The following is a 102,653-nucleotide window of genomic DNA, read 5'->3' as shown; positions in this document are numbered from 1 at the left end:
ATGACTTTTATAAAAATGTGCTATCTGGCACCAAGTAATGAATCCACAAATTATTAACATATTTACAAGTAGGAAGCCAATAAGATCAAATGAAAATATATTTATATATATATATATCTATATATATAATATTTATATAGACAAACAGAGGAGTGGGGATGTACGTTTAAGGAGACCCATCCACTGGGCAGCCAGGGAAGGGAGAGGGAGAGGGAGAGGGAGAGGGAGAGAAAAAGAAAGAGAGAATGAATGAATGAGACCCATCCATCAATCCATTTGTGCACATGCCCACCCTCTTTGATTACACACAAAACTCCCAGCAAGCTGCCACTGCTGCTAGAGAAGGTTAAAAAAAGCTTAACCCTCCCTGGTAAAGATATATATCTTTTTGGATATCTATTATATATATATATATATATATTACATATATGTACACAGCGGGGGGGGGGGGGTGCACATAAGAGAAAAGAGGCGGATGGGTGGGTGGCTACATAGTTCCAGAACCATTCAGCTCGAAGAAGCTGGAAAATTAAGAGTCAGCTCTGAAAGATGAAAGAACCTTGTGGTATTCATTAAAGCATCTGGAACAATTTGCACAGGTTTGGTTGGGGGGAATTATTATTTTTTTTAATATAAAAAAAGAATCTTATCTGTTCTGTCTGACGAGTAACATAAACGAAGTTAGAAACAGGATAAAAGTTCCAGAGATCATCGCGCAGAAAATTTAGGTTTTCCCTTCTTTATAGCCTTTGGGGGGGGGAGGGGGGAACCACTGAGGAACAACCAACACTTCTGGATTTCAAGATGAAGAAGGAAGCAAAAATTCCCACCCACCCCCGCAAATAATTTTTTAAAAAGCATATTTAAGACCTGGGGAGAGGAGAACTCATGCCAAAACTAAAGGGTTTGATGGTTAATTTGTCAACCCACAAAACGAGCTGGAGGAAGCAACTATAGGCAATGAGCAAATAATGGATTTCTATCCGCAGCTTGGAAAAGGCACACTGGGGTATGCAAATAAATAGCAGGGGTTTCATAAGACCAGAAACCATTCCTGCATAAAATATATGGCAAAATCTAATAAATGGAACTCTGCTAAAGGAGGTGAAATGCTGGTGGGAAGCCTACCAAACCCTCATCCCGGGTATTCTCCCTTCCACTGGAGCCAAATGAAAGCTCTAATCCTCTGCTTGTGTATCTCAGTGGTAAAGTGATTCATGCCGAAAAATCCAAAACAAGGAGAGTCACACTCCCCAAACCAGCCAAAACCTCCCTCTGAAATATTTGGGGACTGAGATGATGCAGCGCCTCTAAACACAGCGTTTGTGACTTGACTTCAGCAAAAAAGATTTACACCCAGTAAAAACAGAAGCTTGATTTGTCATGCCAACCTGCTGAAATACAGTCGGCTTTTCCAAAAACCTGCCACCAAACATAATTCAGAGACATTATGTGGTTTCAGCTCCACTCCCCTCCTCCCCAGGAGTGTACTGGCTCAAAGGCACATTTATTTGGAATTAATATCGCAACTGTGAATAGAAGCAAGCTTGCTCTTACCAGAATTTCCAGTTGAAATCAGAATCCGTCAATACACTGAAAAGCATGGCTAGCTAGGATGAAAAAGTTTGGCCTGTAGTTTATTACAGTTAAGAGGTGGCTGCTGTTTTAAACTTGTCAGGGAGACTTGAAAGGATGTAGTTTCTGAACCTTTAAGATGAGATGGATTTTAAGGGGCTGGAGCTGTTGAAACAGCAGCCTGGAGAGTGAGGGCCTTTTAAAAGCTCAAATCCAGCAGGCTGCTTGTTGTTTTGTTTTTTAAAAAATGGAAATGCAGAGAAGATGCATAATGAGACTTCAGTCACATCCTTCTGACTTGACTGGGGCTGGGTGAGAGCGAAGCTTACAAACAGACAAACAACACTGCAGCAACAAATAATTTCCAAAAAGCCAAGAAGATGTAGGGTTGGGGAGAGAGCTATTTCAAAATTTTAAATACCGCAGAGATTCAAGTTGGGAGAGCACACTAAAGACAGGTCAATATTTACGGGGCTTAGACAGGGACTTGAGAGAAGTAGAAGGGAGGGCATAAAAGGGTCCGTTTATTACTGCAGCTGTTTTCACTATTTAATTACCTAAAATACATCTGTCTTCCGTGCAGGTGAAGATGCACCTGAAGATTTTAGTCAGAACGGAAAGAGAGAATGACCGACTGTTGGAGGTGTAGATGGTTGGCTCTGTTTCTCATTGAATATGCCTGAAACAACTTCCTTCCTCCCCACCCACCCCCTCAATTAAATTTGTAAGTAGAAAATGTGTGTAGAGTTTATTTAGAAAGTCAATGGAATTATGGATGTTCAAGACTGAGATCACCTGGGGGTGGGGAGGGAGTTCAAGACAGTGGTTGCTGACGAAATAGGCAGCTACTTGAGATGATTCAGCCCCTTTTCACTTCAAAACAATGGTTGCTAACATAGGGTTTCCACAACTTCCTGTCTCTATAGTAGTGAGAGGAACACTATAGTAGTGAGAGGAAAAAATAATTTAAGCTTCTGACAAGAATTAAACTGTGTAAGATGCGCAACAAAATTATATAATCGAGTTCAGCAAACCTGCTGCAAGTATTCTGCTCCTTGTCCCACAAACAAACAAAACACCCAACTTATATTGGGCAAGTCTTAATGGAGCCTTTTACAGCAGGAGAGGAAGCCATCTGCTATCTCTTTAGATATGGAAGCGTACCTTAAAACTGGCCAGGGCTTTTAGGGGAGGTGCCATGACTGCACCATAGTGGAAAAAAAGAAAAGGAGCAGAAAGCAGTAGCAATTTTAATCCTGCCCCCAAGAGGATACACAAAAGAGGCACAGAGTGAGAAAGGTTTTACTAAATGTAGAGCAAAGTGAGAAAGGTGCCTCTTACTGGAACATAATTAGCCTTCAAAATACTGGAAGAAATGGGGTGGAACTACAGACTACATCAGCCAATGAGGGATCCAAAGTGTGTTTGCTAAACAACAATAATAAAAATGTATGGAGGGGGCTTTTTCACAGGAGATGGGGTGGGTGGAAGGTTCTTAAGCCTTCCCTGCTTCTCTCTACACTCCTGCCTTTCTTTCCACTCTTGGACCCAGAGATGGGGATTGGGGGCAAAACAGCTGGAGGGAAGGATTGCGGGGGAGAAGCAGCAGCAAAACATTAAGCAGGCCCTCCCACTGATGCCTCACCAGCTGAAAATGCCCCCACTTCCAACATTAACTGTATTCAGCAAGGATGGGCTGGCAAACCATGGTTGCTGACATAATATGGAGTTCTTTGGCCCTATGAAACGTCACATTGAGATGGGCACGTCTAAAACTCATCCCAAGCATTTACGGGCTTGTGAGGTCAATAAGAGACATCTCAGAAGGGCTGCATTTTATTCTGTTGGACTAGTTCAACCATTTATCCCACACAATATATGCCAATTGGGTGGAAACTGAGAAGTAAATGGATTCTCTCAATAGCTGTCTTGGGATGGGGAAGATTCGGGACACAGCAGAGGGCAGCAGAAAGAAAAGAGCTACCAGCCTGCATGCTGATCCTCCCTTGAAAGCAAGCGCCTTGCCCCTCTCCACTATTAAAATAGAGATGGAAACGTTTTCAGGTGTCACCTGTGGTTTCCCTAGAGCGTAAAGGGCATTCTGGATGGGGAAAATTGAAAGTAGCCAATTCCTCATAACTCTGGACAGTCCACTGCAGGAAACACATGCTAACCAGGGAGAAGGTATGTTCCCAAGGTATGTTCCCAAACACCTAGCTATTCAAAATCCAAACACTGGGACAAGCAGAATGAAGACAGAACTTTAAAATGAAACAAACAAACAAACCTGCTAAAATATTTCCAAATGCCTACTTTTAAAATCTTTCACTTTCAAAACTGACTCCCATTTAAAAGAAATAAAGAAATACACTCTTTGACCCCCTGCCAGAAAGTTATATGCTCCCCTCCCACCCCAAAAAAATCCAAGAGGTAAAAGGGGGAAAAAAGAAAGAAAACCTACTTGGCATCAAAGGAAAAGGGTGGCACAGGGCAAGCAAGGATAAAAAAACAGGAGAAGGAAATACATTGCAACATTATTTACAGTTTTCGTTTTAGTATGAAGAGGAAAACAAAATAAAATATTTACATACTAATAAACGCATGTGTTTCTACAAGAAACAGCCAATCCATCTGGAATAGATATATACACAACTTTCTTCTCCTAAAGAAAAATTATTAGGGGTGGCTGGGATGTGGGAAAGTCTTAGCTTACGCTGTAAGTCAGCATCAGTTGAAGCCATAACTGTAACAAGGAAAGAAACTCAACTCCCCTTCATTATTACGGCTAGTCCCTCCCCCCCCCCCCGCTTTACTACACATTACAGAATAAAAAAAGAGTCAGAAAAGGGAGATTGCAATATGAATGACACAATCTTAACTGGTTTTCAGGACCTCTATTTTTCTGGCCTCAAGAGCTTGGAAGGAGGAAGAATCAACGGGATAATTCTATGAGGAGATAGACATTGAAGCAGGAAGGTTCAAGTTTTTGCCCATGGTGACAAATCTAGCCAAATGATGCGGCTGGACAATAACATGCTTCCCCCAGTGCATCCTGGCCATTAGCAGAAAGATTTTGGGAGCAACCTTTAACCCCAGAACAAAGTCCCAGGGGCAGGGGTTGTTCCAGGCCTCTCTGTCAAAAAACCAGGAAACCTTCCCCCCCCCCAAACCCTTTGGAAATGTGAGGACAAATGCTCCACAATCTGAAATTTCAAGGGCCTGGGCAGCTCATAGCTCTAGCAGATGTGCCTTCAGGGGCATCAAGCACTGTATTGCCTCAAAAGGTTTCACAGGAGGCACTGATCCCAACCTGCCATTCTCAAAGTCAACGGCTAATCGACAGCTGTGCGCTGAACATGAATAACCTGAAATAGATGATACCTGGAAGGGAAATTCCACCCCACAGCCACCCTGCTGATTTCCTTGACATCATAAGCCGTTCTCTGAGTTTAGCAACAGAGCTGGTGGGTCTTGCAGAATTAACCACACTAATATCCAGGCCGTCTTAAGCTGGAAAGGGAAGGATATTTGACTTCTGTAAAGGGTCAGAATCTACAGGAGTTTTGTTAATTGGTGTTGGAGGTTGGAGCAAAAATGACAGCAACACCTGAAAAGAAACTATCACCAGCCTGGCTGGTGGAAGGAAAAGGAACTTCTTGTTGATTCGAACCTGAGGCGAGGGAAGTGCTTTCTCATTGGCTGGGGACTTCAAAAGGTACATGGATGGGTCTTAAGGCGACTGAGAGTTTTCCCACAACTCTGTGGGGAGAAGAGCTGAGCTACAGGTGAGAGGCGAGATTAGGGCTGGGGAAGCAAAATAAATACGAACGCCAGGGTTATGTCTCAGTTCAGGGTGCCCCGGCAGTTCTCTGTGCCACACAGGCAAGGAATCTTGTTCTCCTCAATCGGGAACTTGTAGTCGTAAGTGATCTCCTCGTTGATGCTGATGGGCTGCTTGGAATAGATGACAATCTTCTTCTGGGATTCTATGGTGATGACTTTGGCATAGCAGTTGGGCTAAGAGAGGGAAAGATGGACAAAAGTGAACGGGACAAGATGTTAATACATCAGCTCTATGCCAATGGCAGCACCACCACCTCACTAGCTCACTATGTTACTCGTTTGGAAGCCAGGAGCACGCCCCCAAACACAAAAAAGGTTCCATTTGTGATTCCCAAGGTGTGTGGAATGCAATAGCAAACCAGAACCACTGCATGTGAAGCTATAGAAGTGCCCGTAACAAGGGTGAACCATGTGAGGCCCAGGAAGCCTCTTCCCCATTCTCTGAACCAGCAGCCTGGGGCTTCTTTCTAGAATTCACAGTTGCTCCCGGTGCCCCAGTCAGGATTTATTGACTTTTCATGGAAGCAGGCACATTACGGGCAGCTTAGTCTACCTCAAAATGAGAATAATGCAGCTAAATTAAACTGGAGGAGTTCTCTGCTCATGTAACTCTGTAAAGTGGTAGGTTCATTAAAAACATTGCATGGATAAATGCATTTAATGAGAACTTCCTTTACAATGTCCGCATAGCTCACCGTGCAGCAGTGGTTGATGAAGCGGGCTAGGTTGCCACATTTGGTTGCGTCGATTATTGTGTCGTGGTCCACACGGAAAAGGTAGCTGCTCCCGATGCCCTCCTGCGCATACCGCTTCTCGCGCATGTCAGCCACCACCTGAGAAGGAGAAGGAGTGAGTCTGGACACTGAAGAGCGGACCATGGAACAAGAAGCAAGGCTGCTCTGTCAATGGAAGGGATGGGATTGCCCATCTAGGACAAGGATGGGGAATCCCTAGCCCTTGGGGTAGATTTGGCCTGTGAGGTTTGATTTTCCCCAAACCATGGCCACCTGCCCTATACCTGATATCACATGTGACAACACCTGATGGGAACTTAAATAACGCAGCTGATCCCTGCAGAAAGGAGAGCTGAAGCGTTGAGGTTCCTAAGCACGCAAGAAGCAGGTGGCTGATGGGCACTGGGGAAATGTTGCACAAGAAACCCTGGCAGGTCTGTCAATCACCTGCCATCATGATAGCAGGTGATGGCCAGGTTGTCCTGCTTGTCAAAATGCCTGTCAAAGTTGGTCATAGAGAGAGATGACCAAGCTTGCCTGCTGGGCCAAAAAGGTTCCCCCACTCTGATCTAGGAGGTGGAATGTGCCAGCATCTGGTGCTGGGTAACAGAAAGAACTGCAGAGTCTTGAGACACCTTAAACTAAGCTTAATAAAAAATGGTGTAATGCACTTTTGAAGGCTAGTGCCCACTTCATCAGGTACATGAGGTGAGCACTTGTCCATAAAAGCTTGTGCCATAATAAAGTTAGTCTTAACGGTGCCATCAAGACTCATTTTTGCTGCAGCCCTCTGAAAACAGTTAAGGAACTTTCCCAGTGCCAAAGTGCAAATTGACAGCTGTTGGTGCAGTGCTTCTCAGAAGCATGGCTATCATTTGGGAAGGAAATTCCTTGGGTGTCGCTGCAAAAAAGGTTGGAACAATCTGAACTGGCACTCAGGAAGCAAACAGGTCCTCCCAAGGCAGTAATGAAAAGGCAGCCCTGCTCTGTGCAGTCTCCAGAGCACCCTCTGGTGTCAATTGGTTGCATATGCATGCATACATTTCATGGCCTCTGATGAGGAAATGCAGTTCAGTAAAGAACCTCACAGAGCCCAAGCTTATTTCTTTTGGTACTTTCCCACCCTACTTCACCATTGCACTAGCCCACTGGTCACAGTCCCCTTCCCACAAGCATTTGTTATTGTTTTTTTAAAAAAACAACAACAACAGATAATACAAGGAAATTCAGGGACAAGAACAGGTTTAGGGAAGGGGTCATCTTTCAAAAACCAAAGTAGTGGTGAAATCCTGGACAAAGCTCTCCTAATGCAACACAATCAGAGGTACAAAAAAACATGTAGAGAGATATCTGCAGCCACCCTGTTAACCATAGCACCACCACCTTTAAATACAGGCCATACAAAGCCAGAATGCTTCTGTGAGGGATGGGAGAGATCCAGCTTTCCGAAACGATTGTTTTAAACACAAGATAAAACAATATGACCAAGCCTGTGGACCAAGGCTGGTGCTCTCATGTTATAAAGACAGACTCGCACAAGACACCAAGGCAGCAGAAACAAGAATTCCTTCCTAGACCTAGTCTCCTCCACTACTGCTCACCTGCCGGATATTTTGACCCACATACTCAATGACCATCTCATCAGCAGCAATTGGCTCCATGGCAAAGAGGCCCCACTCATGAATTCGACTCCGACCAAAGCGTAGCTTCTTCTTGCGGAACTAAAGGGAAGAGGAGGACGGTGAGGAGAGGAATGATGGGTATGGGAGAAGCAACAAGATACTTAAATGCTGTCTGGGACAGATGGAAGCCAAGGGCTAGGCTGAGTGTGCATGTTTGTGCAAAACTCACAGCATACAATCTGGATTTAGTCCTCAGCTTTCTAGAAAAAGGTTGCCTGATGATTTTTGCTCAATGCTACAGCAGATAAGATCTTGTGCCAACCGCATTATCTGGAGTCCCTCAAACAATTAAATGTGAGCTTACAGATACTTTTCAAGCCAAAACAATTGCTTTTGGTGAACCGCAGACAAAATCTTTGTCCAAAAGCTTCTTTGCTTCCTATAGTGCAATGTGCTTTAATGCATCACGGGGATCAAGACTGGCTCTGTGAGGAAAGCCACCCCCTACTGAGAAGCCCTCCATGCCCAATTCTGGGAAGCCTCAGCATCTGAAATGCATGCCAGGCCAAGTCCATTGCCCTCTGCCTTCCAAAGGATATACTAGGATCACCAAGGGCACATCTCCTGCTTGCTCCACTCTTTCAACTTGCTTAACAAGACATATTGGGTACCTTCAGCTGGTTTAGTTTCAGAAGGTCGCTATCCAAGATGGCAGAGGAGCCAATGGCACTGAGCAGGCGCCTTTGCTCAGATCGCCGTTCGGACAGGATGCGGTTGGTACCCTGAAGGAGGAGGGGAGAACTGGTTGAAAATGAATGAAAACAAAATTCTTCCGCTCACAGCGGGAGGGGAACACACCACCATGGATCATTGCAGAGTCACACATATGGAAAGGGACACCCTTTAAAAGCGGTTCACTATCCCAGCTGCAGGGGACACGGGTGGCGCTGTGGGTAAAACCTCAGCGCCTAGGACTTGCCAATCGTCAGGTCGGCGGTTCGAATCCCCACGGCGGGGTGCGCTCCCATTGCTCGGTCCCAGCGCCTGCCAACCTAGCAGTTCGAAAGCACCCCCGGGTGCAAGTAGATAAATAGGGACCGCTTACTAGTGGGAAGGTAAACGGCGTTTCCGTGTGCTGCGCTGGCTCGCCAGATGCAGCTTGTCACACTGGCCACGTGACCCGGAAGAGTCTGCGGACAGCGCTGGCCCCCGGCCTCTTAAGTGAGATGGGCGCACAACCCTAGAGTCGGACACGATTGGCCCATACGGGCAGGGGTACCTTTACCTTTACCTTTATCCCAGCTGCACATTTACCCAGCTTCGGTGAGGGTGGTCAGCATGCTTAGGAAGCAGTAAGAATGGTACTGTAACTTCCCACAACTATCAAACAACTTACTTTCAAAATGAGAAGACTCCCCCACCTTTTTGCATTTTATGTTGTCAGTATTCAAAAGTGCTCACAGGAGCTAGACAGATCAATGGTCTGACTCAATAGAAAGCAGCACCCCGTGTTCTTATACATGCACAAGCACCTCCTTTTGATTCTTAGTCAGCCCCTGCTTCTCCCAATTACTGTGGGACCCTTCAAACTGCACAGGCAACAAATCCCTTCCTTTTCCACCCCCAGTTCTCTCAGACCCAGTGAGAGAAGAGGACTGGCCAGGGGGCGGGGGCCATTAGGCTGACCTGCCTGCAAATTTGGCATGAAGATGAGAGCATCACCCGTGTTATTTACAGGGTATGTGTGTATGCCCTGCAATTCTGCAGAAGTGGGGTGTTTTGTGTCATTTTCTGCTTCCTGAAAATCATTTGATTGTTTTAGGCCAGGGGTAGGCAACCTAAGGTCAGTGGGCCGGATCCGGCCCAATCGCTTTCTAAATCCGGGCACGGACGGTCTGGGAATCAGCGTGTTTTTACATGAGTAGAAGAATGTGTCCTTTTATTTAAAATGCATCTCTGGGTCATTCCCCCCCCCCAAATATAGTCCGGCCCCCCACAAGGTCTGAACGACAGTGGACCGGCACCCTACTGAAAAAGTTTGCTGACCACTGTTTTAGCCCTTACAGCTGCAAATATAAGCTTAAATAACTTGCAGGTAACATGGGTGTCGTTTACAAAGCTGGAGGAGGGATGGTGCTTTGGGGTCTTGTTCCAGATCTTTGCCCAACTCTACAATAAGAAGCATTGCACTAAGGTGGTAGAAATGACTAAATAACTCATTAGGAAGAAGCAGGGGCGGGGATGCTTAACCTGCATAGCACGTACAGATGACAGAATTTGGCTACTCTCACCTCAAGGTGATTAGGGTCACCTTGCTGTAGAGCAGGTGTGGGAAACCTTTGGCTGCCCAGGTGTTGCTGAACTTCAACTCCCATGGGCCTCAGCAAGCATGGCTAATGATGATGGGCGTTGAGGTTCAAGCAACATATGGAGGACCAAAGGCCCCCACAGCTCCAGTAGTGTTTGATTTGTTCTTGATATGGAGTAAGCCCGGTCCCCCCCTTTCAAAAATGTATGTCTGCACACATTCTTCACCCCTGCCCTCATTCAATAACAGCCCTTGCTAGTCACTCTAGGGTCACCCCACAACCGCACAGGGAGCATAAAGAGGGGCCTAACCTGCACATCAGCAGCATCAAGCTGCTGCACGGTGGCCGGGCAGACGTCGAGGTACTTGTCCTTCTCTTTCTTGCTGATATGGTAATAGCCCTCGCTGCGGGCACAGCCTGTCTGGTGCTCCCGCAGGTCGGACGACTTGCGCTTCCGCTTGGGGTTCGCAATGTTTGTGAGTGGAGGCGGGGAGAGTTAAGGAGAAAAAGAAAAGCATGGAGCAAGGAAATGGGACACAGGCCTCGTTCTGCCTCTTGTGTTTGGGCCAAGCAAGCAACTTCCCCTCATCAGAAGCCTTGGTGAAAAGGTTGCCATACATGCATCTCTTCCATTAGCAGAGTTAAACCTCATGCCTCCTGGAAGAAAGGAAGAAATGACGGGGGGGGGGGGCGAGGAAGAGGCATGGAGTTGAATTCAGGAAATTACTGGGTGAGTGTAATGACTTCCATTCATGCAATGGACCTTCCCATCTCTCCCTCTCCATCTGCTCCTGAGGGTGTACGGGAACCCCCCAGAGTATATTTGGGGGATGGAAGGGGAGGAGAGGGAAGGGAAATTCCATTGCACAAGTGGAAATCCTTCCCCTCGCACAATGACTTATTTGGATGCAACCAACTAAAGTTTCCCAATTTCTTATCTTGTTATAACAACAACTGCCCCCAAACCCACAAAAGTAACCATAGTGTAAAACAGACTCTTGTGCCATTCCCTCTTTTGTGGCTTTGCATTTCTAAAGATTACAGGTTTTGCTTTTTAAAAAACCCAAAAAAAACTGAACTTCACTTTCACCTCTCACCTTTCTGAATCTTTACCATGGAACACAATAATGGTGATGATGGCACAACCTGCCAACTATTGCAGAACTGGGAAATGTTCGCAAGACTACTGCTAAATGCTAGGAATTTTAGCAGCCGAAACCTAACCCTGCTGCCCCCAATGCCTCTGCTGGCCTTGTTAAACAAGGGGCACCTGTACTTGGCAGAATACCTATTCGTTTGTACAATGTTAAGTTCAGTAATGGAGACAATGTTTCACGCACACAAGTCAGGCTTTCGTCGTTGCTGGATCTGGATTTTTTTTTTAAAAAACCCAACAATTGCAGAGCTAACAAAGCCTATCAACATGTTATCCTTAATATTTTATGAACTCTTCATATTCTACAAACAAAAACCCAACAGTGACGATGGAAAGCCCCAAGGTATACTCAACACTATAAACTGGTTGAGCAGCCATTTCCTCTTCCCAGGGAATTGCAGCACTATAGGGGAGGGCAGCTACCGATCTTAAAACAGAATTCTCGGTAGCAGCAGGCCTCACCAAACTACAATTCCCAGATATCATTGGAGGAAGCCCTGCTAGTCAAAATGGTATAACCCCAAGATGCATTCACAGCTAAGATACCCGGCCCCCAACCCTCCAGAATCGCCTGCCATTTGCTCCAGGAAGGATATTGGTGTGGTGGACCCAGTGGGTATCGTTCAGCCAGTCCGTGCTGTTGTCCTCGTGCAGCAGGCGCTCGTACGTCAGCCGCAGGTACTTCATGTCCTCCAGGTCTAGCCCTGAGTTCCAGATGTCATACAAGATTGTCATCTGCTCAAACTCACTGCGTGTCTCAAAGGCCAGGGGCAGCGGAGGCGGCTGAGCAGGGGCATGCTTGTGCGAGTGGGAGCGCAGGGAGCGCCTGCGGATCTCCCCTTCGTCGCTGCTGTCAGCACTCTCCTCCTCCTCTTCCTCCTCCTCCTCACTCTCTGAAAGGAACAGGTCCTCAGGCCCAAAGTGCAAGTTTCCCAGGTCCTTGAGGGCCTCTTCCTTGAGCCACTGGGGCTGCTTCTTGGCCTGAGGTGGTGGTGGTTGTTGCTGCTGCTGCTGCTGCTGTGGGACAGCTGCCTTGGGTTTCTCGGCTGGCGGAGGCGGGGGCAGCGAAACCAGGTCACCCACGTCAGGCTCAGCTTTGACCTCGCTGGCATCAGCCACAACCTCCTCAGGCGCTTCCAGGACCTCGCCAATGTGCTCGCTGTACAAATCCACGCGCGGCAGGTCGGCGGCACCAGACAACACAGCCTCGTCGGCTTTGCGGGAGGCAGGTGCTGCGCGGACAGCCATGGCGTAGTTATGCTCCATCAGAATGCTGCTGACTTCTGGGGGCAGTGCGGGGACCAGCGGCACGGCCTTGGGCTCCTCGGCCTCGTCGGAGGTCTCCGTCTCCTCAGAGTCTTCACTGCCTGCACCGGCCTTCTTCAGTGCCACATCTGCCAGCACGGCCAGGTTGGGTTGATTCGCCAGCTCCAGCAGCGAGGAAGCGCCCATCCGCTCGCGCAGGTGCAGCCGGTCCTCTCCAGGGGGCTGGGGCACCCGTGAGAGCTCTGAGCTCCGAGAGCGAGAGCGGCTCCGGGACCGGCCGCCCGGCAGCAGCTCATCCGTCCAACACTTCACCAGGGAAGCGTGGTCAGCCGGCAGGTTGCTGATTGTTCTTTGGTTGGCTTTGAGGGGCTCCCTCTTGCGGCTGGCAGGGGCTGCTGCCTTGGCAGGGGGCGCTACAGGAGGCAGAGGAGAGGCAACTGGAGCTGGGGCTTCCAGGGTTAAGGGCACTTGGGATGGTAACATGGGTTCTACAGGCACTAAGGGGGCCTGTGCTACCTCTGTAGGGACAGGCGGCGGAGGTGGTGGGGGAAGAGGAGGCGGTGGCGGAGGCAAAAGCGTTGAAGGAGCCGGTTCCAGTGGCTTCTCAAGTGCCACCTTGATCTCGTCATCCTCACCAGGAGCTGAGAAGGAGACTGTTTTCCGGCGCTTCTTGGGTGGTGGCAGGAGTGGGATAGGTGATGAAGGTCGCTCTTCCGGCCTGGGTCGCTCTTCTGGCGCCGTCCCAACATCCTTCTCCTCTAGATGCGGGGCCAGGATGCCATCCTTCAGAGGAGCAGGCTTCTCTTCTGCCACATGGCCTGCATGAGGGAGATAAATTGTGCACTGGTGAGTGTGGGGTCACCAATTATTAAGGTGAGAACAAGGAGACTGTGCAGGAAAGAAAGCCAACATGCAAGCAGTGGTATAATTTAAATAGGGTGGAAGCAGTGGGAGAGGTGAATAATGTTGGCAAGAGAGATAGATGCGAGAAAACCAGTGAGTCGATGGAAAACCAAAGAGAAAATTATAGCAGTTGTGTTGTGAGATAAGCAGGAGGTGGACTAGAGTTTTGGTTGAGGAGAGAGAGGAAGGGCCAAATTTCTGTAATATTGTAAAGGGGAAAATGACATTTGGCAATTGATTAAGGAAGACCAAAGGGAAAACCAAGGCTTGCTTCTGATCAACAGAGTGGATTGTGACGTTGTCAATAGATAATGAGAGAATGGATTGGGGAAAATATGAGGTGAGCCAGTCTTTGACATACTGAGCTTGAAACGATAATGAAACATCTAAGCAGACATCTCTCACAGGAGATGCTTGACTGGATGGAGGCAGAAGTTCTGGGGTGGAGAAGTAGAGCTGGGTGGCATCAAGATACAGGAGGAACTGAAAGCCATGGAAGTGGGACAACCCCACGTATATGTGGCTCACCAGCCCTCTGGTAAGATAATGAGTGCAAACATGGCAATCCACATCTTGGCCTCCCAACGCTCTGCAATTTGTCCAGCTGCTCTCAACACTTTCCCCATCTCCCAGGCAGAGCTGGGGAGGACTTAGGGTAGAGCATCTCACCTTGGAGCAGGCCTGCTTCTGTTTTCTTCTTGTCAAGCTCAGCGTCTGTGGTTTGACGCATTCTCTCTTCCAGGTCTCTCAGTGACTCGGTGGGGCAGCTGTCCATGGTAGATTCGTCCATTTCCTCCATGCTCTCAGCTTCCTCCTCATCAGATGAAGAGGAGGACAAGGAAGAGGAAGATGAAGAGCTGCTCTCTGAATCAGAAGTGCTGTCGCTGTCCTCATCGGACTCGTCATAGAGAGAATACTTGGAGGAGCCGTCACTCTCACCTTCATCTGCACAAGGGATAAAAGGGGACAGGTAAGACCAGCAACATGGCTGTGAGCATTTCACACTCCCATGTATAGCACAGGCAGAGAGCAGAGTGTGGTCTTTGTCCAAAGTATAGTTTCTGAAATTATTTCAGCTTCCACTTTTTTAAAACAAACAAACACACAATTTCTAGTCCTCACAGGTGGTCCCATTGAAGTTACTAGATATGAGCAACAGGTCCACTTAGTTCAACAGGTCTACTCTGAGTAGGACTTAGTTTAATATCACCCCATGGCTGCAAAGATACACTTGAAAGCACATGGTCATGGTGGAGCCTACTGAAATGTCAAAGGCTGGAGAGACAGTTGAACATCATTTCTTGCAGAGGGTGGGGTTTTCAATGATCCACAAATTCTTTGCCCCTCCCTATGACTAGCAAAAGCAGAATTATGTAAAACATTTTTTTAAAAAAATTCAATGGTGCAAATAAAAATATGGCCAGATTTGCATATTTTCCACAGGTTGCAACATTTAGCTTTGCATAAGGAGGGATTTAAGTACTGAGTATATAAAAACCCCAGAAGCTCTGCCAAGTGCTGATGACCAGCTGGCTTTTCAGCAGAGAAGTGTCCTGAGTGCTTCAAGAACAGAGTAAAGGGAGATGCCACTTGCATTGATAGGGAAACCACACGCAGAAGGGGTATGATTCATACCAAAAGAAGCACACGGATTAGAAAAGACCCTGCTATCTTTCATCTCCACCTAAGTCAACAGCCTGTTGTTAAGGACAATGTTAGTGATGGCAATTCATCATTTCTGGTAACTGGCAACTGTCAATACCTTCAGATTCCTCCTTCTTCGTGCCGCGCTTCCTAGAACCTTCACCTTCCTCCCTCCGCTCCTCCTCCTCCTCCTCCTCCTGTGAAGACAGCAGCATAAAATGTTTCTCGGGGGCGAAATCCTTTAACAAGCCCATTAGCAGCAGGAAAGGGTACGCATGTAAAAATGTCAGCTCAAACTCCTGAGTCAGAGTGGCTTGAAGAGGGCATGACTTCAAGAAGGAACTCAGGTCTTGGAGAATGACTTGAGGCTACAAGCGCAACTGGAAAGTGATTTCGCTTTCAGGGCTGCCTCGGCTGCTTGAAGAAAAGGGAGCAGAGGTCGAATGGGGAGAAGACGCAGAAGAAAAGGGAGGGCCTGGAAACCCAGCAGCAAATGGCAGTCAAGCGGTCCAACCATGCCAAGGACATAACAGCATAGCTAAGTGAGTAGTAAAATGCTCATCAGGCTCTGTGCTCATTGACAGCCACAGAGGAGAGATGGCACACCGAAGGGCTTTGCAGGGGATGGCCATTCAAGACTGTAGGAAAGGAGGAGTGCAGTCCTGGTCCGGGTCCAACAAGGCACCTGGTCAGGCACAGTGGGGGAAAGGGGAGCTCTAGGATCCAAGCTATTTAAGAATTCTACCGCAAAGACCTATTCAACTGCTTTATGCTGCGTCCTGGCCGATCGCTGGGGGAAACTGAAACTGGCTAGAGGAGCCTTTCTCAATCTTGGCTCCCCAGACATTGCGGGACTACAACTCCCATCATCCCTAGATAGTTGGATCATTGGCCAGGGATGATGGGAGTTGTAGTCCGACAACACCTGGAGACCCACGGGTTGAGAAGGCTGTACCCAGAGGTTTCTCATAGTGGTAGGAACAGCCAAAATGCAAACTGCTTTGAGGTTCCATTTACAATCAAGTGGTGTATAAATTAAACCTAAACAATAAATAAGGGGCGCCTTCTTCTCACCTTCTCAGAGGATGAATCCTCAGATGCTTCCTCTCCCTCGCTATCCAGGCAGAAAAGTTTCCGCCTTTTTCCCGGCCCTTTGATCCGTTCATCATCCCTCTTGGAGCTTTTGGGTACCTGTGAGGAATCCTTATCTGCAAGATGGAACAGGGGAGAGGGAGGGTAAGATTGAGTTAATTTAACGATAGAAAACACTTCCTTAATTATGAAAAGAAAGTTCAACCATCACCCATAACTATCCAGGGCTGAAGGAACTGACCTTCCTCATCCTCTTCAGCAAGAGTAGATGGGTGTGGCTGCTTCACTTCACTGTCCTCCGAGATTTCGGATGGCTCTTTCCTTTTCACCTGGAACAAGAGGATCCCTAAGATGAGAAGGGCTTAGAAAGCCATCACTCAAGCAAGTCACTCAACCAGATTTTGTCTCTTATGACCCCCATCCCACTTATAGCCTCCTGAACAAAACAAGGTTTTCAGATCCTGAAGCTGGATTGCTGCCACAGCCAACCCAAGAGGATCCATGGCCCTCACCTTGAAGGATGGGAGTCCCAGAACTCCTCGAAAGCCAGTCCCAAAGCCAAACCCTTCCAGGCCACCAGTGCCGCCACTCTTGGCCCAGTCAACCAGGGACAGCAGGGCAGGGTCTTTCAGCTTTGTCTTGTCTTTCTCCTCTTCCTTGACTGGCTGTTTGACAGTACTCTGGAAAGGCTGCAGATAATGAGAGCTGGGCATTAGCAGCAGTGATGAGAGGCTGAGGAAGAGGGATCTGGGATGAGGAGTAGGCAGAGCAGCCAACCCTTGGTAAGTCACATGCTCAAAAAGAGCAGAACACAGAGACTTTTGATAAGAATGATTTTTGCAGCATCTGTCAAAGTTGATTAAACAGCACCCTTTCAATCCATGTATGCAGACAGATTCATTTCCTAAATGCAGATATCTCATTAGGTTTATCTGCTCCACATTCCCTGTGTCTCTTCATACCCATTTGTCCTGTTCCTACATCTTCATCCAAATCTCTTTACTAATCCACCCTGCTGCCTTCAACACACTTCATGCCTCTGCTAAGCTTCTACTTGCCCACATGCTATCCTGCAAGCATCGCTGCCGTCCTGAGGTTGCAGAAGCAAGGCTTGGAGTGGCTTTTCAGTGGCAGGTTTGCAGCCCACTTTCTGGGGAACTCTGCACTTTCACTGTATCAGTAAGAATAATAAAACTTAAGCCTTTCATACCACTCGCTGCAAAGCAGGCCCCACAGCTCTCCCAAATCCCCACGACCCCCTCAACACGCTATCCCTAAGAGTTAGGAACCATGTCTCAAACCTACACCCCTTCCAAGACTGGGGGCTCTTGGCAGCCTCCCCCCCCCACACACAATCACCTTGGCCTTCTCCTCCTTGCGCTCCCACCACTTGTCAAAGGTGTTGAAAGCCACGTTCTCCACCATCTTGCGGTTGAGGTCACGCTGCATGATACTCTTCATCTCCTGCATGAGTGTCTCAAGGACGCTGTCCACTACGGAGGCATGGGGGTCCTTGGGAAGAGGTGGGGGTGGAGCCACTTCCTCCTGGTATCCCCATGGGGAGGCCCGGAAATCAAGGAGGCGCTGTGGGGGTGGCAGAGGGGGCTGCTGCTCCGAGGAATGCTGCTGCGGCTGCTGCTGCTCCGAGGCCCCCACTACTGATGGCTGCTGCATGAAGAGCTGGTCTCTCTGGAAGTGGCGGTTTGCCTGCTCCAGCAGGTAGCCGTGGCCGTAGAGGGGGCGGCCGCAGAAAGAAGCTGCCTCCCGGTGGTAGGGGAAAGGGTCCTCAAACTGGCCTTTGCTCTGACGCAGCTGCTGCAGGCGGCTCAGCATCTGCGTCTGCATCTGGAAGGACATGGGCATCCCGCCCCACTGGTTGCCCAGCCGGTTCATCAGCTCCATGGAGTTGACGAAGTCGTAGATGTGGGGGGCACCCCGGCCTCCGCCCACCACCCCCGCGCGCCCTCTGAAGTCCGAGAGGCGGTGAGCATGCCGTGGGCCAACCTGGCCGTAGTTGGAGAGCGAGTGGGTCTTGCCCGCCAGGTGCGGGAGGGAGACAGACATGAGAGGCTGTATAGGGTAGGCGGGGGGCGGCTCTGGTCGGTGGTGGGGGGTAAAGGAGGACACGCCCAGTTGCATGTGGCCCAGGGCTGACGGCATCACAGAAAAATGGGGTTCAGACACCCCTGCCACAGGGGTTGGGGGTTCGACCTCTGCTTCATCCTCAGAGATTTCCATGTCTTCACCTGAAGATTGTTGAGATGCCTTATTTGGGAGGAGAAGGGGAGGGAGGGAGATAGCACAGTGAGCCAATTGTCTGGCTTCTGCAGCATGCACCACTCATTTCCCTGAAAGCAATTGCTGCAAACCACCTCCCAAAACACTATCCCCCATTCCTGCAGGTATGTCTTTTCACCTGTCTAACCCCAACAATATCATTAAATTATTCACACTACATAATAATAGTAATAATCTTGAAACAAATTCAAATTTCATGATGCCGGCAAAGTCAAACATAAAAACCCTAGCCTCAAGTTATCTCTCATTCACCCAATTCATAAGACACTAAAGATACCTAGATAAGTTCCTAGCCCTCGTGACCGTGCATAAGATCTTAGAAAGCTGGATGCAGCATCTGTTAAGAAGGCTGATATTCAGGAGATGAGATGATACCTGCAAGGATTTCTGCAATCAGCACATCCCTACAGTTCATCATCAGTGCCCTGTTAACTGTCCTAACAAACATTTCTAGTGGTTCAAAAGCCAAGATCTGCAAGCACAGCAAACATGACTGCTGAATTTATGTGACACACATCCAAACACGTGGAGTGCCGTGTGGAGTACTGTGTTTGTGTTCAAGGTTCCAGCCTGCCACCTATACCTTCTTTCAGAATGTTCCACTGCATCCCACCCCTCTCAAGTCACTCAATATTCTATGGTCAATGAGCTGGCTCGGTCCTTCACTGAGCTCCAACCCCCCCCCCCCCGCAAAAAAAGTTGCCACATTCAAAATCCTCAGAACTTACTCTATCTTGTCCATTGGCTTTGGGAGATTCTGCTCCTGATCCCATGTCCAGCGCTGGCACCACATCTTCAAAACTGACAGGAAGGGGAGGCGGTGGAGTGCAGGGCCCATGCGGCTCCACTCCTTTGGGCCCTCCCTTCTCCTCGTCTTCCTCTTCCGTGTCCAAATTGAGGAAAGAGAACTTGGACCTTTGCTCCTTGAGCAGCATCTCGATGCGGGAGTCCAGGCTGCTGTGCTGAGTGAAAGGGACGCTCTCGTTGGTAGTTTCAGGCGCAGGGGAGCCAGACCGGGCTGGCGAGGTCTGCACAGCAGGGGAATGGGACCGGTCATCGGCAGCTGCAATGGCTGCTACTGCTGGGCTGGTGTTCTCTTTTGTTTCCTGAGCAAGAAATTCGGTAGGAGGCAAGGAGTTGGCAGCAAAAGTCTCGGCTGTGGGGAGCAGCCGGTAGTCCTGGTCCACGGCAAGGGGTTCCACGGGGAGGGAGAAAGGCTCCGGAGTGGCTGTGTACGGTGGGTAGAGAACGCTGGGTGCTGGAAAGGGCTCTGCACTCTGCTGAGTGAAGTTGTGGCTGTTCTGGAATTGAGCACTATCTGGGGCTGGAGTGGCCACAGACGACGAAGAGGAGGAGGGGGTGGTGACCGTGGGGGTGCTGACGGTGGAGGAAGGAGTCGCCTCATCCCTCTGGGAGCGCTCCCTGTGCCGGGAATGGAAACCAGAGTCCTCTCTTTGGTGGGAGCGATGAGAGGAGGAGGCGGCGGAAGAGGAGGGGGTGGAAGAAGACGGGCGCCCTTCTGAGGTGGATGAGAGGCGTTGGTACCGGCTGCTGCTGCTGATTGTGGCAGCACTGCCACCACCGCCGCCGCTGCCACCGTCAAACTGCTGATTGTAGGGAGGGTAGTGATGGTCATTGCTACGGAAGTGGGAGGAGGAGGAAGAAGAGGACGAGGAGGAGGAGGAAGAGGACGAAGAAGAATAATGCCGACGTGAGTACGAGTCTGGAAAGCTGTTCTCATGTCGGCGAGATTTGTACGATGTTGACTCTGGCTGGTAGCTTGAGTAGCCTGGAGTCCCTTGCCTTGAGGAGGAAAATTAAGAAGAGACAGTACCATGAGTGACCAGTCTTTGTTCTCTCCCACTTAGCCAGCCCTCACAGGCTGGCTCAAGGATGCAATGCCACTGAGATCACTCCCCCAGGGCTTAGGGCAGATATACATATAAATCACCCACCTGCTGGAGTAAGCAGAATCTTGAGAATATGGCGTCCCTCCCCGGGGAGTGTATGGTGTCCCCTGGGACGACTGTGGCGTGTACTGGCCATACGAAGAAGGTGTATCCTGCCTACCACTGGAATAAGGAGTGTCCTGAGAGGAAGGTGTGCCATTGCCAGGCGTTGAAGGCATTGTGTTACTAGCGTACGAGGAGTCTGTTGAGTGGCGCCTTCGGGACTCTGACTGTAAAAGGAAAGGATTGAGAGCAGATTATTCACCATGCAGTCCCACCTAGACTGAAATATGGGGACCAGTCATGTAGCTAATTCCAAGCTGACTTGGATACAGCCCCCTCCGAGGGAAAATACCAATCATTTAGCAAAGAAGCAGGACTTGAGCATTGTTTTCCTATGGGTATTGACAACCAGCAGGTGGCAGAAGCCTTGTGGACAGGCAGTGCAGAGAGGGAAGACAGAGGAGTAGTGGTGGGAGGGGAAGAGAGTCAAAGGATGGCTATTTTTTTTACTAGGAATGAGGATCATATCCTGGACACAGAAGAAAATCCTTCGATGAGGATTCCTGTGAAAAAGTGGCCCTAAACCTGGACAATTCAAATGTGAGATTGTAGCAGACTCACCGAGTCCGCTGGGAACTTCTCATTGAGTGTTTTGCCTCCAGTGGGGACAGTCTGGGGTGTATAGGAGCCATTCACAATCAGTTCATAATACTTCATTCGCTGCTGACCTGTGGAGAGAAAAGCCGTTTATTGGAAAGGGGAACTACTCTGAATCAGAGGTGGCAAAACTGAACCGAGAGTATGGCCGGAGGAGGACAAGCACCTTTGATGTCGAGCTGAGCATGAATGATGTTGCCCATGACCGAAGTGTTGTGCAGGTTCTTGACTGTTTCCTTGGCTCCCCTTGTGCTGGTGAAGAGCACCTTGGCCAGGCCCAGGTGCTTGCGGTTCTTCGGATTGTAGAGGATCTCAATCTCCTCAATGTCTCCATACTTTTTGCACATGTCCGCCAGGAAGGGCTCCTTGATGTTGTCATTGAGCCGGGCAAAGGTCACCTCCTTCAGAGGGATCTGACCCACATAGAACTCATCGAGCTGCAGAAGAAACAAAAGGGGAGATGGGGCGAGGGGGCTAAATCAATTGCCAAAGAGCATACCCCCCACCCCAATAATTAAGAAAAATCATCCAATGCTCTGGATAGTCAGCAAAAGCTTTAAAATGAGCTGCCAATAGAGGTTCAGAGATTGCAGAACTGCTGGGTGGACCCTTCATCAGTGCATTCAAGATTCCTGAACCTCCGATTTTATGCTTGTCAAACTCCACCCAAGACAAGATAACCTCAAACACACCCCATTTCCATGCCCCCCCACTACCACCCTAGCAATTTCCCAAGAAAAAATCGCCATATCTGCATGAATCCAGACAATTTGTTATAGCCAATGAACTTTAGATATTCTTAATCTGCCCAGTTTGTTACGAAGGCAAATTCTGGAGCTTTTTCCCCTTTGAAGAATTTTCAACTGTTTTTTGAACCCAGCTTTTCCCTGTGGAAGTACACATTCATCATCCACTGACATTTCACAACAATATATTCAAAGAACTCAGCAATGAGTACAAGAATGAAAAGAGATGCAGTTTTCTTTGCCATTCCTCTTCTCCTGCACTCCCAAACCTCCCTTCCATCACATTTCTCCTCTTAAGATTGAATTCAATAACTTTTCCCTCCAAGTCACAATTGCTGTCTTTTAGCCCCAAGGTCAAGGCAGATCAGGACATATATTTGTACTTCACACACATACAGTTATCAGCTTTCCCACAAGCTGTCTTTTCCTCAAGATGACCAGAAATGTAAGCAAATCCCAGGTTAACTATTTAGGGTAGAATTCAGTCAATTAATTTACAGCCTGACATAAACCTATATACACTTGGCCACTCCTGAACATTTACCAGGCTTCCAGCTAAGGAAGATGTGGCAGCAATGCTGTGCTGAGGATTTGGAAGACTTGGAAAAGGATACATGATCAGGTGGGGTGTAGCTTACCTTAAACTTTGGGACAGGGAGGGAAATGTCTCTGTTCTTGGACCATATCCTGCGTCTGGGATCCCGCACATCACCCACAGGAGTGTGGCCCGAATCCTTGAGAAGAGATTTTGTTAGGCATTAACAATGTAAAAAGCCTTTACAGGAAACAGAACTCCTTGGAATAAAAAAGTGCTTCTTGGTTCTGCCTAGTGTTAGAAACTGAGATATGAAAGCTAGGAGCTAAATGGCACCTTAAACCTAGGTTATGGGCTCAACAATGGAATGTCTAGGCACGCTTTTTTATAACAAGAATACAAAGCTGAAAATGAATGAATTGCAGCTAAAATCTTTTTTTCAATTTTCACATGATGTAGTCCTTCCCCTGCCCACCCCTTAATACTATTAAGAGGGTCTCTTCTCCAGTCTTTCGAGAGTAGCTGGAAGTGCGGAGGCAGAAAAAGGTCCTCCTTTCCTTCCACTCTGCGGTTTTAATCTAAAATCTTAGACGCAGTACTAAGCTCAGAAACCGCTCACGCTAATGAAATTCCCTGTCACAAAATGCACCTAGAACAATGGGAGTTTCGAACACTGGTTCTGCCCCAATACTTGACAAAAATGAAACACAATTGGAGACTAGGATGAGGGATGGGGAACTTGTGGCCCTTCAGGTGCTGCTGGAATGGAACTCCACCCAGGGTCACTGACTATGCTGGCTCAGGTGGTCAGCAGCTGGTGTTTGACAACATCTGGAGGGCCACCTGTTCTCCAGCCTTGGCCTATGTTGAAGGTTTCTGGTTCTCAGGGGAAAGGCAGCAAGACAACTGGGACAGGATGCCGATCACACACTATGATTCTCTGCAGCACTGCTTGAACACTGGAGAATCATACCCCAGTAAAGTTCTCCAAGCATTCAAGCAGCAATTAATCTGGATTAACCAGCAAAAGGTAAGAGCCCCAGATATGATACGAAACGAAAATGAATACTTTAGCTGTAATGTTCATTAAAAGGCTGAATCCAGGTGAAAAGAAGACGTTAATACAAAACAAGCAAAGCATGGGAAGATTTAGGAAAAAGTATTCTAAAAGGCAATAATGTACATTAGGACTTTGTATATGTTTCCAGTTATTAAGAACTGCTCCATAGTGTTTCATGGTGATTTGCCATTTGCAAAAAAAGATGATAATTCTTCTCAGTTAAGGATCTACATGTGGACTTGTGGCTCTGGTGTGAGCAGTCAAATTTCCTTCTAAGCTGCTCCCAGAATATAAGCAATAAACATGTCTATATCTGGGCTCAAGTGAGTGAAATACACTAGTGGCTGCTCTTGAGGAATGCTATAAAAAACTGTGTAGAGCAGATTTAGAATTTTGGGGTGAACCGAAGTCCCACCTCTGTATGGATTCATTTTATCGACTTTAACAAGTTCCTCTCATCTATCAATGAGAATAGTGATCTTCCCTCACTTTATCCTCCTGATAAAGACAAACACGGGGGGGGGGGGGATTCTGCAAATTAACAGTACTATATGCACTATTAGTAGTAGAAATAGAGGTAAGCCCAGGTGTGCATATGGCCATCATACTCAGCTTCACTTCCACCCCAACCCAAAGTGACTTATTTGGAAGTAAATTTCACCAAGTTACATTTAAGTATATTTCCAATAAACCTTATTAGAGAAAAGGGGGAGGGGATTCTGGGCAATTACGGGTCTGAGTGCTACAAACTGCTGTTATTTTATGGAATTTTAAGGCTGACTCCCAGTGTCATTGATGCTTATTTGAAAAAACATGACCCAAATCATCAATTCATCATAGACAGCACCTTTTCTCTCTCCTGTCCACCTGCCCCCAGGCTCTCTATAGCTTTGAACTGTGTCTTTGTCACAGCTGCTTCTTCTGTTGCTTAGGGGAATTTTCAAACAAAGCAACAGCTACAAGGGAAGCAGACTCTCAGGCTAGAAGAAAAGTGAAACTAAGCACATCAAATGTTGCCATGCTATGCAGGAAGAAAAGGGACTGTAAACAGAGGAAGACACAGCTCCTCCTTTGGCTGCAATGATCAGAATATTTCAAGAAGGAGCTACACTAATTTTTTGGCAACCCTCTCAGCATGTAGAATCTTTTGGATTTTGTGCTCATTACATTAGTGAGACATGATGCCAGAGCTGTGACTGACATCAGGAGCCTAAAAAAGGTTAAGGAGGAGAGGGGGCTGCATGAATCAAGCATCTGTGTTTTCACATTTGTCTCCTATATTAACGGAAGGACTAGCATAACAATATTTTATTAGAGCTTGAGGTACATGTAAACAACCATAGGCACACATCCTACAGCCCAGTTGTCAAAGCTTGAGTTCCACAGAACTAGATGGGAATCACTGCAAGTGTATTTATGACCGCAGGCTTACTATTTTAGCACCAAACATTTAAAGCTGGAAGCCTCATGCCAGGTGTTGCTTGAGAATTTTGTAAAATTAAAAAAAAATCAGTGTAGTTGTGAAATCAGTGGCCAAAGTTACAGAATCCTAGAGTTGAAAGGGTCCCGAGGGTCATCTAGTCCAACCCCTGCAATGCAGGAATATCTTAACTAGATCGTACATGATAGATGACTATCCAACCTCTGCAGAGGACAACCTCTGCTTAAAAACCTCCAAGGAAGGAGATCGTTCACCACCTCTTGTGGGAGTCTGTTCCACTGTTGAACAGCTCTTACTGTTAGAAAGTTCCTGCTGATGTTTATTCGGAATCTGCTGTCTTGAATCCAATGGTTCAAGTCCTAGCCTCCAGAGTAGGAGAAAACAAGCTTGCTCCATCCTCCATGTGACAGCCCTTTAAACCAGAGCTTTCCCAACTTTTCACACTGGTGACACACTTTTTAGACATGCATCATTTTGCGACAAGGTAATTCAGTTTACTAGCAAACCAGAGGTTAAACTAACCCCTTTCACGTCCCAGCAGGAGTGCAGGGAGAATTGCATGACACACTAACACACAGTTTGGAAAGCTCTGCTTTAGATATTTTAAGATGATCTCAGTCTCCTTTCTAGGCTAAACAATCCCCACACCCTTAACTGTTCCTCCATACCCTTAATCATCTTGGTTGCCCTCTTCTCCACATGTTCCAATTTGTCAATATCCTTCTTAAATTGTGGTGCCCAGAACTGGACCCAGGACTCCAGGTATGGTCTGACCAAGGAAGAATATGACAGCTCTGAAAGGTTCAGTTGCCATCTTGATTCAAAATGGCATCCAATGGCATTCAAACATAGATAAAAACCTATTCCTTGATGTCAGAAACAAATACGCAAAATTTGGTTGCAAGAGCTTAAGAGGCACCCCAATGCGTAGTTAAACAAACAACTTTCCAAAACAGATAGCAGATTAGCAAAAGGGCTAAAAAGAGATTTTAGTCCTTATATTCCAAATTCCAAGTACTATAGTGGTTTTGGGAGGAAATCATATTTGAAACAGGTTGCTTCAGTCTCAATCTGTCTTTAAAGTGGGCATAACACAGTACAGTCTACGCAAGCTATGTGGGAATAAGTTCCATTGATTTCAATGGATCTTGCTTTTACAGTGCACAGGAAAACAATGAAAGTTAAGCCATAGAAATTATTCTATAACCAACAAATAATGGACCAAACAACCAAAGGTAGCCTCAGAGGTAGGTTAACGATTAAGAAAGAATTTTTTCAAGTATGGCAGGCAACCCAAGAGACAAAGACTCTGCTCTTCAAACTGCTCCAATGCTACAAGGTCCATCCTCATTTCTAGGAGGAAATTAAAATGGAACCAAATATTGTTGGAGAGTTTAATGGCAACTCTAAAATATGAACTACTAGGGACTTTAGAAACCAATTTTAAAATGAAACACTTTATTAATATTAAAAACAGAAGTCAAATCAAATGTCAGCCAACAGACATAAGCCCAATTGTGTCTTGCTTGAACTGGGGCAGGTGTCTGTACTGAAATTCATAATTTGCAATAACACACTATAGGATACAAAGAACTTGACCTGGAGACCACCAAATGCTTTCTCTTCTTTAACACTATGCCAGCAATGTCTGACAGAGATCTAAATCAAATGCCTTTTTCATTTTCTATTGCTTCTGCTAATAAGGAAACTCATTCATAAAATAGCCATAAACCAACCTAAACATTTTTATTTGCACTTTTATAATCATTTTAAAGCCAGAGAATCTATAGGTGCAACCCAGGGAAGGTTAAGCCACTTAAGTTCCCATTTGTTTCAATGGGTCTTAATTGCTCAAGTCCCAGTTATTCCATTGGCACTGAAAAAGTGGTGACTGACTTGCTGTGAGATGAAACAAAAGCCTAAGGAGTTCACAAACCCAGGTATACCTGGCCTCCTCTACAGTCAAAGCACCCCTCCTCATTCCCACCCTTTGGGGAGGCTGCTACACCTTCAAAAATCCCTCAGTAGCTGCCCCATGAGCCACAGGCATATTTCCTTTCTCTGTTCACCTCTCACACCACTGTTCTCTCAGTAGCCATCAACACACAAAACCCACCTGCCATGTTTCCTGACAGCACTCTGCATGTTCCATGTAAAAAAACAACAAATGCCAAAAATGGAAATAAACTTATTTAGAACTCCTAAAAGGCAGCTTCAATTCTTCAGAAGCCGACATCAAAATTTTAGTCATCAGAGATCTGCAAAGCATTCAGATTGCTGCATTCAAATATCCAGTACCTAGAGCCTCAATGCACAAGGACATAGAAATCTGTACGGAAGCTGGAGTTGGGGACCCTATGACAACCAGGAGGAGGAGGAGGTGCACAAAACAAGTAATCTAGGGACTGTGTGGCATAGAACTGACCCATCACACAATCTAGCAACAGTGCCTTGGATTCTGCTGTCCAACCAGAATCAACAGAACACCAAAAAAAATAATAATGAACCCACCCCACACAAAGTACACTGACAGAGCAGGAGAAGCAGAGAGTTTAAAACTTTGAGACACAAATGAAAAAAGTGGGTACTTGGAACGACCAATGGATATTACACAGCAGGAAAGGTAGAACCACCCTCCCTTTCTCAGCACAGCTCAAACAAATCCTCCCCAACTCCATCCAAATAAGAATCCAGTTCTGTCCACTTACATTAGTGCTGAAATGTACTCCATCATAGCGATAGACCTTGTGCGGGGCCCGCTTGAGCACTGGGTCAACGATGAGCTTGTAGTTTCTCCACTGGAAGTTAGGGGTTTTCTGGAAGTCACCCCCACCTTCCTGATCCATTCTGACTCATTTACCCTAGAGCAGTAGAAATGGAACCAGTGCATTAGATAATATGATTACTAATATGAGAAAGAGTTAACAATAACAAAGGAGCCCACTCCTGGCCATTTCTGAAGTAGACACCTTTGAACCCAGAATAGTCACCACCAGCAGATGCGCCCGTATAGCCCAGAACTAGAAGAGGGTTTAATATTAAACCGCCTGAACAACTGTACCTCTTCTCCATAATCCATTTACTATCGCCAGGGCTATTACTGTATTGCACAAGCTCAGGGACTTGCACAAAGGTATTTGGCTGTCCATTTTACACTTCCGTACAATGCTTCCGAGCACAATTCAAAGTGTTGGTGCTGACCTTTAAAGCCCTAAACGGCCTCAGTCCTGTATACCTGAAGGACCATCTCCACCCACATCGTCCAGCCCAGACACTGAGGTCGAGCGCCAAGGGCCTTCTGCTGGTTCCCTCGCTGTGAGATTACAAGGAACCAGGCAGAGGGCCTTCTCGGTAGTGGCACCTGCCCTGTGGAATGCAACTATTTTATTTTAAAAAGACAACTGAAGGCGGCTCTGTTTAGGGAAATTTTTAATGTTTGATGCTGTACTGTTTTTAATATTTGGTCGGAAGCCACCCAGAGTGGCTGGGGAAACCCAGCCAGATGGGCAGGGTATAAATAATAAATTGTTGTTGTTGTTTATAAAACTTTTATTAAATTGGCCACTTTTGAAGAGGGATGAATTGCATACATACTCAGAATTGGGCTTCCTGGATTTGAGATTTGCAGAGCTTTATTGCAGGGACTGCGAACCTGCTACAGTTCTGCAAGATCGCATGGAACAAAAGCTGTGGTATATAGTGCAGATTATTTTTAAAAAGCAAGCTTCTGTTCCTGTGATTATAAAGCATCCTTGTTGAGCTGTTTTAGATACCTGCTAAAAATATTTGTGTTTCAGCAATTTAACAAGTTACATATACCTCTTTTTACATTTTGCTTTTAAATTTTGTTTTTAAATTTTAAACTTGATACAGATAACAGTTTTAAATTATTTCATTACACTGCTTAGGAATTCTTTGATTAAGTAGTTTATAAATTCTTCTAATGCAATAGCAAAAATACACAATTATGAAGAAATGCTTGATAGCATGCAGGCAGTCCCTGCTCCAATCTTGGTGAGTTGTCTGAATAAGATTTTGAATTACTAAAATGAGACATTTTTAGCCTTGCTCCTCCCATGCCTAAAATATGAATAGTAGAATAAATTGTGCAAAATAAGAGAAATTATGTAACTTGTGCAACTGGAGCAAATTTGTAGCGGTATAATGACCACTGATTACAATTATCTGAAAAATAATTTATAGGGGGACCAGAGTTTAGCTTTTCTTGAAGCAGAATTTTTTTTTAAGCACAGAGCATACACAGTCCTAGTTTTAGAGTAGTTTAGAGTTGCCACACTGGTGGCAAACAGCTTTGCTAAAATAGGAGCAAAATTATAATGTGCAAATTATTTGCACCCTGTGCAAATTATTTTCACACATATGCCTCCTTTAATAATATACTCCCTGAATGCGCCATAAGTGAAATAACTGAGGTTAATAATGCCTGAAAAGCATCACCTTGATAAATCTCTTCGTCTGACCTCAAAGTTATTTTTGCCCCTTTTACATATTTGAAAAATGTTAATTTAATACATTATCCTGCCCTTATTCATATTCAACCTCCTATCGAATATGAAGAATATAATTACCAGAACCACATGCCCTCTCTAAGTATAATGCAAATTTGAGAAGCCCAGCAATTTTAACCGTGCAACGTGCTCATTGCATAAGAACAGAAATATAGATCTCCAAATAAGTGCAGCACAAAGGGAATGCATGAAAGCAAAAGGCAGGAATAAAATTGTACCTGTTGTGGATTATCTCGTCTGTGGTCAAGCTATTACAGCTGTGTGTTTTTTCTTCCTTCGCAATAAAGCCTGGTTGGAGTTGGTTCAGTCCATAATGTGAAACAAAACACTTGGGAAACTAGGAAGAAAGTACAAAAAGTGAATGTTAAAAAAAAGCAAATGATGGATACGAATTTGCATAATGAAACATTCTCAGGCAGTAGAATAAAAAGACTTCCTTGGAAGACAGATGGCATGTTAGAATAGGGAATGCTGGGAATCAGGACTCCCAATTCTATCCCCTGGTGACATGTATTCCTCCTTACTTAAGAGGAAAAGTTACTTATGCTCACTAAAAATTAACCAAAATTATGCAACAATGCATTACCCTAAAACTAAAATAAAGCAAGATGAAGCAATCTGAATTCAGATGCCTCCAGCTATAGGAAGATTGCATACTGTAAATTAAATTCTCAAAGTGGGATTACGAAATCCACTGCCCTCCTGTTCTGCTGGGGTCTACCCCTATTCTTCAATTTTATCAATAATCATTTTCCTCCGCATATTCGGCTCCTCCCCATCAACAGATTTCCTGATAAAAAGGCTTGCCCTAAGAATTATTTTCCCCATCTAAGTTTTTGTCATTCTGAGATGTTCTCTGTGCCTCACAGTCTTCACCTCTAATTTACTTTGCAGTTAAAACATTGCAAGGTTTACCTGTTGTTCCCCCATTTTGAGTATTCCTCCTCTATCCTCTAAAGCAGTGTCCCCCTTGGGCCTCCAGCTGTTTTTGGACTACAACTCCCATCATCCCTCGCTAGCAAGACCAGTGGTCAAGGATGATGGGAATTGTAGTCCAAAAACAGCTGGAGCCCCAAGGTTGGGGAACACTGCTCTAAAGGCCTTACCTCTAAGCTTTACAATTTATCAGGACCTTTTTCAACTTCTCTCCAAGCCATCCTGAGTTAATTGTTCCCATTTTCTATGGGAGCGCTCTCTCTCTCTCTCTCCAGCCCCTAAATACATCCATCAGTTCTCCCATTCTCTCTGCCCATCTTCATCTTTCACAGAGTCATGCATATATGGAAAATCTATTCCTCACAGACATCTCTGCAACATCGCCCATTTCTACCATCCAGCCAATCGGTGGAGATCTCCCTTCTCCCCCTTCCCCTCTTCAAACCCTGTCAGATCATCCTTCCCTTTCAACCTCACCCTCCATGGACCGTTTCACTCTGCCTTGCTGCTAATGGGACCCCTCAAAACAATCTGATTCTCTTTCACCCCCCCAAAAAAAACCCCACCCCTCGTCAAATGCTCTCCTGCCCCTCAAAATGCCCCTTTCCCTATAGGAATTTTCTATTCTGTAGCATTGGATGCCACCCAAAGGGCCCTTCTTTCCACACCACGCCTCCTCCCGTTGTTTTGGGGAGGCTCGTTTCGCTTCCTAAATGCATGCCTGCAGCGGGGGAGAAAACTTCAGCACCCTCAGTCAGACACCCCCACCCCTTACCCCCACCCCCTGCCAATACCCCCTGGGGGCGCCCAGCCTGGTCAGCTGGAGGAGGGAGAGGAGGAGAGGCCTTCCTCCCAGGACCCCCTTCTCAAAAAGGCCTCTCCCACCTCCCCCCCCCCCAAATACAACACCCATAGTGCCTGGTGCCTCCCCACACAGACTGCCCCCTCCCCAAACCCCTCTCTTCAGTTACAACCCCATCTGCCCTTTTGGGGGGGGGGTCCTCCCCTCCCTTCAGGTGCCCCGGCCCCGCCCACCCAAGGCGCCCTCCTGCTCCCTCCCCCTCCCGCGCGAGGCCTTCTCCTCCCCCCCCCCCCACAACGCACCCGTCACTCGCGCGCGTTCTCCTCCCCCCCCCGTCCCCCCCCTCACCAGCGGAGGGGCTCGCGCGCTCCCCTCTCCGCCTCCCGCTCGCTCGCGTCACCTGCTCCTACCCGCTCCTCCTCCTCCCTTCTCTCAGGGGGCGCACGCGCGGCGACGGCGGCCCCCCCTCCTCCTCCGCCTCCTCCTCCCTTCGTCCGGCCTCTCGCGCTCGTTCGCGCGCTGCCTCCCTCTCCCCCCGCGCGAGCGAGCGAGCTCTCTCTCTCTCTTCTTCTCCTCCCTCGCGCTCTCTCTCGGCGTCTCGCGCTGCTCCGCCGCTGTTCTCGCCTCGCGACCTGTGAAGGGAGGACAAGGGGGGGAAAGAAAAGAGGGAAGGGGAAAAGGGTGACAACCCTCTGCCGCTGCCGACAGGGACCAGGGGGCGGGGCCAGAGCGCTCGGGCGAGACTCTCGGGCGAGGCTCTCGCGAGAACCGCTGCTCCTCTCCTCACCACCACCACCGCCCCCCTCCCTCCTCTCTATGGAGACCGTTTTGCCGGCTCTCCGGCTTCGTCGTCGTTGTGGTGTTGTTTTTTCTGATCTGCGCTTTCGACACTGGGCTGTGAGAGGGGAGGGAAAGGCAATCCACCGTTCACAGGGTCACGCATTTCACTTCGTTTTCCAGTGCTTCCGCAGAACATTAGGTTGGTTGGTTTTTGTTTTTTTAAACCCTTCTCCGGGTTTTTTTTTTGTGTGTGTGTGTTTTCTGCGAACGTAGGATGGTGGCGAATCGTTCAATTCGAAATGACAACTAGACTTAAAAGATGGGGAGGGCGAAGATCTAGCCCTCGATTCTTTCCTCGCACATTCGCTGCTGGACCAACCAAATAAAACGAATTACGCTTATATGGTGGGTGCTTAGTACTGTACAGGTTAGGTACCGTGGGAAAGAAGATCGCTCCGCTGATGAGAGTTTGCAAGGCGCCCAGACGACCAAAAAAAGGTGGCACCGACGAATCTGCGGGAGCGAAATCTAAAGTTGTAACGGAATGGCAAACTTAGAAATGCGCGTGACGCTTTCGCGACAAAGAGCGAAATCGCTGCTATTTAACCCATTTAACAATTGCAATGAAGGTAACAGGGGTTAGCCCAGAAATTCTGAGTCTGCACTGTCATTCGGAAAAGGCCCGTGTAAATAATTCGGCCCGAATCTACCGAATTGAAATCGCAGCTACCCCAAAAGGTGGTACTGAGCTAACCAGAGTCGACTTCGATACTTTCGTCCGAAAACGAAATTGTAAAGTCTCTTAGCAAAACACCGTCAGAAAAGCCTGTAAGAGAGATAACTATTCCTCGCATTAATATTCGGCTATTTATTTATTTTTAAATACTGGTATGATAGTGTTGAATCTGCTTGGGCAAAGAAAAGAAAGTTTTTTTTTTTTAAAAAAGCAATGTTTTCAATTCAGGTAATTTTGACACTTTGCAAAATATTTGTTAGAATAGGTGGTGACCATTTTTATTTTTAAGTAGCAGCAAAGGACAGTCCTGTTGCATGTCAAGGATCAAAGGTTTACAATACTCTTCTCTCCTCCGCACCAAGAATATGCTCCTGAATTCAAAATATAAATACAGTATGTGACACCTTGATCGTAGGTATGCATGCACACACACAGCTGATTTTCATTTAGGCTTGCTACATAATGAAGAAACATACGTTTTCATTTTGTCCCTAAATATATTTAAAGCCTCTCAGCAATATTAGCTCAGTTGTTTGCTAGTTCCCTTTTACTCTGCTTTATAGTGTGGTGAAAGACTGGAGAGAGGAGATTACTCCGATTTTGGATAACTGAGCCCTTTCTTCCATTTTCATATTTTGCAATATTTGAAAATTTCCAGGTGTAAATGTTGGTGAAAACTGTTATTTAAGCAAAAACCTAATATTCTAAATTTGGGGATGGAAAATCCCAAATTATTCTGAGATCCACATGATTTGCCATAGCTGAAAGTCAGGTGATAATATGCTGATGTCTGGCAATGTTCAGATATTTAGGTAACATCGCTCCCCCCCCCCCCAGTGATTCAGCCTTACCCATCCGCTTCCTTTCAATGTATTTGATTTATCTTCCCATTTTGTTTTGATGGTGGGTAGAATTTTGGCTTATCATCATGTATGCAATGAGTCTGAATACCTTTGGGAAATGATGTGACATTTCTTGGCTGGGCCAACATCTGTCAAGCCAGGGCCAAGCCAATGACACAGGATATTTTAATTTAATTTAATTATGTAAACTGAGTATTTTGCATTTATAGTATTTCCTCCCTCCCCCCCCAAAAGTGTTGGTTTTTTTAAACCCATCCTAAGCCCATAAGAACAGAGAATAGAAGCTGAAATAATAAAACAAATAAGAGTCACTGATACAGCAGACTTAAGTGTCTGCTTCAACCTCTTCTGTCTTAAAAAGCAAGCTACAAATGAACTTGACCATGCCAATTCAATTTCCATATGTGTTTGAAACTCCCAAACTGAGAAAGAATTGTGTATTTATTTGTTTTTGCTTTTTAAAAAAAATGTTTCCAGAGTCTTATAGCTAAAGGCAGACACCCTATTTTGGTCAAAGGATTCCTTTCCCCCTTTTGAAAGCAGTACAGTATTGAGATGTGGGCAGGACGGGGTTAAAGGAGAAGTGTGTGCTACTCATTTTGCTTTCCACCAGAGGGCACCACATGTTCAGGTCTAAAAATTTAACCTCTGGCTGATCTCTACAAATACATAGGCAGGAACAAGAGGATTAGTGGCAGATTGATTTTGACCCCTGTACCTTTCCACAAAGGTGGTGTGGCTATAACTCCATTGCAGACCACATGGTTTGCATGTGTAAGGTCCCGGAATCTATCCCTGGCAACTCCTGATTCCTATGTGCCTCTCAGTGTGAACCAGATCAACCTGGTACTCTTCCAAAGTTTTCAGACTATAATTCCCATCATCCTTGACAATTGGCCGCAATGGGCGAGGCTGAGGAGAGTGATATGCCCAAAGTATCTTGAGGGCCAGGGGTTGACAGCCTCTGCTTATAGCTACTGCGCAATCTGCACATGTCTGAAACCATTTTTCAATGGCAAGAGTCACTATCTAGCTAAGGGGTAGCAAACATGGCACCCATCAGATGTAATTGGACTACAGGGGCCATGGATGCTGGGAACTGTAGTCCACATTGGAAGAGCGCCAGATCAGCTACACCTCTTCTGACTTATTAGCCAGAACGTCGGTTTGCCCACACCCAAAGGTTGCAACTGCAGCAAAGGAGCGTGTTTGCAGGCTTTGTTGAATGTCCTTTTCCTCTCCCTAAGGAGTAACCACAGCAAATCCTAACGCAGCCAGTGTTAAGAAGGCTGGGGAGATTGTGCTCCCCCCCCCCGCCCAGTTGTCAGTTGTTCCTGACCACTGTCAATGGTGTTTGGTGTTGCGAAACAACCTCCCTTCAGATGTCAAGGAGATAAAGAACTACATAACTTTTAGAAAACACCTGAAGGCAGTCCTGTATCGGGAAGTTTTTAATGTTTGATGTTTTGTTATGAAGCTGACCCAGCCAGATGGGTGGGGTAATTAATCATCATCATCACTGACGTTCACTGTCCCAGGATAATGTGGTGAAGATTCTGGGATGGGTGTTTACTTAGGCCTGATACCCCTCTGGCTACATCCACACACGTGAAAGTGTGTACTTTGGAACCTGCATGGAAGCCCAAAGCTTGCCTAGTTTTCTCTTCCAAACCTTGGAGGGTACATAAATACTGTGTGTGTGTGTGTGTGTGTGTGTGTGTGTGTGTGTGTGTCCCAGCCATCCAGTGTTCTTGCTCCCATCCAGCCTGGAACATTAATGAGACTCTGTCTCAGCTTTTGACCTTCTCTCTCCGTTTCTCAGGCCTTCTTGGCTTCTTCCCAGCTGGGACCAGGAGTATTCCCAGACAGCGTAAACATTTCACCAACCTGGGAGCACAGCCAGGGTTCGAAAGGGATTATATATATAGTTCAGCTCTTGTCCAGAAGGGAGGGGACGGGAGGGGACTAGCGAGATCAAGAGTTGTCAAAGCCCAGGGGTGGGGGGTGGGAGAGACAAATGTTCCAAAACAAGGAACGGAATGAGGAGAGGCAAAAGAGAGCCAGCTGTGGAGGCATTTCTGCAGCTTGAAAAGGCACACCAATCCCCAGAGTGGTTTAACAAACAAGCCTTCCTTTCCAAGGGAACTCTGGGAATTCTAGTTCTGAGAAGGGAACAGGAGTCTCCTAACAACTCTCCACAGCCACAAACTACAGTTTCCATGATACAGTGGTACCTCAGTTTACGAACTTAATCCATTCCGGAAGTCTGTTCTTAAACCAAAACTGTTCTTAAACTGAGGCGCACTTTCCCTAGTGAGGCCTCCCATCGCCAGTGCCCTTCCACCATTCAGACTTTGTTCTTAGACTGAGGTAAAGTTCTCAAACCAAGACACTATGTCCGATTTTGCAGACTTTGTAAACCAAATCGTTCCTAAACCGGACTGTTCTTAAACCGAGGTACCACTGTACTTTGGGGGAAGCCATGACTGTTAAAAGTGACCTAAAGGCGCTTGACATGTCTGGTGTGGCTGTGTCCTCAGGGCAGGACTAGGGATGCCCAGGTTTAAATCCCCTCCTTGGATGATTTTGGGCCACTCTCGGCCTAACTCACTTCGCAGGGTTGTTGTGAGGATAAAAGAACCATAGACACTGCCCTGAGTTAGCTCCTTGGAAGAAAGGGCAGAATATAAATGCAATAATAAATGTATGCTCTTGCAATCATTTCAAGTACTTAGGTTTTTGGGAACAGTTACTTTCTAGTAGATGGGGAACCTAAGGGCAGCTCTGCTGGTTCAGGCCAGAAGCCCATCTCACTCAGCACCGTAATCACATTGTCTACGACAGCCTTTCTCAACCTGTGGGTCCCCAGATATTGTTGGACTACAACTCCCATCACCCCTAGCTAGCAAGGCCAGAGTTCAGGGATGATGGGAATTGTAGTCCAACAACATCTGGGGACCCATAGGTCGAGAACCGCTGGCCTACGAGAAGATTGCAAGCAAAACCTGAGCTCAATAGCAACCCTCCCCATCTAGTTCACCCCCCTGCAATGCAAGAATCTCAACACAGTCGCCCATCCAATCTGAAACCATCCTGGCTCCAGCAGCAAAGCCCATCATTCGCCTCTGGAAAGTACTTCCTGTTGCTTCTGCTGAATCTCCACAAATATTCACCTTTGCTAGGTCACCCTAGGTTCTCAGACTCTGGAGAGAGAGGGAGAATATCTTTTCTCCATCCACGCAACCGCGGCTTCCTCTGAGACACCATCAAGATATGCAGAGGTCCTCAAATCAGTTCCCTACATCCTGTGCTAGATCGGGTGACAGACCGCCGGTGCTCAGCTGCTGGGGAGGTGTTTGGATTGGCAGAATCTCTTGCAGGAGACACAAGGCTATATACACTCAAATGAGCCTCATGAGACCTGTGGGATACTAGACCGGCAGGGTAAATGCCAATTCCACGCTTGCAGTCTGCCGTAGTGCAAGTCCATTCTGTCAGCTCCACATTCTGCCACCTAATTCTGCTGCTCTGCACAGATCCGGAGTGATTTCTGTAGAAGAGAGTCAAAACGTTAAGAGAAAGGAGAAGTGGGCTGGAACGGCAATGGCAGGAAACGTGGGGAAAACATTAACAGATCAGGACATATTTTTAAAAAAACAAAACCACACAGCATTACACAGCACTTTGAGCAAATAGAAGAAGAAGAAGAGAGAACTTGGGTTCAAAAAAATAAATGGAAAGTCAGATAACCACTGGTTAGCTTAACACATACTTCAAGAAGGCAGCTGAGAGAGAGGAAACCATATAGCGGTATTTTAAAATTTTGTTGATTTCTTAAGAACAACGGGTTGCACACATGCAGTAGGTAAATATTTAGATATGCAAGTATCTGAGTTGCACACAGCTCCTGATCAGATACGATTAGACCTGTTTTGAGCATGATGCTAGCATTCACTATGCCAAACAGAAAACTGGTCCAAAAACCATTTGAGCAAATACACAATTGGATAACAAACTCTAAAAACAGAGTCCAGAACCTGCTCCGAGCAAAACTCGGCAGGGAGCATTCCTACCACGGGTGTGCTTGCACCTACCTTAAAAACAACAGTTGTTCGTTGCAAGCAGTAATTTTAGTACAGTGGTACCTCGGGTTAAATGCTTAATTCGTTCCGGAGGTCCGTTCTTAACCTGAAACTGTTCTTAACCTGAAGCACCACTTTAGCTAATGGGGCTTCCCGCTGCCGCCACCACACCGCGATTTCTGTTCTCATCCTGAAGCAAAGTTCTTCATCCAAGGTCCTATTTCTGGGTTAGCGGAGCCTGTAACCTGAAGTGTATGTAATCCAAGGTACCACTGTGCTACTCAACTTTAAGTAGCACCAACAGTGCTGAACAAGCATTTTATGCCTCCAACTAGTGGCTGTTTTGTGAGTAGAAGTGTCACTGAGGTTGAACATTAAGTTGGTATCTCAGCTCAACAGAGCCTTTGGGCCAATTTGCCAGGCAAATGCTCCCACAGGAAACAAAAATCCCTGCATATAGAAGGCCAGGCTGAAGGCTAGGTTGGGAAATCCCTTTCTGTCTTAGCTTTCAACCTGCAGGGTTATGTTCTTGTATATATGTTATTTTGGGGAAAAGAATATTTACACATTTCTGCCTTCTGAAATAGTACATATATGGTGCCGAAGAGCAGCTTGAAATAAATGTTGCACACTTCCTTAGAAGAACAAAACACACACACATATATACAAACGAAGAAAATTAAAAATGGCCAATTGTGGCTCACAATCTATAGTTCCCATAAAGTTAACTTGGACAACTTTTGCTTTTTTTCCATTAAAAAAATTTAATTTTCATTTTTAAAATATACAGAATAAAAAGTGCCGGAAATTGGTCTCCCTTGCTCCACCAAGGAGAGAGCAGAACAGAAATACATGGTCAAGTGCAGACTGAGACATACAGCGTGTTCTGTCCCCATGTGTGAACCCCCCCCCCCCCAGCCTCATGTGGCTAAGTATGCAAATTAAACAATTGCTCCTTATAGGGAAAATGATGCTTAAAAGCCAAGGCAATGTCTGTCTCGAGGCATACAAGCTACTGAACTGGTGTGGCTCATAGTAAGCTTTTAACACCGGCCATGGTTATTGGGACTCCAATTCCCATCATTTCCTGACCATTAGGCGTGTTGGCTGGGGGAGCTGGAGTCTAAGAAAGAGGGTACCGCATTGGCCAGCCAGGGTTTATACAGTCTGTCCGTCCCCCCAAATAGCCTATTATTAACACTTGTTACTGTGCTGAATATTAGGCATTTCTGATTAGGCAAGTCTCTCCAGACGTGTAGTAATATTGGCATGTGTTTTAATCTGCTTTTTAGCTTCCTGTTAATTGCTTATTATTTTTGAATGCTTTAATAGTCGTTTTTAACCGCTGTTCACTAATAATGTTTTATTCTTTCTTGCAAACTGCTTTGAGGTCTTATTACAGTCAAGCGGTGTATAAGCCTTGTAAAATAAATACATAAATAAAATAAACATTGTGTGCCAGGAAATGATCTGCAACATCCTGGACTGCCATCAGTCCTTTTCTCCTTTGCTAAGTCATCAGCAACAACTTTAGCGGCTCACTAGAAATGTGAATCGGCTTTTAACTAGGGATGTGTGCCCCCACCCTCGCACCCAAAAGGCATTTTATTAAGCAAATAAAACATCTGCAACGGTGAGTAGAGAACACAGGAGGAAAGGGTGTTTTAAAAAAAGTCCTCCTTTGCCCATTCAAAGACTCTTGACTCTCCCCCACTCACAAAAGCTACTTTTCCTGTAGGTCCCTGTATCTCTCTTTAAGTCATTGTGAGGGGAGGGGAGCAGATGGCAGGAAGACTGATTTTGAGCAGATGAACATCAGAGGAGGAAACAGCAGTTCCTTAGCTCAACGAGAAGTGACTTGCAGCTGCTTTACTTCCTTGTTTGTTTTTAAGAACACATATCAGGCGATGTCTCGCTTTAAATATCCCGCCTGTAAAAACAAGTTGCGTCCTAATCTAGTGCAGGGTTATCAGACCTCATTGGGCCTGGGATTATTAAGAAAATGTCATGGGTGCCAAATACACACACACATACACACCCATTTCACAGATAAAAAATATCAGAAATCTGATCTGGTGATCAGAAATACGCACACACACGAAAACAACAGGCAAAACACTGACCTCCCCTCATACACACGACAAATAAAAGATTTGAAAAAAGGCACCCCCACAACCAAATAGCAACAAAAAAGGCTTCCCCAAAATCCTCATTTTAAAAACTGGGAAAGGCAGATCTTGGGCAAAGGGGGTGTATGAGGGCACCGCGTTGGAGACCTAACCTCTAGCCTGGTCCAGCAAAGAGAACTCAAGGCACATGTAGGCAGATGTGGGCCAACTCAGGGGCTGCCACCAAGTTTTTCAAAATTTGCTGGGAAAAGTTGCAAAGCTGGGCCAAATTTGCCCCCTGCTCCTGACACTGGGGTCACCAAGGTCAGGTTTTAACTACCACCCCAAATTATAATAGCAGGCCTCTGAAGATCGCAGGCTAGGCTGGGTGGAGCGGGATGTCGGTGGGAACAGGAGATTGCTCAACACCTTGGCCACAAGCTCCCATCACAAGGATTCAGATAACTTTGTGATTCGGGGCCACATAAATAATTTGCTGTGGGGGTCTCATGATGAACAGGTAATACACACAAAGCGCTGATCTGTCTGCTTGTACACAAGGGGTGTTTTGTAGGAACAGAACGGCTAACACCGCCCCCCCCCAAAAAAAGCAGAAAAAAGAACACCAGCAGCTGTGGGTGGTTCAGCTTCAGATATTCCTTCAAGTCATCCGCTTCCTCCTTGTCCAACAAAAATATACCATTTCCCTTCAAGCCCAGCAGCTGAGGATGAACTGTCCTTCTATAGAGAAAAAGAACCGCGGTGTCTTCAACACCACCCAAGGGAATGAGTCATCTTGAAAACATTCCCTTGCTCGATATCTGGGAAGACAGGGTTTCTCTAGAAACTGCTGCCTGGGACCAGGGACAGAGTGTGCATTTATGTGTGGGGAGTGTGTGTGTTTCCCTATCATGTGCACACAAAACACACACCACTCTGCTAAAACTGCCCACATCCTTTCTCTGACCTTAGGAGCCCTCACTGCTGCCATTAGGTTGCACCCCCCACCTAGCTTTCTTGCCAGCACTGGGAGGAAGGGAAGATGTTGCCGTTGCTTAGCAACCCTCACTTCCAGAGCTGGTCCAGCCCTTGGCCAGCCAGTTCAGAGGCACAAAGCCTGCGGTGGTGCAGATGGAAAACAACAGGACGGCTAGCAGTGGCAACCAACAGTCCGGCCAGGGCTGGAAAATGTGTGACTGTCCCAACTCTTATCAGGACTGCCAGCCAGCATGGCCAACAGAGATTGGTTCCTTAAGTTTAGAGGACTTATAGGGAATATAAGCAACTAGTGGGCTAAAATAATTTTGCTGTTTCTGCAGTTGCATTGCCATCTAGCCAACTTTCTGGGGCCTACATGGTAGTGGTATGTGGGGCAAAAGTGGACAGACTGTGAATTTCTACTTTCACAAAGTAGGCCGATGCCTGTCTATGCACTCACATTAAGCCCTCACTGCCCAGGAAAGGAAGAATCGTCGTCAGATTTCAAGGGCACATTCCAGCCAGGCAAAAACACTCAAGGAAGACGGGAAGCAGGACCAATGAGGAATGTGGCCTGGGAACAGGGGGAGTGGCCTACAGAGAGCCCTGGACTTGAACCCAGGGCCAGAGGTTCTCCATCCCTGCCATAGAGGTATTCCTCCTGGAGTGAGGAGGAAGACAAATGGCAAGGCAGGTTGACTCATTCAGACCCGCCTACCCATATTTTTTTAAATCCCAGCTCGTTTGAGTAACACCTTTCTCTCTCACTGGTTTTGAGGGGGACTGCAAGAGGGAACAAAGCCACAAGAAAACAAACCACAACCAAATTAGCAAAGCCGCCACCCTTCTCCCAGGGGGAAAGTGTCGTCTCTTTACTCAAAGGCCACGTTCGGTAAACATTTCAGTGCATCCCGGAAACTCCATCGGGCAGAGGGAATTTGGACAGGGAATTCAAGTTTGCGGCTCCTTTTCCATTTCAAGAAATCCTTCTGTGTTCATATACCCTGTTCCTTTTTATTTTTTCAGGGGGACACGAAATAATTTTGTTATAAAGGTTGCCGGCAGAACGAACACCTTCCAAAAAAGCAAAACAAATTAAAAATAAAAATAGGAAGAGGAGAGGTCACAGCCACTTTTGATAAAGTTCCAGCAACTTCGCAGTCCCCACAACCAAGCCGGTAATCAGGACGTCTGCAAGGCAGTCCCTCCTCTCCTGGAAATAACAACCGTCTCGGGAGCCGTGGGCCAGGCCAACAAGCTTCACACCACCTGCAGCGCCGTGGCTTCTCCATCGAGCTGGTACTTGATCTGGTTGAGTTCCTCCAGCTCCTGCTGGTGCCGGTCCGTTTTGTGTCCCACTAGCGAGCGGTAGAAATGCAAAGCGAAGATGATGAAGACCACGCCCACCGGGACCATAATGATGGTGGAAGCCATGGCGGCGTTCCACCCGGAGTTGTCCGGAGAGGCCGAAGTCGGGGCCGGGACGGTGGCGTTGCCGCCGGAAGGGGCCGGCACGGGGACGCAGCACTTCTGAGCGGAGGCGGCGCTTCCAACGGGCAGGAACTTGACCCAGCAAATCAGCACCACCTCGGTGAGGAAAAGAAAGATCCCCAGGGCTGTGGAGAAGCCCCAGGCCAGTTCGATGTAGCGGTGCATGCGCTCGTGGGGGGACTCGTTGACCGAGTTGAGGTTGTGGATATTGCTGACGGCCTCGATGTTGGGCAGGATACAGGTGCTGACCATGAGGGCGAAGAGGTGGACAGCCACCAGCACCGTCGTGCAAGCGCTGAACGCCACCAGCAGCTCCCGGGGGTAGTCGTAATCCTCCAGTTGCACCTCGACCATGGCAACCTGGGGGGAGAAAGGACACACACACACATGCAGAATTAGGATCCGATACCAAATAGGCTAGTGCCAATGCCACTCACGCTCAGAGCAGTGTTAGAAACTCAGATATATAAGCTAATTGCCATATGGCACCTTAAAAAACACTTCCACTGAAGGAGCAGGTCCGTAGCTTGGATCCTTTGCAGCCGCTTGAGGCTCAGGTGGCCTCAGTGGCCCTGAGTGCCTTCCATCAGCTTTGGCAGGTGGCCCAGCTACGCCCCTATTTGGACAGGGATAGCCTAACTACCATTGTCTATGCTTTGTTATCCTCAAGGTTATACGTAGGGCTGCCTTGAAGACGGTTTGGGAACTTCAACTAGTGCAGAATTCAGAGGCCAGGTTGCTCACCGGAGCAAGACGGTTTGAGCATATTACACCGATCCTGGTCCAACTGCACTGGCTACCACTTAGTTTCCGGGCCCAATTTAAAGTGCTGGTTTTGTCCTATAAAGCCTGAAATGGCTCAGGACCACAATACCTCAAGGACCGCATCTTTCCATATGGACCTAACCAGACTCTGAGACCGCCTTCTGAGGCCCTCCTTTGTGTGCCTCCTCCTTGAGAGGTCCGGAGGGTGGCAACACGAGAACGGGCCTTTACTGAACTGGCTCCCCATCTGTGGAATGCTCTCCCCAGGGTAGTTCGTCTAGCACCTTCATTACACACCTTTAGGCCACAGGCAAAAATGTTCCTTTTTAACCAGGCCTTTGGTTGACCTATACCCTTTTAAAATGCAGCTCTTTTGTGGGGGGTGTTAGTGCATTATTGTTTTTATTTTGATTTTATATATTGTGATCTTTTCTGTGAACCACACAGAGACCTCCAGGTATAGGGTGTTATATATATTCAGAAGAAGAAGAAAAAGAAGTTGCTGTTATCACAACTGGGCCTGATGGGAGTCAGAGAGCCCCATGTTGGCTACCCCTGTGCTAAGCAGTCCGCATGTTGGCTTAGGTCATGGGTAGGCAAACTAAGGCCCGGGGGCCAGATCTGGCCCAATTACCTTCTCAATCCAGCCCACGGACAGTCCAGAAATCAGCGTGTTTTTACATGAGTAGAATGTGTCCTTTTATTTAAAATGCATCTCTGGGTTATTTGTGGGGCTTGGGAATTCGTTAATTTTTTTCCCTTCAAAATATAGTCCGGCCCCCCACAAGGTCTGAGGGACAGTGGATCGGCCCCCTGCTGAAAAAGTTTGCTGACTCCTGGCTTAGGCCCAGAAAGACCCGGCAGGTTTGCTCAGAAATTACGGTAAGCCCTGCTGAGTTCAAAGGGACTTGGTCTTGTGTTTAGGATGGCAGCCTGAGTTTCTTTGGGACGAGGGAGCATCTAAGCTGCAGCGTCTTCGTATGTTAGTTTATTAGTTACCAAAATAAAACAGAGCACGAGTGAAGAGGAACAGGCACTCCTAAAGCACGCAGCAAATTCAGCCACTCCTGTGTCACATTCTGAGAGGAATTTGCAAAGCACCCCACCCAGAGGCTGCACCCCGCTTTCCAGTTAACCCCTGAAATAAACTCTCCGCTTTCTACCAATCTGTCTGCGGTTTCCACACACTTACTGGTTGCCCAGTCCAGAAACAGCCAGAGTCATGGCAGGGACATAAAGGGTCGTTTGTCAACTTGAGGCAAGAACCACAGCTAAAATATGTGCTGCTATAGTGTTTCTGTGCATGTACAAAGCACTTCCAAAGAGATAGCTTAGTAATTCTCAGAACCACAGCCTCCTAATTCCAGCATTATTATCCCAATGTGGGAAGACAGGCCAAGGAGTTGTGGCCCCACAATCAGTGCCTCTAGTTTTCAACTAAACGTGGCCTTTTGGGGCAGTGACTTGATATGGGACTAATATGGCTTGCCCCACAGATATCTGGGGAGCGGGTGGAGCAGCTCCAATATCTCTGCAGCTCCCTCATGCTGCTTTCAAAGAGAGACAGTGTGGTGTAGCAGCTGAACTAGGGACTAGGATCTGGGAGACCAGAATTCAAATCCCCACATAGCTCACTGGGTAGGCATGTTGGCAGCTCTCCCTCACGGGAGCGTTACGAGGGAACAAAGAAGTGGCTTGCAGGAGGGCCACCTACACTGCCTTGAGCTTCTGGGAGGAAAGGCAGAAAACAACCGGAAAATGAGGGTTCTGTACAATCTGCCTTTGGTGCCATTCCCCACGGCAACACACACACAATTCAGCGGCTGAGGCAGAGACCCATCATAGCTGCCCTTAGAAGCGGCATTCCTGCTAAACTCCAACTTGGCAGTGGGACCCTTTGCAGGGATGGCCGGGGGGGGGGGGGAGGAGAGTGTCCCATATTCCCATTTGTTCACAGTTCCAGCTCTGGCTAGGATCCCAGGGCCTTGGCAGTTTCCCCAGAGAATGGGGATTGGTTTGGGGGGCAGAGGAAAGAGAGAGGGAGGGAATGGCAGAGGAAGGAAGGATTTAACCCACAGCAAGAGAGTTTTCCACAGCCTGGGAAGCAAAGGAGGAGCAAGAGGTTTAAGGAGCCCCCCCCCCAGATATGGGGGAGCCCCTCCAAACAAACTGAAGCGTAGCCTTAAAAAACCTCCCCCAAAGTAACCCCAAGAGGGGCTGCTGCGTCACTGCAAACTAACCCCCTCCGACCTCGAAGCCCTGAGTCAGGTTACGTTGAAAGGGAGGCGGTGGCGGCCGAGGGCTTATTTTCAGAAAGTGGGCCACATTAAACCGAGTGATGACAGCTGGCTGGCAAAGGCCCTACGAGGCAGCACGTGCCACAGACTCAGCTGGAGGTGACAGGGAATGAATGGGAGGAATTGGAAAGTCAGGGGGGAAGGGATGGGGGACCCACAGCCAGGGTTCAAACACCTCCCCCCCCCCATTGCAGTCTGCTACTGCAAGGCCTGGCCCTCCAACGACCAGGCTCTATTTCTCTATTTTCTTCTCAAACATCCTGGCCCCCCAAAAGCTGCAGTGACTCAAGAGCATGTGCAGAGCATGAATTTTATTTCTGCGGCGGTGGTTCTCATTCCCTCCCCCCTCTGGGCCACATTCGGAATAAAAAGGGGCAGACACTGCCCTGATTTTTTTATTAATAAGAAAGGCATTGGAAAACAAAAAGAAGCAACTCCTAGCAGTGCTTGGACTCAACAGAGAACACAGCTACTTTATAATATGATCATAAAGTATAAAACGAGGCTGCTACATAAGAACATGAATCACTGCCAAAATATAATTATGAACGAGCCTCTTACATAGGTACTTTAAGTATGTATACAAGCTCAGTGAGAGGTGTGAGCTTGCTTTTTCCGGGTAATCTCATTTATATTAGGTCTAATATGAGACTCCCATTCTCGTTTCCTCAGCAACACAAAGAAGCCTTTCTCCTTTCTGATCTTTCATATTTGTCAGACTTGAAAATCCCTGTTCACAGCAATATGCAGCGGAGAACTGTGGAAGAATAGCCAATTGCTCTTGAAGAGGCGCGTGGGTAGTTTCTGGTTGTACAGTCGTACCTTGGAAGTCAAACGGAATCCATTCCAGAAATCCGTTCGACTTCCAAAACGTTCGAAAACCAAATCGTGGCTTCTGATTGGCTGCAGGAAGCTCCTGCAGCCAATCAGAAGCCATCGAAGTCCCGTCAGACGTTTGGCTTCCAAAAGAACATGCACAAACTGGAACAATCACTTCCCAGTTTGCGGCATTTGGGAGCCAAAATATCCAAGTTCCAGGGAGTTCAGGATCCAAGGTACGACTGTATATCCCCCCCCTATATATATATATATATATATATATATATATATTTTGATACTATACTGCACTGAAATGTTTCTTTGATTGTCCTTGAATCTTCCCCCCGCACTTGCTACCCTCTCCTTTTGAGAACCACTGACTAAGGAAAGGGAGCCTGATCTAAACGCCTCTCCACACCCACTGGAAACACATTACGATGTTTTAATAATTGAATATTAACAGCTGTGCAAACCTGAGAAAACCCCGATAGCTGCTTGTTAGCTTCGGGGGCAGGACTGCAGGCTAGGTGGCAGCAGCTGTAGCCTACTCAACCTTGGACCCTAACAAGTGCCTCTGAGCATATGCAGAGTGCCTCCCACGTGCAGAGTGAGGAAGACGGACAGGAGAGGTATGGCTAAGGGATAGCCAACATGGCAACCTCCAGAGGTCATTGGGCCCTCGCCCAACTCCCATCCGCACAAAGTCGGGGGGGTGATGGGTATTGTAGTCCAACTCCATGGGCTATCCCTGCCCTAGGCCCAGAAGAAAGCTACAGCTGGATCTGCAGCAAATGTTGTGCATTGCTTGGAGGGGAGGAAAGGAGGCTCCCTCACGCAGCTCCCTGCTCTAACCACTACACCACACTCCTGCTGCCCTTTGGCTCCCAGGATTTCCTGCTTTAAGAGTGATCCAAATGACAAAGCTCATGGCCAGAGTTCCCCACACCCGCTCTGAGCCTCGTTGGGAGGTCCCTTTTGAGAGCGACTGGCCGAGAAACCCAGAATACCGGCTCAGTCAGGCACACAGGGTCACTGAGGGATTTTGACCAAGCGTTCAACTCTTGGCTCCTGCAGCCCAGCGAGGGCCTCCTGCCAGCAGCCGCCCTGTTCACAAGCTCTAGGAAACCCAGAAGCAAAAAAGCAAAGAGCCCCCAATGCCCATTTGCCTTGCCATCATTCCTGGGAAGCCAAAGCCAAAAGTGTTTGTGCACCTCTGAGGCAAATTATGTGTGCAAGGCACACTCACCAGGGTCCTACATCGTCTCCCAAGCAAGACTAGGCTAGAAGCCCCTCAAATTGCTTCAAAAACTGAGAGGTGCAGGCCACAGGCATGCCCGGAAGTATGTGGGAAGTCGGTTCTGCCGTGACCCACAATTTCCAGGTGACCTTAAACTGGCGATTCAGCCCCCTATGGGAGAAAGTCCCCGTTCATAAACAAAGCAGGACAGAAGCAGCTCTGGGTGCACTCAGAGGGCCTCACAGGGATCCTTACAACAACCTTGCTAGGTAAGCCAGTGACCTTCCCCGCTCTCCCCCCGGCCAATCATATGACAGGGCAGGTGGTGAGGGACTGTGGCAGCTTGCCTAAGCAGAGGCGAGATTTGAACTCAAGACTTCTCCACCTCAAAGCCCAGGCATCTTAGCCACCAGCCTTCCATTTCCAATCTGCCCACCCCACGCCGCCACCCCCAAACCAAATGGCGCTCCCGTCAGAGAAGAGCCTTCTTCGCGTTGCGTTTCACAAGCTCCCCCACCCCAAAAAACTGGTCCTGAAATAGGCCTTGCAGCCGGTCTCCCTTCTCAGATCCTCCCTTCCCTAAGCTCCCCCTGTTGCTTTGGTTACAAGCAAATGAGATCACGCCGTGCGGAATGCAGTCTTGCCTTGGGACCTGGCTGGCCAAAGAGGCAGGGAATCTAAATGCGCCAGGCCTGCGCTGCGCATTCTCCCTTTCAAGCCCACCCTCCTTTCAAGGGAACCTGGGGCGGCTCGGGTACGCAGGCCCCATGCCCCTGCTGCTATACTTCTGCGACAACCCTGCGAGGTGGGTTGGGCCTGGAACGACCATCTGGAGGTCAGCTTTGTGCCTAAGTGGGGATTAGAAAAGTCCAAAACTCCGCAGTTTATAAAGTCTGGCACCTTAACGCAGGTAGAGAAAGCGCCTTTTAAAATGGGCCAATTTGGGGCCAGGGCAAAGGACAACGAGCGAGGGCAACCACAATAGGAAGGAACAGATGGAGGAGACATAGGAGCAGCCTTCACATCTATGCTTGCAATGGGAAAATAAACCCCATGGGACTCAGGATTGTATTTCCAAGTAGACACACCTAGGATCCGGCTGCGTTAAAAATCCATGCAGCCAATTTCGCCATGGGCATCTGTTAACTACCTCAGTTCAAGCCATCTGGGCGATATGCCCATTCATTCAGGCGAAATATGGGGGTCATATTACAGCCATATAGCGAAGCAGTAGGACTGCAGCTCAGTGATAGAGCATGCAAGGAGGCACTGGGTTCAATCCCTGGCTCCTCCAGACAGGACTGGGGAAAACGTGAGCCAGAATCCCTGGAGAGAAGCTGCCAGTCAGTGTAGACAGCACTGAGGCAGATGGGCCGGCATAAGGAAGCTCCCTGGAGATGCTGGAGGTTCTGCATGCAGAGGAAGAGGCTCTGCCCCTCAACCACAGCTTCTCCCCCCGCCCCCAAAGCAACAGACTTTCGTGGGGTTATTTACACAGTTACCAGCATGCTGCCCTGCCACCTCACAGGGTTGTTGTAAAGGAGAAAGTACACACGATGTGCTCCGTACGTGCAATAGCCTTATACCTGAAGGAGCGTCTCCACCCCCATCGTTCTGCCCAGACACTGAGGTCCAGCGCTGAGGGCCTTCTGGCAGTTCCCTCACTGCGAGAAGCCAAGTTACAGGGAACCAGGCAGAGGGCCTTCTTGGTAGTGGCGCCCTCCCTGTGGAACGCCCTCCACCAGATGTCAAAGAGAACAACTACTACCAGACTTTTAGAAGACATCTGAAGGCAGCCTTGTTTAGGGAAGCTTTTAATGTTTGATGGACTATTGTATTTAAATATTTTGTTGGAAGCCGCCCAGAGTGGCTGGGGAAACCCAGCCAGATGGGCGGGGTATGTATGTATGTATGTATAAATTATTATTATTTTTATTATTATTATTGACAACTGAAAAAGGCAAGAGATAGGGAGCTCTGCTGGGGGAGGAAGTATTTGGTGATAGTTGAAAGGACTGATGGTCACACAGGGACCCCGGGTTCAAAACAGAAGGACAAGGAATGAATAAAGACACACCCTCAAGCACAGATACATATGCAAGCATTTTGTGCATTGATGTCCTAGTGATGATTTATTTAAAAGGAACTAGTTCATCGCCCCCCCCTTTTTTTTTCAGATGCTGCTTGGTTTTGAATTGCAAGCAGGAGCCTACAGGATATAGGGTGTGGCGCTCTTCAAAGTAAGTTTACCTAAGGTGGGAGAAGGCCAGAATCTGCTGGATGGGATGGGATGGGCGGCCCGGGATCACAGGAAGAAAAGAAAGCAGAGGGAAATCGTCCGGAGCCCGGAACTAAAGGCTGGGTCCATGCAAGAACCGCTAATGCCAACAGCACGGTTTTAAGAGCGGAAACTTCAATCAGATACAGCGCATGTGTGTGTGTAATCATCCCCATTTCACCACCATCCTGTTTTCAGTCCTTCTATTTCTGATGCTCAGGCTGTGTGTGTCACTGCTTCTCCACCCACCCACAAGAGCCAGACATCAGCAGCTTTCTAAGAAAATCAGTTGGGGTGGGGACCTTGAGAGGCTGACCATGCCAAGTAGATACAGAATGCTAACTGTGTGCAAGTGGCTTTGGATCAGGAGCACTTCATGCTGCAACATTTTGTTGCGAGTCCCCAACTATACAGACTGTATTTACAACTATTGAAGAATGGCGGCATCTTAAGCCAAGCACTTCCAGTCCTAGGTAGAATGCCTTTCTCTCACCCTGCAAAATACCTCAAGGCAACACGTCCATGAGCATGTACAGAGTGCGTTTCCTTTGGAAAAGGAGTTTAAGAAGGTTGTTGTTGCATTTTCCCCTCTAAGGGACCTAAAAACACATTGCTTCTAAGTATACGCACATTGTAATTCCCTTCTGACCAGAAGCAATTATTTTCGTAAGGGCAGCATATCAATGAAAGGAGGATCTTTAAACTGCATGCTGTTTTTGTTTTTTAAACACAAACAAACACTAAATACACACACACAATATTTTGTCCAACTTTGCATCCTTCTTTCTGGTAAAACCAGAAAGTTAAACTCTATCCAAATGGTGGTGCCGTTTTGCTCACTTTCCACATGGCTGAGTCCTTTCGTATGCCTCACTTACGAAACACCCCAAAGTGGAAGTCTAAACTGCATTCGAGATGCTTAATTCCAGGAGAATCCATGTGAAAGGGAGAAAAGGGGAAACAAACGAGAGTTCTGGGTCACCAGAAAGTAAAAAAAAAAAAAGTCTGCAAGTGTTTGGGTTGCAAAGAGCAGCCTGAACTTGCACATTTTAAAACCAGAGGCGCCAAATTACCGTACATGGGCATCTTCCTTAGAGATGTCCCCCCGCCCCCGAATAGTTGTCCATCTGTATAATTTCATTTTAATTTCCTGTCCCATTTCCCTCTCCCACCAACCTTGCCTGCCTCTTTTCTAGGTGCTTTTGGCATTCAACAGGCTGAAATATTGGCCAAGGCACTCATTTGCCTGTAAGCAAATATCCCCAGGCTGTCTTCAACCAGTTGTGCATTTCTCGTATCTGGGAGTTCTGTCTGGAATTAGTAAGAAATTTGTTACACACTCAGTGTGTCTCTTAAGAAGCTTTTAAGCAATCCTGTTCTCAGTTAAACATATATATATATATATATATATATATATATATATATATATATATATATATTATTCTGATGGTGGCGGGAGGGGAGCAGGGGCAAGGTTAAAAAAAATCAAAGAAGGATGCTTTGACAAAATGCAATGCACAGCACTCCACACTCCAATTCACTGAATTCACTGCGTATGCTCATTTGGAGCCAATCTGTAGGTGCTTATAAATAATAAAAACAAGAAGGACTGTATAAGGACCATTAGGAATTGCAGAGCAGGTTTTGAACCCAGCACTGCATCTAATTTTTGAGGCACTGGCAATGTGGACTGGCAAGCGGGCTATGGGCCCAAGACAGTTTGATGTAGGGTGGCACCCACACACAGATTCAGGCACACAGCTGGTCAGGCTTGTCGTCGGAGACAGAAAAGCCCACAAGTGGTTCTCTTCTTTCCTGGCTGCAAAATACAATAACAAGAAACCTTCCACAGAATCCCAAAATCAGCCGCTTCACTCTGCCTAATGGTAGGGCCGGCCTGACAATTGGAGTCATGTCTCCTGCTTGTGGGTTTCACATAGGCAATGTCTGGTTGGCCACTGTGTGAACAGGATGCTGGATTTAGATGGGCCTCTGGCCTGATCCTGCCGCAGGGCTCTTCTTAGGAGAGCAGGGTTCAATTCCCCTCTCAGTCCTGCAGGGTGACTCTGAGCCAGTCACTCTCTCGAAGCCTAAACCACCTCACAGGGTTGTTGTGAACATAAAACGGGTTGGGAAGGAAAACCCTGCATCCTAACCCAGGCTATTGGAAGAAAATGTTGGATGTGTAATTTATTTATTTTTTAAGAACAGTGGTACCTCGGTTTTCGAACATAATCCGTTCCGGAAGACCATTCGAGTTCCAAAATGTTCGTCAATGGAGACATTCGAAAACCGAGCTACCACTGTAATGGGAATTATTTTATTGCCAAAGGTGGCAATTCTAAGCATTCAATGAAATGCAGGGGAGCCACAATTTGGTGGTTAACTTGGATTGAGGGGTTCTCCGTGCATGCTCAGACACCCTCTCTACTTTTGATGTGTGGCAGAATCCCTGGCGTTCTGAGGTTAAGCCCTACGAGCAAAGAGAGTTGTGGAGAAGAACTGAGAGAGGGAGGTTTGAAATGGCTCCAAAATGCAAAGTCACATGACAAGGAACATAAATCTAAGTCCAGAGAGTATTTTCAAACTATGTGGGAAAGACAGATCCCCTTCCAAGACACCCAGGATCTGAATTCCAGTCACATTACAGAACACACCAAATTCTTAAGCACATCAAAAGACAGCCTTATTGTGGCATAAGATTTTGTGGACACAATCAGATACACTTAGGGCCCCTTCGAACATTCAGGGTGCATTTCAGGACGGACATACTGCTTCGAGTCAGTAAATGTCCCACAACTTCCTGATGGAATCCTGTATTTTCTTTTTTTTTTTCTTTCTAAAAATGTTCTGGGGTGGATTTTTTGTACTATAGCATCAGAATGCACCTCCAGATGGCAATAATGAAGCAGGAAGAAGCGTGGGCATTAGAGTTTAAACCCATCACTAATGTGCCATCATTGCATCCATGGCATATTTGCACTTGCAAAACCAAAAACCAAAAAAACCAACCCAATATTTGGAGGGACTACTGGTCCACAGAAACATGTGCCACAACAAAAGCTCTGGCCTTCAAAATGCCACAAGACTCTTTGGGGTTGTTTGCAGATCTCTTTGGAAGAAGAAGAAGCGGGAGGGATTTGAGGGCTCTCTCCAAATCAACATCCGTTCTCCAGCTGGTGGCTTAGTTTTTTAGCTCAGCGGCAAGTCAGCACTCCCGACTCTGTCTTCTCTTGCAAGGATCGGGCCCTGTTCCTACCTGCTCACTGCAGCTGAACAACAGCCGCACAGAAGGGCCACTAGGCTGAAACCACCTCAAGCTGTCCACCCTATTTTGGAAAGGATAAGTGAGGATGAGAGAGAGAAAGAGGAATCTACCATAATGGGGGGACCACACCTAACTTCTCTGCTTAGGTGAGAACCAACCCACCAACTCCCATGCCAGTCCTCAAGTGTCCTGCATGGAACCGCTCTGGAAAGACCTGATCCTGTTTTACAAAGAGAGTAGATTTTGGTCAAAACTCCTGGGCTCTTTTCATAACTCTGGGAAGCACCTCACTCCTTGAACCACAAGCCAGGGAGCCAGACAGGAGATCAAAGTCTGCAATAGTTAGTGTACTAGGATTATCTGGGACAAGGGAAGCAATGGCCAGTGGTTAGTGCAGTGAGATGTCCAGGTTCTCATTGGAGGAGAAAACCGTAAACAGGCTTAGCAGGGTGTGAAAAGGAAGCAGGGCCCTAAGTTCTTTAGAAAATGAGCACAGTGCCTAGTGGTTACATCCCTGGAACAAGAGCTGTTGCTTCTGTGTTCTCTGGACAATGTGAGGGATGCACCCAGTTAGGAAGCATTGTATGGCCAGCAGACCAGCAGGTCTGGGTTATTTCTTGGCTGGGGTGGGGTAGAGGGGGGAAGCACAGTTACAGCAGTTTCCCAAACCTGGGTCTCCAGCTCTTTGGGGACTACAATTCCCATCATCCCTGACCACAGATCCTGCTAACTAGGGATGGTGGGAGTCATAGTCCAAAAAACAGCCAAGTTTGCCTTCGCCAACCTGGCGCCCTCCATGCTCTGGACTGCGGCTCCCACCAGCCCTGGACGGGACGGGCGCTGCGAGACCAAAACCTCGTGTGTGTAGAAGGAGGGCGCCCCGGGGGGCCTGGCGGAGGCTGGGCGTGAGCCCCCCGGTCGGGCTCCATCCTTCCCAAACCGCGGGGTTTCTCCTTACCATGGCGAAGCCGGAGAGCAGCGCCGAGGTGCGGCTGGACGCCTTGAGCTTGGCCCGGCTGAGGTAGAGGCGGCGCCAGTTGAGCGCATGCAGCGAGTGCTGGTTGGCGCTCATGAGCTCCAGGTAGCTCCGACGGACGAACTCGCGGTACGTGGCCGAGACGCCCAGCGTCTCCGAGGCCTCGGGGTTCAACGGCTCCCGCTCGCCGTCCGCCCCGTCGCCGTCCGCCCCCTCGGAGCCGCCGGCCGCCTTCATCAGTCCCGGAGGAGGAGGGCAGCGGGGCCGGGCGCGGCGCGGAGGGACAAGCGGCGGCAGCAGCAGCAGCAACACCGGCCGAGGGGGCAGAAGTTGGGGGGCTGGAAGGGGCGGGCAAACTCCGAGGGGCTGCGAGGAGGGAATAGAGGGGGGCGCAATAGGGATGGGGGGGCGGAACCCCCGGAGGAGACGGGATAAGCGGGGAGGGAGCCGGGAGAAAGTAGCCGCCAGGTGTTTAGCCGGTCCTAGGTTGGAGGGGGCGCCCGGAGAGGAAAGTGTTGCGGGGAGAGGGGGCAGCGGGAGCGCGGCGAGACCCGCGAAGATCCCAAGGAGGAGGCGGGGAGGAAGTGGGGTGGGTGGGAAGGAGGGCGGAAAAGAGGGGCGTCGAGGGGCGTCGGGGAGCAGAGGAGGGGAAGCCCCGTTGGCGGGAGAGCGCGCGGAACCGACGCCGCGCCGGGGCGAAGAAAGTTGCGCTTCGCTCGGGCGGCGGGGCTGGGCGAGAGAAGGCGGGCGGGAAGGAAGGAGGGCGGGAGAGAGGGCGGGGAGAGAGAGGGAGGGAGGGAGGCAGAAAGAGAAAGAGAGGAGTTTGCTCTGGCCGCGGGCGGCGTTTAAAGGGGAAGTAGCGACGCGGCAAAGATTCGTTTCCTTTTCGCGAACGTGGCTCGATTTTACCCTCCCAGCAGCCCGGCGAGGTAGGAGAGGCGCGGTGAGACTCCGCATTGCGAAGCGGAGCCTGGTCTGCAGGAAGCGGGACCCTCCGGGGCGGAGATGGTTACGGCGCAGGCCCTGTGCAGGATTACTCAGAAGTCAGGCCCTTGGAGCTTCGTGCAACTCGCTTCTCGGAAGGGGCAGGCGGGGAGTAAAAGGGATCCAGGGATCCTGCTCAAGCCGTGATCCACAGGCTGATAGTCCGCTCCCAAAGACCTGCCTGTTTTCTCAACATGTCTTTGGAGATCCGGCTGCGTCTGTATTGGAACTTAAAAATACCTTTTAAGATGTTTTATCACTTGTTGTTTGCTACCTTGGGCCCCTTTGGGAGGAAGGTTGCGACATGAACATAATAAACCGGGGAAAGAATGAAAGAAAAGAGCTTTCTGATTCAGAATATGAGAGTACAACCGTTGGCCGATTAATATTCTACTACAGCATTTTAAATGTGTTTGGGTGGGTTATTGTTTTGTTGTTTCTGTTTTAACTGTTCGTGCTTTTATCTTGTATTTTTTTATCTCGTGAACTGCCCTGAGATCTTTCTGTTAATCAGTTTCATTAAGAGTTTTCAACGTGCGATACAATAAAAACCAAACTAAATAAAATTAAAATTAAAAATACGGAAGAAGAAAAATAAATGAGGGAATGAGGAAAAAAAGACAGGAGAAAAAAAGAGAATAAAAAAGAGAGATAATATAATAAAGCACAAAGTTGTGTATCTCCATTATATTTTAATTTTCAAGCCACGTGCAGAGAAGTGAATCTTGCCAAGAGCTTTGCTTCTTCATCTTCACACTCTGAGAAAACCCCCTCATACCCGCCCTGAGATCTTTTGATGAAGGGCAGTACATAAATCTAACAAATAATAATAAAAGCACCTGATGTATATGAGCAGCCTGGACAGCCCAGATGGCTAGAGTGCTGAGGTTGCAGGTTTGATCCCCGGAAGGGACAGCTGCCTATTCCTGCATAGGGTTGCATTAGTTCAGGCATAGGCAAATTCAGCCCTCCATATGTTTTTGGGACTACAGTTCCCATCATCCCTGACCACTGGTCCTGTTAGCTAGGGATGATGGGAGTTGTAGTCCCAAAACATCTGGAGCGCAGTGTTTGCCTATGCCTGCATTAGTTGATCCTCAGGGTCCCATCCAACTATGATTCTATGGGGGACACTCCTTGGCTCCACCAGAAAAGGCACGTCAGATGAAACCAGTTTTCTGGGAGGGGAAGCATTAAACAGAGACTTGAGCAGGAGACACAGCAGGGCCACGCCAGCAACACAGGGCATGTTTGGTTTTTATCACTGTGCCAAAAAAAAAAAGCATTATAAATAACATGCCTTATATTTACATTTGAGCAGGTGAACCTGACCTGAACTGGATGGTCAAGTGTGCTTGAAGGAGTTGCTGAACATTAACTGGCCTGGAAGAACTTCATTTGTAGCTGAACCTTAAACAGGAACTGAACCAAATCTTTTCATGATTTGACTCACTTGCTGAGGAATGGCTGCCAGTCAAAACATTTGTGGGCACCAGGCTGGGGAAAACTGGCATACAGTGGTACGTCAGGTTAAGTACTTAATTTGTTCCGGAGGTCCGTACTTAACCTGAAACTGTTCTTAACCTGAAGCACCACTTTAACTAATGGGGCCTCATGCTGCCGCCGCGCCACCAGAGCATGATTTCTGTTCTCATCCTGAAGCAAAGTTCTTAAACCGAGGTAATATTTCTGGGTTAGCAGAGTCTGTAACCTGAAGCATATGTAACCTGAGGTACCACTGTATAGGAGTTCAGCCTTAAACTTAACCGTTTTTCCATATTTTGGGGTGCCCCGTTGGCTGTGTTACAAACACTGTGTTTGTCACCCAAATGCCGAGCAAAATATTTGCTCTGAAACAGGTACACCGAAACGTTAAGCTATTGCTTTTAATGTCACAGGGACAGACCATTGGTTTTTTTATTATGAGCATTGTACTTTTATGGCAGTACAATGTCATGTTTATACATTACCCAGATAATTTCCTACGATTAGATTAGCATTTGAGTCAATGTTTGTACGCTTGTTGTACGTGTGGTTTTAAAAAACAATAATTACCCTGATTTTTATACCTAAGCACACAGAGATTGCTATTGGGATAAATTTATTATTTTCTCTGTCTGTTTGTCAACCACCCCCACTCCCAGCACTGCTGTCCCAATTAAAAATCAGAGTTGCCAACTTTTGCTTTAAAGTCGCATTGTTTGGTCTTAAAACCGAGAGATCTGACCACAGATGTGCTGCGTCAGGCCTGCTGCAAGCCGGCAAGGCTCACCTGTGGCCAGTCACAAGCCTCCCTCATGCGCAGTCACTTCAGATGGGGCACAAAGCAGGTGAAAAGGACAAGGGGGTCAGTTGGGAGATGCTTCAAAGGCCCGCTCTACATCTCTGCCCCACAGCGAAGGGAGGGTGTGGGGCAGAAGGAGATGGCAAAATCCTGAGACAATTGAATGGACTACATCCCATCAAGGGGAAGTTGGGCAGTGCTATTTCTACTAGATATGGAGACCAGGCCACTGGCCAGACTTTTCCCGAGGACCGCCAGATGGGCTGGCCACACACAGCAGCAGCTTCATCAGAATATTTTCTCCACCCATGAGGCTGCATGTACGCCATTGCATTTAAAATAACGGGAACTGTAATTTACATCTCACAGATATAATTTTCAACACCCTTACAAACACCCATGGAGAACTTTCAATTTTAATTTTACAAATACAGTGGTACCTTGGTTCTCAAACACCTTAGTACTCAAAAGACTTGGAACCCGGTTTGCAAACTTTTTTTGGAAGCCAAACATGTTCCGTTTTGAGTGCCACACTTCCGTTTCGAGTGTTACGCTGAGGTCTGCCTGTTTTTGCTATTTATTTTGCATTTTTGTTTTTGCGGCTCTTTTTGTTTCGTTTTTGTGATTGTGTGGATCCCAGTTCAGCTACCGATGGATTGATTGTGTGACTGCAGTACACTGTTTATTGCTTTCATTTTATGGATCAATGGTCTCATTAGACAGTAAAATTCATGTTAAATTGCTGTTTTAGGGATTGTTTTTTTAAGAGTCTGGAACAGATTAATCCATTTTGCATTACTTTCTATGGGAAAGCACGCTTTGGTTTTGGAACAGACTTCTGGAACGGATTAAGTTTGAGAACCAAGGTACCACTGTAATAAAAGAGAAAAAACTGAAAGGGGAAGAAACGTGGAACGGAATGAGATCCATCGAGGGCGTTACAGACAAAACCACTTGAAGGGAAGGGATATTGAGCAGGGAGAGGATTCAAACCAGTGGAAGGAGGGAATCGAATGTGGGGAAATCGGCCCTGTGTGTCACTGCCCAGCAGTGGTTGAAAGCCGGAACTGCAGGGAATTCAGTGGAGAAAAGGAATCTCTTTTCATCAAAAACCTTAGAGCAGGTCAGGTGAAGAAGGTACCTGGCTAAAAGCTTCCAGGTCAGAACAAAGAAACTCGAGGTTACCGTCAGACCATCTTCACACACAGAGTCTTGTGCCCTGGATTATGTCTGTGGTAGGGCTGCTGTATTTCCGGCTCAACCTCCAACAACTTTCGGGATGTCCTGGTTTTTTACTTTTTGAAATATGGCAACCCTAGCTATGGAGACCTGAGGGGGCTAAAAAATAATGCAGAACAGCATCAAGAAAGATGGAGCGAAACCCTGTCCCGTCAGGCTCACACACAACTTACTTTCTCCTTCCTATTTATCAAAAGTACAGTATCGGGGATTGAAACTGGGTCTTCAGGAGTGTTTGCAGTTCCTTCTCCTTTTGTGCCAGCCATAACATTCAAACCTTGTTCTCAACCATAACCAGTGCCTTCCCCCTTCAGCTGTGTAACAAACTGTTTTGGAAACAGAGGGGTTTCAAACACAGCATTTGCGATAAGACTTGGGGGTGGGTGGAAGAAGTTAGCTGGCCTACAAGATTAAAAAGGAATCATTTCATTAGGATTTTCCTTTTGGGATCCTGATCATCTGTTTGGGCCATATGCTTAAATATTTTATTTATGTATGTGAGTGATTCAATGACAAAATAAAGCCTGTCTGCAAAATAAAACACATGTTTTATAGGTTTGATATACCTATGCACCATAGGTTTCTACAGGAATTCCTCGACCAGAGACTCCTGTTTCAATAAAACAAATTGTATTGCTTTATTGTGTATTTTAAAGATGTTTCTATATTTTTATAGCGGGTTTTGATACCGGGTGGAAGCCTGTTTTCGCATTAAGTGGTATATAAATCAATTGATTACATAAATAACAAGAACTGGTGTGGTTTGGCAGCTACAGCAACCTTTATCAGCCTGCTGCCCTCCAGATGTATTGGCCTGCAATTCCCAAAGGTTCTGGGCCAGTACTGGGTTCGAATGCTGGATCCAAGCTCAAATCTCTACTTAACCATGAAGATCAGTGGGTGACCTTGGGAAATTTAAACTACCTGTGAACCCAAAGTACACTTCCCACCCCCCGGAAGCTGCCCACTGCATCTTTCAATGAGTCAGTCTGAACTCCTCCCCCTTTGAAACTTCCCAAGGGACTGAACCAGAGCAGAATCACCCTCAGAATGGAGAGACCAGACAGAATTAGGATTCATCTACTAAGGGAAAGGAAACAATGCAGAGCATCTTGGGTGCCTTTTTGAGCCTCTCTGTGCCATACTACAAATGCAACAAGAGAGAGGTGGTCGGATGGACTGAACCACTTCAGGCTGTTTTTCTAATGTTCCTTGCATTAAATCAATCCCTGCAAGTAAAGAACTAGCATCTCAGGAAAGGAGCTCCTTTCCCAGTTTTTCTACTTGCAGAGAATTCTCCCCCCCCCTTTTTTTTTAAAGGAGTGCATTCAGAACTTCTACCCTCGACCTCTTGTCTCACCTTGTACAAACTTTCTACCACCTAATTTTGATGCAGGTATAGAGACAAAGGCCTGTTGACCGTCAGGCAGGGGCACATTCAGAACAGCGATTCACACAGAAACCCAACAGGTGAGCTCATTTGAAGTTCGCAGTCACACACACTAAAATGAAATAGTTTCTGATTCAAAGCTGAAAGGTGCCGCCAGTTTCAGTCCTGGAAAATGGCATCTCGAGGTGTCAGATATGCACCCCTTTAGTAAGACACTGTACAATGCAAATGCCCTTCTCTCCACTGACAACCCCCCACCTCCAAAAAAAACCCAGAACACTCGGCTATCAGACCAACGCAAAATAAAAACAAATTAAAACCTTTAAAAAAAAACAAAAGAAGAGTTTATAAAAAAATATTTCCAGAAACCATAAAACAGAACCCAATGAAAATAATAATAATAAAAAATTAATTAAAAACCCCAACATTTTTTATTCGCAACATTTCTTTCGGAAGGAAAATAAAACCAGGGGAGGGGGAAAATAATGAAAAACAGGCTTTTTAAGACCAAAACATACTTCCTTTCTTTGATTTTTTTTTCAGTTTTCGTTTATATAGCAAACAGTTATTGTACAATAATAGAACCCCTGAAATTCAGATTGGAACCTGGTCTCGCGCCCGGCCCTCCCCGGCATCCGAGCAGTTCCCAAAGGGTGGGGGGTCTGGGACAGAGATGTGCAGGTCAAACATTGCGAAAGACACATTGCTCCAAAGTGGATTCTTTAAAGTTTTCGCTTTTTCTTTCTTTCTCTCCCATCTCCCCTCCACCTCCCCTCCCCGGGGCTTATCTTTGTCTCGGTGGATACAGGTGAGGAGGAGGAGGAGGAGAAAAAACGTGGGCCTGTGTGCGGTTTAAAAGTTGCAGCCAAAGATGGAGAAAATCGCCTTGGAGGGGAGGAAACGAGGAGGAGCTGGAATATAGCTTTGGTCCGCTAAACTGGGGGAAGGGGTTTCGTGTATGCAATACGCCAGTGACTGGAAAACGTTCCGTATTATACCTCTTGGGGGGCAAATCCCTTGGAACATTTTGTGGGAGGCTACATCCGTGGGGTGGGAGGAAAGGGTTTTTCGTTTCATTTTGCGGGGGGGGGGTGATAGCAAATGCATCCCCCATATTCTATCATTCCAGAAGCAAACTGTTTAGGCTTGAGAGACAGCTGCCTGTATATTAATGCTCATTTGCCTTTCAAGTGATTGTGGGTGGGAGAAAATACGGGTGGTTGGGGAAGGGGGAGCGGAGGGGTGGGCTTATCACCTGCAGCCCCCCTCCCTGTCCAAAGGGAGCATTTTTGCCCCTCTCTGGGGTTCATCTGACTTCCCACCCCTCGCAGCCCCCCGTCCAAAGCAGCAGTCTGTAGCATAGTAGCGCACCCTTAGATGATAATTCTCGCTTTTCTCTCTCTCGCTTGCTCTTTTCACCGTTTCTTTTAAAACCTGAGGTATTTTTCTTTTCTTAGTTAAAACATCCATTAAAAACAAATATTTTCTTTTCTTAAAAAAACAAAAAAACATAAAACCCTAAACGTTATGTCTGAAAACAGCACCTCTGTCCCCCTCATTTGGACAAGGGAATCCAAGGGGTTGGGGTGGGGGTCACCGCATGGCACAGGGAGTGTGACCCCCTACTCCTTTTACATTACGTGTTTTTGCCTCTCCCCGTCCTCCACAATCCATAAAGCACACAGTGAAACCCAGACCCATAAATTGCCATTTCTTAGTGTACGGGTCTCCTTTGGTCGGAGGAGGAATTGAGATCGAGGAGACAAGGAACAGAGCAAAGGCTGCTGTGGCGAGAGCAGGCCTCATTTGCACCAAGGAGGGTGAGCCCTGGAATCAAGTAGTACGCATTTATGCTGTGTTCAAAGGAGAGTTAGAGTTTTTTTGAGGATGTTGGGGGGGAGAAAGGACTGTTTGATCTTCTCCCTCCCCCCCATAAATGCACAATACTGACCTCCCTTCCTTGCCCCACACTTGCCTCTGTTGTATCCTAGCCCCTCTCCCTCCTCACAGCTCCTCACCATCTTTAATACTCTTTTTGTTTTAGGAGCTTCTAAGAGGCGACTGTGGAAGGAGGGAAATTATTCTATGAGGAAGGGGAAATCCAGAAAAGAAGGGAGCCGGGCAAGGGGAGAAAGTAAGATACCTTGGCCCTCTTTGGCTAATCAAGTGAGAGGGAAGGATTTTAGTAATAACAAAAAACAAAACAAAACAAAAAAACCACCACGGACAAATGAAATTTTTAAAAAAGCAACGACGAAAACCGATTTTCTTAAAACAATATAAAAGCACCCAACAGAACCTTAAAAAAAACAAAAAGACACCGAAAACCTCGCCTCCGATTCCATAACCTATCGCTGCGTGTGTGTTTTTTCAAGTAATGCTTTAGTAATAAATGAACGTTCAAGTATATATTAACAAAAAAAACAACAAAAAAAGAAGTAGTTATGGTTACCGATTTGACCAAAAACAAAATAAAATAAGAAAAACCACCACCCAACCCAGCCTCAAGCCATTTCTCCTCTTCCTCCCCATATGATGGCGGCACCCTCTGAGGACCCAGGCGGAGGTGGAGGGGAAGGGGGCCGAGGAAGAGAAGGGGCTCCGGGAAATCTTTGTAACGAGAAAGTTGGGTTGGGGGGGGCGGCAGGGAGGCTTCCCCCCACCCAAGCTGTGGGAATCCGGGTGACCTGCGATGATGCCCCCCACTGGCGACTGACCGCCTCTCCCTCCCGAAACCCAGCCGAGTCCCATCCCCGTTGGGAGGAAACCTAAAGAAGCAAAAATGGCTCAGTGAGCAGAGCTGGGCACCTTGGACGGCTGCAACCAGCCTCCCTTCCAGGGACGGGCCAGCGTGGCGGAAGGGAAGAGGAGCTCCCATTCGCCGCATCAATCCCACCTCCGCTGCAGAAGGGAGCCAAGAAATGGCCGACAAACAGGCACGTCTTCGGTCCGGAACATTCTTTTTCGTGCCTTTTTCTACAGTATTTACCCCACTGCTCCTCCTCCTCCTCCTCCTCCTGCCACCACGCTCTTTAGAAAAGGGAAAGAACGAGCACGGGGGTGGGAAGAAAATGCAACCGAGGTGGGGAGGGGGGAAACGTGTGTGTTCAAGTTTGACAACTCCGCGGCCGAGAGGAGGGCGACCAGAATTAAGACAAGGCTACCCAAGCCCAACATGCGTGGTGCTGTGGGAAAGAAAAGGCAGCTCTCTGCTCTCCCCCCTCCCTTAAAAGTGGTTATTAAAGCTTATGGACCAAAGAAGGAAAGTGGGGTGGGACAAGGGTTGGAGGGGCTGGCAGAGAAGGGGGGGGGGCGTCAGGGCAGACAGCGGCCTCTCCTCTCCTGGGAGGGGTTTTCAAAAGTAAAAATCAAGCACAGCAAGACAGCCGTTCATCTTGCTTGCCCCCCACCCCCCCCAGGGGCTGACACAGAAACACATTACTGGCCGAGAAAGGGGGGGGGCAGATAGAAAGGAAGGATCATGACTTCCAAGTAGGAAATACTGCTGGAGTGGAATGGTAGGCGGAGGTGCCAGGATGGGATGGGAGAGGAATACACAAGGGGGGTGACAGCAGGCAGGGCTGTTTGGATTAACAGGTATATGTGGAGAATTGGTGCGTGGTTCACATGTACTGGTGCAAGCGGCCACCTTTTTATGGTGCTCCTAGTAGCGACACCCCCAAAGTTGTCTGGAGGGGGAGAGGACGCTCCCCGTGTTAATTTATCAACGTGGCTCCTCCAACATTACCTTCGCGGTACGGAATGGTGTCCTGAGGGGGAGGCCTTAGGAGCTGCGCTATGCAGACAGAGGGCAGCAGGAGAGGAGCCATGCCGGCCTGCGCACATGTGAAGGGCCGTGGCACTTTCAAGGCGCACCCTCCTTACGAGCTCCTTGCATGCGCAAGGGATAGCGCTGAGAGAGACGGGACGTTTCACGTCACACTTGGCCTTGCGTGCTCCCTTGCAGCCTTCTGATGTGCGTTTCCACACAGGGACGTACAAGGTGGATCCGAAGCATTTTTGGGAAGGATATCCCAAGCTTCTGAATCTCTGCACGGTCTACCAGTGAACTGGGGTGGGGGGCGGCTGGGGACTAAAGACGGGGAGGCAAGTGTTGTGGGACGGACGTTCTTCGGGGAGTCTCTACGCACACAGCTTGCGTGCACATGAGTGTATGTCGATTGTGTGTGCGTGTGTAAATACAGCAGCGGAGACGGCATGTGTACGGATTGCCATGTGCGCACATGTGGGGGGGATGTTATCGTTTTGGCTTGCAGGGCCAGGAACACGGGGTCCAGATCTGGGCCGCGGGAGACCGCCTGCACATTCAGCCCCCGCTTTTGCGTGGCGACCCACGGCCTGTGCCCTCCCAGTGGAAGTGGGGTGGACGGAATTTCAGTGGGTGTGTAGTGAGGGGGGGCAGGAGGGATCGAAGTATCAGCTGCCTGGCTCCCCCGCCCCACCCTTTGTAAAAACCGCACTGAAAAAATGAGTGCTTGGGGAGGGAGGGATAGGGGGAAAGACAGGCAGGCAGGCAGGCACGCGCACTTTCAAAATCATAAAGGCAGCATGTGGGGGGCGGGATGGAGGAGGTTGGAGTGCACATATGCATCGGGGAGGGGGCCGGAGTGAGAAAAATAACCTGACACCATAAAATAAGCTGCCTTCCTCCTGAGCCAGCATTTCAAGGCTGTGTGTCAACCCCCCTCACCCCGAGAGAAAGAGACCATGGTACTGACTGCGGCACAGACAGGTTGGGGTTGGGGGGGGCGGAGAGTACGACGCAGTGCATGATGGGAGGAGGAGGAAAACGCCTTTTCCCAGCATTGTAAAGCAACAAGGCTACCCCAGGCCCCACTTACTCCGTGGCTCTGTCCTGGAACGAGGGGGGGGGTGGAGCAAGAGGCGGCCGACCCCCACCCTGGCAGGGGTGGGGAGTGGGGTGGGGTGGGGGGAGCACAACCCTCCACCCCTCTTCTTTAGCTGCGCACGTCGAGGGGGGTGGAGACGCCACTCCGGTTCAGTGCATGGCTTTAAGTAAAAAGGTTCTCTCAGAGTCCGCGTCCGGTTTGTCCGACTGGCGAGGCAGAGTCTCCCTTGCGCCTCCACCCCAGGGCGGGTATTAGCTGTCCTTCAGCAGCAATTTCTCCTCGGGGCAACGGAAAGGAGGCCCGGGAGGCGCCGAGCCAGGGGCTGGGGGGACGGAGGTGCTGTTGGAGACAGAGTCCTCGGCAAAGCGGGCGCAGGCCTCGGGCGTGACGTGGTGGCAGGTGCGCAGGTCGATGCGGGAGAGGCGCGGGCAGCGGCGGAAAAGGGGCAGACACTGATCCGTCAGCCGGTTGCACCCTGCGGAGAAGGGGTGGTAGGGAAAGGGAGAACAGGCAGGTCAAAAGTCAGGAATAAAGGTTTTGCTTCAGATCCCCCCTGGTGTGGGGAAAGCAGGTTTGTTCTCAAAGGAACAGGGACCAGGCCTCCGCCCTCCAAAAAGGCAAGATTACTATCTCAGCATGGAAAAGCAAACTATAGGCTAAATCTGCAGCTTGCAAGAATTCAGGGAAATTTGAAAGTGAGGACGCAAAAAATGAGGTCTCGGGGATGGAGTTTTTCAAGCCAATGACCCACCGAACATGCCTGTGGCATGTAAGTTATGGGGGTTTTTTAGGTGGCATGCATAGGAAATATCTAAGTTCACTTATTCTAAGGGTGGAAGGCATATCTTCACTACATATTTAATAGGCCTAATAGTAATTTCATCGGCTGAGGGAACTATGGGAACTGGTCTTTCTAATTAGATTCTTAGCATGAACATACTACAATTCCTAGGATTTGGGGGGATGGCTGGGAGCCATGATAGTTTAAGAACTTGTAAAACTAGCACACACTTATAAGGCTGATACACCCTGCACAGTTGTCTAGCTGCTCTTTGTGTTGTCTCCTGACAAGAAACAGTCATTCTTGTCTCTTTCCTGAGCCACACTTGGAAGTTCTGAGGCTGTGCTTGGGACTAGGTGGAGGTAACAATAAAAATTACATCTGTGTTGTTGTTGTTCTTGTTTAAGGACAACCATTCCCTGCAACGTTCAGATCTGGCTAGGGAAAGAAGGGGGCAGACGACTGAGGCTTGCATAGGCAGCACAAGACCCAAAAAGGGCCAGTAGGGACGTCCTAAGTGGTGGAGACCTACGATAAGACTTGCCTAAAGAGCAGGAAAGGATTGGTACCAGAGCAACCAGGAGAGAGTCAACATGGTGTAGTGAGTATCAGACTATGGCCTGGGAGAGACCAGGGTTCAAATCCCCACCCGCCAACAAATCTGACCTTATGACAGTCAACCAGTGTGGTGTAGTGGTTAAGAGCAGTGGACTCATAATCTGGTGAACCGGGTTCGATTCCCCACTCCTCCACATGCAGCTGCTGGGTGACCTTGGGCCAGTCACACTTCTCTGAAGTTTCTCAGCCTCACTCACCTCACAGAGTGTTTGTTGTGGGAGAGGAAGGGAAAGGAGATTGTTAGCCGCTTTGAGACTCCTTCAGGTCTAAAGCGGGATATTAAATCCAAAATCCAAAAACCTAACCAGCCTCGCAGGGCTGTTGTGAGGATCAAAATGGGCTGGGGGAGAACCACGTCTGCCACCTTGAGCTCTTTGGAGGAAAGGTGGAATATAAATGAGACAAACCAAAATTGGTAAGAGAGAAGACTGAGGAACGACATTCGGGGAGAGGAAGGAAATCCCCGACACTCACCAGCGAGGTTGAGCTCGGCAAGGGTCTCTCGGAGTGGGGAGTTAGCAGCAGTCAGCAGGTTAACAGACTGGTCGCCCACATGGTTGCAGTGGCTCAGGTCCAGTTTGGCAAGCTGGGGCGTGTGCCGGATCACCAAGCGCAGCGAGGAGTCCGTGATGTCCAGCCCAGAGAGCCGCAGCTCGGAAACATTCTGGAGCCGACCCCGACTGTCGGTCTGGCCTGGCGGTTGCAGGGGGAAGGAAGCAGACGAGTTAGGCGGGGCAGCCAGGCCAGAGGGCGCAATCCCTTTTGGAGGCGGCCGGCTCAAGCTGCTGTTAAAGGGTGGCAGTTTGAGGTTTGTCCAATGGCATTTGCAGATTTTGTATCCGAGGAAGCCCTCCAGAAGCTGCTGCACTCCAACTCCCATCGGTTCCAGCTGGCTGAGCCAATGGCAAGGGTTGATGGGAGTTGTAGTCCAGTTTCGAGAGGGCGTCGCCTTGGCTGCCCTTGAAACAGAAGCACCCACCCCCCAGAAACAAGGCAATGGACGGTGTGGTATTTTTAAAAAATAAAGAAATAAGATTCCAGGTTGATGAGCAAGGTGCCCACTTTTACGGATCACCTTAAGTACAGACAAATCCCCTTCTCTTAGCAAGTATTTCCAGAGGAAGTTAGCTAGGACTGTTGTCTATACCGCATGAAACAAAAAATCCTCTGGTACCTAAAAAACTAATCAGGATGGAACGTGATTGGTTGCAAATTTTAAGCAATTGTTTGAAAGGTGCAGGTCAGTAATATACAGTTAATGATGTCTAATGTCCTGGAAGAATTTTGCAGGGAGAACAAGGAACACAATCCATTATTTTATGCCTGCAGTTTGATGAAGGAAAGGAGTCTGCTTGCGGGCCCTTCCCCAAAGGGCCTCTCCACCCCCACCCCCCTATTGCGCGCCCCGTTTTACCCGGCTTGGCATCCGGGGCAGGCAACAGCAGTTCGCGGAGGTGAGAGTCCTTGACGTCCTCGATCCAACGCAAATCCAGGAGCCGCAGGGAGGGGAAGTTGGCTGTGCTGAGCGCCGACACGGAGCACCAAGAGCAGCCTGTCAGGATGAGTTCCTTGAGGCCTGGGGGGGATGAGGAGATGACACTTTGTCACTGAGGTTCTCCTCCGCACCTTCAGCTAGTCCTGCCCCCACTTCCTTTGAGAAGTGACGAGTGCTGCCTCGCAGCTCAGGGTCTCCCCCACTAAAAAAATATACCCTCGCACCCACCCTCAAGAGGGCAGGAAGCCTGGAGGGCAAAGGACTGGGGGGGGGCACTGACTTCTGCACACCCAGAGAGCAGAGGCTAGAGTGTAGGAGACTTGCACCTGTGTATGGAATTGCTCCTGGGTCGTGACCCTGGCTCCCCATCTCCTCCACCTGCTGCCCACCTAACCAAACCACTTCTTGCTTCAAGGCAGAGTGGCTCACTGAAGTGGGACACCTGTGGCTGGGCTGTTCCACGTGAGACTCCGAGGGGTGGGGGAAGGTTGGCTCTCCTGATTCAATGCTCTTCTCCAGAAGCAAATTTTTTTTTTCCTGGGGCGCATGTTTGCAAAGTAAAATGCTAAAAGAGGAAGCCGGCTTATTTCTCATTTTGAAAAAGCAGGGAAATGTTTTGTCTTGTGTCGCAGGTTCTTCAAATGCTAGAAACTCTTTAAAAAAGAATTATAAAAAACCCAGGGATTTGACACCATGGTTCATTCCAGGGTGTGGGGACTCCCCCCACCCCATCCAATGGGTGCCTTTGCTCAAAACAAAGTCCACTTGGGGGGGCATGAAGGTGTCAAGGAGAAGATTAAGAGGGAACCCCTTTCCTGGTCATGCAGTTTTTCATATATATATATATATATCTCTAATTTTTATATATGCATTTCCCAGTTGTCATTGTTTTTTACATACATTTGTCATCTTATCCTGTTCCTATATGGACTTCCCAACCTATCCTTCATCAACATCCTGGATCAAACTCTTTGTTTCGCTGCCTCACTGTTATTTCTCCACCCTATTCCATCCCTTCGATTTGTTTATCTTGCCCACTGCTGATCGCATATTCATTCCCACTTGTAGGTTAAGCTTAATGCCATCTCTTTTTAAACATTCTCCAAAACATCCCCACTCACTTCTTATCTTCTTTTCATCCCAATTTCATGACCACACAGGTTTTCCATGCAGAAGGATTGGTGTCTACCCCCCCCCCCCCGTTGCATGGGGAGGGACCACTCCATAAAGTGAGGTCCCGCCTCTATCAGAAGTGTCTGCCCCTGAATCAATCAGGCCACCCTCCCAAGACATCACCAAGGAAACCAAGGCCTGTCGCCATTTCGGATCCCAATACAAATGCAAATGCCTTAAAGAAGTAAAATAAAGTGGTACAGCCTAGGCACAGTCCCCCTTCTGGACACCAGACATTCCCTTTAGCCAATTATCTCCCACCTCCTAACAAACAAGGCCCCAAAAACTTCTTTACTACTCACTCCTGAAAGTCATATGCCAAACCCTGACAACTCAAGTCTACTTCCGGCTGGGCTTACTTTCTCAATGACTTTCCTGAGGCCCAGATAGTTAGTGACAGGGAGCCACTTCTTTGTGTGTCCCCTACGTGAGAGGTCCACAGGGTGGAAACACGAGAACGGGCCTTTTCTGTGGTAGCTCCCCATTTGTGGAATGCTCTTTCCAGGGAGGTTTGCCTTGCCTTTTAGGTGCCAGGCGAAATCTTTTCTTTATAACCAGGCCTTTGGCTGATCAAACCTTCTATGGCCTTTTAAATGTGTTTGTGGGAGGGGGTGTTATTGGTTTGTTTTTGTTTATGTATTATGCATTTCCTGTTCCCATTTTGTTTTTTTTTTGTTTTTTTGTGAACTGCCCTGGGATTTAGTTAGTTAGTTAGTTAGTTAGTTAGTTAGTTAGTTAGTTATACCCTGCCCACCTGTCTGGGTTTCCCCAGCCACCCGGGGTGGCTCCCAACAGAATATTAAAAACACAAGAAAACATCAAACATTAAAAACTTCCCTAAACAAGACTGCCTTCAGATGTCTTCTAAAAGTCAGATAGTTGTTATTCCCCTTGACATCTGATGGGAGCGCATTCCAAAGGGCGGGTGCCACTACTGAGAAGCCCCTCTGCCTGGTTCCCTGCAATTATTTAATAAATAATAATCATGGAATCATACCAAGTTGGAAGGGACCCAGAGGATCATCTCGTACAACTCCTTGCGATGCAGGAATATGCAGCTGTCGCTTACGGAGATTGAACCTGCAACCTCGCCGATATCAGCACCACGCTCTAACCAACTGAGCTACTTATGCAGATAACAACAGTAACTGGAATATCTGCAGACCAGGGCGGGGTGTGTAGGTCTGTAAGCACTTTTGCTCCTTCCAGAGCCTCTGGCTGCTGGGAAACAGAAGCTGAAAGAGACGCTCCCTCTGAGCCACAACATCCAGTTGCTACACCAGGTGTTTGCAGGCTGGGGTGATTTCCGCCAAGACCTGCCATGGCCCAGAGATCCAGCAGCAGCATTGCAACTGGGCTGTGTGCTCATATAGCCGCTTTTGCCACTCACAAATCATTGTGCACCACCTTGAGACTTTTGATTAGCAAAGGGGGCGTAAGTGCTCCTCCACACACCCCACACACCCCACAAAACACCCACAATACCTTGCAACCTGTTGAGAAGCCACATTAGCTGCTTCTTGGAGATGTTGGTCCAGCTAAGGTCAAGGCTGGCCGGCTGCCGGCGGATGATGCCGCTCAGCATGGAGGGAGTGATGGATTTTCGACGGCTCAGGTCAATGTGCGTCCATAGCCGCTTGTCACAGCACCTGGGGCGAGGGGAAGAGCGGCAGAAGGGGAGAACTCAGCCCAGGAGATGGCGGGGGTGCAAAAACACATCTGTGAGCGATCATTCATTAGCAGGGCTAAAAGGTTTAGAATTGGCGGGTTCATCCAGGATTATATATATATATATAAAAGGTAAAGGACCCCTGGACGGTTAAGACCAGTCAAAGGTGACTATGGGGTTGCGGCGCTCATCTCGCTTTCAGGCCGAGAGAGCCAGTGCTTGTCTGCAGACAGCTTTCCAGTCCTGTGGCCAGCATGACTAAAATGCTTCTGGCACAATGGAACACCATAACGGAAACCAGAGCACACGGAAACGCCATTTACCTTCCCGCCGCAATGGTACCTATTTATCTACTTGCACTGGCATGCTTTCGAAATGCTAGGTTGCCAGAAGCTGGGACAGAGCAACGGGAGCTCACCCCATCACAGAGATTTAAACCGCCAACCTTCCGATCGGCAAGCCCAAGAGGCTTAGTGGTTTAGACCACAGAGCCACCCGCATCCAGGATTGTACTTAATGTAGGAGGAGTCCTGCTGCATCAGGCCCAAGTCCAGCACTCTGCTCTCACAGCGGCCAAGCAGGTGCCTACAGGAAGGTGGCAGGCAGGACCCGAGTGCCACAGCAACTCTTCCCAATTGGGATTCCCAGCAAACTGACATTCAGACGAACACTGATCCTAACTTGGCTAGTAGCCACAGGCGACCAAAAATTCAGTGGGCTGGTGGAGGTGGAGAGGCAAATCTTTCCCTTCCTTCCCAAGGACGTTTGGGTTTCTGTCCTGTGCAAAGGAAGAGAAGCCTCTCTCTCTCAGCTCTGCCATCCTGTTTGGTAGAGGTAATATAAGGCTACTATCCTGCTTTTGTGCATTGGCTGTGAAGAAAGGGATTTTCCTCTTCTGCGTCCAGCATGGAAACACAAGAGACCAGCCTCTTAGCTGGCTGGTAAAAACCCATTACAGGCTATTAAGGGCGCGGGGTGGGGTTCATTCACAAGACATGTGAAAGGTCACAGGTTCTTCATTCCTGAGCTAAAGTTTTCATTCATTTGCTTCCAAACTGTGTCTCAGAAGCAGGACAGCCGCACAACTAAAAAAAATTCTTAAGTCAATCCAATGAGTTTTAAAATGACCCGTCATATCAAGTCAATTGCCTACATCTGCATGCAACAATGAGAAGGGGGGAAAAACAGTTCTGGAGGGGGAAAGGCATCCTTCCATTGGTCTTTGATGGTGAACACATCTCTCACAACAAACACTGTGCAAAAACAGCCTTCCCACTCCTGCCTAGAGTGAGAGTGAATATTGCATCTGCCACTTGTTGCTTTCAAAGCTGCATTAAGAAAAAACTTTTTAAAAATTCTGTGTTGCTCAGTTAAATAGAAGTGCCTTTATTGGTCTGTAATCAATCAACCCTGAAATGATCAAATGTTGCAGCTTGACCCAGAAATTGCTGGGAGAGATGGGGCTCCTCAATGAGAACCATCAGAAATGGCAGACTAGCTTTCCAGAAGGATAGCTGGACCTCCCCAATACAAGCTTCCCCTCTGCAGTGTTTAATTTTTGTATATCTTTGCTAATATTTCTTTCTTTCTGTCTTAAACCCAAAGTCTCCAAAAGGCGTGATTCCCAAACCTGGTTGCTAGAGATCCTTTTAACTAGAGATGCTGGGAGTTCAACACTGGACCCTCTGCATGCCAAGGACAAGCTGCAACCCTAAGTTATGCCAACATGACTCTTGAGAAGTCAAAATGGAGCATCACATTAGGCAATGAATATACAAATGAATGCTCCCACCCCTTTTCCTCTATCCCCATAGCCCTGATACGTTTCGCATGGGCTGGGCATGGGAAGCTGTTTCCTGCCCATCGGAAAGTGAAACTAGCAAGGCGGAAGTTGTTGTTTTAAAAAAGGGAAGTGTTTTGGTTTTTTTGAAGCCCACTTTTAGGTTCTGACAGCTACATAACTAAAGACCCATGTTCAGACAGAAGAGGTCTGCCACGTAGAAGGAGACGCTCCATTTGCCTGCGCACAGCAGGAGGACCTGCAAGACGGTGGGAATTTTCTGTAATGGCATGAAGAAAACACCTCCCTGCCACCAATCCACATGGCAAGACACTGCTGGCAAATGACACCAAAGCAGGCTAAGATGGCAAGCAAAGGGAGGAACATGGCAACTGTCCTTGGCGATTTGAGTTTTGAACCCCTCCTATGCAAGACTGTTCTGCCTTCCCCACCCCTGACTCCTGTTTCTTACTACTTGCTTTGCCAAAAATGGATGATGATAATAATAATAATAAGATGGTTGACATAGATATACATAGAAGCCTTGAAGATGAAGAGGGCTTGAAAGCAGAAAGATAAGGCAGTTTCTTAAACCCCCGAAGCCTTCATTATCACGTACAGAGAAACCTCAAGTGCATATCACTGCGTTTGTTCTGATTTCTGCCTCGTTGACCTTGGCCTCTTCCTTCCCACAGTTGAAACTTCCAAAGATCAAGTCATCTTTTGCTGCTTGCCTTGCTTTTACAAAGCATGTCCAGCAAGGACACTCTGCCTATCTAGGGGGAGAGGACTTCCCAGCAGTCCTTGAGACCAGTGAGATCCTGGGTCATAACTGACCTTGGCCCGGTCGCTCTCGTGAGGGTGACAGTAGAGGGAGGAAGATAAATGATACCAGCCACCCTGAGCTCCTTGGATATTAGAGCTTCTTAGGATACTGAGCAAATAAAGAGAAACAGGGAGCGTAACCCAGGAAACAAGGAGCACACATGTGAAGAGGCTGGCCTCTGTACCTGGGAACCTGCCTGCCATAAAGTTGGACTACAGTACTGCGCTTATCTAGCTCAGTGCTGGCAACACTGACTGGCAGCAGCTGTCCAGGATTTCAAGCAAGGGACGTCTCCAATATAGCGGCCCTGAGCACCCCCCCCCCTTGGCATGCACAGCTCAGTGCAAGGAGAAATAAGCTCCCCACTCATGACATGGGCAGAAATCCCATGCATGAGCTCAGGCAGAAAATCTCCATCGGAACATTACAAGGCTCCCTGACTGGCAGACCAGTCTTCCCTCCAGACACAGCGGTCCCCATTAGGGCTGGGCGAGATATCGATACATCATCCAAAACCGGTTTTGAAGTCTGTATCGTGACATCTGTTTCATAACTTTTGAACTGGCAATCTATCATGGAACACGTTATGCGTGTATGTGTGCTATGCAGAAATCACAATGTGGGGGAAACCGTGAAGCCAGCCAACGCGTCTCTCGATTTCTGCACCCCCCGTTATCTCTGCTGGCTCAACTCACAAGAATCACAAGAGCAGGCGCCGGCAAAAATCATAATGCAGAAAAAAACGTGAAGTCAGCCAATACCTCTACATCCTTATTTCAGACATCGTGAGATATCAGCATATTTTGACGTTTCGCTGGTGATACATCACAATGTTGAAAACCAGATTGTCGCCCAGCTCTACTTCCCATCCCGAGATTGTCGGTGTCACCATCAGCGCTTGTGGCATTCGCACTCCTGTCTCACCGTCATCTCCATTCGCAGGTTACGCAGCTGCTGAATAGGCCCAGTCCCCCATCCTGGGTCTGCCAAACAATATGGCTCCAGGCGGTTCAGGGAACGCAGCAAGAAACAGCTGTACGAGTGCGACCTAAAACCTGCTCCCCCACCCTGGGACCTCTCCGGCGCTCCCCGCGCTGCTCCTCCGGGCAAGCCCCCAGCCACCCCGGCACTCACCAACGGCTCCACGTCCGGCACACCCTCATGCAGACGCACAGCTCCCGATAGCTGAGGTATTGGAAGACGGCCAACCAAACGTCCCGCTGCATGATATGGTCGGATCCGCTGTCCAAGGGCAGGGAGTCGGGCTCGGGGCTGTCGGGTGGCGGACGCACCACGTGCCGCTCCAGCTGCAGCAGAGGCTTGGGCGGCGAGGGCACCAGGGGCCAGTTGAGGAACTGAGTCCGCGCCACCATGCGCAGGCCCGTCTGCCCGGCGGGCCGGCCCGCCTTGCGCCCGCCCGCCTGCTGCTTGGCCCGCTCGCTGCCCCGGCTGGTCGGGCGGTGATTGTTCTCTTTCTCCTGAGAGTTCCCCCGAGCTTTTGGCTGCTTGCCGTTGCGCGCTGTCTCCGAGCTGCCGTTGCGCCGCCCGCCCTCCGACGCCTCCTCCTCTTCCTCCTCGTCCTCTTCCTCGTCGTCCTCGCTGGCGCTGAAGCCCAGGGCGGCCAGGCGCTGGGAGCGGGTGGCTGGGGAGGCGGCTCGGCTCGACACCCCCCCGCTGGAGCCGTCCGAGCCCCGAGAGTCCGTGTCGGAGTCAGAGTCCGAACTGGAGCTCGAGCTGCTGCTGTTCTTCACCCGCTCCAACATCTGGCACATCTGCTTGAAGCGCTCCAACTTTTCCCGCTGGTGGGACTTGTCCGATTGCGTGGAGGGCTCCAGGGGGCCCGGAGGACCCTTCGGCTTCTGGCAGGAAAGGAAAGACCGGTAGTCAAGAGAGTTCGTGCCCTGGGTTGCTAGCTTGGTTTGCCTTTCATCCGGATGCCCTCCCTGTTTGCAGGACTACAACTCCCATCATCCCTGACCATTGGTAACGCTGGCTAGGGGTGGATGTGTTTTGGGAATCCACTCTCTGGAGGGCACCACGATCCCACCCTGCCTGGACCTTTTCATCACATGTTGTCTTGAAAAAGAAGCTGGGGTAGCTCAGCTGGTATGAGACTCTTAATCTCAGGATTAGGGGTTCAAGCCCCATGTTGGGCAAAAGATTCCTACACTGCAGGGGATTGGACTAAATGACCCTCGTGGTCCCTTCCAATTCTACGATTCTAGGATCTCCCTTCCAGAGGGTATTTACCAGGACTGGATTAAGACCTTTAGAGGCCCTAAAGCTAAGCACTTTAAAAGATTTTGGTACCCCCACACATATCTAATTCAAAATAGAAACCGTGTAATAAATTGTTATTGTTTGAAATGAAATAAAAAATACAGTAAGATGGAAAATGTCTATTTTTTTTGTACACTTCCACTTTATTCCATGAAACACACAATTTAATTACTATCTTACAGCTGAATTAATGTAGATAGATTTTGTCTCAGTATTTGTGAACTGAAAAGTGAAGTTGCTGGCCCATGGTAAATCCAGCAATGGAAAATTTCTGTGGTGCCCCTCCCCTCCCTTAATGTCCTAAGCATGTGATTATTTTGCTTTACGATCAATCCAGACCTGGCGCTTACCAATGGTAGGGTTGACATATTCATTTCAAAACAAGGGATTCTTGCCAGGAGGGAAGATCCCAGCATCCTGCTACCCTAGATATATATGAAATGCAACTCTCAACGCTCAAGAGACACAGCCTGGGCTCAGGGCTCCCACGTACAGTCTGCTTGGAATTCCACAACAGAAGACAAGGCGGGATGCAAGTTGACTGAATAAAGCATTCCACCATCTCCCCAACCACCTCCCAAGATCAACGGAGAGCAAGCCCTTTAAGTCTGGCCTCTACGTGATCCGGCTGCTTTCGCAACGTCCAGATTAGATGATGGGGAATGCACCCACAAAGGTGAGTGATTAGTTAAGGTCTCTAGAGAAAACTCCAGGTCCAGCTGCTCCCCCATTCAGACAGGAGGCTGATACCACTTTCTCCGCAAATCTAACCATGGGGATGGGCAAAGAATCTACTTTGCTGCCATAGCAGCATCTCTGACCAAGCATTTAGCAGTTTTTGACTGGACGCTGCTTTTCTGCCATGCCCTGCTTTGGAATGTTTCTGTAACGAAACTGTTTCAAACAGTTGCTTGCAGGGCACTTTGGCGAACGTTGTTGTTTTTTAATCAACAAAGTTGCCTGGAGACTCACCAAAGCCCAAGTCTTCTGGACAAAGCGGGCAAGTTTGGAAAAACCAATAGCCAGAGACGTTAAGGGTCAGTAATTTTTTTAAGGAGCATTTTAGTGTTTTCAATATGACGTTACCTGCCTTGTGGCTTTGAGATGGACAGGCTGTAAATCAAATAGTTGTAAAGGATCAAGAAACCACGTCGTGTTTGTGAAAATCGAAAATGCCTGGATTCGCAGCTGTATCTCAGTGCCCTTCGCTTGTGCATATTTGACATCCTGCTAGGAGGGTGCCGGTGTCAGCTTGGGGAGCTGTCCGTTCGCAGGATACCCCCCTCCCCAAATTGTCAGGTGGGATAATATTTCCTGTCATGTGATTGGAGCCCCACCTAGTGGCCAAAGGGAACACGAGCGCAGTCCTTCTGGATCAGATCAATCACACCACAGTGTTCTGTTCTCACATTGACCAACCAAATGACTCTATGAGCAGGGCAACTCTCTCATTCCTGATCCCCAGCGACTGGTATTCAAAGGCGTACTGCCTCTGATTCCGGAGCCTTATCCTCTACCAATTCCACTAAACCCCTTTTAAAGCCTCCCAAGTTGGCAGCCGTTGCAGCAGTCTGTGGGATTGCTGTCGATGCACATGAAAAGGACGCCCCACTTGGGGCGCCCATGAAGCCAGCTGTACCGGCAAGAATTTGGGGGGGGGGTGGAGTGGCCACTTAGTGACAGCATCAGACTACAGTGTGAAGGCACCTGGGAAGCTCAGCATGTCCTGCTCTGGCCAGCACCTGGATGAGAGACCAATGAAGGCAATGAATAAACTGAGATTGTGCTTAGCAGAGAATCCCAGCCCACTTTTCCTGAAGGCAGATTTTTTTTTCTTTGCGGGATTGTAGCTCAGTGAGAACATATTTTGTATGGGGGGAAAAAGAGAAAAGGGTCTCTGCTCAGCCCTGAAGCTCACTGGATGACCTTGGGAATGGTGTCGTCTCTCAGCTTAATCTACGTCAAAGGGCTGTTGCGGGGATCAAAAACGGAGACGAGCCACGTATTGCTGCCATCTGTTTCCATGGGAAAAGGTGGGATAGAATAAACAGATAAAATTCAGCCTTGAAACAGGAGAAGGCTGCTGCTGCCCAGCTACCTCCTATCTACTGCCTCAGCCAGAACCAAGGACTTGTTCTTCTCCTTTCACCATATGAAACTGCTTCTGCCAGATGCCTCTCGGTACCAGGCATTGCAGAAACCCACTGTCTTCACATCCATGTTTTTCGGGCCTCCCAAAAGGCCTCCCCTACGTCTGATTGGGCAAGGCTCTTCCTACGTGCCTGAAGGCTGCCAGCCACACACAGACGCCCCAGCTAAACCCCACCTCTCACCTCTAAGTCGCTGGCGGTGATTTGATTCAAGTGGATGGAGGGGTGGGAGATGGTGCCCTTCACCTCAAAGTCCCCACTGCCCATGCGGCTCCAGGTCTGCATGGATTGCAACTTGTTCCCATCGGGCTGCTGCTCAGTGGCCTGGAAAGGAAAGGTGCGGGCAGAGGAGAGGGAGAGGGAGAGGGAGAGGGAGAGGGAGAGAGAGAGAGAGAGAGAGAGAGAGAGAGAGAGAGAAAAGTTCAAGTGAGCTAGAGAGAAAGAGATGCGTCTTAGGACATGCAAGCGACTTGAGAAAAACGTGCACTGAATTGTGTGAACCTCCATTTGGAATCTGACAACAGCAGCCCCCTGGGTTTATATGAACAGGATCAGGGCCTGGGAGATGGCTCGGCATTCTGCCCAGTGAAAATGCAGCAGGCTCGGCCTCTGCCACTCTAGAGGACGGAGAAGGAAACGTCAGGGAAGCTGATTGTAGCTAAATGTTAGGAGAAACTTCCTCAACAGCACAAGCTGTTTGACAGCAGAAAGACAACTGCCCCAGGAGGTGGGGGGTGGACTCTTCTTCGCTTGGGGGTGTTTTTGAGACCAGGTAGCGGATGAGCTAAAGCTGAGCAGTCAGACATCTGCTTAGCATGCAGAAAGTCCCAACTTCTCCTAGTAAGACTGGGAGAGACTCCCTGCCTCGAATCCTAGAAAGCACCGCTGCCAGTTAGTGCAGATTAAGACTGAACTAGGCAGGCCAATGGTCTGAGTTGGCATGAGGCAGCTTCCTGGGTTGATACTGTACGGAGGAGGAGGGAATGGAGGTTCTGCAACCTGATGTTGTGCAAGAGCTATGCTGGTGGACAGAACAGGCGCACGTCTTGCTCAAATGTGCTAGAGAAATACAAGGTGCACTCACATGCTGGTAAGCAGGTCACTCCCTTTCCACTTCTCTCCGCACAGCCTCCGTGTCCTGGTTCCCCCTGCTATCCCCCTGTTATCTTATCCTGGTCTTGCTCCATAAAATCAAGCTGGGCGAGAAAACTCACAAGCACTCACCTTCTTCAAATGCTTTTCCCGCGTGCCTTTTAACTGCAAGAGAGAAGAGAAGACTATTGGAATTTTGGGCTGCAGTGTCTCTAACTCAGAAGACCCAATAAGGATTTTGAGGGCAAAGGAAAGCCTTTGGGAATGAGGGCAAGCTGGGAGGCTGTCCCATCAGGTGCAGCAAGTTACTGGGTGTAAAGAAACAAAGAAAAAAGGTGCGATGGGATGTTCTGGAGGAAGGAGTTAGCTCTCCCCTCTGCCCATCCCTCTTAGTGTGGTCAGCGCAGAAGACCAAAACCATAAGCCTGATCAACAACTCAGGAAGGAGGAGTAAAAATGCCCATTTGCGGGGTCCAATGTAAACCACACTTGCAAATGGACAAAGCAGGGCTGACTGTCAGCACCAATCATTGAGTCTGAGAAGCTGCCACCCGATGCCCAGTGACTGATAGGTGGGCAGCCCCATATACCTGCCCCAAGCAGGGTGCTGAGGGCAGGCCAGTTCTTGATCTGGCTCTGGAGCTGAAACACATGCTCCATTCCTGCTCCAATGTGCCAGGAGGGAACTGGAACTCCTGGATCTCACTCTCAGTAGGAAGGAATAACAAAGCTCAGCCTCATGTTAAGCAATCTCAGGCCTAATTTCAAAAAGCCTCTGCAAGCTATCAGTTCAGATCACTAGGAACAGCCGTTTGTCCCTCCTCTGGCCCCCACCCCATTGGGTCAAAAGAAAGAAGGGGTGTCAGAAAGAACCTCCCCGCTCGGAGGCAGTATGGCACAGAATCTCAGCTGCTCTGAGACAAAACGGGAAAAGGGCGTTTTGCCTTTGCACATTGCTCACGGCCTTCCTGGAAGCAGCTGTTTGCCACTGCGAGGAAATGGGATGCTTGGCCAAAATGGACCATTGGTATGATCCAGCTGGAGTCTTCTAGCGGGGTGATCCTAGGAGGCTAGGGGTCCTCCACGTTCAGTGGGCTCAGAGACGCATTTGGAAATCTGAGGAACCGGCTCCATGATTTAAATCACCCTTTGACACCTTACCAATTTAAATCACCTTGATTTGAAATCAAACCATCCCCCACCAAAAGGGGGGGAAAGATCCTGAAAGGCATTGTAAAAAGAAAAGGGGGCAGGAAGATAGAGGGGATTGGCTGGCACTGAAGAAGGGTCTCAGGGGATGCTGTGGTGCCCAGAACCACACTGGAGACCCCAGGAGAGGACCCTGGGTCCCTGGCCAGGCACGCAACATCCATCAGACAGAACGGCAGCCTCTGACCTTTTTCTTGGGCCCTGTGTCTGGGGGTGGCAGCTCCTTCTCCTTCTTCCGCTTGTGGGTCCCGGCCTGAACCGGGCTTTCCTCCGTGGGTGGCGGGGGCAAAGGCGGCGCCGGCGCCAACTTCTTCTTGTTCTGAGCAGGCTCGTCCGTCAGCTTCCACCGGACGCCGTCCTCGCCGTTGTCGGAACGCCGCTTCCCCGTGCCGTCGCCCGAGTCCTGCGGGCGCAAGGAGGGGAGAGGGGCAGGGGCAGTTAGCGGGCAGCCACAATTCACCTGCGTGCAAGATGGAGCAAGGGAAGGGGAAGGAAGAGGGCAAGCAGCCTGCCAGCCGCTTCCTGCTACCCGAAGAGAACAGGGGGACGGTGGGATGGGCTTCGGCAAAAGTGAGAGGACTCTCAAGAGCAGCAGGACAGGGATCACCTGCACTGGGCACAGACCCGACAGCAGCAGGATGCGCCCACTTGCAGACGGCTCAACACACGTGGGGAGTTTTATTTTAAACACAGCAAGTTGTCCTTGAGCGTGGACGAACGTAAACATGTTTTCCAGATGGCAGACAAAGAGCCAGACACTGGTTTTGCTCAGGGACTCCAAAGGAGGATAAAAAAGGAAGGCGGGAAGAATAAAGTTCTTGCATTTCTTGCAGGGTGGATAAAAATCAATGATTTTTTTATTTAAAAGTTTTTTAAACAGATTTTTTAAAAATTTAAATCGGATTTTAAAAATAAAATGCTTTTGGAGGAAAAATCTTTCTAAAGATAGTTTTCTATTTAAATTACATTATAGTCATTTGTTTTAAGTTTTTCGTGTGTGCTAAAACTCGGTCTAAGGTTTTTTTTTTAATTGTTTAGTTGCATCAGTTAACAAACATGTATACATATGCTATAATGTTATTGCTTTAGTTAAATAAATTGTTTAAATTATTATTAAGAAAATGATTGTTTTTCTCCTTCCAATAAAGTACAGCAGAAAACATTGTCCAAATATAAACAGTTAACTTATTAAACCTCAAAATGATTTCATAATTATCTGTATAAGTGTTTCTAATAGTATAACCAAATCAGTAATTTTTGATATAACTGTAAAAAGTACTCTGAAAATTTATTATTCCAAAAATGAAACCTCCATCTGGTTGTAAATATTAAGATTATACCAGCAAGAGTGAGTCTTTCTGTAAGAAAACGATTTAAATCAAGTCTTACTGACTAATGATTTAAATCGTGATTTAAATCTGGAAAGAGAAAATAATGTCAATATAAGCTAGGATTTGTGTGAATTTGTTAAATTAGGGTATGGATGATTTCAGGGGAAGCTGAAGGAAGTCTTATAGAAAGAAATCTGTGACAACAAGGTGTAAACTGTTTTATTTTCTTGTTTGTTATGATTTAAAAACAATAAAAATTATGCGAGAGAAAAAAAAAATCGTGATTTAAATCAAATCCACCCTGATTTCTTGTAATCTTTTTGTGCTGAGAAAAGAACTGGCGGAAGGCAGGCAGGGGAGACATCACCACTGTCACACACAGATTCTCCCCTGAAAAGCACGACAGCTTTTTCAAAATGTTGCTCCTCATGGGCAGTTTCCAAAATGGGAAATGTGCCCTTTTATATTTATCATTAGCAAAACGTCAACCACAACATTCTTTTGCCTCCTGGAGGTACACAGTTGGCTGGGACACGCAGGGGAGTGTCAATTTAGGGGACAAAACTTAATTTTTGCAGATTTCTTCAGTGAGGGGTCTTAATACATTTCTGAGCGTGAGGAATTCAAATCTGCTATTTAATTTTGTGACTGGATAACATTTAGCTTGGCGAGTCTATGTTTGGTGAAGAAGCATATACGTTGCTTTTCGAGAATCGAATAATTTCAAGTTTATCTTCTGAACATGTCAGCTAATGCTAAATAAAAACAAAAATAAATAATAATAATAGTATTGATATACAATACTAATATATAAAACATTAATATATAATACATTTACAGTATATGATTTCTATGTATTTTACACACAATTTAGTTTTGTTTGGTAAGTAAAATAAATATTACCATATTTACACAAATCTAACATGCCATCAAATCTAATGCGCACCTCAATTTTCAAAACCCTGGAGCCAAAAAAGTATTTGCTGGTGAGTGTAAATGCGCCATCAAATCTAATGCACACCCTAATTTTCAAGATGTAATTTGGCCATTTGTAATTTGACCCATTACATTTGAGTAAATACGATAATTAAACCAGAACAACTTTTGAATTCCCAAGTCATGTTGCAACTTTTTAGCATTTTTGGAATTTGGAAACTGAAAAAATAAAACTTGCTCCGAAATGGGACATGGCCTTTGCTGTATGTAACTTCCTCCTCAGGAGATCTGAGTGGATCTCTCCACTTTAAGCTTCAGACAAGGTGTTAGGACCCCATTTTGGGAGAATGCCATTTTATAAATACATATCTAGATACAGAAGACCCTGGTTGGGGAGGAGAGATCCAGTTGCAAACAGGTGACAATTCACTGGGGAGAAATCTGAGGGCCCAGTGGTTCAGCACCCGTTTGCCTCATGAGGTCTGGAAGCCTGACTCTACCAAGGCAACAAGCAGCTCCGCTCTCTTTGAGGATGGTGTACCAGGAGGCCTCGAGGAGAGTTTATTTCCACATGACAACAGGAAATACTGAGCAGGGGCGGATTAGCCGAGGAATGGGCGTGCGGAATTTCAGGCCGCGTATTCCCTGCGTCCAGAGCCCACAATCATCCATCACTCCCCCCCCCCCCCAGTGCTGGCTGGGAGGGGGCAAGGGAAAAGCACAGAAGCTGGGAGCCTAACCTGGATGTTGAAGCAGCTAATTAGGGCAAGGAGCCCAAAGGGCAAAATCAAACTGAAAGGATGCACACACAAACCTGGCTCCATTACGCTCACCCTCCCCAGCACATACACACACAGCCTCCCAAAGCAAGACTGGCCTGGCAGGGCACGGATGGCCCCCCAGCCCACACTGGGCTGGCCGTGCAAAGGTCTTCCGTCGCCCCCACCGCACTGCCCAGCAGACCCATCGACGTACTTTCATCGATTTGCCTTCTCTCTTGCACTTGGGGCATTCCCAACAGTTTGGAATCTCGTTGTTGATGACCCCTTCGGCTTTCCCCATCTGCAAAAGAGAAAAGGGGTGACAGCATCCGTTAGGCCCAAAGAGTGGGGTTGTTGTTGTTGTTGTTGTTGTTTGCAAGGGCCAGTTTCTCTCTCTCTCTCTCTCTTTCTTTCTCTCTCTCGTTCACTCCCTCACCTTCAAGCAGCCCGGATGCACAATCTCGTTGCAAATGGTGCACTCCATGAGCGACAGGTTGAACTTCTCCTCTTCGCCCTCCACTGTGTCCTCTTTCCCGGCCTCCCCACACACCAGGCACACGGCCGTGTGAGGTAGAACTGGCTGCAACGAGAGAGGGGTGGGAAGTAAGGGGCAGGGGTGGAGGGTCGGGGGCAGGGATGGGGGTTCACTCATGTGAGGCTCCTTCCCACCCCGCAGAAACAGGTTATAACAAGGAACTGCGGGAAAAGTCAACGAATCGACAGTACATTAGATGCATGCAGCGGCTCTCCTGTGCAGCTAACTGAGATCCCTGAAGAAGCCTATCTTCGGCAATTTCCCAATCCATTGCGCCATTGCTCGTGGGAACGCACTGCATTTTTTCGCCACTGAATGCAATGCCCGGTTCTAAACTTTGCATCAGAACTATTGGTTAAAACGCGTTCTATGCGAACTGGGGTAGCTCAGTTCGTAGAGCATGAGGCTCTTAATCTCAGGGTTGCAGATTCAAGCCCCACGTTGGGTAAAAGGCTCCTGCTTTGCCTCGAAGGCTCCCTCGTGGTCCCTTCCAACTTGGCAATTCTATGATTCTATAATTCTTTCACAAGGAACACCCCCCCCCCACACACATACACAGAGCGCTCGGTTCCTGAGCTTTCATAAGAGGGGCAATCACTGACATAAGACTTTGAAACACAAGACAAGCCACTCTACAGATATTTCAGGAAAACAATAGCACTCAACAATTGCTATGGGACCTTCTATGAGACTGGGGGGAAATGATCAGGTGGGAGGCTCCTATAATAACTGCAGCTTGCACCATCTAAATAGATCAAAGATTACTTTTGCTTTGAATCAAACAAGTCTCCTGCAGCCGATAGAAAGCAGATCCAAAACATGCGAAACAAGAAAAGAAACCCAAATCATGCGATACTCAGTTCCCGGGCTGCACAATTCCAGGACTGGGAGACAGAGGCATCTTTGAATGCTCACATATACAAACAGACATATTCCATCCCTGCAAGCAAAAGCCGGCTTGCAAGAAGAACCTGCAGCTCTTCTGCCTGACATGGCAGCTGTTTAGATGCAGAGAGTTCCTTTGCAAAGTTCCTCACTCGCTCACATGATGTGATCTGGTTTTACATGCAACGCTCAGCAGGTTCCAACATGCAGTAAAATAGCTCGAGGGACAGTGCTGACACATCAGAGAGCACGTGAGGCAAACTGAATATGTGAAAGCCCTCCTATGTAGAAATAATAATAATAATATAATAATAATAATAATCCTGCATGTAGAAAGTAATTAAGCCAGCATGTCAAGCAGGACACTTTCACTTTTCAAAAGTCTCCCTTCCTAACATACTAGCTTTCTATATGTAGGGAGCAGTGGGGTCTTGCACAAATGCAGATATATTTGTAAACATGGAGAATTCCTCCATGCCAAGCCCCCCCACCTGCATCCTGAATTATTAAACCCCGGTTAGAACTGTACCCCACACTTTTTTTCTACACGTCTGACATATCTGAGAGTCACACGCAAAGCCAGAAGAGACAGGAACATGCGGCAAGAATGAGGACTTTGAAAAGAGATGCGGCCGGCATTTTTAATGACCTGCCTCAACCCTTGAGAGTTTATGAAGACTCCCTCAATGCAGGCTTGATGGCATTTACCTTCACAATCCTAAGGACCAGAAACTTATGCCGCATTTAAAATCACGTTCAAATTTTCTTAGCTAATTTAAAATCACAGCACATCTCAATTAACCCAGAAATCACTTGTCATGTTTCTTTCATGGGCAGGCGAGTTAGAAAATGGACATAATTGGAAACACAGTTCATATTCCACGTTGGATGGTTTGCGATGAAAGGTATGGTCTTTGGCTCTTTTAGAGAAATTGACGCAATAAAAGAGATGTTGTTGAGGAATCATCTAAAAGCAGTGATGGCCAAACTTGGCCCTCCAGGTGTTTTGGGGACTACAATTCCCATCATCCCTGACCACTGGTCCTGTTAGCGAGGCATGATGGGAGTTGTAGTCCCAAAACAGCTGGAGGGCCAAGTTTGGCCATCACTGATCTAAGAGGATACCTTTACTGAAGTTTAGTGTCCTCTCCTATAAGCTAACAGAGGTGACTCTGGACTCTCTTACTGCATGGCAGTCTAGCTCATTTTGGAGCGATTAGTGACACACACTTTGAATGCCCCTATTGGATGTCCAGTGCCTTACCACTTTGCCGTTGGGCTTATTAGTTTTTCCGTGTAAACTTTAATAAAATCAATGGGGGGGGGTTACGCCTCCCTTACCAATCTGCGCCAACCTGCCCCTCTATTTGCCGCACTGGAGTCAGGGGACCAGCAGCCCCAAACCCTGGACAGAAACCCACCCTGCAAACCACCCTCCCTGCCACTTCCCCACTCACCGCCGTGCACTGCCGCTGGAGGCAGGACTGCTTCATGCGCCCAGGCCCCCCGAACTTCTTCATGTCCTTGCAGAAGTGGCACTCCCCACACTCCGACCGCAGGCAAGCTTTGCACTTCCGGCACCGCGTCCGCCGCCGGCGAGCTCCAGCCCCCGCCCCTTTGCTGGACGACATTGGCTACGTCCCGCTTCAGCTACTCTCTGGGCTGCAAGGAAAGAGAAAGAGAAAGAGAGGCATACAAGCGATGAGTGAGCCACCGCTTTCCAAGGCGGCAGGCAGGTGGGCAAGGAAAGTGGCAGCCACCGAGGTGAAGAGAAGAGAGGGAATCTGAAACGCAAAAAGAAGTGAACCGAGATCCTGGCATAATCATCAAGGGGAGGAAACTGTTAAACAGGCAATGCGCTGGAAGAAGAAACTGGAGCGGTGGAACCCCTTTGCTCACAGGCCTGGCTAAGACTGCCAAGATTTCCAATGTGGCCTGCAAGGTCATGATGGACGCACCAAGGCCACCTGCCCTACATCTGATGTCATGTAAGGGCCAAGCAAAGATGTGGCTCAGATAAAAAGGAGGGTGCAGACACCGCTGATCAGCCCTGCGCAACAGGGCAGACGCAGAGAGCAGGCGTCCCCATCATCAAGGCGTCATGGAATGAACAGTTCAGGTGAAGAAATATTGCACCCATTCAAAGCGAAATTGGGGCAACCCACTACATCAGGACGCCTTGGTGCCACTCCCAGTTTTGGGAAGGGTGAAGGGACAAGGGGTCCAACGTCAATATGCACCTGCAGTTTGGCAGATTCAGGGAACTTGGGGTCTGCAGTGGGCCCACAACTCTGAGCCTGTGAAGAACCTTAGTGCCCCACAGAGGGTGGAACCACAAAGCAGTGCATCCCATCGCCGTCTAGGCTAGGACAGGTCACGCGACAAACCCGGACATCTTGCAGAACTTTCCAGTCAGGCCTGGTTCTTTGGTGCAAGCAATCAAGAGCCTCATTTTGCAGCTCTCATTTTGCCACAGACTGCATTGCTCAACTTCACCTACAGCAGCCCGTTCCTTGCTATCGCTCTATGTGTGTGTGTGTGTGTGTGTGTGTGCGCGCGCGCGCGCGCGTGACACACACACACACACACACACACACACACACAGGATTTTCATTCTTCTCCAAGATCAGGGAAATGCTCCGGACACGCGACAGAGAGCTCTTGACATGCTTCTTGTTATAAACAGGAAGCCTGTGTATATGGCCATGGCTTTAGATTTTGTCCGAAACAGAACTGGAAGGGGGGGAACACTTCACACCCCTTAGGAGCAAACCACTTTACTGGAGCAGGGGGGGGGGGGAAGGTATATGTGTCTGCAGGCCCCAACTGCCACAAAAACTAAGTTTTTAAAAATGCTCTGCTGTTGAACAAACTGCACAGACACACAGACACAACACCCTACAGCTCTCTCAGAAACATCGCACAGCGGAGTAAGGAATCAAGCGAGATTACAATATCAGCACCAAGAATGCAGAGCAAATCAGCCTTTGCTGAATATAACTGCGCGGCAAAGTTCAGAAACAGAAGTTTTTAAAAGAGAAAATAAACTCACTGACGATTTTAGAACCTCTGCTTCCCAGCATTTGAAAAGTCTTAAATCTTCTACCATCCTGATCAAGCTTAATAAAACCCAATATTGATAGTTGCAAAACTACAACTAGGATCCAAAAACAAACAAAGCCAACAAGCCCGATCCTTTTCACACAAATAATTCTACGTGCTTAAAAGGACTTTGGGACACCTGCATTTCTGGACAAAGCTCCCAATCCCAGAGAGGAGCCACTTTTGAATCCTCTTTATCTTTCTTTCAAAAGCAGCTGGTGCTATGGGAGAGGTCTGCTGTTTCTGTCTGTTTGCACCCTGATCTATATGAATAAATACAGAAAGAAAGCTAGGGCTCTAGTTTATTTATTTCCTTCCCTGGGTTACTTATTCCAAGACATGATCTTCAGGCCAATGAAGCAGCAACCTTGCTAACACTAAGCAGGCTGTGCAGCAACACCTTTTTATAAGCTGCCTTAAGGTCCATCATGGGAGAAAGGCAGGCTATATGGGCAGTAAATTTAAGTGATAAAAGAGGTCCCCATCCAACAGAGTCTTCTGGTTTGCCTCAGCCTCTGGAGAGTTCTCAAGGCAAACAAACTTCCCTCCCCTGTAACAGTTATCACACAAAAATGGGTTGGGAGTCAAAATATCAGAAACCCACAGCAATGTTTGGAAGGGGAAAATATCCAGCAGGGAGGGCAAAAATTGCAAGAAGCAACCTTGAGCATATTTGTGCTCCAAAACAAAAAGGTCCAGCACCAAAGTTTGCATCCCCAATAAAAACTGAAGTGCATGACAACAGAGTAAATGACGCAAAGTTGAGCAGTTTTCCCCCTCTCCACATGATTTATTCTGATTATGCTCATGACAGACAGCAAATATTTCCCTAAGATTCTCTCTCTACCCCTCCACCCCATCACTGAAAATCCAGCACAGCTCCCTCATCCCCACTGAGCCGCAACCTTTCAAACCTAGAAACACAGTCCTGATGCTGACTGCACTGTCTAAACATCAACTTTTGCACATGCCCAATACAATCACAGAAGAATACGCATGGCTCTGCATGCAATTATACAGCAATAGCCATTAAAGAAGAACAAATCTAAGAACCTTTGCAGTGGGATTCTTTTTGTTATTGAAAGAAAAGCGCCCAATTAATTATTTTTTACAGCAGTTGGTGGGTGCGTTTTTTAAAAAGGGTAACTCTTCTGAAATGCTTGAAAAAATGTAGTTGTCCCCAGCTGATAAAATCTACCTAGTCTTGTTCTGTCAGCAGAGGAGTAAGGGGCATCCAAGAAAATGCCTTGCTGATCGAGCTACTGCAATGGCAAGAAAGATGGACTCAGATCCTACCTCTGTCAGAGATTCATCATATATCCTTTGACGCATCACTTCGGCTCAACCACGGGCCTGTCTCTCTAAAATAAGAGCAACACTGAACCACCTCACAAAAACTCTGTGCAGATTACAAGCCCAATATTAATGACAAAGCTGCAGCGGAATAAAAAGAAGCTAGGTTCTAATAATGTGGCTCAATGGGGACCTTTTAGGTTAAATCAAGCGATGGACTTCACTGCTCTCACTCTTCTGCCTGCTTACACCAAAGTCACAAAAGACACTGTGATTTACAGCTGCTTTAATTACAAGTGCCCATGGTGCTGGGATGCAGGTTCTCCCCCAACCACTGTTTTATAGAAAGGGCTGAAAGAAAACAGGTGAGTTTCCCCTCCTAAAGAGACAGGGAGATCAGCAATGAGAAGGACAGCAGAAGCACCCTAGCTATGGGCAGCACCTTTAAAAAGAAAGAAAAAGAAAGAGTGATTCTCTGTGTTGCTTGTTAACATGTGGCTGCCAAGGTTGCACTGCTTTAATGCGGTTTACGACAAGGAAGGGGGACCTGTGGCCCTCCAGATGCTGCTGGACTACAACTCCCATCATCCCTGGCCATTGGCCATGTTGGAATCCAACAACATCTGGAAGGCCACAGGTTGCCCACCTCTGGTTTAGAATGAGGCATTTGCAGGTTTCATGTCGCTATCCTGAAAGGTGAGCCTTCACGAGGAAATACTGCAGGCAGGGCATGAAAAATATTTCATGCTTCTAGAAGCCAGTATCTGGTTTAGAAAAAAAGAGAAAAGAAGGAAACGCCAACAAGTCACTGATTGCGGGTGGGAGAAAAAGTCAAATTATTGGGAACCAACATGGTATCTCAAAAGAAATTTCCCAGTTCTTTCTGGAGGCCTGCTTGCCAAGCTGGCGGCTCAGATGTGGAATTGATACAAGGGCTTAGGATATTTGAGTTCTACCTTCATAAAACAAAGGGAAGAACTACTGTAATGTACAAGGAGCTGCTTATCAATATGGATTGGAAGTGGAGTTTTTTTTGGGGGGGTAGGATACAGAGAAGGAGAGAAATCGCACAGTAATAAACAGAAAATGAAAGCAAGGCTGTAGAAAGCTTTTCTATGGGTAGCACTTCCCAAAACATTATTAGTCCCACTGAAATAAAACTACATGCTTAATCTAAGAGCAACCATTTCCACAGGGCCTTTCTTGAAGCAGGGAAAGATGGAACAAGAGAAAGAAGGCAAAGGAGGAGGATGTTGGCTAGAGGAGGTTGGAAACTCAGAGAACAGATTTCATATCAGGAGCAGAAAGGGAAAGCCAAAAAGGAAAGGGCTACATTTGCATCATTAGCAACTGTTGCAGGTGACAATCGTTAATATAACACCATCAACAGGTACATGGCACAGTAATGCAACCAAAAAAACAGCAGGTCCTTGCCCTGAGGTGCTTGCAACTGAAGGACCAAACTCAGAGGCCCCATTGTCTCCTCCACCATCACTACTTAGATCCCAAGGCCTCTGAGAAAAGTTTTAAAAACCACAAAACCACAGCTGGTTCAGATATACTTCTCTGCTCTTTCTACATGATGTCCAGTTGAACTTCCCTTGCGCCATGACGTCACCACATCCCTCCATTGGCAGTGAATGATGTGACAGAGCCCCTGAGTTGTCAGAGCGGAGGCAAGTTCTTCCAGGCATTACACAGAGGAGGGGGAAGGGAAGCAGAAGCAGAACTGGTGTTTTCTCAGCAAGTGCTGTTTTGCGAGTAACATCCAATTTTGCCCTAAATTCTCATGGCGGGGAAAAGCAAAGGAAACAGGGGACAAATACAATCAAGGGGAGTTAACACATATTTCAGAGAAAGGATCTGTCCCAGTTGGGGAGCAAGGCCTAAAGCATCAAACCAAAAGATCCAAGGAGGAATTAGAGAAGAGAAAGTGGTGGCACCACACTCAATGGCCTCTGCCCCCAATGAACTTACAGTATAGACAGCAGAACACTTCAGTTCCCCAAACTGGAGGGGGAGGGACAGACCTGGGCATGCCCATAACCTTTTGATGTTCTTTGCTGCAAAACACCATCACTTCATCTTTTGATAGATATATATTTTGTAAATTAGGGCAGGGGGTGCTATTAGGGATGAGCTGGTAAAGGGGGAGGAACAGGTTAGGTGGCAGAAGGCCTCGGTGAACCTGAATAAGCCACTTGATCTTGCTGCGCTCTTCCCCCCCCCCCCACACACATACCACAGTGCCCCCGCTTGCAAATGGTCACCAAACACGTCCCACAAGCAGCACCCCCGACTTCCTAAGGCTGCCTGCCCGCCAGCCACCCCCTGGCATGTGGGATCAGGTGGGAGGCAGGCAGGCAGGCAGTCGAGAGGGCCGTGGTGTCTATGGGAACTTGGCTGCGATACCTCATCACGCCCCAGCATGGCCTCAGAGCTGACAGGCCCGGTCCTGGCAAGGGATCCCGAACACCTCAGCCCGGCCCTGCACGGTGCCGGCTGCTGGCTCCCCTCGGCTCCTCTCCGCCATCTGCAACCTGCTTGACACATCTCCGCTCTCGCCGCCCCTTTAAAAGCCTCTAAGTCCAGGCAGCTCTCGGGGGCGAGCCTCCTCCGGCAGATCCCTCCGGATCCCGCAGCTCCTCGAGGCGGGAGAGCGGAGCCATCCCGGATCCAGGGCCCCCTGAAATCGGCAGACACGGCCCATCCCCTCCTCTCCTCCGCTTCCCTTCCCCTCCCCTCCCTCCCCCAGGGCTTAAAACATGAGAAACACAGAGAGAGAGAGAGAGAGAGGGAGGCAGGAGCGCTTTACGGCCGGCAATTCCTTCCCCTGGAAATCGGAGAGGAGAAACTTTGGTTCCACGCTTGCCCCCGCGCACACACATCCACACACACAGGCGCAGGACACGCGCGCGCGCCCCGGAGCCACTCCGCTCCTCTCCTCCGCTTCCCCCCGGTGCCTGTCAGATGCTGCTGCCCACCCAGGAGAGGACCCCCTCTTCCCAGTTAAAAAAAAAGCAAGCCGGCCAGAAAAAAAGATGCACCCCGGTATCCGCTCGCTCGCACGCCTGCTTTCCTTTTGGGTACAAAAAAATAAATAAATAAATACCGACGCCCCCCGCCCCCACTCAAAACAATCCAGCCCAAGGTGACAGCACGTAAGGGTGGGAAAGAGGGAGAATGCCCAAGAAAACAAAAACAACAAAGGAGATCCCGAAAGGAATGGGGAAACTGAGGAAAGCACAATAGTGTACCTTGCATTTGAGGGGGGGCCGGGGGAGGGAGGGGCTTAGAAGCTCCAGATCCCACCTCCAACAGATACATTCATGCAACCCGCCTGGTAGCTTAACAGCACTCCCCCCTCCCCAATCCTCCTTCCCTGCATATGAGTTGTTGTGATGTTTTCACATGCTGTGTGCGTTCACACGACCTGCCCTGCATATCCAGCTAATTTGGGGGGAAAGGGGTTATTTTGCAAAGCGACTGGGGGTCCTCCTCAAAAGCATCACGTTGGAGATGGGAGAGGGAGGGCGAATAAATTCTGAATGGGGGGGGGGAGGGAGAAAGTGTTGGCTTCGGGGGAAAAGGGACAAGGGTCTCTATTCCTTGAAAAGCATTCTTTCGCAAAGCCAAGAGAGATGGGGGGCGGCGGAGGGACTTACCTTTGGGAAGCGCATCCAGGCACCAAAGATTCTTCCTCATCCATCAGCAGCCTCCGAAAGGGAAAAGATGCTGTACGTCTTACAATCGCTACACACACCACACACACACACATCTACACAAACACTCACATATCACAGACAGGCACCAGCCAAATGTGCCTTAGGATGGGAGGAGATTGGAGATGGGGAGCAGCCCCCCCTTTAAAATCCATGAAGGGTTTGGGAGCGGGGAGCGAAGGAGAGATGGGCTACTCACCTGCTGTGGGGCCATGGGGCGGATGGCGATTCTAATGCTGGGTTTGTTGTCATGGTGGGCAGTGGAGGGGGGGGAGAGAGAAGAGATCCAGCCAGTTGTTGAAGGATTTGTGTGTGCGTGCGTCTCTCCCTCAGTCCCCCCCACAAAAATAGGGGGGTGGAGAAGAGTCGGAGGGGCGGGTCGATCTCCCCAAAGAGGCGATTACAGATTCATAGCAGCAGTTTCCCCCAGTCCTCTCACCCCCTCTCTCCTATTCTACCCTCCACGGTTTCCTTCCTTGCCCTTGGGAGAAAACAAGGGGATGATGTGTGAGGAGGCTTCCCTTCCCCCGAACATCTAAAAAATAACAAGGAAAGCTCCCGCTGTAGCACACATCTACTCAGGGACCCCCTGCACCCCTAATTTTGGATGGAGCCTTGGGCATTGCCTATGCGCGGTGCAACCTCCAGTAACCCCCCCCTCCAACCCTCCTTGCTTCCTCCTGACTCCTCCTCCTCTTCTGCCCACCACTGAGATTTTCCTTAGTTGCCAGAACACCCACCCTCCCCTTTTCAAATGTAGGCAGACCACTCCCCTCTCTAAGCCCACTCCCCACTCCTTGGGCTTACTGGAGGTGGGAGAAGAGGAGGAGGAGGAGGAGGAGGAGAAGGGGGACTTGCCCCTTGGCTTGTTACTCCAACAACATCTCCATGCACTTTGGAGAGCAGGGGGGGGGATCAAAAGGGGGTGGGGGCTAGGTGAAAGCTGTCCCCAAATGTTATTTATGATGATGATGATCAGCCTTTCCCTTTAAATCAGGAACATAGCTCTGGCCTCACTCTCACACACAGAGCCCAGATGGAAAAGGCCCAGTGCCTTCCTTGGCGATCTTTCAGCTTTCTGCCCCCCTCCTAAGCAATGAAAGGATGGGGGTTGTTAACCTTGCAAAACCCTTGCTCCTGCAACCGGGTGGGGCCCTCTAGGCGCTCCCCACTGCCAGCCCCCCCGCCCTGCAATCCAAGGGGGGAGTGGGAACCTGGTGCCCCCCACCCCACCCTTTTCCTCAAGGGGGCTCTGCGCTGCCCAGCTGTCCCTCCCCCCACATAAGGGAGGGCCTTTAAACCCACCCACCCCCCTCCAAAGGGGCAGGTCGGGGAGTGGGGTTCAGTCGCCCCCACAGCTCCTCGGAAGGGACAGAGCTAGGCCCCACGGTGCTGGTGGAGCCTCCTCCTCCTCCTCCTCCTCCTCCCCCAGCCTCTCTCATCCTCTCCTCTTCCTCCTTCCCTTTCACATTCACTCACTCACACATACTGATACACACACCTCACTCAACGCATAACACACACACACACAAAACCGTCATGGCGGTCTCGGGAAGGCCAAAAGGGAACACTCGACGCGCGGGGGCTCATGGGAGAAGTAGTTTTCTCTGCCACCTCAGACGCATCCGCCTCTATGGGCACCTGGGGGAAGTTTGGACTACAATGGGGATGGCGGCCAATGCCTCCGCGCAATGCCGGGTGGGGATTGTAGTTTTATTCCCCGCCTCGACTCCTTGGCTCCGTTGGTCGCTATAGCCCCCGAAGAGGTGTTTGGACTACATCTAAGATGGCGGCTTGCGGCGGCTTCGTCCCCAATGCCTCATGGGAAGAGTAGTTTTGCTCACTCATCGGATCAGGCCTGTGTAAGCCAAGTTCCCCGAAAGGTGTTTGGACTCCATTTAAGATGGCCGCTGAGGCGAAAGGCATCATGGGAATGTAGTTCTATCCTCCAGGCCCGTGTCTGGGTATTTCTCAGTGCCTTTATCGTTTGCTTCTAGGTCCTCAAGGAGAATGCCTGGACTACAACTAATATGGCGGAGAAGGAGGGTAGGGGGGGAGAGGCATACTGCCGAACGGAATTGCGGGAGATGGTGTTATATAGCTCAAAGCTAATTGAGTTCTGTTTTTCTTAAGCGAGTGATTCCTATTTGAAAACATTGCACGTTAGTGGTCTGGAAGGCGAACCAAAATGCAGATTTTTTTCATCTGCATAGGATTGCCGCCGTTTGAGTACTTTACCTCTGAGCATGCACAGAGTTCCTCTTCTCTCAAGGGTATTAACGTGTGGTTCGTTTTTTACCCTCCTTAAAATGAAATAAACAAATAAAACAAATGTAGAAAACTTCTGGGAGAACTCCTTCAATTAAAATGGCCTTGTTACCAAAGGTAAATATTTTATTCCAGTTTTCAGCTATAGAACTGCAAGCACAACAGATCGTGAGATGACAGATGATTTCACTTATGTTTCTTTGGAATAATAAAAGACCAAAAATAGAAGCTGTTGCAGTTCACTTATGAAAGGAAAGAGGAAGAATATCAGTGGTATAGGTAGTTATATCAATCAAGTAACCAACTGGTTGAAAGAAACAAATTCATAAATATTGCAATTTAAAGAAACTTTAATAAAAGCACCAATCCATACCACATTTGATATTTGATTGCAAAGTACAGTACTCAAAACAAGGCTTTATAATCAGCAATTTGTTATGAATGTGGGACAAGTGTGGAATCTGCCTAAGCCCACTGATCTTGCCACATAAAATTGATATTATATGACCCACAAGGTGATTCAGGTTTACAATTTCAAATGTAGAAAGAACATGAATTTGCCCACTATGGAATTATTCTAGTTGGTAGCAGGAAGCCAACATATAGGGGAGGTCAAAAGCAAATTTAGTGATTTTAATCTGTTTGGGACTTGAATAATTTCAGATCAGTTCATATGAGAACGATAATCAGTGAAGTGGAGAAAGAATCTTCGATAAATTTATCTCACATAGCAAGAGGCATCTCTCCAAAAAGTGTAGCTTCTTAGATACGGCATGATATCTGCATGATACCTCTGGGTCCCTTCCAAACCTCTGATCTTGTGTATGTGGTGTTAGAATCTATGAGCTGAAAGCAGCCAGATCTGTTCCTTTGATAAGGTAATGGCCTTGGCTGTCCAGTTAAGTACAGCACTGTCATTTACATGTCCCAAGAGGCTGCCATGGAGACAAAGAGGTGAGCTTGTTCCCACCTCCCCTTGCTAGATGAAGTTTTCCATCGAGAGAGATTTCTTGGCTGATACTGAATACCCAAGGACATGTCTTGCTCTGTGCTGAACCCAAAGTTGGGCTTTGGAGCTTCCATGAAAACCTAATGGAGAAGCAAGATCTGTTTGAGTATTAATGCTGTGAGAGCTTTCATCCTTTGCTCAGGTTGTATATATGTGAAAATAAAACCATATATCCTAAAGACACCACAGTCTCCATGGACCTTCACTCAAAGGAAAGCAAACCCTGTGTAAGTGCAGGAACCCCTGAAGTCCCTCACTGCTCAGAGATAAGGGTGCAGGCAACAATATTTATATGTAGGGAAGTTGAAGTATTGCCCAATATTTGTATTGATTTATAAAAACATTTTTATTTTGCCTTTCTGCCCTGAACAAGGCCCCCTAAGGCGGATTACAACCATAATATCTCAATACATTTAAAAACAGAGCGTTGGGAGTCAGAATAACACAGCTAAAATTGTTGTCGCGTTTAATGACGAACCGGCTTTATCGTAAATCTCCAGGCATTTTTCACACATGCAATACAAACAGCTAAAAATTGCTTTGAAAACAATGAAAACAGCAACTAACCATGTTTTCCGCCTTGCGCATCTTGGAGGAAAGGAGAGAAGAAAATGTAAGAAGAGAGTCAGGCAGAAAGAAAGAAAGAATTAAAGATGGGTTTTTAAAACAGTACAAACACACCGAGGCAGGGACCTAAAAATGTTCCTTTATTTATTTTTGAAAGCCACAGCTAGAGAGCGAGATTAAAATATGCCCCCTTTGCACCTTCACCACCACACTTGCACATTCGTGATTTGGTAGGCAGGTGCCTCCTCTTAATTTTGGAGAGCCTCCTCATTTTGACATTTCTCGGTGATTTTTGAAGTATCAGGTACTAATGACAGAAAGGCGCACTACAGTCGAGTGTTCCCGGGTGACGCATACCATTAAATGACAAGGATGGCCCCACATGCTGCCATGCTGAGACCCTGAGCAGAGCTCGCCAAGAGAGGCCCTGCTTCTCGGCTACTGTCATCAGTACCCCACTCCCTGCCCCAATGTGACCATCAAGCCCGGGGTCAGAATGCAGAGTCATCATTCTGTGGTAGAGCAGCTGAAGTCCCCAGTTCAATCCCTGGGATCCCCAGGTAGGGCTGGGAGAGAACTCTGCTGGACACCCCAGAGAGCTGCTGCCAGTCAGTGTAGGGAACAGTGAACAAGATGGACCCATGGTCTGGTCACTTCCTGTGGTCCTCTGCAATTTGGGGCTGTGTGCAGAAATCACACCCAGCAGTGCATTTCTGAAATGGCGGCGGCTGAAGATCTTCCTTCTACCGGCCATGAGGGCTAGGCAACCTGTAGTCCTTCAGGTTTGACCACAGTGCTCATCATTCCTCCTGACCACTGGCCATGCTGGCAGGAGTTGGGGTCCCATGTTCCTCAGGCTGTGGCCCCACTGCTGACGCCTGTCCAGAGATCTCAGATCATCCCCAGAGGACTAGTCTCGCTGACTTCCCACAATGTCTCTGACGTAGCTATTAAGTTGTGGGTGGACAGCAGACGACACAGAGATTTCTCCAAGTGGTTCTTTATAAGTACTGCAACTGAACTGAACAGCAAACAGCTCAGCCGGCCTGCTTTTATATACAGCCGGCTGTCAGCATTGTAAAACAACAACCCAGGGTTTCCCGCCTAAAGTAGCTGTCGTGGACCTGAGTGAAAACTATATACACGATACTCCTGGTGGCCAGGGTGAGAATTTCAATACATAACACCCCTCCCCACCGACATAAGGCATTAGTTACAACCATAGTGGTTCCATTACATACAGCAATACCCTTACTGGTTTCAGTAAGGCACATAAGCATATTAATTGACCCTATTCACCATACAGCTTTACATGTGCAGTTTGTCCAGTGAACATAGTCTTTTAGATAAGCTGGGTGCTTGGAAACCCTGCCGGACCGCCGAGGGCCAGTACCAGAGTGGTCTGAAGCATTGTGGGAAATTTAAATGGTGGCCTGCCCCCTGGCACTCATTAGAACATCATTGCTGCTACCAAGACTTTCTGTCTCAAAAGGCCACAGATGGAGACTGCCAGAGGGCCCTCAGCCTTCTTGTGGGTTCCCTTCTCCATCTGCGAGCCCTTGGGATGACAGACCCTCCAAGTGTCCCTATCTTCCAGGGACAGTCCTGGATTTACAGAAGCTGTGCGGGTTTCTGATTTGATGCCAGAATGTCTCTCTTTACCTTAGGACGTCCCTATTTTCATCAGGGAAGTGTTGGGAGGTATGGAGTTGACTCAGGGGTCAGCAAACTTTTTCAGCAGGGGGCCGGTCCACTCAGACCTTGTGGGGAGCCAGACTATATTTTGAAGGGGGGGGGGGAATGAATGAATTCCTATGCCCCACAAATAACCCAGATATGCATTTTCAATAAAAGCACACATTCTACTCATGCAAAAACACACTGATACTCAGACCATCCACGGGCCATGGAGTTATGTAACTCCCGAGCCAAGGAGATAACTATACAACATTTAGAAGACATCTGAAGGCAGCCCTGTATACGGAAGTTTTTTTAAAAATAATAATGTTTTATTATTTTTTTTATACTGGTTGGAATCCACTCAGAGTGGCTGGGACAACCCAGTCAGATGGGCAGGATATTAATATTAATAATAAAGTTATCACTATCATTATTATTATAATGGGTAAAACCTCAGCGCCTAGGGCTTGCCAATCGCATGGTTGGCGGTTCGAATCCCCGCGGCGGGGTGAGCTCCCATCTTTCGGTCCCAGCTCCTGCCCACCTAGCAGTTCGAAAGCACCCCTAAGTGCAAGTAGATAAATACCGTATTTTATGCACCATAACACTCACTTTTTCCCTGTTATGGAGGGAATGCCTACGGGTGGCATGCCTACGGATTTTCCTCCTCTAAAAACTACGTGCGTGTAATGGTCGGGTGCGTGTTATAGAGCAAAAAATACGGTCGATACTGCTTTATAGCGGGAAGGTAAACGGCGTTTCCGTGTGCTGCGCTGGTGCTGGCTCGCCAGAGCAGCTTTGTCACGCTGGCCACGTGACCCGGAAGTGTCTGCGGACAGCGCTGGCCCCCGGCCTCTTGAGTGAGATGGGCGCACAATCCTAGAGTCGGACACGACTGGCCCGTACAGGCGGGGGTACCTTTACCTTTTTATCATTATTATGGGCTAGGACGTCCCTATTTTCATCAGAGAAGTGTTGGAGGGTATGGGATAAGTGCCATAAGATCAGAGGCAATATCCCACACAGATACCCCTCTGGACTCATGCAGCCCCTACCTGAATGAGGATATCATAATGGATGGGCGAAACCTTTAAAATGCTAGCAGCGTAATAATCCTGTAAATAAAGAACATTAGAATTTAGGCCACCTAGTCCACCACCCTGTTCCTCCAGTGGCCACCCAGATGCTTGTGAGAAACCAACAAGGCAGGACCCAGGCTGGATAGGAGCTTTCTCCCTCCTGTGATTTCCAGGAACTGGTATTCAGAAGCCTCCTTGTCTCCAACTGTGGAGACAGAGCAGAGCAACCATGGCTAGGTTGATTAATCAAATTTAAAAACCAGAGGGACCCGGGTTCAAATCACCACCAGTAGGCCATTCAGCAGCTCCCTTGGTGCGATGAGCTTTGCCTCGTCACTCTCTCTCAGCCTGACCTTCCTCACAGAGCTCTCCTGAGGCTAAAAGGCCTTGATGATCTGATCTCCATGGAAAAAAATCTGGGGTGCGGAGGCAGGGAGATTAAACTGCTCAGCAGTAATCCTTGCAGCCTTTCCCCCCATTGGTGGATTCCTATTAAATGGCCTTGAGCAGCAGCAACACACTTCCAACAACCTTGTGGTGGGAGCAGGTGGGGAGGAACCATATTTCTGAGAAACATTTGGCGAAAAACAAGGTTATAACTTACGGTAAAACATTTAGAAGAAATGCTTATCTGTTTAAAGTTTTACCTTTATATATATATAAACATATATATATATGTTTAAAGATAGGAGGGATACGCCACTTTATAGATTTATAGGAAATCTGGACTGTTATAATTTTTTATTTTATAGAAGTCCAGTGAAACTTGCAATCACATACAGTACCCACGCTCTCAACCATCCCCACTTTGTTCTCAAACACGGAGGGGCTGTAAATATCCAGAAGGTGGCACCACTGAGCCAAATGAACAAAGGCAGAATGTTGTTAAAAAATTAAGCTGCGATGGATTTTTGCAACTGTTGCTGGTTCTTCATTGCCTGTTCATTTCTTCTTGCTGTCTCCTCTTCCTCTGGCGTTGCCCCCAAGCTGAATTGTAAGCCTCTCAGGGCAGAGACCTGCCCTCTTGCACACTCTATAAGGCGCCAAGCACAGCGAGGGCGCCATGTCAATAACAATGTCAAATGACCATCTTTGGACCGAGACTGTACAGCTTTTGCAGACATCAAGCCAAGTGCATTTAAGATTCTGTCAAGGTCAGATGTGGTAAAACTTCAGGGTTGAAGGATATCTTTTTTGTTGGAGTACCAAGGTCTCATCAGCCAGTGAGGTGCCGGACAGTGCCTGATTGTGTTTTGTTTTGGCAGAGTCAGCCGCAAATTGGTGACAGCTTATGGGGCTGAGTCCATTCTGTACTAGAGCCTGGGAGCCTATATGCTGGAATTACCTGTCTATATAAATAGGAATTTGCATTCGAGTTATGACAAACAAGTGGTCCTAACAGCCTAATTTGAGGTGGGAAGCAGGAACCTTTTGTGGGGAGGGGAGGGGAAGATAAAAAACACAAAATATGTACTTAAAAACAAGACTAATAACCCAGGTCCTGGTCTGACTCTAAGCCATGGGTAGGGAAACTAAGGCCCGGGGGCCAGCGGTCCAGGAATCAGCATGTTTTTACATGAGTAGAATGTGTGCTTATATTTAAAATGCATCTCAGGGTTATTTGTGGGGCATAGGAATTCGTTCTTTTTTTTTCTTTTTCAAAATATAGTCCCTGCCCCCCACAAGGTCTGAGGGACGGTGGACCGGCCCCCTGCTGAAAAAGGTTGACTACCACTGCTAAGCGCTGCACCACAATGGGTCTCATTGCTTATCTTTGCTGATCTACTGGGAAAATCTGCTGAACCACAACTCCCATAATCCCAGACCACTAGTCATGCTAGCAGGGGCTGATGGGACTTGAAGTCCAATGGCATCCAGAGAGATACAGGTTCTCCACCTTTGATTTAAAGTACAGTGGTACCTCGGGTTAAGTACTTAATTCGTTCCAGAAGTCTGTTCTTAACCTGAAACTGTTCTTATCCTGAAGCACCACTTTAGCTAATGGGGCCTCCTGCTGCCGCTGTGCCACCGGAACATGATTTTTGTTCTCATCCTGAAGCAAAGTTCTTAACCCGAGGTACTATTTCTGGGTTAGCAGAGTCTGTAACCTGAAGCGTCTGTAACCTGAAGCGTCTGTAACCCGAGGTACCACACTATGGATCTCTGGGCCCGATGATGCCTTCTTCACCCTTGAAATAGTGTGTAGAGGAGCAGGTCTTTATATGTGCATGCATGCACTCTCATTAAACTTGTTGCGAAATTATGTATTAAATAATATATCTAGCAATATCCCTTTCAGTTGTTGTTGTTGTTGTTGTTGTTGTTGTTGTTGTTGTTGTTGTTGTTTTAAATGCTCACAGTGTGAAATAGCTGTCCACAAAACAATAGAATTCAATGGAGAGCATAGGAAAGTAGATACGCTGAGACTAAAATGTCCAGAAATGTAAAAAAAAATTAATAATCAAGCAGATTGGCCGATTAGACACTTGCTTAGAAAGGAATTTGGTCCTGCAGCAACGGAAGAGCATTCAAGAAGGATAAGGGAGCTGCCCTTAGGATGACAGTTCTATAGCTTAGGTGCAGCCACCGAGGAGACCCTTTTCCAAATCCCAAACAAATGTAATTTAGATGCCGGTGGGATGTGAAGGAAACAGTCTCCAGAAGTCCTTAATAACGTGGAAGAAGGTGTTCCTGAAGGTATGCCAGTCCCAAGCTGAAATATACTCAGAATCGCAAGTGATTTCACGCTCTTTATTCAGCTCATAGTAGTGAGGAGGAATGAATGAGAGTCCCCTCAAAGGATCTGCTTTATATACATTATTTACACAATGGGCTGCACATGATTGGCTCATTCTGGAATTCTACTGTAAGCCAATCAGGTTGTGGATTCACTTCTATCTGGAGCACGATTGGGTGGTTCCTGCCAACCAATCATACTGCTGCATTGTTCTAAGACCAATCAGACTGCTGCATTCTGAATCCTATGGTTCTAGGACCAATCAGACTGCTGCCTTTTGGATCCTATTGTTCTAGGACCAATCAGACTGCTGCAGTTTGAATCCTATTCAATTCAGTACATAACACAAGCTATTCAGGGCGTTGAACTGGGCCTAGTAATTAGCTAGGAACCAATGAACATTTGCAATAAGGGATTTAGGTCTTTCCCCTGATTGGCTCTGGTCAACAGCCTAGCTGCAACATTTTGGACCAGCTGAAGTTCTAAATATCTTTCAAAGGCAGTCCAGCATAGCATGCATTGCAATAATCAGCCGTGATGTCCATTTCTCCAGCTCTGCCTGTTCTAAGATGAGACTTAGATGTTGGAGAACCATTGCGATGCTGGAGCTCATACACCCTTTTATCCATGGGCTTTGAATGCAGAAACCTTGGGTTGGAGCCAGACTTTAGTTGGGTGTAGCTTCAGTTAAAATCCAGGGGGACGTGTTAGTCATGAGGACTTAAACGCCAACGCTTCCAATGGGAACGAGGTGCCGTCAACTCAGCTTGCAATGCAGTTAGTTGGCCCACAAAGCTACACAGCACTCTGGTGGTGCTATGTTAGAACCGTTAGAATTGTAGGGCTGGAAGGGACCCTGAGGGTCATCTAGTCCAACCCCCTGCAATGCAGGAATCTTAACTGAAGCATCTATGACAGATGGCCACCCAACCTCTGCTTAAAAACCTCCCACGAAGGAGAGTCCACAACCTTCTCGGTAGTTACGCCATCCCTGTGGGACACCCTCTCTTCAGATGTCAATAACTACGCAACTTTTAGAAACAAAATTAAAAATAAAATAAAATAAATAAAAATTTCATTCCAGTAGCACCTTAGAAACCAACTAAGTTTGTTACTGGTATGAGCTTTC

At 48.0% G+C, this 102,653-nt stretch overlaps 3 protein-coding genes across 10 annotated transcripts; all 3 read right to left on the bottom strand.

The window, feature by feature from the left end:
* Positions 1 to 754: 754 nt before the first annotated feature.
* SETD1A (SET domain containing 1A, histone lysine methyltransferase) lies at positions 755 to 31,844 on the bottom strand. Of its 6 annotated transcripts, none has more exons than XM_081835145.1 (20): positions 31,501 to 31,844; positions 29,581 to 29,699; positions 27,542 to 27,694; positions 22,436 to 22,531; positions 21,218 to 21,488; positions 21,016 to 21,122; positions 20,398 to 20,621; positions 19,171 to 20,245; positions 17,504 to 18,409; positions 16,657 to 16,833; positions 16,386 to 16,473; positions 16,127 to 16,260; positions 15,171 to 15,246; positions 14,078 to 14,353; positions 11,836 to 13,323; positions 10,394 to 10,563; positions 8,446 to 8,556; positions 7,754 to 7,873; positions 6,114 to 6,251; positions 755 to 5,592 (listed from the first exon to the last, which is right to left on the bottom strand). In XM_081835145.1, exons 3-20 carry the CDS (start codon positions 27,677 to 27,679, stop codon positions 5,419 to 5,421), a joined length of 5,769 nt encoding a protein of 1,922 aa, XP_081691271.1. In that variant the 5' UTR covers positions 27,680 to 27,694; positions 29,581 to 29,699; positions 31,501 to 31,844; the 3' UTR covers positions 755 to 5,418. The 6 variants fall into 6 exon arrangements, with proteins under 6 accessions (XP_081691271.1, XP_081691269.1, XP_081691273.1 ...); XM_081835143.1 differs by having other exon boundaries at positions 31,511 to 31,844; XM_081835147.1 differs by having other exon boundaries at positions 15,171 to 15,243; positions 31,511 to 31,844.
* Positions 31,845 to 41,251: 9,407 nt separating this feature from the next.
* ORAI3 (ORAI calcium release-activated calcium modulator 3) lies at positions 41,252 to 54,295 on the bottom strand. The gene is made up of 2 exons (XM_081835298.1): positions 53,761 to 54,295; positions 41,252 to 42,498 (listed from the first exon to the last, which is right to left on the bottom strand). Exons 1-2 carry the CDS (start codon positions 54,013 to 54,015, stop codon positions 41,908 to 41,910), a joined length of 846 nt encoding a protein of 281 aa, XP_081691424.1. The 5' UTR covers positions 54,016 to 54,295; the 3' UTR covers positions 41,252 to 41,907.
* Positions 54,296 to 60,087: 5,792 nt separating this feature from the next.
* On the bottom strand, positions 60,088 to 93,839 carry FBXL19 (F-box and leucine rich repeat protein 19). Of its 3 annotated transcripts, XM_081835212.1 has the most exons (13): positions 92,384 to 93,839; positions 92,128 to 92,178; positions 85,525 to 85,729; positions 83,084 to 83,227; positions 82,862 to 82,948; positions 79,807 to 80,022; positions 78,543 to 78,575; positions 77,502 to 77,642; positions 74,023 to 74,747; positions 70,099 to 70,262; positions 67,360 to 67,521; positions 66,420 to 66,638; positions 60,088 to 65,021 (listed from the first exon to the last, which is right to left on the bottom strand). In XM_081835212.1, the coding sequence occupies exons 3-13, from the start codon at positions 85,696 to 85,698 to the stop codon at positions 64,798 to 64,800; spliced, it is 2,289 nt and encodes a 762-aa protein (XP_081691338.1). In that variant the 5' UTR covers positions 85,699 to 85,729; positions 92,128 to 92,178; positions 92,384 to 93,839; the 3' UTR covers positions 60,088 to 64,797. The 3 variants fall into 3 exon arrangements, with proteins under 3 accessions (XP_081691338.1, XP_081691340.1, XP_081691339.1); XM_081835214.1 differs by lacking the exon at positions 92,128 to 92,178; XM_081835213.1 differs by lacking the exons at positions 92,128 to 92,178; positions 92,384 to 93,839 and adding an exon at positions 90,875 to 91,231.
* Positions 93,840 to 102,653: the final 8,814 nt, after the last annotated feature.

The sequence above is a fragment of the Podarcis erhardii genome, assembly GCF_964252035.2.
Source record: "Podarcis erhardii genome assembly, chromosome: 13".
Classification (NCBI taxonomy): Eukaryota; Metazoa; Chordata; class Lepidosauria; order Squamata; family Lacertidae; genus Podarcis; species Podarcis erhardii.
This window is presented reverse-complemented; position numbering and strand designations above follow the sequence as displayed.

Excerpts from the sequence above, each read along its gene's own strand:
- SETD1A (XM_081835145.1), bottom strand. The coding sequence starts at position 27,679 with ATGGATCAGGAAGGTGGGGGTGACTTCCAGAAAACCCCTAACTTCCAG. Across the intron at positions 14,354-15,170 it reads GAAGAAGGAGGAATCTGAAG|ATGAAGGTGAGAGTGACGGC; the intron begins GTATTGACAGTT and ends TCCCTTGTGCAG. Across the intron at positions 13,324-14,077 it reads AGAAGCAGGCCTGCTCCAAG|GCCATGTGGCAGAAGAGAAG; the intron begins GTGAGATGCTCT and ends TCCCTCATGCAG.
- ORAI3 (XM_081835298.1), bottom strand. The coding sequence starts at position 54,015 with ATGAAGGCGGCCGGCGGCTCCGAGGGGGCGGACGGCGACGGGGCGGAC. Across the intron at positions 42,499-53,760 it reads TGCTCTCCGGCTTCGCCATG|GTTGCCATGGTCGAGGTGCA; the intron begins GTAAGGAGAAAC and ends TTCTCCCCCCAG.
- FBXL19 (XM_081835212.1), bottom strand. The coding sequence starts at position 85,698 with ATGTCGTCCAGCAAAGGGGCGGGGGCTGGAGCTCGCCGGCGGCGGACG. Across the intron at positions 83,228-85,524 it reads TCCAGCGGCAGTGCACGGCG|CCAGTTCTACCTCACACGGC; the intron begins GTGAGTGGGGAA and ends CTCTCGTTGCAG. Across the intron at positions 66,639-67,359 it reads TGCCCCGGATGCCAAGCCGG|GCCAGACCGACAGTCGGGGT; the intron begins GTAAAACGGGGC and ends TGCAACCGCCAG.